This window comes from Pelobates fuscus, chromosome 13 (assembly GCF_036172605.1).
Source record: "Pelobates fuscus isolate aPelFus1 chromosome 13, aPelFus1.pri, whole genome shotgun sequence".
Classification (NCBI taxonomy): domain Eukaryota; kingdom Metazoa; phylum Chordata; class Amphibia; order Anura; family Pelobatidae; genus Pelobates; species Pelobates fuscus.
In genome coordinates, this window is record NC_086329.1 from 4,543,597 (window position 1) to 4,687,775 (window position 144,179).

Here is a 144,179-nt window from a genome sequence, read left to right on the forward strand (position 1 = left end):
AAAGGTGTATTTAATACAGTAACATAGATATAACGCAGTCTGGGGATAGTGTGTAAAGGTGTATTTCATACAGTAAAGATATATTATATCTGGTAAATGTATATTTTTTTTATTTATTGCTGTCAAATCTCTCACTGCAAGCTTTGGTATCCAGTAAAATGGCCGCCAGACTCTTATTGGCGACACTTTGTGGATTTAGATCTCTAGTGTTTAGCTCCGAACTTTCCTACCCTGACTGATCTCGAGGGGACTTTCAACCCTGCACGAAGCATGATGGGAAAGATGGGATCCAGGTAAGTGGGAGATATCGGTGGGGGTACATGGGGTAATTCTAGGGGCAGACACTGGGGGTACATGAAGTTAATTCTGGGGGGAGGCACTGGGGGTACATGGGGTAATTCTAGGGGGAGACACTGGGGGTACATGGGGTAATTCTAGGGGGAGACACTGGGGGTACATGAAGATAATTCTGGGGGCAGACACTGGGGGTACATGAAGTTAATTCTAAGGGGAGGCACTGGGGGTACATGAAGTTAATTCTGGGGGGAGACACTGGGGGTACATGACGTTAATTCTAGGGGCAGTCACTGGGGGTACATGAAGTTAATTTTAGGGGGAGACACTGGGGGTACATGAAGTTAATTTTAGGGGGAGACACCGGGGGTACATGAAGTTAATTCTAGGGGCAGACACTGGGGGTACATGAAGTTAATTCTAGGGGCAGACACTGGGGGTACATGAAGTTAATTCTAGGGGGAGGCACTGGGGGTACATGAAGTTAATTCTAGGGGGAGGCACTGGGGGTACATGAAGTTAATTCTTGGGGGAGGCACTGGGGGTACATGAAGTTAATTCTGGGGGGAGACACTGGGGGTACATGAAGTTAATTCTGGGGGGAGACACTGGGGGTACATGAAGTTAATTCTAGGGGTAGACACTGGGGGTATATGAAGATAATTCTAGGGGTAGACACTGGGGGTACATGAAGATAATTCTAGGGGTAGACACTGGGGGTACATGAAGTTAATTCTAGGGGGAGATACTGGGGGTACATGAAGTTAATTCTAGGGGGAGACACTGGGGGTACATGAAGTTAATTCTAGGGGGAGACACTGGGGGTACATGAAGTTAATTCTAGGGGCAGACACTGGGGGTACATGAAGTTAATTTTAGGGGGAGACACTGGGGGTACATGAAGTTAATTCTGGGGGTACATGAAGTTAATTTTAGGGGGAGACACTGGGGGTACATGAAGTTAATTCTGGGGGTACATGAAGTTAATTCTAGGGGGAGGCACTGGGGGTACATGAAGTTAATTCTAGGGGGAGGCACTGGGGGTACATGAAGTTAATTCTAGGGGGAGGCACTGGGGGTACATGAAGTTAATTCTAGGGGGAGACACTGGGGGTACATGAAGTTAATTCTAGGGGGAGACACTGAGGGTACGTGAAGTTAATTCTAGGGGGAGATACTGGGGGTACATGAAGTTAATTCTAGGGGCAGACACTGGGGGTACATGAAGTTAATTCTAGGGGCAGTCACTGGGGGTACATGAAGTTAATTGTAGGGGGAGACACTGGGGGTACATGAAGTTAATTCTAGGGGCAGGCACTGGGGGTACATGACGTTAATTCTAGGGGCAGTCACTGGGGGTACATGAAGTTAATTTTAGGGGGAGACACTGGGGGTACATGAAGTTAATTTTAGGGGGAGACACTGGGGGTACATGAAGTTAATTCTAGGGGTAGACACTGGGGGTACATGAAGTAAATTCTAGGGGGAGATACTGGGGGTACATGAAGTTAATTCTAGGGGCAGACACTGAGGGTACATGAAGTTAATTCTAGGGGGAGACACTGGGGGTACATGAAGTTAATTCTAGGGGTAGGCACTGGGGGTACATGAAGTTAATTCTAGGGGTAGGCACTGGGGGTACATGAAGTTAATTCTGGGGGGAGACACCGGGGGTACATGAAGTTAATTCTAGGGGCAGGCACTGGGGGCACATGAAGTTAATTCTGGGGGGAGACACTGGGGGTACATGAAGTTAATTCTGGGGGGAGACACTGGGGGTACATGAAGTTAATTCTAGGGGGAGGCACTGGGGGTACATGAAGTTAATTCTGGGGGGAGACACTGGGGGTACATGAAGTTAATTCTGGGGGGAGACACTGGGGGTACATGAAGTTAATTCTGGGGGGAGACACTGGGGGTACATGAAGTTAATTCTAGGGGGAGGCACTGGGGGCACATGAAGTTAATTCTGGGGGGAGACACTGGGGGTACATGAAGTTAATTCTGGGGGGAGACACTGGGGGTACATGAAGTTAATTCTAGAGGCAGACACTGGGGGTACATGAAGTTAATTCTAGGGGCAGACACTGGGGGTACATGAAGTTAATTCTAGGGGGAGGCACTGGGGGTACATGAAGTTAATTCTAGGGGGAGGCACTGGGGGTACATGAAGTTAATTCTAGGGGGAGGCACTGGGGGTACATGAAGTTAATTCTAGGGGGAGGCACTGGGGGTACATGAAGTTAATTCTGGGGGGAGACACTGGGGGTACATGAAGTTAATTCTGGGGGGAGACACTGGGGGTACATGAAGTTAATTCTAGGGGTACATGAAGTTAATTCTAGGGGTAGACACTGGGGGTACATGAAGATAATTCTAGGGGTAGACACTGGGGGTACATGAAGATAATTCTAGGGGTAGACACTGGGGGTACATGAAGTTAATTCTAGGGGGAGATACTGGGGGTACATGAAGTTAATTCTAGGGGGAGACACTGGGGGTACATGGGGTAATTCTAGGGGGAGACACTGGGGGTACATGAAGTTAATTTTAGGGGCAGACACTGGGGGTACATGAAGTTAATTTTAGGGGGAGACACTGGGGGTACATGAAGTTAATTCTAGGGGGAGACACTGGGGGTACATGAAGTTAATTCTGGGGGTACATGAAGTTAATTCTAGGGGGAGGCACTGGGGGTACATGAAGTTAATTCTAGAGGTAGGCACTGGGGGTACATGAAGTTAATTCTAGGGGGAGACACTGGGGGTACATGAAGTTAATTCTAGGGGGAGACACTGAGGGTACGTGAAGTTAATTCTAGGGGCAGACACTGGGGGTACATGAATTTAATTCTAGGGGCAGTCACTGGGGGTACATGAAGTTAATTGTAGGGGGAGACACTGGGGGTACATGAAGTTAATTCTAGGGGCAGGCACTGGGGGTACATGACGTTAATTCTAGGGGCAGGCACTGGGGGTACATGAAGTTAATTTTAGGGGGAGACACTGGGGGTACATGAAGTTAATTTTAGGGGGAGACACTGGGGGTACATGAAGTTAATTCTGGGGGTACATGAAGTTAATTCTAGGGGGAGGCACTGGTGGTACATGAAGTTAATTCTGGGGGTACATGAAGTTAATTCTAGGGGCAGGCACTGGGGGTACATGAAGTTAATTCTAGGGGAGGCACTGGGGGTTCATGAAGTTAATTCTAGGGGCAGACACTGGGGGTACATGAAGTTAATTCTAGGGGTAGACACTGGGGGTACATGAAGTTAATTCTAGGGGGAGGCACTGGGGTTACATGAAGTTAATTCTAGGGGCAGACACTGGGTGTACATGAAGTTAATTCTAGGGGTAGGCACTGGGGGTACATGAAGTTAATTCTAGGGGCAGACACTGGGGGTACATGAAGTTAATTCTAGGGGCAGACACTGGGGGTACATGAAGTTAATTCTAGGGGTAGACACTGGGGGTACATGAAGTAAATTCTAGGGGGAGATACTGGGGGTACATGAAGTTAATTCTAGGGGCAGACACTGAGGGTACATGAAGTTAATTCTAGGGGGAGACACTGGGGGTACATGAAGTTAATTCTAGGGGGAGACACCAGGGGTACATGAAGTTAATTCTAGGGGTAGACACTGGGGGTACATGAAGTTAATTCTAGGGGTAGGCACTGGGGGTACATGAAGTTAATTCTAGGGGTAGGCACTGGGGGTACATGAAGTTAATTCTAGGGGTAGGCACTGGGGGTACATGAAGTTAATTCTATTGGTAGGCACTGGGGGTACATGAAGTTAATTCTAGGGGGAGACACTGAGGGTACATGAAGTTAATTCTAGGGGGAGACACCGGGGGTACATGAAGTTAATTCTAGGGGTAGACACTGGGGGTACATGAAGTTAATTCTAGGGGGAGACACTGGGGGTACATGAAGTTAATTCTAGGGGGAGACACCGGGGGTATAAGTGGTAATTCTAGGGGGAGACACTGGGGGTACATGTGGAGGCACTGGGGGTACATGAAGTTAATTCTAGGGGGAGGCACTGGGGGTACATGAAGTTAATTCTAGGGGGAGGCACTGGGGGTACACCTTTGCACACTTGTTGTTGTTACGCCTTGATTTATTTCATACCCTGTACAGGCCAAGTCTGGATGGGATTTTCCTGCGCAGGTTTCTCCGCCTTCTTTCTATGCTTTTCCCTAATTTTACGTCTCAGAATACTCTGATGTTCCTTACTCTGCTGGCCGTGGCGCTCACAAGTACGTGGCTTTCTTTTTATTCTCTGGTGTCCACTAATGAGAATTGGTCCATTATTTCCACACATTTCTGTTAATTAAGCCATATTCAGATGTCATCGCGTTTTCCTAGATCCCCATTATTGTGGTGTTGGCATTATTGTGGTGTTGGCATTATTGTGATGTTGGCATTATTGTGATGTTGGCATTATTGTGGTGTTGGCATTATTGTGGTGTTGGCATTATTGTGATGTTGGCATTATTGTAGTTGTGTTGCAAGGGCTCTTTGTGTCTATCGGTAATTGTTAATCATTTTGCCTTTTTACTGGTCAGACCTTACATGTGTATCTCCACTGCAAGCCATGGCTTACCCCCCGGGGTGAATTCTGAATATTCACTCATTAATTGCCAGTGGGAATTTGAGCTCTGACTAACCATTAACATATATTTTTCCAGCTGCCACAGACTGTCTTTAACTCCTTAAGGACCAAACTTCTGGATTAAAAGGGAATCATGACATGTCACACGTCATGTGTCCTTAAGGGGTTAAACAATATGAATTAAGATTTTATTTTAATTCTTGTGTCCGCCCCTCGCTGTTGTGATATCAGGTATAAATGTTCCAAATGCTCTGAATATTGATTTATCGAACTCTCCACAGGACAGCTGCTGGTTTACCAAGTTGGCATTCTCCCCAGCCAGTTTTACGGGATACTTGCTGAAAAAGACCTGCCCGGGTTCCGGAGCCTCGCCATCCTTGCTTTGATTCTGATCCTTCTGAGCTCCATAGTGAGTTCTGTCTTCTCCCCCTCTATCCAGTGCATAACATGAAGTAGCATATCTGTAATGGCCATTGTCTCCCTAACCATAACCCCCCCTATTGTGCAGAGCAGTATATCTGTAACGGTATTTACTACCCCCCTAGCCGTGCAGTGCAGTATATCTGTAACTGTATTTACTCTCTCCCTTGCTGTGCAGAGCAGTATATCTGTAACTGTATTTACTCTCTCCCTAGCTGTGCAGAGCAGTATATCTGTAACGGTATTTACTCTCTCCCTAGCCGTGCAGAGCAGTATATCTGTAACAGTATTTACTCTCTCCCTAGCTGTGCAGAGCAGTATATCTGTAACTGTATTTACTCTCCCCCTAGCTGTGCAGAGCAGTATATCTGTAACTGTATTTACTCTCTCCCTAGCTGTGCAGTGCAGTATATCTGTAACGGTATTTACTCTCTCCCTAGCCGTGCAGAGCAGTATATCTGTAACAGTATTTACTCTCTCCCTAGCTGTGCAGAGCAGTATATCTGTAATGGTATTTACTCTCCCCCTAGCTGTGCAGAGCAGTATATCTGTAACTGTATTTACTCTCCCCCTAGCTGTGCAGAGCAGTATATCTGTAACTGTATTTACTCTCTCTCTAGCCGTGCAGAGCAGTATATCTGTAACTGTATTTACTCTCCCCCTAGCCGTGCAGAGCAGTATATCTGTAACTGTATTTACTCTCTCCCTAGCCGTGCAGAGCAGTATATCTGTAATGGTATTTACTCTCTCCCTAGCCATGCAGAGCAGTATATCTGTAACTGTATTTACTCTCTCCCTAGCTGTGCAGAGCAGTATATCTGTAACTGTATTTACTCTCTCCCTTGCTGTGCAGAGCAGTATATCTGTAACTGTATTTACTCTCTCCCTAGCTGTGCAGAGCAGTATATCTGTAACTGTATTTACTCTCTCCCTAGCTGTGCAGAGAAGTATATCTGTAACTGTATTTACTCTCTCCCTAGCTGTGCAGAGCAGTATATCTGTAACTGTATTTACTCTCTCCCTAGCTGTGCAGAGCAGTATATCTGTAACTGTATTTACTCTCTCCCTAGCTGTGCAGAGCAGTATATCTGTAACTGTATTTACTCTCTCCCTAGCTGTGCAGAGCAGTATATCTGTAACTGTATTTACTCTCTCCCTAGCTGTGCAGAGCAGTATATCTGTAACTGTATTTACTCTCCCCCTAGCTGTGCAGTGCAGTATATCTCTAACTGTATTTACTCTCCCCCTAGCCGTGCAGTGCAGTATATCTCTAACTGTATTTACTCTCTCCCTAGCTGTGCAGAGCAGTATATCTGTAACTGTATTTACTCTCTCCCTAGCTGTGCAGAGCAGTATATCTGTAACTGTATTTACTCTCCCCCTAGCTGTGCAGTGCAGTATATCTCTAACTGTATTTACTCTCCCCCTAGCCGTGCAGTGCAGTATATCTGTAACTGTATTTACTCTCTCCCTAGCTGTGCAGAGCAGTATATCTGTAACGGTATTTACTCTCCCCTAGCTATGCTGTGCAGTATATCTCTAACTGTATTTACTCTCCCCCAAGCCGTGCAGAGCAGTATATCTCTAACTGTATTTACTCTCCCCCTAGCCGTGCAGTGCAGTATATCTGTAACTGTATTTACTCTCTCCCTAGCTGTGCAGAGCAGTATATCTGTAACGGTATTTACTCTCCCCTAGCTATGCTGTGCAGTATATCTCTAACTGTATTTACTCTCCCCCAAGCCGTGCAGAGCAGTATATCTGTAACTGTATTTACTCTCTCCCTAGCTGTGCAGAGCAGTATATCTGTAACTGTATTTACTCTCTCCCTAGCTGTGCAGAGCAGTATATCTGTAACTGTATTTACTCTCCCCCTAGCTGTGCAGTGCAGTATATCTCTAACTGTATTTACTCTCCCCCTAGCCGTGCAGTATATCTGTAACTGTATTTACTCTCTCCCTAGCTGTGCAGAGCAGTATATCTGTAACGGTATTTACTCTCCCCTAGCTATGCTGTGCAGTATATCTCTAACTGTATTTACTCTCCCCCTAGCCGTGCAGAGCAGTATATCTGTAACTGTATTTACTCTCCCCCTAGCTGTGCAGAGCAGTATATCTGTAACTGTATTTACTCTCCCCCTAGCTGTGCAGTGCAGTATATCTCTAACTGTATTTACTCTCCCCCTAGCCGTGCAGTGCAGTATATCTCTAACTGTATTTACTCTCTCCCTAGCTGTGCAGTACAGACCAGTACATCGGTAAGCTGGCCTATGTAAGCTGTCGTCGGGTTATGACCGAATATTTACACAGACTGTACTTCAACAAGCAGGTGTATTACACGCTAAGTGTACAGCACCCACACATTGACAATCCGTATGTATCTCCATTTATTTTTTCATATAAATCCTTTTAACACGCTGAAGAGTCTAATGGCCATGTTTAATAGAAGTTATTCTGATATATAATATGTATCTATTGATGAATTAGTCATTGGGTTGAGCTTCTTATTAAAAATGGTTTGCTGAACAGTTTCTATGTACGGGATTTGAAACCCTGTCAGTGTTCATTAAAAAACAGTGATTTGTGTATCTACGTGGAAGATTTTAAAGGGACAAAATAAAAGCCTGGCTTAATGAAGTGGTTTTGGTGTATAGATCATGCTTCTAAAGTCTCACTGTTCAATTCTCTGCCATTTAGGAGTTAAATCACTTTTGGTTTTATCCATGTAGCCCTCCCTGGCTGTGACTGACACAGCCTACATGAAAAATGTTTTCATTTTCAATCAGATGTTAACTTGCTTTATAAGTTTTATATCTCGTCCTCTGTAAATTGAACTTTAATCATGAGCATAAATCAGGAGTTAACAGTGGATTAAATAAAGTATATTGACCCTATAGAATGAAACATTTACTCGAATTGTAAATCAACAAGGAATATCTACAATAAAACTTAACTTTTAATACAATAAACTAAAAAGTGACACCAATATCCTTACACCAAACAAACAAAGTGCATAAGTACCAATTGGAACCAAAATTAAAAAACGATGGAGAGGGGCTATTCACTGAACCACTAGACTGCAAACTCTTCGTCTACCTATCATTTTGTAAATGTCTCATATTTTGTTAAATTTCCTTCCTTTCATAATATTGTAAAGCGCTACATAAATTGGCGCTATATTAATCTCAATCCAGTAATAAAGTTCATTTTACATACTACTGGATAGTGCATTGGGAATAATGCCCTCTAGTGGTTGAACTTGAATAAGTTCATGAGTTGCCAATTGGTACTATTAAAATCAATTCAGAGGAACCATACACCCAGTAATATTCTTGGCAATTCCAAAATGATTAAGTAGTAACCTAAAAGTGGCGCAGGGGGTATGTTACTCTCTTGAGATAGAGCCTTAAATTCAATAAGATAAAGGATTTGTAGAAGGATGGCTCAAATAGTAAATCTGGTCTCTAAAACACATGCAGGGACACAAACTGTCACAGCTACAAGGAAGGAGGAAAAGCCTGGAACAAGTGATACTATATCCTCACTATAAAGGGCTAGAATAGAAAGATGTTTCTACAAGTGAAGTATAAGATCCAAAGTTACAGACTGAGAGAGTAAACGAGAGCTGGAAGATGCAATGAGAAACTGGCTCATATACTTCCCCACTGAGCCGTCATGGTCACCCCTTAAAATAAACGAATATATCTCAACTAGTGTTAAATGGATCCTCTCCCCAGTATACAGCAATATAGCAAGAAACGGGGATCAGGAGAGAGCAAAGTGACATAACGGTTTGTTTACAATCAAAATATCTTAACAGGTAAATTAGGTAAAATACTGCTCTGTGGATAGTCCCCCTTCATCGTTTTTAAATGTTGGTTCTAATTGGTCCTTATGCACTTTCTTTGTTTGGTGTAAGGGTGTTGGTGTCACTTAGACACTTTTTACTTTATTGCATTACTGTTCGAGTAATTGTTTCATTCTATAGGGTCAATATACTCTATTTCACCCACTATTTACTACTGATTTTTGCCTGTGCTTGATACAATTATTCCCCAGGGGTTACCCCTCAGGAGTTGTACATTTATCAATTCCTGTTTATCATCATTTTTTTTAACTTTAATCGCACACAGGAGGTTCCTGCAGGGTCTAGCAAGCTATTAACAGTGCGGAAGGTGGGAAATTCTAAGTTAATCAGACTGTGCAATAAAGGAAACATAGACATTAGATGACTCTTTACAGGAAGTGTTTTGGAAAGTTGGGTAGTTCACATGCAGGGAGGTGTGACTAAGGCTACATAAACAAAGTGATTTAACTCTTAAACGGGAGAGAATTGAGCAATGAGACTGCAGGGGCCCGATCTATACACCCAAACTTCTTCATTAAACTAAAGTAGTTTTAGTGACTACAGTGTCCCTTTAACATTTACAAGCCACCTATAATCTTGCCGGCCTGCAGGGTACCCTCAGCCTCTGCATCTTCTATGTCCTTTAACATAGCAATGTGCGATCATAGGAACCTCTGCTCTGTTTTGGGGTGCTCATCCAAGGGCCAGGGGTGCACAGTGTTAATGTTAATGTGTTCTAAGGGGAACAAGTAACATTGCTGATCTGTGTATTTTAGTGACCAGCGCATGACTCAGGACGTGGAGCGCCTCTGCAGAGAACTTGGCTCATTTGCAAGTAAAGTCCTACTGACTCCTTTCCTGTTGGCGTATTACTCCTATCAGTGTGCTGTGAGGTGAGGCTGCACACATTTACATGTACACAGAGATGAATACATAGATTCACACATAATGTAAATAACATTTCCTGCTTCCAGCACGGGCTGGGTAGGACCAGTCTCCATCTTTGGATATTTTGTCGTTGGGTCACTGCTGAATAAAGTTCTGATGAGTCCGGTGATCCCCAGATTGGTACAGCAGGAAAAGCTGGAGGGTGACTTCCGGTGAGTGATCAGATATGGCGACATTCTGGAAAAGACTGTTACCGACCTCAGTAACTGGACGAATGCTGTTAACGGCTGGTTATGTGTAAAGAAGTTTATTATAACGCCTGGGGGAAAAAAAACAAGACGTGTGTCTATAGACAGTTGCACATTGCAGGCCCAAAGAGATGGGGAGAATGTACGGCATTAGGTAGGTGGGATAGTGGGGTCCTGCAGGAATCAGGTAGGTGGGATAGTGGGGTCCTGCAGGAATCAGGTAGGTGTGCCAGTGTGGTCCTGCAGGAATCAGGTAGGTGTGCCAGTGGGGTCCTGCAGGAATCAGGTAGGTGGGCCAATGGGGTCCTGCAGGAATCGGGTAGGTGGGCCAATGGGGTCCTGCAGGAATCGGGTAGGTGGGCCAATGGGGTCCTGCAGGAATCGGGTAGGTGGGCCAGTGGGGTCCTGCAGGAATCGGGTAGGTGGGCCAGTGGGGTCCTGCAGGAATCGGGTAGGTGGGCCAGTGGGGTCCTGCAGGAATCGGGTAGGTGGGCCAGTGGGGTCCTGCAGGAATCGGGTAGGTGGGCCAGTGGGGTCCTGCAGGAATCGGGTAGGTGGGCCAGTGGGGTCCTGCAGGAATCGGGTAGGTGGGCCAGTGGGGTCCTGCAGGAATCGGGTAGGTGGGCCAGTGGGGTCCTGCAGGAATCGGGTAGGGGGGCCAGTGGGGTCCTGCAGGAATCGGGTAGGTGGGCCAAGGGGGCTCTGCAGGAATAAGGTAGGTGGGCCAGTGGGGTCCTGCGACATTAATTAGGTGGGCCAGTGGGGTCCTGCGACATTAGGTAGTTGGGCCAGTGGGGTCCTGCGGCATTAGATAGGTGGGCCAGTGGGGTCCTGCAGGAATCAGGTAGGTGGGCCAGGGGGGCCCTGCGACATTAGGTTGTTGGGCCAGGGGGGCCCTGCGACATTAGGTTGTTGGGCCAGGGGGGCCCTGCGACATTAGGTTGTTGGGCCAGGGGGGCCCTGCGACATTAGGTTGTTGGGCCAGGGGGGCCCTGCGACATTAGGTTGTTGGGCCAGGGGGGCCCTGCGACATTAGGTTGTTGGGCCAGGGGGGCCCTGCGACATTAGGTTGTTGGGCCAGGGGGGCCCTGCGACATTAGGTTGTTGGGCCAGGGGGGCCCTGCGACATTAGGTTGTTGGGCCAGGGGGGCCCTGCGACATTAGGTTGTTGGGCCAGGGGGGCCCTGCGACATTAGGTTGTTGGGCCAGGGGGGCCCTGCGACATTAGGTTGTTGGGCCAGGCGGGCCCTGCGACATTAGGTTGTTGGGCCAGGCGGGCCCTGCGACATTAGGTTGTTGGGCCAGGCGGGCCCTGCGACATTAGGTTGTTGGGCCAGGGGGGCCCTGCGACATTAGGTTGTTGGGCCAGGGGGGCCCTGCGACATTAGGTAGGTGGGCTAATGGGGTCCTGCGACATTAGGTAGGTGGGCCAATGGGGTCCTGCGACATTAGGTAGGTGGGCCAATGGGGGCCTGCGACATTAGGTAGGTGGGCCAGTGGGGTCCTGCAACATTAGATAGTTGGGTCCTGCGACATTAGGTAGTTGGGGTCAATGGGGATGATATACTTTTCATATTAATGTGTATATTGAATTAATATGCTGTGTATTCTGTGCTTTGCAGGTTTAAACACGTTCAGATCCGCGTAAATGCAGAAGCTGCTGCTTTTAGCAGGTACAGTCATATTCTTAATAATTAATACATGTGATTATCATTCTGTAAAGCAGTGAGTGATATTTCTGGACTATTTGCATGATCTGTAAATATGGGTGTTAGCAATCCAGTAAATCCCTACCGCTTCATATGGTTTCATGTGCTCATTCATTCGTACAGGGCAGGCCCGGTGGAACACTATAGAACGGACACAAGACTCGAGAACCTAATACTTACACAGAAGGATCTCATGCACCAAGAATTTTGGCTGTATAGTGAGTTTTGAGAATGAACAATGTGCTGTATGTGTATTGGATGTTTGGACTGAGGATTGGTGCTCTAGAAGGGGTGACCGAAAGCTGGGAATGAGAATAGGTTGCTATTGAAAAGTTAGTATTAGAGGAGATGGGAAAGAGGAGGAGAGGGCGGTATTTGAGGGATGGGAATGGAGAGGGGGCAGTATCGGAGGGATCGGAATGGAGAGGTGGCGGTATTGGAAGGATGGGAATGAGGAGGGGGCAGTATCGGAGGGATCGGAATGGAGAGGTGGCAGTATTGGAAGGATGGGAATGAGGAGGGGTGGTATTGGAGGAATGGGAATGGAGAGTGGGGTGGTATTGGGGGGAGTGGGGGGGGGTGGTCCTGGAGGGATGGAAATGAGGAGGGGCAGTATAGGAGGGATGGGAATGGGGAGGGGCAGTATAGGAGGGATGGGAATGGGGAGGGGGTGGCATTGGAGGGATGGGGAGGGGGTGGCATTGGAGGGATGGGGAGGGGGTGGCATTGGAGGGATGGGGAGTGGGGGCCGGTATTGGAGGGATGGGGAGTGGGGGGGCGGTATTGGAGGGATGGGGAGTGGGGGGGCGGTATTGGAGGGATGGGGAGTGGGGGGGCGGTATTGGAGGGATGGGGAGTGGGGGGCGAGATTGGAGGGATGGGGGGTGGGGGCAGAGATTGGGGGGGTGGGGGTGAGATTGGAGGGATGGGGGGAAGGGGCGGTTTTGGAGGGATGGGGGGAAGGGGCGGTTTTGGAGGGATGGGGGGAAGGGGCGGTTTTGGAGGGATGGGGGGAAGGGGCGGTTTTGGAGGGATGGGGGGAAGGGGCGGTTTTGGAGGGATGGGGAGGGGGTTGGTATTGAAGGGATGGGGAGTGGGGGGCGGTATTGAAGGGAGTGGGGGGCGGTATTGAAGGGATGGGGAGTGGGGGGCGGTATTGAAGGGATGGGGAGTGGGGGGCGGTATTGAAGGGATGGGGAGTGGGGGGCGGTATTGAAGGGATGGGGAGTGGGGGGCGGTATTGGAGGGATGGGGAGTGGGGGGCGGTATTGGAGGGATGGGGAGTGGGGGGCGGTATTGGAGGGATGGGAATGAGGACTTGGAAATATTGAAGTTATAGGTAGTAAAGATTTGATGATGTTAGGAAGTCACGGCTGAGGTTTAGAATGCACATTCACATAAGCTATCTCTGGCAGTTGGAACAAACACCTTTGATTATCTGGGGGGCATCCTCAGTTATATGATCATCGCTGTTCCCATCTTCACTGGAGTCTATGGGGATATGAGTGCCGCTGAGTTGAGTGAACTGATCAGCAAGGTGAGAACACGCTCAGTCCTGACAAGCTCTTCTTCTGTATGACTCCCTGCTGCATATGGAGCTGCACCATCCTCCACAAGGTGGTTACCCTTCATGCCCCCGATACTCCTCCCACCTGTCATTGCTCCCAGTTATCTGCTTCTAGCAGCAGATGGTGACGGGACAGAACATCTTTAACATCATTATATCTTACATTTTCTAATGAAAGCATCGCACTTTACCGAAGCAGGAATTCCTTGTTTTAATGTGAACATGGGGAACATGGGAGCTAGTGACTAGGTAACATAATGGAAACAACGAGTAAAAGGGCTAGGTGACCCAGGCCAGGAGGGAAAGGAGTTTAAAGGATTAGTAGGGGTCCTAGTTACTGGAGAAAACAGTGGGTAAGGGCAGGTAGCGGTCACTAGGTCACACAGTGGGTAAGGGGAGGTAGCGGTCACTAGGTCACACAGTGTGTAAGGGCAGGTAGCGGTCACTAGGTGACACAGTGGGTAAGGACAGGTAGCGGTCACTAGGTGACACAGTGGGTAAGGACAGGTAGCGGTCACTAGGTGACACAGTGGGTAAGGGCAGGTAGCGGTCACTAGGTCACACAGTGGGTAAGGGCTGGTAACGGTCACTAGGTGACACAGTGGGTAAGGGGAGGTAGCGGTCACTAGGTCACACAGTGTGTAAGGGCAGGTAGCGGTCACTAGGTGACACAGTGGGTAAGGACAGGTAGCGGTCACTAGGTCACACAGTGGGTAAGGGCAGGTAGCGGTCACTAGGTCACACAGTGGGTAAGGGCAGGTAGCGGTCACTAGGTGACACAGTGTGTAAGGGCAGGTAGCGGTCACTAGGTGACACAGTGTGTAAGGGCAGGTAGCGGTCACTAGGTGACACAGTGGGTAAGGGGAGGTAGCGGTCACTAGGTGACACAGTGGGTAAGGACAGGTAGCGGTCACTAGGTGACACAGTGGGTAAGGACAGGTAGCGGTCACTAGGTGACACAGTGGGTAAGGGCAGGTAGCGGTCACTAGGTCACACAGTGGGTAAGGGCTGGTAACGGTCACTAGGTGACACAGTGGGTAAGGGGAGGTAGCGGTCACTAGGTGACACGGTGGGTAAGGGCCGGTAGCGGTCACTAGGTGACATCTCTTCTCATGTCTTTTCAGAATGCGTTTGTATCCATTTACCTGATCAGCTGTTTCAGTAATATCATTGATCTGTCCAGCACGCTATGTGATGTGGCCGGTTATACACACAGGTGAGAAGGAAAGGATGAAGTAAAATGTACCCTCCTATGTCTGTATTATGGGAAGGAGGGTGATGTGTGAATATAATGCAACCAAATTGGCACAAAATTATTAATTTATAAATCCTTCTTCACAAAGTATTTATTTATCCCACCTCAACATCCAATATCAACACAGAGATCTGATTGATGAAAAACAAGTGTGTATGTTTAATCCGCAGGACACTGCATTCAGGAAACACTGTGTGCACTTCAGCTGCCTCTAAGGAAGCGAGACAATCCTTCCATGAATGCTAGCATCAGGGAGCTATGAATCTTTAATCCAAATACTACTTTCTGGAGACTGTTTCTTTGTATCCCAATTCCAAAGCAGATATGATAGCTTTATCAAAATTTTACATCTCATGTTAGGAATGGAGTAGATTTGTCTAATTATTAACCTTTTTATGTAGCTGTTAGTAATGTAGTTATTATAATTTTAACTATCTCTCTATGCACATCTTGTGTATTTTAGTCCTAGTGTTTTGTTATATATAGTCTCTGTAGCGGAATGGATGCTCTTAATACACTTTTATTCCCTGTTGTTCGGCTGTCTGTACACCCCCGTTCATTTACTGAACCCCCATCTGTGTGGTCCCCTTGTTCGGACCTTTTGATGATGACCACCCTTGGCTGTTAACCAAAAATTGCTCATTGAGGAAAGTATTTCCATGTGGCCGCCATTCGTATATGTGTGTGGCCGCCATTCGTATAACCGAACGCACGTGTTAAAACAGTTGGCGCCCATTTTGTCTCCTGAATGCGGGCAGCGGTACATAGTCATCGACGGCGTGGGACCATTTTCGTCTACTCGACCTTGTGAACACCCGGTAAACTGGTACCGCTGCCCATCCAACTTTCTGAACAATCATGAGAACTGCGTACGGGATGCATAAACTACCGAACAGGGGGAGTATTCGTGCCCTAACAGCCAGGGGGAGCATTCCTCGGTGTTCGTGCGAGAACCCCCGAAAGATGACCTGTCATTGCCTTGTTTTCTCTGGAACTGTTTTGGGGTATTAACTCGTGGCCAACCAGTCAAAACTTCATTCGAATGGCGTTCCTGAACCACCGAAGGGATCTGAGTGATATTTTGTCAAAGTGCGCGCTCAGATCCAAGCTGTTCCGTGATATTTTGCCAGGTTCTGAAGTATTAAAATGTATTTGTAATATATATATATATAATTTATTTTATTCGGGTGATTAAATGCATTTGGACACGGTAAAAGACATTAGTGACAAACAGTTATATAAGAGTGATATATCGTCTTTTGAGAGGTAGCCCTTTTTTCTTTTTTTTTCTTTTTTTTATACATCTAGATTTTAGCTATAATTGCACAGGAGTGAGAGGTCATTAGGATGTTGAGGTCATATATCTCAATCTACTGGTTAGTAGTGGTCGGAACCATGATTATCTAGGCACGTGTGGAGTAGGACTCCTGGTGGTGGTACTGATGCCCCTTAAGCTATTGGGCCGTGGGGGGGTTGCAACATTGTGATTCCGAGCTAACATGTCAGCTTGCATTTCAAATGGGAGCAGTGGTGGCATCCGTCAGCTAAACTTGGGCTATGTTAAGCAAGATGTGACTTCCTCCTAGAGGCAGTGGCATTAAACGTATGGCAGAATAAAAAATTTCAAGTGCTAAACGAGCATTAATAACATAAAAGGAAAACAAAACATAGACTGGAGTTCCGTATACATTCAGGTCACAGAGTCACTGGTTCCACGGGGTACGAAAGGGTTGTCTCTGGATACGTCCCAGGTGTGGCTCGTGCCCGCCACGTCGGTCTGGTCCTGTAGGCCAAGTGCCTGAAGAAAAGCTGTTCCCTCTGAGGGTCCCAGGGCTTTGTGAGTCTTTCCATTTTGGTTGAGTGTAAGAGCTCTAGGGAAGGACCATCTGTAAGGGAGGCCAGCACTTTGCAGGGTTTTCGTGATTGGCTGCATTGATTTTCGCCACAATAAGGTGGCTCTGCTTAGGTCTTGAAAGAATGTAAGGGTTTGTGATTCAAAGTGTAGTGGAGTCTTCCCCTTCACTGCGTTGAGGAGCTTGTGTTTATCGGCTAGGGTTTGGCAGCACAGGATAATGTCCTGGGGGACCTTAGCTGGTGCTTGTGATGATTTAGCTATGCGGTACATGCCGTCAAAGGTAAGTTGTTTTGCATTTTTTGTGGGTATGACAGAGGAGACTAGGCATCTGACGAAGTGGGGAAGTTCCTCAGGTGGGAGTGAGTCCACCACTACGCTCTCTGTCCTCCAGCTGAGCCATCCTCACACCTTGGTGGGCTTGTGCTGTTTGAAGTAGTTGCACGGATTCATTGATGGTGTCGGTGAGGTCTGCTTCAGTCGTCTGTGTGTAAGCGCCTGCACCTCAGTTTGTACTGCCTTGAGCTCAGCTGAGAACATTTGCTGGATGTGCACTAACAAGTTGTATATGTCTTGTTTGGTGGACGGTGTGTTTCCATCTGCTATTGCCGGGACCTCCGGCATGGAGAGTGTCTCTGCAGGTGGGTCGGCTGTCATTTCAGGGCTTGGTGGTGTAACCCCTCTGGTACTAGAGGTCAGCATTTGGCCGATGTCCCGGCCTTCTCTGGGTCGGTTTTTGTGATTTGCGACCCATTTCTCCTGCTGGAGAGGTTTGGTTGTGGTACTCAGGGTTTGTATCACCCTCTGGGCCCATTCTCTACCAGTAAAGATCGTGGTGCAGCTGCAGGCTTCCCGCACGGTAGGCCCGAGGACCTTGGCGCCGGGTTTTAGCGTTTGCGGTGAAAATGAAGGGCATCCGCCGAATCGTGAGTACTTGGAGGTTGGAGGTGATTGTACACCGGTATCTTCGGTTTCTGCAGCGTTAAAGGTGATTTTGTCTGGATTTGTCTCGGCGCTGCGGGAAAGTACGTCTGCCTTGGAGCGCTGCTTAGCTCCGCCCCCGTATTTGTAATATTTTAAACAATATATTTGTCAAAGAAGTTAAAAATAGAGACTACTCACCAGTATGAGAGGTCGGTCTGGGAGAATAAAGGATAATCGCCAGGATTGAGAGCGATGTTTAGGTGATAATCCGGTTAGTTTGAATATTATTGTAATTTATTTATGTCTTTAACCCCATCATGACGAGATTTGGGTAACGACTTGTTTCTTACTCACAGCGAATGTAACAGTAATAGATTAATAGATTATAGTAGGGTTCTTGTTAGAATGTAATAATGATCCATTTAATTTATCATTGCAGAGTGACATGTAGAGTATATAAAGCAGCGGGTATTGGAGAAGAACATGCAGTGTGTAATGTGGAGATGAAATATAATGTGCTTTGGTGTCTTTTTAGGATCGCAGAGCTAGAGGAGGTGATGTTGGATCTCTCAGAATCACACACAGATCGTGATGGCGAAATATTCACCTCTTGGCAGTCAGATCCGTGAGTTTAAACAGTTTTTGACAAGCGCAGAATTGAAGGCTTTGTGAGTTTCTCTGCCTGTACTCTCTCTTTCTGACAGGTCCCCTGAGGTGCGCTCCAACATGGAGGGTCCGGCTTTCGTGCTGAATAATGTTACAATAACCACGCCAAACTATGAATGCACGCTTGTGCGAGACCTGAACTTAAACGTGCGAAAAGGCACTAACCTTCTAATCACAGGAGACACTGGAAGCGGCAAATCGTCCATCTTGCGTGTTCTAGCTGGACTTTGGAAGACTAAACGAGGTGTGTGGAGTCAAAAAACTAATTTATTCAGCGTGTTTCTCTGCGTTTTGTAGGAGAGTGGACATTAAACTGTGACATTTACTGAGGGCTGTACAGGGCCGTCCGAAGACATTGTGCTGCCTGGGTCCAAGGATGAAATGCTTTTATCAATTTTGTAGCTTGTCTCTGCACTTTCTCTTGTGCCATGATATCCTTCTTTAGAACAGGTGCCCAAAATTGCACAGCATATTCAAGGTGTGGTCTTACCAGCGATTTATAAAGAGGCAAAATTATATTTTCATCCCGAGAGTTTATTCCCCTATTTATACATGACAAAACCTCACTGGCCTTAGCAACTGCAGATTGACATTGCATATTGCTGCCTAATTTATTGTCTATAATAATTCCCAGATCCTTCTCATGTGTGGTTATCCCTAATTCACTACCATTTAGAGTGTAAGTTACTTGTGCATTCTTGACCCCGAATGGGAAACTTTGCATTTTTCTACATTTAATTTTACCTGCCATTTTAGTGCCCAGTCCCCCAATTTATCTAAATCCTTCTGCAGCAAAGCAATATCCTGCTCACATTATATTACTTTACAAAGTTTTGTGTCATCTGCAAACACTAAAACATGGCTTTCAATACCTATTGCAAGATCATTTATAAATATGTTAAATAGAAGCGGTCCCAAAACAGAACCCCAGAATCCTTAAGCCAATGTTCTACCCAAGAACAAGAATATTCATCTAGACCAATTTATTTTAGTTTGAAGACTAACCTATTGTGAGGAATTGTATCAAATGCCTTGGCAAAATCCAAGCAGATCACATCCACTACAACACCCTGATCTATACTTCTACCTACTTCTTTGTAGTGCATGCAGTATTTGTGTGGTGGATGCAGTATGTGTGTATTGGATATAGTGTGTGTGTGTGTCTGTATGTGGATGTAATGTCTGTGTAGTGCATGTAGTGTTGAATAGGTGCTGGGGGGAGGGGGGGAAGATTTTAAATTACCTGAGTACTGGAAGGGGGTGAGGGCTAGTGTATAGGAAGGTGACGGTATGTAGGAAGGTGACAGTGTGGGTGTGGCGAAACCAGCTTCGCCACTGTGAACTGGAGAGGCCTGGCTGCTGGCCTCCTGCCCGCTGACTATGGCCCCTGGACGTGTTGCACTTTAGAAACTATATTTGGGCATGTAATAATTTATATTGCTGCTACTGGCCCTTTAAAATCAGCGATGGACATATTGGGACTTTTGGGACTAATGTCCCTTTAAGACTTTGTAACATATCACAGTAATACTGTCTTAAATATTATGTAGGTATTTATGTGTTCAGTTAAACTGGGGATATGTAGAAATGTGTGTTTTATGTGTTAAATGTATCAGTAGGTAATTTTATGTCTTTTACTGTCTTTTTGCAACCATGTGGTTAATGGAGTCTGACTCTAGTCCTAGATAATTGAATTACTTCTCCAATTATCTCCAGGGCAGAAGGGAGGAAGCCGGGATGCATTGTGGGGGATGTTTTACTTCTGTTTGAGCCAGATTGTGCCATGCTGCAAGCCCAGGCCCAAAAGATACTTTTAGTAACTTTTAAACCCCTGGTCGGATTCATGCCATTTTTTAATATGTTGTTCCCCTGAATGGATTGATTGTGGATATGTATTTTTATGTGAATGTGATGTATGGTTTTAAAGTTATGGAAGTTGTGTAAAAGTATATTTTAAACTGTATGCATAATGGGATTATGTGTCACACTAAGGGGAGGGGATGTGTGGGAGGTAACATCTATGTCATTGGTTATTTTATGCCTCCCCCTGGGTGTGGCCTGTATGTGTGAGTTGGAAATAAAAGCCAGACTGGGTGTCCCAGTCTAGAGTTCCTGCTTAACCCTCAAAATGAAGTGTCGTCTCGTTCTTGGGGGGGATTGGATTGTAAGCTGACTGCCAAGAGTGTAAGCCGATTGTATGCTTTTCTTGTTCAGCTGTTCCAGTTCCGAGTGTTATTTCGTATCCAGCTCGTGAGTTCTGATGTTCTGCAGTAGCTGTGCCTGTCTATGGAAAAGGGGATTATCGCCTAAACGCATTTTTCCCCTTTTATGCTGAAACGGTCCGTTACAATTGGTGGCAAGCGGCGGGATCGTTCCTACAACCAGAGGGACAGCTACAGACAACACCATTTCTGGATTACAAATTGAGGGCAACGCTAGTATCCGTACAGCGACCCTAGCTACAAAGGAAATAAGAAAATGGAAGGAGACAGAGTCGCAGCTGCTGCAGCACCTCCAAGGGAGAAGGAGGAATCCGAGTTTATCAGGGAATACAGGAGCAGGATGGCTCTATTCTCACCAGCCCGAGCGGTGCAGATGGCATCCCGGGTCTACGACGATGTACAGGCGTACCTCATGCTGCTAAGGACGCAGAGGATCCAACAAGATTGGTCCTGTGAGGAACCACAACAGGCAGGTGGAGATGGGACCGAGGTCTCTCCACCGGGCCCAACGGGATGGTGGGCAGCAGGCCCAGATCCCCAGCGACAGAGTAAGTCCCAGGGAGATGAAGGTGTCGTCCTTCCTCCCCAGCGGCAGGCTGAGTTACAGGGGGCAGAGGTTGTTGTTCCTGCCCCCCAGCAGCAAAGTGATGTGCCAGGAAGGCAGTGTGAAGTGAAGGGAGAGGAGAGCAGCGTCCTCCCTCCCCAGCGGCAGTGTGTACCCCAGGGAGATGAAGGTGTCGTCCTTCCTCCCCAGCGGCAGGCTGAGTTACAGGGGGCAGAGGTTGTTGTTCCTGCCCCCCAGCAGCAAAGTGATGTGCCAGGAAGGCAGTGTGAAGTAAAGGGAGAGGAGAGCAGTGTCCTCCCTCCCCAGCGGCAGTTTGCCATCCAGAGAGAGGAGCTTGTTACACCCTCTCTCCCACGGCAACCTAACCCACCGAGGGGAGATGTTAAGCCCCACAACTGTGCAGATGGGACCGTAGTCTCTGCACTTACAGCACAAGGGATAGGGACGGTCGGTCCTGTTCCCCAGCCTCAGTGTGATGGATCCAAAGGGGAGACAGTCAGTCTCCCCCTCCGGCAGTCGAGCTGTGCACCTAAAGGGGAGACAGCCAGTCTCCAGCAACCAGGCGCCCACCAGACTACTCCCGTGGTAGTGCTGGCAACAGGACAGAGTACCGCTGGTCTCTGCCCCCTCAGCAACCCACCAAGGCAGCCTACCCGTCTCCCACCCAGCAGTGGTGAAACCCCAGAACTTGGACAAAATTCTTCCTCACCCAGATGTAGTAACCGGTTAGTGGGGGCGGGCTGCTCTGTTATTTCTGTTTTGTGGGTGGGTTGCTGGACTAACCAGGGCACTGACCGGCAGAAAGTCAGGTACCCTGTTAGTCTAATTGGCAAAGGGGAGAAATGTGGCGAAACCAGCTTCGCCACTGTGAACTGGAGAGGCCTGGCTGCTGGCCTCCTGCCCGCTGACTATGGCCCCTGGACGTGTTGCACTTTAGAAACTATATTTGGGCATGTAATAATTTATATTGCTGCTACTGGCCCTTTAAAATCAGCGATGGACATATTGGGACTTTTGGGACTAATGTCCCTTTAAGACTTTGTAACATATCACAGTAATACTGTCTTAAATATTATGTAGGTATTTATGTGTTCAGTTAAACTGGGGATATGTAGAAATGTGTGTTTTATGTGTTAAATGTATCAGTAGGTAATTTTATGTCTTTTACTGTCTTTTTGCAACCATGTGGTTAATGGAGTCTGACTCTAGTCCTAGATAATTGAATTACTTCTCCAATTATCTCCAGGGCAGAAGGGAGGAAGCCGGGATGCATTGTGGGGGATGTTTTACTTCTGTTTGAGCCAGATTGTGCCATGCTGCAAGCCCAGGCCCAAAAGATACTTTTAGTAACTTTTAAACCCCTGGTCGGATTCATGCCATTTTTTAATATGTTGTTCCCCTGAATGGATTGATTGTGGATATGTATTTTTATGTGAATGTGATGTATGGTTTTAAAGTTATGGAAGTTGTGTAAAAGTATATTTTAAACTGTATGCATAATGGGATTATGTGTCACACTAAGGGGAGGGGATGTGTGGGAGGTAACATCTATGTCATTGGTTATTTTATGCCTCCCCCTGGGTGTGGCCTGTATGTGTGAGTTGGAAATAAAAGCCAGACTGGGTGTCCCAGTCTAGAGTTCCTGCTTAACCCTCAAAATGAAGTGTCGTCTCGTTCTTGGGGGGGATTGGATTGTAAGCTGACTGCCAAGAGTGTAAGCCGATTGTATGCTTTTCTTGTTCAGCTGTTCCAGTTCCGAGTGTTATTTCGTATCCAGCTCGTGAGTTCTGATGTTCTGCAGTAGCTGTGCCTGTCTATGGAAAAGGGGATTATCGCCTAAACGCATTTTTCCCCTTTTATGCTGAAACGGTCCGTTACAGTGGGGGAGCAGGCTGTATGGGTGACAGTGTGGGGGAACAGGGTGTGGAGGGACAGGCTGTGGGGGGGCAGGCTGTGAGGGACATGGTGTGGGGGAGAAGGCTGTGGGAGTGCAGCTGTGACAAGTCTCCCCACATTGACATACCTTTCCCTGGTAGTCCAGTGGGATCGCTTTCCTGTCTGCAGCTCTGCCAGGTGTTTGTTGCAGACCATGTGGTTCGAGTTCTCTTGAGCTCCAGTCAGTGATGCCGTGGTAACCCGTGGCAACGCTCTGGGAGCTTGCAAGACCTCCATCATATAGTCTGCAGCTCTGCACCCGGCGGATCTGCAGACAGGAGGCTCTCCGTTAGGGCAAACTGAACGGAGGGGCTGCACCCAGCGGCATACAGGGCAAAACTGCCGGGCCCCCTCCTGGTGTCGGGCTCTCGGTCATAGACTGATGACCCAACAGGTCAGTCTTCCTCAATGATTAGAAAGCCACCTTTTGCTGCATATATATATGCAGCAGAGGGGGCACAGGCTCCTAACGGCCGGAGCGGCAAAATGCCGCCTCTGTTAAAGTGCTGCCTGGAGCCACGGCTCCAGTCCGTCCTATGGACGAGCCGGCCCTGGGGCTGTATGGACCAGTTACTGAGTAAATATAGAATAGATGATCACAGCTGTATGGACCAGTTATTATCATAGTAATTGTACATACATCTTTGAGTGCGTTAAAGTAAAATCTCCACCCATCTGTGTCCTCACATCTTTTAGGTGAGGTTTCTGTTCACACATCGTTTGGCCCTCGTGGGGTAATGTTTCTTCCACAAAAACCATTTCTCAGTGATGGAAGCCTTAGGGAACAGGTGAGGATTCTCTCTTAATTGTTAACTGAACATGTCGCTTTGTACCCCAGTACAATGATGGTATACAGCCCCCACTGTAATGCCTTATCTCCCCTCAGTACAATGATGGTATACAGAGCCCGTAATGCTGTATCTCCCCCAGTGCAATGATGGTATACAGCGCCCCGTAATGCCGTATCTCCCCCAGTACAATGATGGTATACAGCCCCCACCGTAATGCCGTATCTCCCCCAGTACAATGATGGTATACAACTCCCACCGTAATGCTGTATCTCCCCCAGTGCAATGATGGTATACAGTGCCCGCGTAATGCCGTATCTCCCCCAGTACAATGATGGTATACAGCCCCCACCGTAATGCCGTATCTCCCCCAGTACAATGATGGTATACAACTCCCACCGTAATGCTGTATCTCCCCCAGTGCAATGATGGTATACAGCGCCCGCGTAATGCCGTATCTCCCCCAGTACAATGATGCTATACAGCCCCCACCGTAATGCCGTATCTCCCCCCAGTACAATGATGGTATACAGCGCCCACCGTAATGCTGTATCTCCCCCAGTGCAATGATGGTATACAGCGCCCGTAATGCTGTATCTCCCCCAATACAATGATGGTATACAGCGCCCGTAATGCTGTATCTCCCCCAGTACAATGATGGTATACAACTCCCACCGTAATGCTGTATCTCCCTCAGTACAATGATGGTATACAGCGCCCACCGTAATGCTGTATCTCCCTCAGTACAATGATGGTATACAGCCCCCCACCGTAATGCTGTATCTCCCCCAGTACAATGATGGTATATAACTCCCACCGTAATGCTGTATCTCCCCCAGTACAATGATGGTATATAACTCCCACCGTAATGCTGTATCTCCCCCCAGTACAATGATGGTATACAGCGCCCACCGTAATGCCGTATCTCCCTCAGTACAATGATGGTATACAGCCCCCCACCGTAATGCTGTATCTCCCCCAGTACAATGATGGTATACAGCGCCCTGTAATGCCGTATCTCCCCCAGTACAATGATGGTATACAGCCCCCACCGTAATTTCGTATCTCCCCCAGTACAATGATGGTATACAGCCCCCACCGTAATTTCGTATCTCCCCCAGTACAATGATGGTATACAGCCCCCACCGTAATGCCGTATCTCCCTCAGTACAATGATGGTATACAGTGCCCGTAATGCTGTATCTCCCCCAATTTATCAGCAGTGACTGTATATACAGCGCCCCCCTCCCCATTACTCTGTATTAGCCTGTTATCAGCAGTGACTGTATATACAGCGCCGCCGCCCCCCATTACTCTGTATTGGCCTATTATCAGCAGTGACTGTATATACAGCTCCCCCATTACTCTGTATTAGCCTTTTATCAGCAGTGACTATATATAGAGCCCACCCAACCCCCATTACTCTGTATTAGCTTATCAGCGGTGACTATATATAGAGCCCCCCCCATTACTCTGTGTTAGCCTGTTATCAGCAGTGACTCTATAAAGAGCCCCACCCCCCATTACTCTGTATTAGCTTATCAGCAGTGACTCTATATACAGTGCCCCCCCATTACTCTGTATTGGCCTATTATCAGCAGTGACTGTATATACAGCGCCCCCCCCATTACTCTGTATTAGCTTATTATCAGCGGTGACTTTATATACGTTTCTGGTAACTTTATTTAACTTTCTTTTAAATTGCTAAATCCCAAGGTGTATTAATGAATTGATATGTTTTGTTTGTACAGGTAATATACCCCTTGAAAGACATATACCCTGATTCTGGTGAGATTTCGCTTTTCACTGTTACATTTGTCCTGTGTGCACTGTAGGCTGTCAGTATCCTTCTCCCTGACCATTTCTCTCTGATTTCAGGCCGGGTTGATGATGAGCGGATATTGAGGTCCCTGGATATGTCTGGACTGGTAAGAGATGGATACCAGTCTCAACTGGGTCTTCACCCGTCCTGTGCAGTGCCCAATCCCTCATAGTCCAGCCCGTGCAGTGCCTCTGCCCTCGTAGCCTGGCCCCTGCCGTGCCTCTGCCCTCGTAGCCTGACCCCTGCAGTGCCTCTGCCCTCGTAGCCTGGCCCCTGCCGTGCCTCTGCCCTCGTAGCCTGGCCCCTGCCGTGCCTCTGCCCTCGTAGCCTGGCCCCTGCCGTGCCTCTGCCCTCGTAGCCTGGCCCCTGCCGTGCCTCTGCCCTCGTAGCCTGGCCCCTGCCGTGCCTCTGCCCTCGTAGCCTGGCCCCTGCCGTGCCTCTCCCCTCGTAGATTGTAGGGAAAATATACAATTGTAATGAAATAAATCCATAGTATACAGTAAATCGATTAGGAAGTAGAATTCAGTTGGTATGTATTACTAACTTACAAGTGGCTCTGTCACCTCAAACTTACCTTTCTCATATTGGTTCCTCTTCTTTTCCTCTTTCAGAATCTGGTATTTTCTGATCTATGTCTCTTTAAAACAGAAGACAAAATAGGAACTACTTTTTGTCCTAGGTATTTTATCTACGCCTGACAATTGTGAATAAAAAGGGTGGAGCTTACGGAAAATTCTCTGTCAAGCGAACAAGGGGCGAAGCTTGTCCTAAGTTCCGTCCTTTGTCAAGATTGCCAAGTGTAGGAAAAATACATAAGACAAAGTGATGTCCGGCTTGTCTCATGCGTTAAAGAGAAAGATTAGAAGTTTGACGGCCACTTTCAGTATAAATAGAGAACAAATCAGATTTATTGTTAAGCAGCTTGGAGAGACCTCTCAGGAAAGCCTGCAGTGAATGGTCTATGGAGTGCCTCCTTTCCATGAGCAATCTGTGCCATTCTCCCTTCAAGCCGCAGAAAAGTGTGTGGAAGAAATGATGATGGTATTTTTGAGAAGCATACCAAGATGTAATTAGAACAACTAACCCTAAATAGCCGGGTTCGTGCACACAGTGTGCACTAGTCTTAGACGAACTTTTAGTGACCAACTCTGAATCTGGTTTTCTCCTTTGTAATCCAGGGTTCTTTAGTGAACAGAACGGGGGGACTGGACCATAAGGCAGACTGGAACTGGTGAGCCTGGTTTTATCATTGTGTGCTGGGGGTTGTGATTAGTTGCTCATTGTGTGCTCAAGGGGTAACTGATTGTTTGGGCGCTATAGGGGAAGGTAACTGCTTGGTCTGTGCTTTGAGACGTACCTAACGGGTCAGTCTTTGCTGGAGAGGTAAGTGGTTTTGTTATGGTACTTTTTGAAAGTAAACCAAAATGTTCAAAGTCTATCTGTTCCTGTCCAAATCAATAAAATTAAATTGCGTATATACGCTGAAGTAATTAAGTCTGACACACGAGGTTCAGGTTAAAATAACTTCGAGAAAGTTTATTGGCAAGTGAAGAAAAAGCGGGCGCGCAGGCCCTTTTAAGAGGCATTTTGCGTCATCATTGATTATTAGAATATCAGCAAATAAACATCATCAATTGGATTAATTGTTAAGTGACGGGGTTAGTGTCTTACCTATTGGTTCGTAAAATTAAGAGGTTAGTCCCGTGCCCACCCATCAGAGGTGGGATTATTCTGGACACGGGTGGGGGACAAGGGGGTCCTAAGCGTCATTTTACACGGTCAATGATATCAGGCTTTATGTCCAGGTGCAAGGTCTCTTATGAATAGAACATTTCATTACTACTGTGTTCTGTGGCCTTCAAACTGTACTATCTTACAAGCTCTAAGGAGTAGCCAGCAAGTCTTAAGGAGTAGCCAGCACCTCCTGGTACTTGTCCTTGAAGGAAACACGGTCTTTGTCTACTGTATTAATTGGGTTGAGAAGTTCAGTCACGTAATGTAGTTTTAAAATGAACAAGTTAAGTCATGAGGACAAAATGGAGGATTTGAAGAAGTCAGGTTAGGAGGACAAAATGGAGGATTGTCACAATATAAGGTTAAAATGGAGTTAGTACAATAATTCAATACAAGTACAATAATAATTTTTAATAATTCCACATCAGTCCCCCCTATGAAATGTTAGATTCTAAGAGATAAAACTTTATTATATTAGTATCAGAAGACGTGTTAACCCAAAGGCACAGAAACCCCGTGGCCGCTAGCTAGGTGTTAATGCAAAGTGCAAGGCTGTCCCTAGATCTGACCCTAATAGGCTAACCATCCGTCAGTATGGCTCTCGAACGCTTCACACCCAAGGGTATCCCATGGCAGCTAACCCACCACTTCTCCACATGGGGCCTTTACCATTCACTGACAGATGCTGTCCCTGAGCTAGTCCCTTCCTAGAATTCCTGCACTTTATCAACAAAAGGGAATGTTTGCAGCGGCAGACAGGGTGAGTTGATGTCTTGGAATTCTTGGTCATCAACTTCGAGATGGGTCAAAGTGGGTGCTGCTTGGTCAACAGTCTTCATGAGGGATTTTCTCAGACATGGGAGGACACAACAAAAGAGAAGAGCAAAAATAAAAAGAAAAATTAGTATAGCCATACCAATCTGCATTAAAGCCTTTTGCCATCCTGTCATCCAACCAAACCATCTTTCCCAGGGATCTTTTATCCCAGAATTCCTTTTTAACTCTTCAGACAGGTCATTTAATTTTTCTATAGCTAGTGTGACTTTACCATTAGGGCCTGTGTTTTCTGGGATGTAGGTACAACATGTCATAGTGTCGGGCAAAATCTTACAAACCCCTCCTTTTTCGGCTAAGATCATATCTAGGGCCATTCTATTCTGGAAAGTCATTTGGGATGTGGCCTGCAACTGTTCGGCCAATCCCTGGAGGGCGTCTCTGGTGTAATTGACAAAACGCTGTTGATTATAATAAATGTAATTTATCCAATTTAGATTCTTGTTTGCGGTAACTATGGTAAAAATTGATTCAAATCCTGCAGCAACTTCATCCCTAGCTTTAAACTCATTGGGCACCCCCCTGGGCACTCCAATGGCATCAATATATACATGAGGATCAAAACTTCCTTTCACTGGGGCGTCACGTTTAACCTTAGTGTGGCTGAACTCATGGGTGTTGAGGTGTGTGTCAGAAATAATATGTATAGGCATAATGGCCTTAGTCAAAGTACACTCTCCCCACCATTCTGTGTCCATTCTGGATCTTAGCTGTAAATCCCCACACAACCAATAAATGTCTCCTAGTGACCTAGTGTGATGTTGCAGCAAACGTACAGGGACAGTTCTGTATGTAGCACAATAGCCTTTGGAAAAGTTACCTACAAATTTACCAATACCATCGTACATGGCATAGCAAGTGTAATTACCTTTATATACGGTAATACCATCAGGGGGTTTGACGTCTTTGGCTAGAAGAGGATACTCCTTTGTCCATGCAATACATATGGACCTGTTAAAATTATAGTGATAGGCAAAAAGGCTTAAAACACATTCTTCTATATCTACGGGTAGGATTAAAGGTACGGTACCCAGGTGAGGCCGGGCACCTCCACACACATAACATGCGGTTCTATTATGCTTATTAGCATTATATTTCATCCATTCTAACCATAAATTTACATCATTAAAACCTGTTTCAGCGGCCATGGTATCTTCAAAAGTGGGGTTAGCAATGGCCATCATGTCCTGAAAGGTCTGGATATGGGGTTTTAATGGGTTAGGGACCATATGGGTGGCCCCTTGCCACTCAGAAGAGTTGCACATATCTTTGAGGTAGAAATGCCCTAATTTCTGGTAGGAACCCTTTTTCCAGTACATTCCCATCACATACTGGTCTGCATCTGTTGGGCTTGGGCGCTCAATGTTAAGGATTAATTTCATTGGTGTGCTCCCCCCAGGCTTTCTCAAAGTCATTCTCTGGAGAAGCGATCTACCATGATCATCTACTTTAGCTACGGCACTTTTTGGTTTGTAACCCCAGGCAGGCCCGGCATTCCACCCCGCCGCCCCCCAATGGTCACAATTGTGCCCCCATTGCTTGTCAACTACACAAACATATGGGTCTTTCGAATGAGGGATATCTCTATAGATGCTCTGGATTTGTGGTGTGGGAAATGGGCATTCTACAATATCACAGTAGTCAAAGGTATAAGTAGCCACCTGGGTGCATGATGAATTATACCAGAAGGTGTACCCACTAATGTCTTTGGTAATGGCTACTTGCTGGGCCTTCATAAGGCTGATTAAGGAGAAGATGTACCAGAGATACATGTTTGTGCGATATTCGCCTCCTCTGGGGCAGGAGATTTCTTGCAGTGGGAAGCGTGGATCCAATTTGGCCTACCGGCCAATTTGACGGAGGTTGCGGTAATCAGGAGAACTTGGAATGGACCGTCAAATCTCGGTTCTAGGGTATTTTTCCGCACAAACTTCTTAACCAGGACCCAATCTCCGGGGAGTAGGTTATGGGAACCTGTATCCAATTCGGGATCTGGAATTGAAGAGAAAACTTGGGCATGTATTTTGTTTAGGACATTTGCAAGTTCAGTTACATAGTCTACTAAAACATCTGATTGGAGTTGCAACTGCTGCGGATAATAACAACCTAGTCTGGGTGCTGTCCCAAATAGAACCTCATATGGGGACAGTGAATACTTCCCTCTAGGTGTGTGCCTAACACTAAATAGAGCTATTGGTAGGCTTTCTGGCCAGGGCATCTTTGTTTCTTGTGACATTTTTAACATTCTGGTTTTTAGAGTGCCATTCATGCGCTCCACTTTACCACTACTTTGTGGGTGGTAAGGGGTATGGAAGGCTAGAGTCACCCCTAGAGCAGTCCAAATTTCTTTAGTCACAGTTGCTGTAAAGGCTGGGCCTTGATCACTCTCAATGACTTCTGGGAGTCCGAATCTGCATACAATATCTGTAATTAGGCGCTTTGCGGTTGTCTTTGCAGTGATATTGGCCACTGGGTAGGCTTCTGGCCAGCCTGAGAACATGTCCACTATTACTAGTGCATATTCATGGGGCCCACTCTTGGGCATTTGGATGTGGTCAATTTGAATTCGTTGGAAGGGGTACATGGGCTTTGCCAGGTTCTTTGCAGGCACCTTGACTGGTCTTCCCGGGTTGCATTTTGCACAAATAACACAGGCTTTGCAGAAGTTGCTTATCAATGTTGTGATTCCGGGTGCTTCATAATACTTCTGTATGAGGGCGGCCATCAGTTCTTTTGACAGGTGTGCAGGCCCATGTGCCCATTGGACCACTGCTGGGTATAAATTTCTGGGAAGACAAAATTTGAAGTTGTTGTAATATATTCCGTCCTTTTGGACAGCTCCTTTCTTTTTCCATTTCTGGATTTCCTCAGGAGTGACTGCAGCTTGTTGTTCTTGTAAAATTCGCAAATCAGTAGGAAGAGTTTGCAAAGCAAAAATAGGGACTTCTTCTTCTTCTTCTTCTTGTCCGGACACTTCTTCATCCACTTCCTGCAGATCCCTGGCCGCTAACTTAGCAGCTTGATCAGCCAAATGGTTGCCCTTTGCTTCATCTGTATCCAATTTCCCATGGGCCTTGACTTTCAAAACGGCCACTTCTTTGGGGAGTAGGAGGGCATCCATTAGCTCCTTGATTGCAGTGCTGTGTTTGACTGGTGTACCGGCGGTGGTAAGAAATCCTCTAGTCTTCCAAATTAGGCCGAAGTCATGTGCCACACCCAGAGCATATCTTGAATCTGTATAGATGTTGGCACGTTTTCCTTCGGAAATTTTGCATGCTGAAGTCAGAGCCTGTAATTCAGCTTCTTGCGCAGACATTGCTGGCGGTAAGGATGATGATTTAATGACTTCATCTGTTGTGGTTACGGCATATCCTGTGTGATATGTTCCTCCTTCATCGGCATATCTCGATCCGTCCACAAACAGGGTAAAATCCGGATCTGGTAATGGGTTCTCATGCACAGTTGGTAAGTGCACTGTTTCCATTTTCATCTGTTCAAAACAGTCATGAGGTGTTTCTGGGTCATAATCATTCTTTATGACCAGATCTTGGAATTCCTTTTCCAGGAAATGGCGTGGCCATGCTTCTAGAAGGTCAGTTGTTGGGTATTTGACAATACCATTTTCCTGTAGCTGTTCTTCGTTCATGGTGGCCCATAGTTTTGCCATGGGCCCAAGATCATTCCATGACCTTGTCTTCAACTTGGTAACAGGAATATGTGGGATAGCAGTATCCCAATGACGGTAAAGGTAGTTAAGTTGTTGAGGTAGCTGGATCAAGACCATGCTATTGCCTTCAGAGTCACAATAGAAGTCTTGTGCAGTGAGCTTTACATCGGTCCGGTGGTAAAGCTCATCTTCATAGCAAGGTTCAGGAGTAATGTTCGGTTTGTACCACATGGTGCAGAAGGCGTGATCTGGGCCTTCACAGAGAGGTTTTTCGCCTTCATAAAATGTCAAATGTGGATGCATGACTTTCTTAATACATCCACAGAGCAGGTGAATGTAGGTTTCATCCGTGATAAATCCATAATAGATACCCCCCTCAGGGAGTGGAAGAAGAGTGGACGGATTAAGCACTTGACATCTTTGAATGGAAATGTTGTCAGGCAAAAGAAGATGACACTGTAAGCGCAGATGTCTGGCTGGAGACACGTGCTTGAGCTGGACTTGGTTGATGATGGCAGAAATGTCATGAGGGGCCAAAACAACCAGAGGGTGGCCAAGGACCAGGTCTGAGGTTCTTTCTATGAGTTCTCTTGCAGCAAAAACAGCCCTGAGACAGGAAGGAGTCCCTCTGGCCACAATGTCCAGTTGACATGAGAAATATCCAATAGGCCTCTGGCGGCCTCTTGAGTCATTAGTTTGGGTGAGGACTCCTGTAGCATGGCCTTGTCTTTCAGAGACGAATAATTTGAAAGGTTTGGAGTAGTCAGGTAGGCCCAAGGCAGGAGCTGAAGCAATGGCACGTTTTAAAGCATCGAAATTGTCCAGGGCGTCATTGGTCAGACAAAACGGGTCAGACTTAAGAGCGTCATAGAGAGGTTGCATAAGCAGAGAGGCTTCTGGGATCCATGCTCTGCAGTAGGAAATGAGGCCTAGGAAGGCATGAAGAGACTTTGAAGTCCTTGGAGGTGGAATGTCCAGAACAGCTCTTACCCGGTCCCGAGTAAGATGTCTGGTACCTTGAGATAGGCAATGTCCAAGGAAGATCACTGAAGATTGACAGAATTGTAGCTTGATGAGTGAAGCTTTGCATCCCTGTTCTGCCAAATAGGAAAGAAGACTGATTGAACACCTTTCAGTAGTGGGAATATCATCTCCACACAGCAGTAGATCATCCACATACTGAAGTAGGACAACTTCTGGGTGCTCAGCTTGCCATGGGTCAAGGATGGTGCCCATGGCCTTAGCAAATTGACTTGGAGAATTTTGTGCCCCTTGGGGCATGACAGTCCAGGTATACTGTTGCATTTCATGAGTGAAAGCAAACAGGTATTGACAGGATGGGTCCAGTGGGACACTGAAAAAGGCATTGGCCAGGTCAATAACTGTGAAGAATTTTGCAGATGGTGGGACTCCGGAGAGCAGAGTATGAGGATTTGGTACAAGAGGGGTGTCCAGGACGGTAGCTTCATTAACAGCACGGAGATCCTGAACCATCCTGTACTTCTCTGGCTCACCCTTTGGAGTTTTCTTTTTCACAGGAAATAACGGGGTGTTGCATTCAGATTTACATTTGACAAGGGCACCCTTCCCCAAGAGTGCCTTGATGTGGACAGAAATTGCAGCAGACTGTGCTGGTTTTAATGGATATTGTGGTTTTCTTGGTAACTTAGCTCCTGAAATAAGCTTTACCACCACAGGGGGAACATTTAGGTGACCTATGTCCTCTGGGCCTGAGGACCATAACTTAGCGGGCACCTGTGTTTTTAATTCCTCTGGGAAATTGGACCTTAATTCTGCTGCCTCCTCACGGGGCTTTTCTATATGCAGCATCAGAGGCAAAGAGCATAGGGCTGAAGTGTCTGATACAGACAGAGGTGTAAACATTTCTACCTGCCCATCCGGGGTAAAGGTGATGGATGCTTGCAGGCGTGAGAGAACATCAGCACCTAACAGGTTAATGGGGCATGTGGAGGATACTACAAAGCGAGCAAGCAGGCTAGAGCCAACTCGTAGTGGAGTTGTTAAAGGGCTACGTCTTGGCTGGCCATCCACTCCAACACAAGAGACATCAATACTGGACAGGAAGGATGGGTCTGGCAGGTCTTGTTCTCGTAGAACACTACGGGCTGCACCTGTGTCAACTAGAAATGTAGTAGGATGGTCTTCAATGGGCAAAGTCACTGTGGCAAGTGGCCCTCCCTTATCCCCTGTAGACGCTGCCATTACAGGGGTTACAGACACAGGCTTGCCAGTTTCCTAATCATCTGGTTCTTCAATAATTGGAATCTTTTTCTCGGTCTTGGGGCCTGGGGCAGGTTTAGAGAACTTTCTGGGTGCCCCAGGTTCCTTTTTAGGTTCCGGACAATCACTTCTGTAGTGTCCCTGAGCCCCACAATTAAAACAAGTTACATCCTCTAGCTTGGCACCCTTGGTGCCAGAGGTGATGGGGGTAGCGCGGGCCACCATGAGTGGAGCTGGATTGGGTCTTCTTGGGGTCTGAACAGATTCCAGACCTCTAGCAACTAAAAGCAGGGTATCCAAGGGAACAACCTTGTATTCAGGACGTGCAGCAATGATTCCCTTGCGTATAGAGTCTTTAACACCTTGGACAAACGCACCTGACAGCATTTGTGAATGAATCTTGTCAGTAAGATCAAACCCCAAATCTGTGAACATTTGATACAGCCTTGCATGAAACCTTTCCACTGATTCTCCTTTATCTTGAATAACATCAGTAAGGCCAGCAGCCTGATCCGCAAGTTTGTCCTTAGCCCATTCTCTTAATTGGGTGCAAAAAGTTACTCCGGAGGGGTAATCAACGTCACTGCCGAGCAGATCCGTACTGAGGTGTCGGGCCATGCTTGGCCAATATGCATCCCCTGCTTTTATAGCACAAATGCTCAGTAGATCACGCCATGCTGCGGAATAAGTCTTTTGAATTTGAACTATCCCTCGGTAGAAGGGCATAGGCTGTTTTTCTGGGTCAGGGAGTGATTTCATTAGAGCACTAGCTTGAGTGGGATTGAAAGCAACATATTTAGGAGGGGCCTGTTCTCCCCGACCCTTGTGGCCAAAGGGGTCATCGATAGAACGATGAGTTGGGGCTCCCGCGGCAAGCTCCGATGAGACATGGGACACCCTGTCCATCTCGTCATCATCGAATTCTATGATATTGGCTCTTTTGCGTGGTGCAGGGCCTGAATGAGGTGAAAGGATCGGTGGTTGGGAACGAGCCCCAGATGCAGGGGTGGCTAGCGAGTCATAACCTGGGGATAGGTAGTCACCGGGAATTACCGGCATCAGGGCCGAACTGGGGGCCGCCATATTGGTGGCCGGAGAAGGTACTACATTAGGGTTAAGGGAAGAAGTGGCGGCCATGTTGGAAGAGGGCACATCCGGGGCAGACTGTGCCGGACTGGGCATGACCGGAACCTGGGGCGTGGCTTGGGGAGTGGGGAGTGGATATCCGGGATAGGGCAGGGCCATGGGATATGGGAAGGGGTAGGGCCAGGCTGGGGAGGGGAAGGAGGTGGGGTATTGAGCTGGGGTGGAGATGGGAGGGAACGGAGAGGGATTGGTAGGGGTGGGTGTAGAGGGAGGAGCCGGGGCAAGGGCGGAGGAGGTGGTTAGTTGGGTGGAAGAAGAGGGGAGGGGGTCATGAACAGAGAGAGAGTGTAGGGCAGGAATGGCAGATGAAATGTTAGGGGAAGGTATAGCAGGTAGCGTAGGGATGGATGAGGATGATGGGAATGTTAAAGATGGGGCAGGGGAAAAGAAAGATCCATCAGAATTCAGGACCGGGCAGACAGGGGAGGTGATGGGATGGGTATTGGGAGTGGGGAACATAGTCAGCTGGCTATCACTAATTGCTGACTGAACCTTGGGGATAGACATTCCCTGGGCGCCGGTTTTGGGCGCTGGCTGAGGATAGACCCCAGCAACACAATTATTATGATACACAAACAATTTCACACCTTTGTGATTTATCTCTTCCTCAACCCAACCTTCTAGCTGAATAGCCTTCGCTACTCTATACCATGCTTCAGCAGTCTTTAATAAACCATTATCTGTAAGTTTGCCTTTCTTTTCTGTCAGTAACCTACGCCAACTTTCTGGTTGCAATCTTCCACATGTCGGTACAGCAATTCTACATACTTTCGCAATCTTTTCAACACCTTTAACCATTTCCTCACCCTCTCTGTCTTCGACTAAATCACATGCTAACCAGCCCTTACTGGGCTTGCTTAAATCCTGTCCCATAATCCCTTTACCCCTATACCAGCGTCCTAGATATAGGGAGAGAGAAGGAAAACTGAACAAGAACGTCTACAATGCTCGACTGCCACCCGAGAATCGTGGGACTTTCTCAGGTGCGTCTTCCCAAAACGTAGACTAGTCACTGAATCCGCCTACCCGGGGTGGTAGACACGGATTGGAGCGAGGTGAGAAGTGTGTGACCAATCACTTCTCTTTCAAGAGAAATGGGAGTGGATAGTATAATAATATAGGAAGTTTAGAAAAGATGAAAGGCAAGGAAAAATCCTTAGAGACAGACACAGGAGTTCATGAGACTCCTAATAAAACAGACAAGACAACAATACAATTGAAATACAGTGCATGCATTACAGTTCAAATAAAATCAACAATAATCCCTTTCCTTCTACATGTGCTTACTCCAAAGTCACCTTTCTCAACCTCGTAGTGTCCCCGCTCGGAGAACGACTTTCGTAAGTCTCACTACCAGCGGCCAAGGATAACAGCTAACACCGGTCCGAAATCCTTTCCAGCCTCCCTCTACTCTGCAGTCCACAAGAATGTGGCCACGTCTATCCTCACTCCCGTAGTGCCCCTATAAAACCCACTTATAAGTCTCACTACCACGTGATGCGAAAAACAAGCAATACCTGCCTGAATTCCCCCAGGAAACAAAGTCCCCTGCCACAAGGCTAAGTCTCCTACCACGATTAAATAATCAGTGGACCTTCAGCTCAACTAGAGCCGAAGGGTCCGGGTCAGGACGTCCCCAACTCAACTAGAGCTGGATGGTCCGGGTCAGGACGTCCCCAACTCAACTAGAGCTGGATAGTCCGAACGCGCACAGTGAAGCTAGCTAGGCTATCAAAGTGACACAAACTTGGATCACAGGAAACTATGATTCTACACAGATCCCACAGTTCCACAAACTTCTTTTTCCTTACAGCCACAGCCACGAGGCTCCTAAAAGAAGTAAACAGGCAAAGAAGACCCCCCAGGAACACATCCACGGGTCAACCCCTCTTTTTCCTTACAACCACAGCACCGTGGTTCCTAAAAGAGGTAAAACAGGCAACAGAAGACCCCCCAGGAACACATCCACGGGTCAACCCCCCTTTATCCCAAAAGGGGTAAAATACAAACAGATAGACAGACACACAGAAGACCCAGGCAAATCCCCTCAGGTCCACCCCCCTTTATCCCAAAAAGGGGAAAACAAGCAAGACAGAACCCCAGGCAAATCCCCTGCAGGTCCACCCCCCCTTTATCTCAAAATGGGGAAACAGGCAAACAATTCAAACACAATTCAAACACGCCCAGGCAACAGATAGACTAAAATGCAGGTAAACAAGTGAGTAACGAGACACCGGGCAAGATATTACCTGTCTTTGATGTCCTCCCGGGAAGCAGTCACAGACACGTGGACGGGTCAATCAAAGGGGCCGGAACGTACCGGTGGCTCTGCAGAAGTCTCTACCGTGTATCTGGAGGTGATCAATCTCCCTTCCTTCCCCCTGGATTCCTCCGTCCACCCTTGTCTTCCTTAGGACGGCTCACCGGCCGGACATAGCCCGATGCCCCACGTTGGGCGCCAAGTTGTTATGGTACTTTTTGAAAGTAAACCAAAATGTTCAAAGTCTATCTGTTCCTGTCCAAATCAATAAAATTAAATTGCGTATATACGCTGAAGTAATTAAGTCTGACACACGAGGTTCAGGTTAAAATAACTTCGAGAAAGTTTATTGGCAAGTGAAGAAAAAGCGGGCGCGCAGGCCCTTTTAAGAGGCATTTTGCGTCATCATTGATTATTAGAATATCAGCAAATAAACATCATCAATTGGATTAATTGTTAAGTGACGGGGTTAGTGTCTTACCTATTGGTTCGTAAAATTAAGAGGTTAGTCCCGTGCCCACCCATCAGAGGTGGGATTATTCTGGACACGGGTGGGGGACAAGGGGGTCCTAAGCGTCATTTTACACGGTCAATGATATCAGGCTTTATGTCCAGGTGCAAGGTCTCTTATGAATAGAACATTTCATTACTACTGTGTTCTGTGGCCTTCAAACTGTACTATCTTACAAGCTCTAAGGAGTAGCCAGCAAGTCTTAAGGAGTAGCCAGCACCTCCTGGTACTTGTCCTTGAAGGAAACACGGTCTTTGTCTACTGTATTAATTGGGTTGAGAAGTTCAGTCACGTAATGTAGTTTTAAAATGAACAAGTTAAGTCATGAGGACAAAATGGAGGATTTGAAGAAGTCAGGTTAGGAGGACAAAATGGAGGATTGTCACAATATAAGGTTAAAATGGAGTTAGTACAATAATTCAATACAAGTACAATAATAATTTTTAATAATTCCACATCAGTTTCTATACGGGTGCTGGACAGTAACTTAGATATATTTTTGTTCACAGGTCTGAGGTTCTATCTCCTGGAGAAATGCAGCGGTTAGCGTTTAGCAGACTCTTCTATCTGCAACCAAAATATGCAGGTCAGATCTGCGCACACTTTACAACGTGTGTGTATGTATGTATATATTACATTCAGTAAAACACGCTACATGGGATATACAGCCAGCAATGTTTTCATGGCACCCATCATAACACATTCCCCTAAACGTGCAGAAATCTTATAATAGCATGCACTGTGAGCCCGACACCCTGTTTGATATGCGTTTGCTACATACTGGACCCCATGTGCACTGCAAGTTATGTGTTTAGTAACTTGATGCTATAGAAGGCAGGGAGACTGAAATGTGTTTTACCATCTAGTGCTGGACGAGACGAGCAGTGCGCTGAGTGAAGATGCAGAAGCTGAGCTGTACAGGTCCTGCGGGCAGTTGGGAATGACACTGATTAGCGTGGGGCACAGAGCCAGTCTTTACCAGGTATATGATACCATCTGCAAATACCATCCCTAATGTATATTCTGCCCCAGTTTATGGTCTGTTCTCCGCTTCCTCTCTAAGGAGGACACTTGCCTTTCCTGAATTACAGATTTATTTCCTTTACGGGCCTACAGTACATAGTCTGTTATACTGGCACACCATGTGTTCACTGTCTGCAGCGCTGCCCCCTAGTGTTCACTCTCCTCAGTGCTGTATGTTTGCAGTCTATTATGCATGTTTCCCATATCCCCCCGTTGCTTGTAATCCATTATGGAAGATGCGGTTAAAGAAACACTCCATAATGTAAATGTTATGGTGGCAGGAGGTCCCTGGCACCGGCTTACCTTTATTTGTTACACCATTAACAAACTGTTTAACCCCAAAGTCTTGACTGCTTGACTGCAGTGCTCTTTAGCTCCACCCCTGTCCTTCTGCTGCTCACACATCTTTTAACAGGAAGCTTTGGACTAACAGGCTTAGATCATCAGCTGGCGCGCTAAACCAATCAGCTTCCCATTTACAAAAGGCTTAAGAAATGCACGTATTTTTCACAAGCCATTTTCTGAATGGAGAGCTACTAATGTCAGCTGATGCTCTAAGCCAATCAGAGGCTTCCTCTTTCAAAAATTGGAGAAAAGTGTATGGAGTGGGCGGAGTTAGACTGAGGTGGGGTTAAATGGTTTGTTAATGTAAGCCAGCACCATAACAAGTTAATTGTCTTTCCAGGGTGGGGTGGATGATAAGTTCTTCATGCTCACACAAGGTGTATTTGTTCTTTGCAGTTTCACGACTGGGAGCTGAGACTTGGGTCAGATGGACAATGGGAGCTGAAACGCTTGAAGAAGTAGTGACTCATAGCCGCCATTATGGGTTAGTGACATGACGCGCCAGCCAAGATACAGGGAAAATGGACCACCTGTTCTTCCTCGCTTATCTCTGCCGCAGTGCACCAATCAACAGACCAAAAGATTATGTGATGGTTCATTCATTGCTCCTGCCACTGATCGGTTGGAGTGTTTTACACCTTTCCTGGTCTGTGATTGGATGACTTGGCCACCATCTCCAGACTATTATAATATGTTCTCCCCCCTATCCTTTATTCAGCTGATAATATCTGTATCAACCAGTCCCTTACACGATCTCTGCTGCCCCTCTCGTTAGGACTTTTTAGAGAAGAAGTAAATGGGGTTTAGGAGTGAGCGCATGAGATATGTAGAAAAACGCAGGTTTCACCCCTGGTGGCTTCTAGATCTGCCAGAACATTGCAGTATTAAAACACTCTTGGCCTAGTTGGAATTTGCAGTATTAATGTTTTTAGGATCTTTCTGTGGGTAGCACTCAGACCAGTCTGTAACCCAGCCAATGGCAGGACTTTACCAGTTATTAGTCAGATTACATCACTATTTTTTGTATCCGTGCCATACCTCACTACTTTTTTTTTATTTACCGATTTCAAAGCGCTGAAAGGGAACCTCGCTCCCCAAATGAAGGAGGGAGACACATTAATATCAAGGCTGCGGGTGTTTTTGGCTACACAAATCACGGTTTTTGTATTTCATTTGTATTACTGGGAGGAATTTGTATTACTAATTAGAAAATGATCAAGTCTTGTTTATAATTAAAGCAGAACATTTTGATTAAGTTAATGTTTTTATCAATAATATCGCTTAATAAAGTCATGGTATCTTGGTCTCCCCCATCACTGATCCTAGGACAGTCCTCCGTGACAGACCAGCCCTGTTGGCCTTCTGATTCCTTTTCATCTAACAGGTCAAACCATTTGTCATGTGACTGCTGTCCTATTCATGGCAATAAGAGGTAAGAATACAGAGAGAGTTTCAGTATATACACGTTTTATTTTACAGATTGGGTCACATCAATCACAGAACTAATAAAACATTGATTAGGACTATACAGTATTTACAGGATCAGGACTGATAACATTATTGGTCATTGCACAGTGTGCCTGGCTGGCACTGACACTTTGTTTAATGTACAGAGTTCCCTGGGTCTCAGAATGGTCAGGGATCTAGCGATTACAGTGGGTGTTTAACACTGAGTAGCGTGGGCCGCCCTCTCGGCCAATATTGTATGTCTAATCCCTGATAGTTTTCTGGCTCAGTGTGGGTAGTGCACTTCCTGAACAATATCTCAGAGTAAAGAGTCCATATTGCAAGACCTGTGCCTATTCCTGTTCCAATGAATCACATGTCTGCGTCTCTTCTTCATCCTCGTCATGTTTTTGTGCGGGTGTCTCGCAGCTGGTGCTTCTCAGTACCTTGGCGCTGTGTTCCTGTGCCCGTGCACGCAGCGCAGCAATGCTGTTTTCTCTTAGCTCCTCTTCTGAAATTGGAATCGGATGCTCGGCCTCCGTCATTTCATTGGTTTCGGGCTGGCTGGGTAATGCTGGTACCTCTCGCTCAGGCTGCGGCGCCCCTTCCACGGCGGCCTCCAGTGACTTTTTGTGCATCCCTGCAAAGAATTGTTGGTATGCAGGTTTAGAAAATCGTCTGGGTATTGCCAAGCCATCTTGAACTGAAAACAGCAGAAACACAAAAATGCATTAAGGACTAAGAGAGTCAGTTGCATGCAAGTAGAGTCCGATAAATGAAACCCAGAGTAACAGAGGCCTGGAAAGACACTCAAACAGGTTGCTCTGTATGTGTCTCTCTGTTCGCTCTGCGGGTACAGTCTGCTCTGTGTGTGTCCCCCTGCGGTACTGTCTGCTCTGTGTGTGTCTCCCTGCTCGCTCTGCGGGTACAGTCTGCTCTGTGTGTGTCCCCCTGCGGTACTGTCTGCTCTGTGTGTGTCTCCCTGCTCGCTCTGCGGGTACAGTCTGCTCGGTGTGTGTGTCTCCCTGCTCGCTCTGCGAGTACAGTCTGCTCGGTGTGTGTGTCTCCCTGCTCGCTCTGCGAGTACAGTCTGCTCTGTGTGTGTCTCCCTGCTCGCTCTGCGGGTACAGTCTGCTCTGTGTGTGTCCCCCTGCGGTACTGTCTGCTCTGTGTGTGTCTCCCTGCTCGCTCTGCGGGTACAGTCTGCTCGGTGTGTGTGTCCCCCTGCTCGCTCTGCGGGTACTGTCTGCTCTGTGTGTGTCCCCCTGCTCGCTCTGCGGGTACTGTCTGCTCTGTGTGTGTCCCCCTGTGGGTACTGTCTGCTCTGTGTGTGTGTCCCTGCTCGCTCTGCGGGTACTGTCTGCTCTGTGTGTGTCCCCCTGCTCGCTCTGCGGGTACTGTCTGCTGTGTGTGTGTCCCCCTGCTCGCTCTGCGGGTACTGTCTGCTGTGTGTGTGTGTGTCCCTGCATGTACAGTCTGCTCTGTGTGTGTGCACGTATCCCTGCTCACTCTACGGGTATAGTCTGCTCTGTGTGTGTGTGTGTGTCTCCCTGCTCGCTCTGCGGGTACAGTCTGCTCTGTGTGTGCCTCCCTGCGGGTACAGTCTGCTCTGTGTGTGCCTCCCTGCGGGTACGGTCTGCTCTGTGTGTGTATGTGTGTCTCCCTGCTCGCTCTGCAGGTATGGTCTGCTCTGTGTGTCTCAGTGCTCGCTCTGCGGGTATAGTCTGCTCTGTGTGTGTCTCCCTGCGGGTACAGTCTGCTCTGTGTGTGTGTCTCCGTGCTCGCTCTGCGGGTACAGTCTGCTCTGTGTGTGTCTCCGTGCTTGCTCTGCGGGTACAGTCTGCTCTGTGCGCATCTCCCTGCTTGCTCTGCGGGTACAGTCTGCTCTGTGCGCGTCTCCCTGCTTGCTCTGCGGGTACAGTCTGCTCTGTGTGTGTCTCCCTGCTCGCTCTGCGGGTACAGTCTGCTCTGTGTGTGTCTCCCTGCTCGCTCTGCGGGTACAGTCTGCTCTGTGTGCGTCTCCCTGCTCGCTCTGCGGGTACAGTCTGCTCTGTGTGCGTCTCCCTGCTCGCTCTGCGGGTACAGTCTGCTCTGTGTGTGTGTGTCTCCCTGCTCGCTCTGCGGGTACAGTCTGCTCTGTGTGTGTGTCTCCCTGCTCGCTCTGTGGGTACAGTCTGCTCTGTGTGTGTCCCTGCTCGCTCTGCAGGTACGGTCTGCTCTGTGTGTGTGTGTCTCCCTGCTCGCTCTGCGGGTACAGTCTGCTCTGTGTGTGTGTCTCCCTGCTCGCTCTGTGGGTACAGTCTGCTCTGTGTGTGTCCCTGCTCGCTCTGCAGGTACGGTCTGCTCTGTGTGTGTGTGTCTCCCTGCTCGCTCTGCGGGTACAGTCTGCTCTGTGTGTGTGTGTGTGTGTGTGTCTCCCTGCTCGCTCTGCGGGTACAGTCTGCTCTGTGTGCGTCTCCCTGCTCGCTCTGCGGGTACAGTCTGCTCTGTGTGTGTCTCCCTGCTCGCTCTGCGGGTACAGTCTGCTCTGTGTGTGTGTCTCCTTGCTCGCTCTGTGGGTACAGTCTGCTCTGTGTCTCCCTGCTCGCTCTGCGGGTACAGTCTGCTCTGTGTGTGTGTCTCCCTGCTCGCTCTGTGGGTACAGTCTGCTCTGTGTGTGTCCCTGCTCGCTCTGCAGGTACGGTCTGCTCTGTGTGTGTGTGTCTCCCTGCTCGCTCTGCGGGTACAGTCTGCTCTGTGTGTGTGTGTGTGTGTCTCTCCCTGCTCGCTCTGCGGGTACAGTCTGCTCTGTGTGTGTCCCCCTGCTCGCTCTGCGGGTACAGTCTGCTCTGTGTGCGTCTCCCTGCTCGCTCTGCGGGTACAGTCTGCTCTGTGTGTGTCTCCCTGCTCGCTCTGCGGGTACAGTCTGCTCTGTGTGTGTGTCTCCTTGCTCGCTCTGTGGGTACAGTCTGCTCTGTGTGTGTCTCCCTGCTCGCTCTGTGGGTACAGTCTGCTCTGTGTGTGTCTCCCTGCTCGCTCTGTGGGTACAGTCTGCTCTGTGTGCGTCTCCCTGCTCGCTCTGCGGGTACAGTCTGCTCTGTGTGCGTCTCCCTGCTCGCTCTGCGGGTACAGTCTGCTCTGTGTGTGTCCCTGCTCGCTCTGCAGGTACGGTCTGCTCTGTGTGTGTGTGTCTCCCTGCTCGCTCTGCGGGTACAGTCTGCTCTGTGTGTGTGTGTGTGTGTCTCCCTGCTCGCTCTGCGGGTACAGTCTGCTCTGTGTGTGTGTCTCCTTGCTCGCTCTGTGGGTACAGTCTGCTCTGTGTGTGTCTCCCTGCTCGCTCTGCGGGTACAGTCTGCTCTGTGTGTGTGTCTCCCTGCTCGCTCTGCGGGTACAGTCTGCTCTGTGTGTGTGTCTCCCTGCTCGCTCTGCGGGTACAGTCTGCTCTGTGTGTGTGTGTGTGTGTCTCCTTGCTCGCTCTGCGGGTACAGTCTGCTCTGTGTGTGCCTCCCTGCGGGTACAGTCTGCTCTGTGTGTGCCTCCCTGCTCGCTCTGCGGGTACAGTCTGCTCTGTGTGTGTGTGTGTGTGTGTCTCCTTGCTCGCTCTGCGGGTACAGTCTGCTCTGTGTCTCCCTGCTCTGTGTCTCCCTGCTCTGTGTCTCCCTGCTCGCTCTGCGGGTACAGTCTGCTCTCTGTGTGTGTCTCCTTGCTCGCTCTGCGGGTACAGTCTGCTCTGTGTCTCCCTGCTCTGTGTGTGTGTGTGTGTCCCTGCTCGCTCTGCGGGTACAGTCTGCTCTCTGTGTGTGTCTCCTTGCTCGCTCTGCGGGTACAGTCTGCTCTCTGTGTGTGTCTCCTTGCTCGCTCTGCGGGTACAGTCTGCTCTCTGTGTGTGTCTCCTTGCTCGCTCTGCGGGTACAGTCTGCTCTCTGTGTGTGTCTCCCTGCTCGCTCTGCGGGTACAGTCTGCTCTGTGTCTCCCTGCTCTGTGTCTCCCTGCTCTGTGTCTCCCTGCTCTGTGTCTCCCTGCTCTGTGTCTCCCTGCTCTGTGTCTCCCTGCTCTGTGTCTCCCTGCTCTGTGTCTCCCTGCTCTGTGTCTCCCTGCTCTGTGTCTCCCTGCTCTGTGTCTCCCTGCTCTGTGTCTCCCTGCTCTGTGTCTCCCTGCTCGCTCTGCGGGTACAGTCTGCTCTGTGTGTGTGTCTCCCTGCTCGCTCTGCGGGTACAGTCTGCTCTGTGTGTGTGTCTCCCTGCTCGCTCTGCGGGTACAGTCTGCTCTGTGTGTGTGTGTGTGTGTCTCCTTGCTCGCTCTGCGGGTACAGTCTGCTCTGTGTGTGCCTCCCTGCGGGTACAGTCTGCTCTGTGTGTGCCTCCCTGCTCGCTCTGCGGGTACAGTCTGCTCTGTGTGTGTGTGTGTGTGTCTCCTTGCTCGCTCTGCGGGTACAGTCTGCTCTGTGTCTCCCTGCTCTGTGTCTCCCTGCTCTGTGTCTCCCTGCTCTGTGTCTCCCTGCTCTGTGTCTCCCTGCTCGCTCTGCGGGTACAGTCTGCTCTCTGTGTGTGTCTCCTTGCTCGCTCTGCGGGTACAGTCTGCTCTGTGTCTCCCTGCTCTGTGTGTGTGTGTGTGTCCCTGCTCGCTCTGCGGGTACAGTCTGCTCTCTGTGTGTGTCTCCTTGCTCGCTCTGCGGGTACAGTCTGCTCTCTGTGTGTGTCTCCTTGCTCGCTCTGCGGGTACAGTCTGCTCTCTGTGTGTGTCTCCCTGCTCGCTCTGCGGGTACAGTCTGCTCTGTGTCTCCCTGCTCGCTCTGCGGGTACAGTCTGCTCTGTGTCTCCCTGCTCTGTGTCTCCCTGCTCTGTGTCTCCCTGCTCTGTGTCTCCCTGCTCTGTGTCTCCCTGCTCTGTGTCTCCCTGCTCTGTGTCTCCCTGCTCTGTGTCTCCCTGCTCTGTGTCTCCCTGCTCTGTGTCTCCCTGCTCTGTGTCTCCCTGCTCTGTGTCTCCCTGCTCTGTGTCTCCCTGCTCTGTGTCTCCCTGCTCTGTGTGATTAAATAGAAGATCTGGAAATATTCTCTAACTCCGCTATAGTCAAATCTGAGCTCTATTGGAATACATTTTTTGTTCTCGACAATTTGGAACCAAGTGAAAAATAATTGTGCTTTTTTAGGATTTAATTTTTATTGAAATCTTTGCTCACTTTAAAATCCCTTCTAATTATGTTATGGAATTAATTTGGTCCCTTATTCGCACATACAACGCATTACAATCCCTCTCCTGATAACTTCCCACTGTAATCACTAATCATACAGGATGCTCCGAGGTCATCCCATTTTTATGAACTGCCAAGTCTCGCCCTATAAAACTATCATTGTCTGGCTGGTACCCAACCTTAAGCAAATCTGCCGAAGGGAGCAGTTCATGTAGGACAGCCCAGAATAACCAACAACAAAAAGGAACGCGGAGCTCTTTTGGTTGAGTTTTGTAACTTTGTCACTTTTTGCTTTTTTTTTTTTTTTTAAATCTGTCATTACTTACCCAACAGCCAGGGGGCACAAGACTCCATGATGCCATCTTTGGCAGATTTCAGGATCGATTCTGGGAGAGGAATGGAATGTCGCACCATTGCTCCATACAGGCCGTATTCTGCCATCACACTACTCCGACCCCAACACTTCTCCCGTTTCCGCCACTTGGCCCGTCTGTTCTGGAACCAGACCTGTAGAGAGAGTGCGGAATCTGGAATTGGACTCTATAGAAATATATTACACCTCAAACGTTTTCCTTTCAATTTTATTGTTTATTTAAGGACACAACTTCTGGAATAAAAGGGAATCATGACGGAATATTTCCGTCCTGGAATGAACAAGGATGAAGTCCTATATTATACTTCTAACTTGAAACCAGCAGGGATTTGTTGTGGGAGACAGATTTGGCTCAGTGCTTTGTTAGGTCTCCCTGGTTGGAACCTGCCCACAATATATTATTTTATATCAATTATTATGTATCATCGTGAGAAACTAGTAGCTGAGCTAAGGCTGTATATGCAATTTGGATCCTGTTCAAAAAAAATGTTAAGATACATTGAGCTCATTTCTCTTGTATTTTCCGGCCTTGGCTGCAGATGAGAGGACGGAGCATCGGGATCTGTCCACGCTAAGACGTGATTGAAAAATCACTTAATTTCAAGTTGAATCGATGCTCCTGAATTACCTCGGGAAATTAAATCCTCTCAGCTCTGGGACCCTGCATTGACCCAGTGCTAATTAATACCACACTTATTCCTCGATCTCCAGCAATTCCCTCAACAAAACACTTCCTCCCATTTAACTAATTACTTGGGACTGGGAGGGGACATCACATTATGATGGGGTCATTAGCACATTAACGAGATCCTCTGATATTTGTGCAGGATGACAAGAGATTTCAATTAGCAGTTGTGCAGGATGGGGGTCACTGAGGATGCAGGAGACGAGAGATTTAAATGACACGGTTAGATGTCCGGAAAGATAGTGAATTCGAGGGATTTTAACCAAAGTGTACAACCTCTTCCTTTACATATAGAGCAGGGGTGGAGTATATAATGACATGCCAACTACAACCCCTAGCACTGTATAGTGACACCCCTCGTTATACAATATCCAGCACCGTATAGTGACCCCCCCTGCCCCCGTGCTATATCCACCTCCTATTATATATATCCCCTCATGTTATACAATATCCAGCACCGTATAGGGACCCCCTCCATGCTATAATCCACCTTCTATTATATATCCCCTCATGTTATACAATATCCAGCACCGTATAGTGACCCCCCCCATGCTATAATCAACCTCCTATTATATATCCCCTCATGTTATACAATATCCAGCACCGTATAGTGACCCCCCCCTCCATGTTATAATCCACCTCCTATTATATATCCCCTCATGTTATACAATATCCAGCACCGTATAGTGACCCCTTCCCATGCTATAATCCACCCCCTATTATATATCCCCTCATGTTATGCAATATCCAGCACCGTATAGTGACACCCCCCCCCCATGCTATAATCAACCTCCTATTATATATCCCCTCATGTTATACAATATCCAGCACCGTATAGTGACCCCCCCATGCTATAATCGACCTCCTATTATATATCCCCTCATGTTATGCAATATCCAGCACCGTATAGTGACCCCCCATGCTATAATCAACCTCCTATTATATATCCCCTCATGTTATGCAATATCCAGTACCGTATAGTGACACCCCCCCATGCTATAATCAACCTCCTATTATATATCCCCTCATGTTATACAATATCCAGCACCGTATAGTGACCCCCCCATGCTATAATCAACCTCCTATTATATATCCCCTCATGTTATACAATATCCAGCACCGTATAGTGACCCCCCCATGCTATAATCGACCTCCTATTATATATCCCCTCATGTTATGCAATATCCAGCACCGTATAGTGACCCCCCCTTGCTATAATCAACCTCCTATTATATATCCCCTCATGTTATGCAATATCCAGTACCGTATAGTGACACCCCCCATGCTATAATCAACCTCCTATTATATATCCCCTCATGCTATACAATATCCAGCACCGTATAGTGACCCCCCCATGCTATAATCGACCTCCTATTATATATCCCCTCATGTTATACAATATCCAGCACCGTATAGTGACCCCCCCATGCTATAATCGACCTCCTTTTATATATCCCCTCATGTTATACAATATCCAGCACCGTATAGTGACCCCCCCCTCCCCCCGTGCTATATCCACCCCATTATATATCCCCTCATGTTATGCAATATCCGGCCCCGTATAGGGACCCCCCCTCCATGCTATAATCCACCTCCTATTATATATCCCCTCATGTTATACAATATCCAGCACTGTATAGTGACCCCCCCATGCTATAATCCACCCCATTATATATCCCCTCATGTTATGCAATATTCTGCACCGTATAGGGACCCCTTCCCATGCTATAATCGACCTCCTATTATATATCCCTTCATATTATACAATATCCAGCACCGTATAGTGACCCCCTCCATGCTATAATCCACCTCCTATTATATATCCCCCTCATGTTATACAATATCCAGCACCGTATAGTGACCCCTTCCCATGCTATAATCCACCTCCTATTATATATCCCCTCATGTTATGCAATATTCTGCACCGTATAGGGACCCCTTCCCATGCTATAATCGACCTCCTATTATATATCCCCTCATGTTATACAATATCCAGCACTGTATAGTGACCCCTTCCCATGCTATAATCGACCTCCTATTATATATCCCTTCATATTATACAATATCCAGCACCGTATAGTGACCCCCTCCATGCTATAATCCACCTCCTATTATATATCCCCTCATGTTATACAATATCCAGCACCGTATAGTGACCCCTTCCCATGCTATGATCCACCTCCTATTATATATCCCCTCATGTTATGCAATATTCCGCACCGTATAGGGACCCCTTCCCATGCTATAATCCACCTCCTATTATGTATCCCCTCATGTAATGCAATATCCAGCACCATATAGTGACCCCTTCCCATACTATAATCCACCTCCTATTATATATTCCCTCATGTTATACAATATCCAGCACCTTATAGTGACCCCCTCCATGCTATAATCCACCTCCTATTATATATCCCCTCATGTTATACAATATCCAGCACCGTATAGTGACCCCCCCATGCTATAATCGACCTCCTATTATATATCCCCCTCATGTTATGCAATATCCGGCACCGTATAGTGACCCCCCATGCTATAATCCACCTCCTATTATATATCCCCCTCATGTTATACAATATCCCGCACAGTATAGTGACCCCTTCCCATGCTATAATCGACCTCTTATTATATATCCCTTCATGTTATACAATATCCAGCACCGTATAGTGACACCCCCCATGCTATAATCAACCTATTATATATCCCCCTCATGTTATGCAATATCCCGCACTGTATAGTGACCCCTTCCCATACTATAATCAACCTCCTATTATATATCCCCCTCATGTTATGCAATATCCCGCACTGTATAGTGACCCCTTCCCATGCTATAATCGACCTCCTATTATATATCCCTTCATGTTATACAATATCCAGCACCGTATAGTGACCCCCCCTGTGCTATAATCGACCTCCTATTATATATCCCCTCATGTTATGCAATATCCAGCACCGTATAGTGACCCCCCCATGCTATAATCGACCTCCTATTATATATCCCCTCATGTTATACAATATCCAGCACCGTATAGTGACCCCCCCATGCTATAATCAACCTCCTATTATATATCCCCCCTCATGTTATGCAATATCCCGCACCGTATAGTGACACCCCCCCATGCTATAATCAACCTCCTATTATATATCCCCCTCATGTTATGCAATATCCCGCACTGTATAGTGACCCCTTCCCATGCTATAATCGACCTCCTATTATATATCCCTTCATGTTATACAATATCCAGCACCGCATAGTGACACCCCCCCATGCTATAATCAACCTATTATATATCCCCCTCATGTTATGCAATATCCAGCACTGTATAGTGACCCCCCTGTGCTATAATCCACCTCCTATTATATATCCCCTCATGTTATACAATATCCAGCACCGTATAGTGACCCCCATGCTATAATCGACCTCCTATTATATATCCCCTCATGTTATGCAATATCCAGCACCGTATAGTGACCCCCCCATGCTATAATCGACCTCCTATTATATATCCCCTCATGTTATACAATATCCAGCACCGTATAGTGACACCCCCCATGCTATAATCAACCTCCTATTATATATCCCCTCATGTTATGCAATATCCAGCACCGTATAGTGACCCCCCCATGCTATAATCGACCTCCTATTATATATCCCCTCATGTTATGCAATATCCAGCACTGTATAGTGACCCCTTCCCATGCTATAATCAACCTCCTATTATATATCCCCCTCATGTTATGCAATATCCCGCACCGTATAGCGACACCCCCCCCATGCTATAATCAACCTCCTATTATATATCCCCCTCATGTTATGCAATATCCCGCACAGTATAGTGACCCCTTCCCATGCTATAATCGACCTCCTATTATATATCCCTTCATGTTATACAATATCCAGCACCGTATAGTGACCCCCTCCATGCTATAATCGACCTCCTATTATATATCCCCTCATGTTATGCAATATCCAGCACCGTATAGTGACCCCCATGCTATAATCGACCTCCTATTATATATCCCCTCATGTTATGCAATATCCAGCACCGTATAGTGACCCCCCCATGCTATAATCGACCTCCTATTATATATCCCCTCATGTTATGCAATATCCAGCACCGTATAGTGACCCCCCCATGCTATAATCCACCTCCTATTATGTATCCCCTCATGTAATGCAATATCCAGCACCATATAGTGACCCCCCCATGCTATTGTTATGGTACTTTTATAATCCCACATCACTATAATCCACCTCCTATTATATATCCCCTCATGTTATGCAATATCCAGCACCGTATAGTGACCCCCCATGCTATAATCGACCTCCTATTATATATCCCCTCATGTTATGCAATATCCAGCACCGTATAGTGACCCCCCCGTGCTATAATCCACCTCCTATTATGTATCCCCTCATGTAATGCAATATCCAGCACCATATAGTGACCCCTTCCCATACTATAATCCACCTCCTATTATATATCCCCTCATGTTATGCAATATCCAGCACTGTATAGTGACCCCCCCCATGCTATAATCGACCTCCTATTATATATCCCCTCATGTTATGCAATATTCTGCACCGTATAGGGACCCCCATGCTATAATCGACCTCCTATTATATATCCCCTCATGTTATGCAATATCCCGCACCGTATAGTGACACCCCCCCATGCTATAATCAACCTCCTATTATATATCCCCCTCATGTTATGCAATATCCCGCACTGTATAGTGACCCCTTCCCATGCTATAATCGACCTCCTATTATATATCCCTTCATGTTATACAATATCCAGCACCGCATAGTGACACCCCCCATGCTATAATCAACCTATTATATATCCCCCTCATGTTATGCAATATCCAGCACTGTATAGTGACCCCCCTGTGCTATAATCCACCTCCTATTATATATCCCCTCATGTTATACAATATCCAGCACCGTATAGTGACCCCCATGCTATAATCGACCTCCTATTATATATCCCCTCATGTTATGCAATATCCAGCACCGTATAGTGACCCCCATGCTATAATCAACCTCCTATTATATATCCCCTCATGTTATGCAATATCCAGCACCGTATAGTGACCCCCCCATGCTATAATCGACCTCCTATTATATATCCCCTCATGTTATACAATATCCAGCACCGTATAGTGACACCCCCCATGCTATAATCAACCTCCTATTATATATCCCCTCATGTTATGCAATATCCAGCACCGTATAGTGACCCCCCCATGCTATAATCGACCTCCTATTATATATCCCCTCATGTTATGCAATATCCAGCACTGTATAGTGACCCCTTCCCATGCTATAATCAACCTCCTATTATATATCCCCCTCATGTTATGCAATATCCCGCACCGTATAGTGACACCCCCCCCATGCTATAATCAACCTCCTATTATATATCCCCCTCATGTTATGCAATATCCCGCACAGTATAGTGACCCCTTCCCATGCTATAATCGACCTCCTATTATATATCCCTTCATGTTATACAATATCCAGCACCGTATAGTGACCCCCTCCATGCTATAATCGACCTCCTATTATATATCCCCTCATGTTATGCAATATCCAGCACCGTATAGTGACCCCCATGCTATAATCGACCTCCTATTATATATCCCCTCATGTTATGCAATATCCAGCACCGTATAGTGACCCCCCCATGCTATAATCGACCTCCTATTATATATCCCCTCATGTTATGCAATATCCAGCACCGTATAGTGACCCCCCATGCTATAATCCACCTCCTATTATGTATCCCCTCATGTAATGCAATATCCAGCACCATATAGTGACCCCCCCATGCTATTGTTATGGTACTTTTATAATCCCACATCACTATAATCCACCTCCTATTATATATCCCCTCATGTTATGCAATATCCAGCACCGTATAGTGACCCCCCATGCTATAATCGACCTCCTATTATATATCCCCTCATGTTATGCAATATCCAGCACCGTATAGTGACCCCCCCGTGCTATAATCCACCTCCTATTATGTATCCCCTCATGTAATGCAATATCCAGCACCATATAGTGACCCCTTCCCATACTATAATCCACCTCCTATTATATATCCCCTCATGTTATGCAATATCCAGCACTGTATAGTGACCCCCCCATGCTATAATCGACCTCCTATTATATATCCCCTCATGTTATGCAATATTCTGCACCGTATAGGGACCCCCATGCTATAATCGACCTCCTATTATATATCCCCTCATGTTATGCAATATCCCGCACCGTATAGTGACACCCCCCCATGCTATAATCAACCTCCTATTATATATCCCCCTCATGTTATGCAATATCCCGCACTGTATAGTGACCCCTTCCCATGCTATAATCGACCTCCTATTATATATCCCTTCATGTTATACAATATCCAGCACCGCATAGTGACACCCCCCCATGCTATAATCAACCTATTATATATCCCCCTCATGTTATGCAATATCCAGCACTGTATAGTGACCCCCCTGTGCTATAATCCACCTCCTATTATATATCCCCTCATGTTATGCAATATCCAGCACCGTATAGTGACCCCCATGCTATAATCGACCTCCTATTATATATCCCCTCATGTTATGCAATATCCAGCACCGTATAGTGACCCCCCCATGCTATAATCGACCTCCTATTATATATCCCCTCATGTTATGCAATATCCAGCACTGTATAGTGACCCCTTCCCATGCTATAATCAACCTCCTATTATATATCCCCCTCATGTTATGCAATATCCCGCACCGTATAGTGACACCCCCCCCATGCTATAATCAACCTCCTATTATATATCCCCCTCATGTTATGCAATATCCCGCACAGTATAGTGACCCCTTCCCATGCTATAATCGACCTCCTATTATATATCCCTTCATGTTATACAATATCCAGCACCGTATAGTGACCCCCTCCATGCTATAATCGACCTCCTATTATATATCCCCTCATGTTATGCAATATCCAGCACCGTATAGTGACCCCCATGCTATAATCGACCTCCTATTATATATCCCCTCATGTTATGCAATATCCAGCACCGTATAGTGACCCCCCCGTGCTATAATCCACCTCCTATTATGTATCCCCTCATGTAATGCAATATCCAGCACCATATAGTGACCCCCCCATGCTATAATCCACCTCCTATTATATATCCCCTCATGTTATGCAATATCCAGCACCGTATAGTGACCCCCCCATGCTATAATCGACCTCCTATTATATATCCCCTCATGTTATGCAATATCCAGCACCGTATAGTGACCCCCCGTGCTATAATCCACCTCCTATTATGTATCCCCTCATGTAATGCAATATCCAGCACCATATAGTGACCCCTTCCCATACTATAATCCACCTCCTATTATATATCCCCTCATGTTATGCAATATCCAGCACTGTATAGTGACCCCCCCATGCTATAATCGACCTCCTATTATATATCCCCTCATGTTATGCAATATCCAGCACCGTATAGTGACCCCCCATGCTATAATCCACCTCCTATTATATATCCCCTCATGTTATACAATATCCAGCACCGTATAGTGACCCCCCCCATGCTATAATCCACCTCCTATTATATATCCCCTCATGTTATACAATATCCAGCACCGTATAGTGACCCCTTCCCATACTATAATCAACCTCCTATTATATATCCCCCTCATGTTATACAATATCCAGCACCGTATAGTGACCCCCCCATGCTATAATCCACCTCCTATTATATATCCCCTCATGTTATGCAATATCCAGCACCGTATAGTGACCCCCCCCATGCTATAATCCACCTCCTATTATATATCCCCTCATGTAATGCAATATCCAGCACCATATAGTGACCCCTTCCCATACTATAATCCACCTCCTATTATATATCCCCTCATGTTATACAATATCCAGCACCGTATAGTGACCCCCCCATGCTATAATCGACTTCCTATTATATATCCCCTCATGTTATACAATATCCAGCACCGTATAGTGACCCCTTCCCATGCTATAATCAACCTCCTATTATATATCCCCCTCATGTTATGCAATATCCCGCACTGTATAGTGACACCCCCCCATGCTATAATCCACCTCCTATTATATATCCCCTCATGTTATACATTATCCAGCACCGTATAGTAACCCCCCCCCATGCTATAATCGACCTCCTATTATATATCCCCTCATGTTATGCAATATCCAGCACCGTATAGTGACCCCCCCATATGCTATAATCCACCTCCTATTATATATCCCCTCATGTTATACATTATCCAGCACCGTATAGTAACCCCCCCCATGCTATAATCCACCTCCTATTATATATCCCCTCATGTTATGCAATATCCAGCACCGTATAGTGACCCCCCCATATGCTATAATCCACCTCCTATTATATATCCCCTCATGTTATGCAATATCCAGCACCGTAATGGGACACCTCATGGTGTATTGTATATCGATGGTCACATTCATGGAATACAGGTACATAATATCTGCTACTGATTGGATAGTACCTGTATTCTGTCCTCCGGGAGTTCTGTCTTCATAGCGAGCATCTCTCGCGCATAAACATCAGGATAATGAGCCTCGTTAAAGGCTTTCTCCAACTCCTCCAGTTGGTATGAAGTAAATATTGTCCTAGAGAAGCAGATCATACTTTGTAATAATTCACCTTCCCAATTATAGCGGTCACCTTTACAGCCTCGTACCAGGACACCTTGTAAAAACACTGAATATGAAAGATTTGAAAAATAAAACCAGTTTAAAGTGAGGGGCTCTGATCCAGCAGCAAGTTAGCCCCCATATTGGTGATGTAGGGGTGTGGCGCACAACCCTCATTTCAGGGGTAAGTACCCAACGGCATTCCAGATGGTGTGTACTTCATCTCCCATGATGCTCTAGCTATAATGCTGGCAAAGAGTCGGGGTCTATGTAGTCCACAACATCTAGAGTGCCGAAGGTTGCCTATCCCTGTCTCGTAATGCACAATCCTGCTTTCATAGATCACTACTGGACACTTGCTACGTACCTGTGCCGCCTCTTCTTCCGTTTCTTGCTCTGGCTGAGAGATTTCGGAAGTTTACGGTCACTTGATGAAACTTCTTCTGAATCTGTTAAATAAATAAAATGGCGAATGGTTACACAGGGTTATACAAGAGCGTGCGTTGCTATGGTTTCGGTCTGTGCCCTTCTATGCTATGTCTGTGATTCAATGTTTGGCCTAACGAAACAGAATGTGTGTGACAATCAGCAGAAAAACAAAATAGAAGAAAAGGTCCAGGCACTCCCAGGTACAAACCAGGCAATTTTACTGAACCCACTCCATCACAACGTTTCGACCTACACGGTCTTTGTCAAGCTTGTTGTGATGGAATGGGTTCAGTAAAATTGTCTGGTTTGTGCCTGGACCTTTTCTTCTGTTTTTGTTACTCAGCATTTGGTCTCTGGTACGGAGACTGTCAGAGTTGCACCCAGCTACATACTACTTAAAGGGACAGAGTGCAGTTCCACACCCTACCATAACTAATCAGCAGAAACAAAACAGCACAAGTGAGCAGCCAAGGGGAGAGTCTTCCTCCGTGACTCAGGTTTGGTACTGTATTATGGGGTGTGATTTTCACAGACCGCTGCAGTTACAAGCATTGATCATCACTGAGAGCAACATATATCCCAGCATTGGGAGTTACAAGGCCTGTCCTGGATTATATAATTGGTGACGCCCATCATGGGCAGGCCCTACAGGTGTGTGATCAGTGACGTATGTGACACAAGCACTCCAGGCTTCCGTGCAGCCCCCCACAGGTAGGACCATGCAGGAAAACAGTGAGTGCAGACTCCTCTCTGCTCCACAACCTTTGCAAACAAAGAACCAGTAAGAACAATGAAGAAAAAACAATGAAGAAAAAACTAATTTTTACAAATAGTGTGATGAAAATGACTGACACTCAGAAAAACAGCCCAGAGTTATTGATCAAAATCCATTAACCCCCCTCAGATATGCCATGACATCCCAGCTCTTCACATCGTGACACCCCAAAATATCATATTGGAATTTTTTTGAGGTGGTGAAGTCATGATGCTGATACGCTCTCAGTGAGGGCAGTGACTGCATTGTGTCTGAGAATTAATATTTGTAGCCAGTTTTAGGAATAATGCAAAATGACGAAGAAAAACCCCCCAAAGCAATTACTTTCTCTTGGTAATTGGCAGAAACGTGTTTTTTCACAGAATTGTACAATTTTGGCTCCAGTAATCAAGCTCGGATTGTAGCGGAGAAAGAGAATTTTTCTAAATCACCTAATTTTGTGTAGATTTGCAATTCTATTTTCAAAACTACTACAATCCACAATTTAAAAAGCACTTAAAATGTTTAAAAAATATATCGTATCAGTTTGTTTTTGCCCAAGTACTAAAATTGGAAGATTTTACTGAAACCTGAAATTTGGGATTTCAAAGTGAATTTAAAGTGTTAGGACAGAATAACAGATGTGTTTAATTCAGGAATAGGCACCTAGGCCCATTTATCTCAATGCTGTATCGCAGCGAAGTGGTCTGGGTGTCACGGCCATGCTGCAGGGACGGAGAGGTATTCATTGCAGGGTTAACCTGCCTGTAGTGGCTGTCAATATGTAAGCCACCAAAGGAGATTTAGTAGAATACAGTAAAACTGAGCTGTTTTAACCAGATGGTCTCAGGAGAACGTCTGATTGGCGCAGTGTGGCGTTTTGCTACGCATGCACACTAACCTCCCAATTCTTTCCTATGGATGATCTCAGCATGGCGAGTGCGGATGGGTAAGGAAATCCCTTTTATAATCCTGGCAGCGCTGGCCTGGTCACCTAAACATTAACTAGGACACTATAGCATTAGAATACAGATTTATATATATATATATATATATATAAATATATAAAATCTTTATGATGGGGGGGGGGGGGGGATAGAAAAGGGCAGGGCTATGCCATTCAATAGATCACTTGACCTTCACTTTCACTGAAATTCCTAACAATGTGCACTCTATAACCCTGTGTTTGTGGGTTCTAGAGAAGGATTGTTTGATATAATTGAATTGCCATCCTAATTCCATGAACATAATTTAAGCCCCTGACCAAAAAGGTTAAGGACCATTGATATGATCTAAGCACACATCCACAATAACAGAATTACTAATCTGAGCAAAGTCCCTGGATAAAATCACTGTACCAGGAACATGAGACAAATCATTATTACTGCAATTATTTCTCACCATAAACCACGCCATCTAGTGTTCCAAAAGAAATATGCATGTAGAATAGATTACAACTAGATCCTGATAGCTAATAATATCAGGACCAATGGCCTGTGGATTAGTCATCATCCAAACTGGACCCGTTGTCATACAACAGCTGGGGGAAACAACAACAACAACAACAACCTTTTATGGAAAATGAAATAATAGCAACAACTAAATGCCTTTATAGTTACAGATCTACTGAATATCGTGTTCAGATTATATAAATGGGAAATAACACTTTTCTAAATGGTTTTACCAAAAAAAAAAAGTTAAACATAATGTTTAAAAAAAATTAAAAAATCATAAGACGAGGAAGCGAATATGATTATATATATAGGTAATATTGACATCAATTATTGGTGAAAAAAAAAGAGTTGAACTGCAAATAATTATTAGTTAGCAATATGGTTTATATAAATAACTAAATAAATCTCTACCATTAAAAGCTAGTAGACATGTGCAATTCGTTTCGGTACAAATTTAAATTCGGATGAATTTCGGTTAATTTGGACATTCGGGTGCTTCCGAATTTCTGAAGTGCCGAACTGAACCGAGTTGCCGAAGTCCCAAAGCACCGAATTTCGGAAGTGACGAACCGAACTGCTTTGGATTTCTAAAAAGTGGCAAAACAGGAGAGGGAGGGAAAATTAAGGGAATGACGACAAGTCTAAACCTACCCCTAAGCCTACTCCTAACCCTAAACCCACCCTTACCCCTACCCCTTACCCTACTAGGAAGGTTGGGGTTAGGGTAGGGAGTAGGATTAGGGAAGCGCTAAACCAAACCGCCAAAGTCCCGAATTGCCCAAGTCCAAACCGAACCGAATTTTTTCCCCTTGCACATCCCTAAAAGTTAGTTGCTCATATTTGTACCTTGGCTCTTTTGCAGTATGTTTAAAGATTTCTAAATTGACTTTATAAAGGAGAACAAAATTGGGCAGGTTTGAAAACATTTCATTTTTTACTTTAGGACTTTTCAGTCTTAGGTTTCCAACTTTTCTTACAGTGCAGGTAATGGCTGCCAATTCCTGGTCCCAGATGTGTGCATTTACCATCACATGGACCCTAGTCATTCATTCAAGAACACACTGCAATATCATTACACATTATTCTGGGGGGTTACATACAGTCAAGGCAATGTATAAAAAGTGCCTTATTAAAGCTGATAGAAAGTACTAAAAGTTGGGTAATCACCATGGAAACCAGTGGAACTAGCAGGTATATTGTATTGCTGACTCTGCCCCTTTTCCAGACAATTTATGTACATAATCCTCATAGTACAAAAAAAAATAAAAAACGGTCCTGCGCTCAAACTCCCACTACTCTTGGGCGGCAGCAACGACCACAGTAGACATCAGCCCCAATACATACAGTAACAACCAAAGAAAATGTAATCAAACCAAGATTTGTGGGTGAATTTTCAGATACTATGAGGATTACCTGCACTCTTCCCAAATCCCTATGTATATTTAAACAAATGGAGGTCATTTAGTTACTCCAATGGCCACTGGAGGGAATGCCCACCTGCCACGTCACGGCTGACCCCCCCTAGGCGGGTCCTACACTGACCCTTCACCTTGCTTGCTTGAGTTTCTTGCATACATATCTCTAATGAGACAGAAAGGGGTATTTTTTTAAACCCCTACATGCAGATCAACTCTTAATAGGAAAACCACGGCGGCATTGTAACATAGCTGTGTGACGCAAAAGTGAATACAAAAAACAGGTCCTGCGCTTAAACTCCCACTACTCTTGGGTGGCAACAACAACCGTAGTACACACCAGCCCTAATACATACAGTAAGAAGCAACCTTGTCTTGGCAGGTGGGCATTCCATCCAATGGCCATTGGAGCAACTAAATAACCTCCATTTGGTTAAATATACATAGGGATTCGGGAAGAGCGCAGGTAATCCTCATAGTATCTAAAAATTCAGCCAAAAATCTTGGTTTGATTATATTTTCATAGAAACAGAAGGACATTGCAGAACCAGGAAAAGTCCAGATCTGAGCTTCAAAACTAGTAAGGGGGATGGACTATGCAATGTAACTATGTGACTATGCAATGTAACTATATGACAATGTAACTATGTGACTATGCAATGTAACTATGTGACAATGTAACTATGTGACTATGCAATGTAACTATGTGACAATGTAACTATGTAACTATGCAATGTAACTATGTGACAATGTAACTATGTAACTATGCAATGTAACTATGTGACTATGCAATGTAACTATGTGACAATGTAACTATGTAACTATGTAACTATGCAATGTAACTATGTGACTATGTAACTATGCAATGTAACTATGCAATGTAACTATGTGACAATGTAACTATGTAACTATGTAACTATGCAATGTAACTATGTGACTATGTAACTATGTAACTATGCAATGTAACTATATGACAATGTAACTATGTGACTATGCAATGTAACTATATGACTATGTGACTATGTGACAATGTAACTGTGCAATGTAACTATGTGACTATGTGACAATATAACTGTGCAATGTGAAGGCCCACTTAATACCTAGCTGTCACAAGTCCAGCTCCTGTCACTTCTGCCAATGACATATCTTATAAAACAATGCATTGCTGCAGGGATCAGCCACCACAGGCCTTACTCATTGACACGGACCCCCTTGCCGTCTGACAATGCTTTAAAGGTGTACACACTGGTTTTGACTTGTAATTAGATTTTATTTTCTGTGCGATAAAAATGGTTCACAGTATAATTCCAGTAATGGCAACTTTTAGGTAAACTTTATCCCATTCACCTCTGCCAGGGGCCCCATATTCCAGAATCCTTCTACAATAGAGACATTATGTCACCCATACAGAGCTTGCATCATACAAATTAGCAGAAAGGATTTCAGGGATGTTAAAAGTATTTGGTGAGGAGTTAAATGAGAAAACAAAATCGGTTACAATCAGATATTTTATAATTACGCCCTAATAATATCCAGAATAGGGATGGGAATAGTTCGGGAATTAAAGTTATCTTTAAACTCGGTGACAATAAAGTTAACAACAAAAACTATTAGGAAGAAAAAGAGGATTATTTTATATTTGCGATTTTCAGTTAATGGGAACCTTCTAAATAGAATTTAAAAAAAAAACTCCGATTTGCAATCACTTTGTCTAAAGGGATTATCTTCTCATGTCTATATTTAACAGTGCAGAGTGACTGTCAGGAATGTGGGGTCCCCCCCAGACCCCACCAAATAGACATTAACAGTATGTACACCTCAATAATGCTCTGTGTGTTCTGCTGACTCCAATAACAATCTAAGGCAGCGTGTTGATAATCCCAGATAAAATAATAAATAATATTGTTTACATCAGAACACAGTGATATTCAGTCCAACTCAGCCAACACAAACAGTAACCATGGCAATATATATAGAGAGAGAGAGTGAACCCCTACTACCCAGCTTACTGTGAGGGTAACATGGTATGATTAGACAATCGATAACATCCACCAATTCTAGAAATACTTCGAACACCCCATTTAATACAAACTAATGGGTTTCCCCCTGTACAGAAAGGGTTCCATTCCAGCCCTGTGTAACTGCAGAGAGAGCCCCCTCCTCCAACCTGGCAGGTCAATCCACACAAGGCCTGTAGTGACCTGCATAGTATTGGAACTTGGTGGAACTGGGCTAAGTTTATGATATTTTAAAAAGGTATTTAGTTATTGGTACAATTAGGTGAATTGTTATTTCTGTTTATTTATTTTATATTCTAGGCTTCAAATTCACAGGAAGAAGCCAGTAATCATAAAACGTTACTTAATGACACTTGCATGTTAATACACAAATCGTATTGTAAAATTAGCAATTAAAAAAAGATAATATATCCAACTAGTCACGTGTACATTACAGGGGTTTATTCCTGGAGCTATGATTATTATTATTATTATTATTATTATCGCCAATTATATGTGAATAATCCTGAACCTGGGGGAAATACTGCAAAATACAGATTATCCAATAACCACCACCACCACCACCACACAACAAGAGGGTTACTGGCGATATTAGGAATAACCTCCCATTTATACGAGAAATAGGATTAGTGCTATTATTATATTAAGGCTCAATATTCTTTAAATAACTAACAGAAATAAATATATCTATCACAATTAGAAATGATTAGCCTTAATTTATTATCATCTCAATAAGACAAACAAACAAAGCCATGGCTGCTTCACATCTCATGGAAGTAATGAAACCACAGCTCTCTATTCGATTAATATTAATACAATGAAGAAGGATTTAGATATTAGATTGTAAGCTCTTTGTATAAAATGTTTCAGATCCGCAGGAAGCTCTGTCTGTTTTGTACCTATGGGATCAGATGCTACATTGTGTCATGTGTTCTGGATAAGAGATGTTTCGAAGAATGAATCAATCAATAAATAACCCCAGCCAGGACAGGTACGGTAAAGGATATTAACCAGGTTCGGTTCGGTGTATTGATTGGATTGTATAACTATATGTAATACAGTCACCTGTTAGTGTTTCTATTACATTACAAATATATAAAATCCCCAGAACAATATGTGAGATCACTCTAGAGAAATACTATGACATAGTCCTGTAATAACAACATTATTAATGCAACCGCTAGAATAATATTTTTATATAATTCTAGATCGATATTATAACATCACCCTCAAATATTTCTATCACACACACGAAATATTATTTTATCATCCTACAACATTATTAATAAATGATGCTCCAAAAATATCAGCCATGCCCCAGAGCAAAATAATCTCACCCAGGACAAAATTATAATCTCACCCAGAACAAAATTATAATCTCACCCAGAACAAAATGTATTATATCACCCAGAACAAAATTATAATCTCACCCAGAACAAAATTATAATCTCACCCAGAACAAAATGTATTATATCACCCAGAACAAAATTATAATCTCACCCAGAACAAAATGTATTATATCACCCAGAACAAAATTATAATCTCACACAGAACAAAATGTTTTATATCACCCAGAACAAAATGTATTATATCACCCAGAACAAAATTATAATCTCACCCAGATCACCCAGAACAAAATTATAATCTCACCCAGAACAAAATGTATTATATCACCCAGAACAAAATTTTAATCTCACCCAGAACAAAATGTATTATATCACCCAGAACAAAATTTTAATCTCACCCAGAACAAAATGTATTATATCACCCAGAACAAAATGTATTATATCACCCAGAACAAAATTTTAATCTCACCCAGAACAAAATGTATTATATCACCCAGAACAAAATGTATTATATCACCCAGAACAAAATTTTAATCTGACCCAGAACAAAATGTATTATATCACCCAGAACAAAATTATAATCTCACCCAGAACAAAATTATAATCTCACCCAGGACAGTATTAGGACTCCGCTCTAGAATGCGATTATTAAAACCAACCAATAATATGATTATTTCACCCTAAATAATATTATACCACACCAATAACACTATAGTTACATTACTCTATAATAATAATAATAATATTATTATAATATTAACAAATACTCATGTATTACTCCGAGGACAAAATTATTACATATCCCGTTAATAATATTAGGATATCCCATCCAGGACAGTATTATTAAATTACCATAGAATAATCTCACCAAGGGAAATATGAAAATAAAAATCACCCTATAATATTGTATGACCCAGGTCAATATTACAATTAGTATAGGTCTAAATTCTATTATATCACACCCAGATTACCACATCATTATATGACACCCAGAAATCATTAAATCCCAAGCAATATTCATATACAACACCAATAACATTATTACTAAATTACCCTAGAAAATGATAAATTTACCATAAATTTATTAAATCACCACCAGAAAATACTAAATAACGTCACATTGTTATTACATCACATTAAATACCATGCCCTCATTATTGAATAGTATTATATCACAACTAGAGCATTGTTGTTATTATTAAAATCACCCTAAAATGATATTAAACTATCCCATATCAGAAAATATAAACATTCCTAGAATATTTTATACCTCACCCAGAACATTATATCACACCAGCCAATATTACTAAAAAAACAACAACATTCTATTATATTACAATGACATCAGACCAAGGACACTATTATTAAATCACAATCGAATAGTACAATATCCCAATATTACATCACTCCATAATATTATATCACAAAGACAATATAATTAGATCACACTAGAATAATGGATTATCACAATATTATTAAAATCCATTTAGAATAATATATCCACACCAAGGACAATATTATTAAATCACTCTAGAATTATATAACGAACTCTAAAATAATATAATAAACATCACACCAAGAGCAATAATATTAGATCCCAGTAGAATAATAGAACAATATCACAATAATATTATTATAACCACACAAAGGACAATAATATTAGATCCCAGTAGAATAGTAGGACAATGTCACATTGTTATTAAATCAATCTGGAATATTATAATAATATCACACTAGTATTAATAGGATGAAGCCATCCCAGGATTCTGTTATTTTGTCATTAAGAGCTCTGGAGAATACAGTGTGATATCACCGCAGAACATATAGCACATTGCATCCTGCTCTGTAATCAGAGTCAAATAATAGATTAATGACAATATTATATTATATTATCAACGGGAAATGACAGTTTACACTGAGAATGCAAACAGGATGGAAAACAAAACACTTTTACACAATTCGATAGAAATGTCGCTGGAACACAAATATAAATCAGTTAAAATGTAAATCAAACCAGCCGAGTATACTGCAGGTTCCCAGATCTTACATCCCTATCAGAGGACAGATAGAAACTAATATTAAATATAAAATAGAGCTCTATCAATTGTGACCGATAAAATGGCTAATTCGGATAGATTTGTGAAGCTATTCCAGCCCACAAGGGGTTAGTTTAGAGGCTTTATATTTAATTGCTATTTGATTAGTTAGTTTGGGGAGAATTGTGATATCAGAACGATTCAGGAGATGTATCCGGCTGATGAAGGGTTAATTCAGGGGCTCAATGAGAGTACTGGGGCTGAGAAAGGGTTAATTCAGGGGCTCAATGAGAGTACTGGGGCTGAGAAAGGGTTAATTCAGGCTCAGTGAGTATACTGTGGATGAGAAAGGGTTAATTCAGGCTCAGTGAATATACTGAGGCTGAGAAAGGGTTAATTCAGGCTCAGTGAGTATACTGTGGATGAGAAGGGGTTAATTCAGGCTCAGTGAGTATACTGTGGATGAGAAAGGGTTAATTCAGGCTCAGTGAGTACACTGGATGAGAAAGGGTTAATTCAGGCTCAGTGAGTATACTGTGGATGAGAAAGGGTTAATTCGGGCTCAGTGAGTATACTGTGGATGAGAAATGGTTAATTCAGGCTCAGTGAGTATACTGTGGATGAGACAGGGTTAATGGAGGCTCAGTGAGTATACTGTGGATGAGAAAGGGTTAATGGAGGCTCAGTGATATTGCTGTATGTGTTTTTCCTTCAGTAAATTGGGTTAAATTATGATTGGACCCTTAATGCATGGTGTAAGTGATGATTTAGTCTCTGACCCCCGGGGAGGGCAATGCTCACATTTCCTGCACAGTGCTGATTAATCTCCATTTATTTTGGGCAGAAAGTGGACATTTGGGGGATTTTCACCTATTGTACAGACAGTGCTGAGCATACTGTCACACTGTTTGGATACATTCTCGTTCAGTTTATTCTACTGTCGATTTATTCTGGGTTTATATATAATTTGTTTTCATTTTTTTTTTTTTATCATTTTTCACGTGTTCTTTTTCGCTGCTCAGATTTTTAGTTGTTAAAACATTTTAATATTTTATTTAACTTCCATCACTCTAGTTACTGACTCCCTATTCCGTTATTTTAGTCTATTTCTGGTTAATATTTACTCATTACTTTGTAACCAGTCTTTATTCTCTGATCGTTTCATCATATAATATATTGTGATATTAAAATCCTGCTTACCGAGCTTCCTGTCCTGTGTTTAGCATCACCACAATTCAAGATTCATTTGTAGAACTTGCTGTTTTAGAATCCATTGATTATTTTAGATGTAGGGTTTATTTATTTTATATGTAGGGTTTATTTATTTTATATATAGGGTTTATTTATTTTATATGTAGATTTTATTTATTTTATATATAGGGTTTATTTATTTTATATGTAGATTTTATTTATTTTATATATAGGGTTTATTTATTTTATATGTAGAGTTTATTTATTTTATATGTAGGGTTTATTTATTTTAGATGTAGATTTTATTTATTTTATATGTAGGGTTTATTTATTTTATATATAGAATTTATTTATTTTATATGTAGATTTTATTTATTTTATATGTAGAATTTATTTATTTTATATGTAGGGTTTATTTATTTTAGATGTAGGGTTTATTTATTTTATATGTAGGGTTTATTTATTTTATATGTAGGGTTTATTTATTTTATATATAGGGTTTATTTATTTTATATATAGGGTTTATTTATTTTATATATAGGGTTTATTTATTTTATATGTAGGGTTTATTTTTACGGATAACCTTGGATTTATTTATTGGTTATTTATTAAATATTTTATTTCCTGATAATTTCAGATCTGAATGATTACCAATCGCGGTTTGTTTAATAATTCATTGTTTTTATTGGGTATTTTCTATAAAAGGTTCATTTCCCCTTCTTGCTAATGATGGATGAAGTCTCTGGCTAATTATATTGAGGTTATTAAATGAGAATTTAGATGTTATTATCTGAGTGTTTCCATGTGCCATGCTATAATCCATTTGTAATATTCGATAATGTTAAATAATAATCACTGGCTCCATTTATTGTCCTAGGAAGCGGTTCATTTAGATTTCGATGCGGTACATTTTATTTTAATTTTCCCGAATTGAAGTTGTTGCTGGGATGGGAAGGTTGTGGTGTTTACTTAGAAGAGGTTTGGTTTTTGTTGATGGAATTCTTGTGTATTTGTTATTAGTTAGATGTTTTGTTTTGTTTTGGGAATTAAATATTTTGTTATTCGTTGGTGGTTTCGTTACAATTATTGAATTGCATTCGTTCTTCGGATGCTTTGTTGGAATTATGGAGTTGTGGTGTATTGTATTATTGTGTGGAGTTGTGTGGTCTAGTTGAATGTATCGAATTGTTCTGTATTGTAAGATTGCTGGATATTTTATGGTTACATTGTAACTGGCTGCTAATGCTGTGTTGTTCTGCTGGTAGTTACATTGTTGCCATGTTGTTGCAGTATCTAATTACATGTTTTATTTCATGTTGTGGAATATGAATGTATAATAGGATGTTTGTGGAGTGATGCCAGTGATGCCCACCTGTTGCCCACTCACCTGAGCTGCAGGTCCTGCTGTTGTCCTCTGGCCCCGGGCTCCTGCCCACTGATTGCATCCTTGGCCCCTGGGGGTCCCCAAGCAGAAGGGCGGACTGGGTGTAGAAAGTGGGGATCCCACCGGCTCCCAAGAGCCCGAGGCCAGAACGGGCAGCCAAGAGATGGGCCCCTGGGGGCAGAGGGTGAATGTGGCCCCGGGGGGGCGCAGGGGGGTCCTTATTGAGTCCCAGAATTTCCTGAATGCCAAAGCCAGTGCTCCTGGTGGGGGCTGGGGGCCCCTCTCTCCCGGTCATGGTGTCCCCTGCCTGGTCCCAGCGCTCACTGCTCCCAGAGCTTGCCGGGGGCCCTTATATCAGCCCGGGTGAGACGGGAGCAGCCAATCACAGGCAGAGAGCAGCTACTGCGGGCAGAGGAGAATTGGAGGAGATTCACTGATACAGAGTGTGTGCCAGGGCAGAGGCACCGAGTAATGGGCACATACAGGGGGGCACCGAGTAATGGGCACATACAGGGGGGCACCGAGTAATGGGCACATACAGGGGGCACCGAGTAATGGGTACATACAGGGGGGCACAGAGTAATGGGTACATACAGGGGGGCACCGAGTAATGGGTACATACAGGGGGGCACCGAGTAATGGGTACATACAGGGGGGCACCGAGTAATGGGTACATACAGGGGGGCACCGAGTAATGGGTACATACAGGGGGCACCGAGTAATGGGTACATACAGGGGGGCACCGAGTAATGGGTACATACAGGGGGGCACCGAGTAATGGGTACATACAGGGGGGCACCGAGTAATGGGTACATACAGGGGGGCACCGAGTAATGGGTACATACAGGGGGGCACCGAGTAATGGGTACATACAGGGGGGCACCGAGTAATGGGTACATACAGGGGGGCACCGAGTAATGGGTACATACAGGGGGCACCAGTAATGGGTACATACAGGGGGGCACCGAGTAATGGGTACATACAGGGGGGCACAGAGTAATGGTTACATACAGGGGGGCACAGAGTAATGGGTACATACAGGGGGGCACAGAGTAATGGGTATTTACAAGGGGTCACTGAGTGTAATGGTTATTTACAGGGGGGCACTGAGTGTAATGGTTATTTACAGGGGGGCACTGAGTGTAATGGGTATTTACAGGGGGGCACTGAGTGTAATGGGTATTTACAGGGGGCACTGAGTGTAACAGGTATTTACAGGGGGAACCTGTGTAATGGGTATATACAGGGGGCACTAAGTGTAATGGGTATTTACAGGGGGCACTAAGTAATGGGTATATGCAGGGGGCACTGAGTAATGGTTATAATCAGGAGGCACTGAGTAATGGTTATAATCAGGGGGCACTGAGTAATGGGTATAGACAGGGGCACTAAGTAATATGTATACATGGCACGGAGTGTGTAATGGGTATATAGAGGGGCACAGTGTGTAATGGGTATATAGAGGGGCACTGCGTACAATGGGCATACATGGCACAGAGTTTAATGGGCATACAGGGGTCACTGCGTGTAATGGGCATACATGGCACAGAGTTTAATGGGCATACATGGGGCCAGTGCGTGTAATGGGCATACATGGCACAGAGTGTAATGGGCATACATGGCACAGAGTGTAATGGGCATACATGGCACAGAGTGTAATGGGCATACATGGCACAGAGTGTAATGGGCATACATGGCACAGAGTGTAATGGGCATACATGGCACAGAGTGTAATGGGCATACATGGCACAGAGTGTAATGGGCACACAGGGCACAGAGTGTAATTGGCACACAGGGCACAGAGTGTAATTGGCACACAGGGCACAGAGTGTAATGGGCATACAGGGCACAGAGTGTAATTGGCACACAGGGCACAGAGTGTAATTGGCACACAGGGCACAGAGTGTAATTGGCACACAGGGCACAGAGTGTAATGGGCACACAGGGCACAGAGTGTAATTGGCACACAGGGCACAGAGTGTAATGGGCATACAGGGCACAGAGTGTAATTGGCACACAGGGCACAGAGTGTAATGGGCATACAGGGCACAGAGTGTAATGGGCATACAGGGCACAGAGTGTAATTGGCACACAGGGCACAGAGTGTAATGGGCACACAGGGCACAGAGTGTAATTGGCACACAGGGCACAGAGTGTAATTGGCACACAGGGCACAGAGTGTAATGGGCACACAGGGCACAGAGTGTAATGGGCACACAGGGCACAGAGTGTAATTGGCACACAGGGCACAGAGTGTAATGGGCATACATGGGGTCAGTGCGTGTAATGGACATACAGGGCAAGGTGTGAGGGGTAAAATTAAAAAGTCACTTCAATTAATTTCACGCTTGTGAATAACCCTGATGGTGTGTAAGTATGTTAGCACAGACTGAAGGATATTAGGATAATGCTTCATAGGGGGACATTAAATTGCAGACTTCCCATTCAAATAGATCACTTCACGCTGCTTTGGGTAACAGAGTTTCAGTGAAAGTTTGCAAGTTCTCAAATCATTTGCCTAATTATATTCCATCCTGTATCCAGGCTATGGATGTCCTGAGTGGGAAACAAGAGGGATTTAACAACTAATGAATATCCAATTACTGGCATTACATGTCCCTTTAAACCTACCCTTAGCAGTGACAGGGAATAGTGACCTTTATTAATTAGTAGAGAAACTGGATAAGACCTAGAGCATTATTGCACTTGGTGACTTCCCAATGACCTGCAGTGATTTCAAATGATGTGGCTAGAGAATGTTACGTCGCGGGATTCCGTGGATAGAGAATGTTACGTCGCGGGATTCCGTGGATAGAGAATGTTACGTCGTGGGATTCCGTGGATAGAGAATGTTACATCGTGGGATTCCGTGGATAGAGAATGTTACGTCGCGGGATTCCGTGGATAGAGAATGTTACGTCGTGGGATTCCGTGGATAGAGAGTGTTACGTCGTGGGATTCCGTGGATAGAGAATGTTACGTCGTGGGATTCCGTGGATAGAGAGTGTTACGTCGTGGGATTCCGTGGATAGAGAATGTTACGTCGTGGGATTCCGTGGATAGAGAGTGTTACTTCGTGGGATTCCGTGGATAGAGAATGTTACATTGTGGGATTCCGTGGATAGAGAGTGTTACATCGTGGGATTCCGTGGATAGAGAATGTTACATCGTGGGGATCCGTGGATAGAGAATGTTACATCGTGGGATTCCGTGGATAGAGAATGTTACGTCGCGGGATTCCGTGGATAGAGAATGTTACGTCGTGGGATTCCGTGGATAGAGAATGTTACGTCGTGGCATTCCGTGGATAGAGAATGTTACGTCGTGGGATTCCGTGGATAGAGAATGTTACGTCGTGGGATTCCGTGGATAGAGAATGTTACGTCGTGGGATTCCGTGGATAGAGAATGTTACGTCGTGGGATTCCGTGGATAGAGAATGTTACATTGTGGGATTCCGTGGATAGAGAGTGTTACATCGTGGGATTCCGTGGATAGAGAATGTTACATCGTGGGATTCCGTGGATAGATAATGTTACATCGTGGCATTCCGTGGATAGAGAATGTTACGTCGTGGGATTCCGTGGATAGAGAATGTTACGTCGTGGGATTCCGTGGATAGAGAATGTTACGTCGTGGGATTCCGTGGATAGAGAATGTTACGTCGTGGCATTCCGTGGATAGAGAATGTTACATCGTGGGATTCCGTGGATAGAGAATGTTACATCGTGGGATTCCGTGGATAGAGAATGTTACATCGTGGGATTCCGTGGATAGAGAATGTTACATCGTGGGATTCCGTGGATAGAGAATGTTACATCGTGGGATTCCGTGGATAGAGAATGTTACGTCGCGGGATTCCGTGGATAGAGAATGTTACGTCGTGGGATTCCGTGGATAGAGAGTGTTACGTCGTGGGATTCCGTGGATAGAGAATGTTACGTCGTGGGATTCCGTGGATAGAGAGTGTTACGTCGTGGGATTCCGTGGATAGAGAATGTTACGTCGTGGGATTCCGTGGATAGAGAGTGTTACTTCGTGGGATTCCGTGGATAGAGAATGTTACATTGTGGGATTCCGTGGATAGAGAGTGTTACATCGTGGGATTCCGTGGATAGAGAATGTTACATCGTGGGGATCCGTGGATAGAGAATGTTACATCGTGGGATTCCGTGGATAGAGAATGTTACGTCGCGGGATTCCGTGGATAGAGAATGTTACGTCGTGGGATTCCGTGGATAGAGAATGTTACGTCGTGGCATTCCGTGGATAGAGAATGTTACGTCGTGGGATTCCGTGGATAGAGAATGTTACGTCGTGGGATTCCGTGGATAGAGAATGTTACGTCGTGGGATTCCGTGGATAGAGAATGTTACGTCGTGGGATTCCGTGGATAGAGAATGTTACATTGTGGGATTCCGTGGATAGAGAGTGTTACATCGTGGGATTCCGTGGATAGAGAATGTTACATCGTGGGATTCCGTGGATAGAGAATGTTACATCGTGGGATTCCGTGGATAGATAATGTTACATCGTGGCATTCCGTGGATAGAGAATGTTACGTCGTGGGATTCCGTGGATAGAGAATGTTACGTCGTGGGATTCCGTGGATAGAGAATGTTACGTCGTGGGATTCCGTGGATAGAGAATGTTACGTCGTGGCATTCCGTGGATAGAGAATGTTACATCGTGGGATTCCGTGGATAGAGAATGTTACATCGTGGGATTCCGTGGATAGAGAATGTTACATCGTGGGATTCCGTGGATAGAGAATGTTACATCGTGGGATTCCGTGGATAGAGAATGTTACATCGTGGCATTCCGTGGATAGAGAATGTTACGTCGTGGGATTCCGTGGATAGAGAATGTTACGTCGTGGGATTCCGTGTATAGAGAATGTTACGTCGCGGGATTCCGTGGATAGAGAATGTTACGTCATGGGCTTCCGTGGATAGATTGTTACATGTTGAATTCCATGGACTGTTTGCTACATATCCAAACAAGATTTGGTCTCATAATTATAAGTCTATATGTCCACTGGAACATTGTGGCAAAATAAAGCCGATTTGCGGATATAACATGGCCGAGCTAAGACATATCTCCTGTAATATTTTAATGGCCACGAGATTTGTGGGTCAGAGTTTGCTTGTTGTTTCAGGAGATTAAGCGTTTGTAGAAGTTGTTGAGAGCGTTTCAAATAATGACCAACAATACATTGCTCCTACAATAACTGAATGTGGGAAAGCCCATTGGCAATACGCTGCACAGTATGTATAAAAGCAGGGAAGGCCTTTAACCCTATATAGAGACACTATAATAATACAACAGGGGAGAGAGAAGGAATGCCAGAGGACGAGAAAATGGATATCCTCTCTCTCTCCTCCCTATTGTCAGTACAAAGAATCTTCAGTGACATAACATTGCATTTATTTCTCTATTACAATATATTAGTATATCAAGAATATTTACTAAACTCAGAATTTAATTAATTAAGGCCTCAGTCCAATATTTTTGGATAATCTTTTCAAGTGATTTAAAAAGGCACACGACAGTCACCAAAACAACTGTAGCGTTGTGTATAGATCATACCTCTGCAGCCTCACTGCTCAATTCACTGTCATTTAGGAGTTAAATCCCTTTGTTTCTGTTTATGCTGCGCTAGCTACACCTCTCCTGGCTGTCACTGACACAGCCTGCACGGAAACAAAATGGTTTAATTTTCAATCATATGTCAAACGTTTATCTCCTGCTCTGTAAATTGAACTTTAAAATCACACACAGAAGGTTCCTGCATAGTCTAGCAGGCTATGAACAGAGCAGAAGATACATTTTAAATTAAACAGACTTTGAAACAAAGGAAGTGTAAACATTACATGACTCTATAGGAAGTGTTTAGGAAGGCTGTGCAAGTCACACGCAGGGAGGTGTGACTAGGGCTGTGTAAACAAAGGGATTAACCTCCTAAATTGCAGACAACAGAGCAATGAGACTGCAGGGACATGATCTATACACTGCTTCATTAAGATAAAGTTGTTTTTGTGATGGTCATGCCAAAGCATGAGTTGGCATTTGATATAAGTAATGGAGATTTTGTACATGTTGGGATAACCTTTATTGTAGGCTTTGATCTAACACCAGGCCTAAGCCATAAAACTGCTAGATACATACAAGATGAGCTAAAACCAGCTTGAGAACTGAGCGGGGACCCACCGAAGGGCAGGCTATTTCAGCTGCTACCCGTTCTCAATATTCTCTTGCGCCTTGTTTTTTGCTCTCCTTAAAACTTCTAGATAACCATCCCCAGAGCTAGACATAGGATGTCGTAAAAGGTATTGGTGCATATGCTCTGACTTTGGGTTCTTCAAAGGACAACATAAGTTAAGAAAATATGGAGTGGACAATAAATGACCAGGCCAAACTCCTCTGGTCCACGCACGAGTCTGCCCACTTAGAAACGAATAGTTTGAGGTATATAATGAGGATGTGGACTATCCAGCAAAGACCTGTAACCCCTGATTGCAAGGGTTAATTTAGTGGTTGCTGGGACTAGAAACAGATAACAAGGGGTCTGGTGTCATTAACCCTTTCACTTCTACACTCTCCCAACTGTCTCGGCCAATAGCCCACGTTCGTGACAGTGACTATAGTGTCCATTTAATATAGTTAAATACATTTCATGTTATTAAAATACAAGAAATAGATCATATACATAAATAAAAGAAAGCACATTTTAAAAATATTAATTTTAATTTTTTTTTACCAATAAATATTAAACCGGAAAGGCAAATGTAAAGGTAAACCGGTGACTTGGAAAAGCTCTTCACCTTGAATATACAGTCAGAGCTACTGCGCAGTTCCACCTCCAGGAGACGGTCAGCGATGACAGGCTCTACTTCCTGTCTGGATGAAATGGTCACATGCGCAGCAATTTCTGAGAATATTGTGATCACCCATTAGACTGCTTCTCATATACAGTTGTGCTAAACGTTTGCATACCCTGGTAGATATTGTGAAAAATTTTTTTTATCTTATTAACCCCTTAAGGACACATGACGTGTGTGACATGTCATGATTCCCTTTTATTCCAGAAGTTTGGTCCTTAAGGGGTTAAAGGATAGTGATCATATGAAGCCATTTATAATCACATAGTTGTTTGGCTCCTTTTTAAAATCATAATGATAACAAATCACCAAAATGGCCCTGATCAAAAGTTTACATACCCTTGAATGTTTAGCCTTGTTACAGACACACAAGTTAAATGGCAATTAAAGGTTAGTTTCCCACACCTGTGTCTTTTTAAATTGCAATTAGTGTCTGTGTATAAATAGTCAATGAGTTTGTTAGCTCTCACGTAGATGCACTGAGCAGGCTGGATACTGAGCCATGGGGGGCAGAAAAGAACTGTCAAAAGACCAGTGTAACAAGGTAAGGGAACTTTATAAAGATGGAAAAAGGAAATATTCAAAGCCTTGAAAATGCCAGTCAGTACTGTTCAATCACTTATTAAGAAGGTAAAAATTTGGGGATCTCTTGATACCAAGCCAAGGTCAGGTAGACCAAGAAAGATTTCAGCCACAACTGCCAGAAGAATTGTTCGGGATACAAAGAAAAACTCACCGGTAACCTCAGGAGAAACACAAGCTGCTCTGGAAAAAGATGGTGTGGTTGTTTCAAGGAGCACAATACGACGATACCTGAACAAAAATGAGCTGCATGGCCGAGTTGCCAGAAAGAAGCCTTTACTGCACCAATGCCACAAAAAAATCCTGGTCTCAATATGCCCAACACCTTGACAAGCCTCACAGCTACTGGCACACTGTGATTTGGAGGGACAAGACCAAAATGGAGCTTTATGGTCACAACCATAAGCACTAATTTTGGAGAGGGGTCAGCAAGGCCTATAGTGAAAAGAATACCATCCCCACTGTGAAGCATGGTGGTGGCTCACTGATGTTTTGGGGTGTGTGAACTCTAAAGGCACCGGGAATCTTGTGACAATTGATGGCAAGATGAATGCAGCATGTTATCAGAAAATACTGGCAGACAATTTGCCAATAGGGAGACTGGCTGAGCACCATGAGACACTATTCCACAAGAGCTGGAGTGCTAAACGTTAGCCAGCAGTGAATGATGGGCACTTTATTGCTCGATCCGGACACTGTCACGGGGGTGTGTGTGTGTGTGTGTAGGGATTATTAACCCCTTAAGGACACATGACATGTGTGACATGTCATGATTCCCTTTTTATTCCAGAAGTTTGGTCCTTAAGGGGTTAAATGAAATAATATATATAAAAAATGTAAATAAGCAGTATATAAAGTGGATTGTCTACACACACTATATATATATATATATATATATATATATATATATATATCTGTATGGAGTATCCCTTTAAATTTAAGGAATGAAACAGTTCCAGAACATCTTTTCATGAAATACTTAGATGTCAGTGTCTTGATTGGTTGTTGTATTGGCAATATGTTTTACAGCAGCCTTGTTCTTGCACTGGTATCTAGTAGCTGTATTACAGTGGTTGTGGTGTATTTCTACATTCCAATGTCTCTCTCCCATGTAGTTTATCTCTGCAGCCTTGTAATCCACTAATTCAGCCAGTTTAATGTTGCTGTGGCTGGCTATTATTCAAAATTGAATAAATAAGTCTTTGATGCTGCACTTTGGCCATAGCTGTTTACGCAACTCAGCTGACCAAGCTCGTATCCATCATGGCCATGCATAATAAGTGTTGTAGACAGTGTCAGTATATGCATCTTTACATGTGTGTCAGTATCGGTATATGTGTGTGTGAATCTGTGCATACATGTCAGTATTTGTGTATGTATCGGTATATGTGTGTGTGAATCTGTGCATACATGTCAGTATTTGTGTATGTATCGGTATATGTGTGTGTGAATCTGTGCATACATGTCAGTATTTGTGTATGTATCGGTATATGTGTGTGTGAATCTGTGCATACATGTCAGTATTTGTGTATGTATCGGTATATGTGTGTGTGAATCTGTGCATACATGTCAGTATTTGTGTATGTATCGGTATATGTGTGTGTGTGAATCTGTGCATACATGTCAGTATTTGTGTATGTATCGGTATATGTGTGTGTGTGAATCTGTGCATACATGTCAGTATTTGTGTATGTATCGGTATATGTGTGTGTGAATCTGTGCATACATGTCAGTATTTGTGTATGTATCGGTATATGTGTGTGTGAATCTGTGCATACATGTCAGTATTTGTGTATGTATCGGTATATGTGTGTGTGAATCTGTGCATACATGTCAGTATTTGTGTATGTATCGGTATATGTGTGTGTGAATCTGTGCATACATGTCAGTATTTGTGTATGTATCGGTATATGTGTGTGTGAATCTGTGCATACATGTCAGTATTTGTGTATGTATCGGTATATGTGTGTGTGTGAATCTGTGCATACATGTCAGTATTTGTGTATGTATCGGTATATGTGTGTGTGAATCTGTGCATACATGACAGTATTTGTGTATGTATCGGTATATGTGTGTGTGAATCTGTGCATACATGTCAGTATTTGTGTATGTATCGGTATATGTGTGTGTGAATCTGTGCATACATGTCAGTATTTGTGTATGTATCGGTATATGTGTGTGTGAATCTGTGCATACATGTCAGTATTTGTGTATGTATCGGTATATGTGTGTGTGAATCTGTGCATACATGTCAGTATTTGTGTCAGTATCGGTATATGTGTGTGTGAATCTGTGCATACATGTCAGTATTTGTGTATGTATCGGTATGTGTGTGTGAATCGGTGCATACATGTCAGTATTTGTGTATGTATCGGTATGTGTGTGTGAATCTGTGCATACATGTCAGTATTTGTGTCAGTATCGGTATATGTGTGTGTGAATCTGTGCATACATGTCAGTATTTGTGTCAGTATCGGTATATGTGTGTGTAAATCTGTGCATACATGTCAGTATTTGTGTATGTATCGGTATATGTGTGTGTGAATCTGTGCATACATGTCAGTATTTGTGTATGTATCGGTATATGTGTGTGTGAATCTGTGCATACATGTCAGTATTTGTGTATGTATCGATATATGTGTGTGTGAATCTGTGCATACATGTCAGTATTTGTGTATGTATCGGTATATGTGTGTGTGTGAATCTGTGCATACATGTCAGTATTTGTGTATGTATCGGTATATGTGTGTGTGAATCTGTGCATACATGTCAGTATTTGTGTATGTATCGGTATATGTGTGTGTGAATCTGTGCATACATGTCAGTATTTGTGTCAGTATCGGTATATGTGTGTGTGAATCTGTGCATACATGTCAGTATTTGTGTATGTATCGGTATATGTGTGTGTGAATCTGTGCATACATGTCAGTATTTGTGTATGTATCGGTATATGTGTGTGTGAATCTGTGCATACATGTCAGTATTTGTGTATGTATCGATATATGTGTGTGTGAATCTGTGCATACATGTCAGTATTTGTGTATGTATCGGTATATGTGTGTGTGAATCTGTGCATATATGTCAGTATTTGTGTATGTATCGGTATATGTGTGTGTGAATCTGTGCATACATGTCAGTATTTGTGTATGTATCGGTATATGTGTGTGTGAATCTGTGCATACATGTCAGTATTTGTGTCAGTATCGGTATATGTGTGTGTGAATCTGTGCATACATGTCAGTATTTGTGTATGTATCGGTATATGTGTGTGTGAATCTGTGCATACATGTCAGTATTTGTGTATGTATCGATATATGTGTGTGTGAATCTGTGCATACATGTCAGTATTTGTGTATGTATCGGTATATGTGTGTGTGAATCTGTGCATATATGTCAGTATTTGTGTATGTATCGGTATATGTGTGTGTGAATCTGTGCATACATGTCAGTATTTGTGTATGTATCGGTATATGTGTGTGTGAATCTGTGCATACATGTCAGTATTTGTGTATGTATCGGTATATGTGTGTGTGAATCTGTGCATACATGTCAGTATTTGTGTATGTATCGGTATATGTGTGTGTGAATCTGTGCATACATGTCAGTATTTGTGTATGTATCGGTATATGTGTGTGTGAATCTGTGCATACATGTCAGTATTTGTGTATGTATCGATATATGTGTGTGTGAATCTGTGCATACATGTCAGTATTTGTGTATGTATCGATATATGTGTGTGTGAATCTGTGCATACATGTCAGTATTTGTGTATGTATCGGTATATGTGTGTGTGAATCTGTGCATACATGTCAGTATTTGTGTATGTATCGGTATATGTGTGTGTGAATCTGTGCATACATGTCAGTATTTGTGTATGTATCGGTATATGTGTGTGTGAATCTGTGCATACATGTCAGTATTTGTGTATGTATCGATATATGTGTGTGTGAATCTGTGCATACATGTCAGTATTTGTGTATGTATCGGTATATGTGTGTGTGAATCTGTGCATATATGTCAGTATTTGTGTCAGTATCGGTATATGTGTGTGTGAATCTGTGCATACATGTCAGTATTTGTGTATGTATCGGTATATGTGTGTGTGAATCTGTGCATACATGTCAGTATTTGTGTATGTATCGATATATGTGTGTGTGAATCTGTGCATACATGTCAGTATTTGTGTATGTATCGGTATATGTGTGTGTGAATCTGTGCATACATGTCAGTATTTGTGTCAGTATCGGTATATGTGTGTGTGAATCTGTGCATACATGTCAGTATTTGTGTCAGTATCGGTATATGTGTGTGTGAATCTGTGCATACATGTCAGTATTTGTGTCAGTATCGGTATATGCGTGTGTGAATCTGTGCATACATGTCAGTATTTGTGTATGTATCGGTATATGTGTGTGTGAATCTGTGCATACATGTCAGTATTTGTGTATGTATCGATATATGTGTGTGTGAATCTGTGCATACATGTCAGTATTTGTGTATGTATCGGTATATGTGTGTGTGAATCTGTGCATACATGTCAGTATTTGTGTCAGTATCGGTATATGTGTGTGTGAATCTGTGCATACATGTCAGTATTTGTGTCAGTATCGGTATATGTGTGTGTGAATCTGTGCATACATGTCAGTATTTGTGTATGTATCGGTATATGTGTGTGTGAATCTGTGCATACATGTCAGTATTTGTGTCAGTATCGGTATATGTGTGTGTGAATCTGTGCATACATGTCAGTATTTGTGTCAGTATCGGTATATGTGTGTGTGAATCTGTGCATACATGTCAGTATTTGTGTCAGTATCGGTATATGCGTGTGTGAATCTGTGCATACATGTCAGTATTTGTGTATGTATCGGTATATGTGTGTGTGAATCTGTGCATACATGTCAGTATTTGTGTATGTATCGGTATATGTGTGTGTGAATCTGTGCATACATGTCAGTATTTGTGTATGTATCGGTATATGTGTGTGTGAATCTGTGCATACATGTCAGTATTTGTGTCAGTATCGGTATATGTGTGTGTGAATCTGTGCATACATGTCAGTATTTGTGTATGTATCGGTATATGTGTGTGTGAATCTGTGCATACATGTCAGTATTTGTGTATGTATCGGTATATGTGTGTGTGAATCTGTGCATACATGTCAGTATTTGTGTCAGTATCGGTATATGTGTGTGTGAATCTGTGCATACATGTCAGTATTTGTGTCAGTATCGGTATATGTGTGTGTGAATCTGTGCATACATGTCAGTATTTGTGTATGTATCGGTATATGTGTGTGTGAATCTGTGTATACATGTCAGTATTTGTCAATCTAACTGTGTAGGTTTATACATCTCTCAAAGTAAATCTGTGCATATATGCGTCTGTGTGTGTGCGGGACAGTGTATATGTATTTGTGAAAACACATTTGCCTGCTATCCAATATTACACACATCCCTGCATTAAAATGTCAACACTGTACACAAAAATGACATCACAAGCACACCCCTGCATTTAAATGCCAACACTGCACAAAAACAGACCAATTCAAACATCAGCATTATATACAAATAAACATTCACACAAATATACTCCACGCAAAAACACACTTACATTCACAGATACAGATAGAACTGTGCAAGAATGGCTAACTAGCAAATCCACAGCTGGAAGAGCATCATATGATTTGCACGGCAGCGGAGGATCCTGTTAGCCACCTTTGCTCTAAAGCAGGTGGGGGGCCCTTAACAGATTCTTGCCCTGAGGTTTCTAGTTACGCCCCTGCACAAGGCCAAATTGACCCCCCAGCAGGGCAGTCTTTCCGCATTTGCACACCGGGCAGTTGCCCTGGGGCCCCACCGCCAGGGACGTATTAGCCACGAGGCAAACAAGGCATTTACCTTGGGCGGCACTTTCCAGGGGGAGGGAAAAAAAAGCCGCCCCCAAATGCCGAGGGCAAATGTCTTGTTAGCCTGGTGGTTAACTGACAATCCATGCGGGCGGGCGGCGCTGGCGAGGGAGCACCGATTTGTGAGCTCTCTGCTCAGCTCTCTCGCGCGCCGCAAAGTGATGCCGGGAGCCGGAATATGACGTCATATTCCGGCTCCCGGCATCACTCTGCGGCGCGCGAGGGAGCTGAACAGGAGGATCAGTGCTCCCTCGCCGCCTGCAGTCCCCGGCCAGCCGCCCCACTGGACCCCAAGTAAACTAGAATCCACCCCAGCATTCCTAAGGGTAAGGAGGGGAGAGGGGAGAGGGGAGAGAGGGGAGAAAGGGGAGAAAGGGGAGGGGGGAGAAAGGGGAGAGGGGAGAAAGGGGAGAGGGGAGAAGGGAGAAAGGGGAGAGGGGAGAGGGGAGAAAGGGGAGAAAGGGGAGAGGGGAGAAAGGGGAGAGGGGAGAAAGGGGAGAGGGGAGAAAGGGGGGGTGGTGTCTGAGTTTTGTCATGCCTAGGGCAGCACAAAACCAGGATACACCACTGCGCCACCCATGTGCCAAGGCCGAAAGGAAAGATCATTTGATCTTCCCTGCCGGCCCTGCACAGTTACTCAAAAATCAAAAATCTACCTCACCGGCCCAAAAGCCCTTCGGGGGGGGGGGGGTAAAGGAAAGAGGGACGGAGGACCCGGAGTCAGGGGGAGGGACCTGGGAGGCAGAACGCTCCTCCAGCAAGCAGGCTGTGTGGAGCGTTGCCGCACATTACCATGGCAACATTCTGACACCGCATTCTGCCAGGAGACAGCCTGCAGCCAAAGAACTCACCACCACTGGACCACCAGGGAAGGCTGTGTCCCTCCCCTCCTTCACCAAATATAAGAAGAAGGGGGGGGGGGGGGGAGAAGGAGACATGAAGATTTTATTAATGTATAGCATTATTTACAACAAAAAAATAAAACCATTTGCTACCTGCACCCCTCAAACTCTGCAACCAACACAAACATACACTGCACCCTCCACTGCCGTATGTGTGTATTGTATGCATCTATGGCGTTTGATAGAGGTACCAATAAATATAAGCTTAATTTTGTTAAGTTGTTATGTAGGCAGGTGCCCTGGGGCCCATAATGCTGTTAAGATGGCACTGCCCTCCAGTGGTTACAGCAGATAAAGGTGGAGGTTCTGAGTGGCCATCAGTCTCCTGACCTTACTATCATCGAGCCACTCTGGGGAGATCTCAAACGTGCGGTTCATGCAAGACAATCAAAGACTTTCCATGACCTGGAGGCATTTTGCCAAGACGAATGGGCAGCTATACAACCTGCAAGAATTAGGGGGCCTCATAGACCTCTATTATAAAAGACTGGACGCGGTCATTGTTATAAGGGGGCAATACACAGTATGAAGAACTAAGGGTATGCAGACTTTTGGACAGGGGTCATTTCATTTTTTTACTTTGTTGCCATGTTTTGTTTTATGATTGTGCCATTCGGTTATAACTTACAGTTAAATATGAATCCCATAAGAAATAAAAGAAATGTGTTTTGCCGCTCACTCATGTTTTCTTTAAAAATGGTACATATATTACCGATTCTCCAAGGGTATGCAAACAATGAGTACAACTGTAGAAGTATTGACTAATGCTCTGAATTTCACTTGAACAATTGTTCAAGCATTTTGAACCAGGAACTATGCAGGCTGTCCCTTATAAAAGTGACAATTTATTTTTAATGAGGGAAAAGGAGGTCACACTTAAAGGGAATCTCCAGTGCCAGGAAAACAATCAGTTTTCCTGGCACTGCAGGTTCCCTCTCCCTCCCACCCCCCAATCCCTGGTTGCTGAAGGGGTGAAAACCCGTTCAGTGACTTACCAGAGACAGCGACTATGTCCCACGTCGCTGCTTCTTCCTCCGCGCCGCTCCTCCCTGTGATTGCGTCGGCCGGCGGGCGAGACTGATCCCGCCCACCGGCCGGGGAGATCTAATGCGCATGCGCGGCAATGCCACGCATGCGCATTAGCGCTCCCTATAGGAAAGCATTGAAAATGCATTTCAATGCTTTCCTATGGGGAAATGAGCGACGCTGTAGGTCCTCACACAGCATGAAGACGTCCAGCGACGCTCTAGCACAGGTTTCCTGTAATGTGTCTGAGTGTATAACAGAGCTCCACAGCAATAATACTCCCAGTAATGTGTCTGAGTGTATAACAGAGCTCCACAGCGATAATACTCCCAGTAATGTGTCTGAGTGTAGAACAGAGCTCCACAGCAATAATACTCCCAGTAATGTGTCTGAGTGTATAACAGAGCTCCACAGCAATAATACTCCCAGTAATGTGTCTGAGTGTATAACAGAGCTCCACAGCAATAATACTCCCAGTAATGTGTCTGAGTGTATAACAGAGCTCCACAGCAATAATACTCCCAGTAATGTGTCTGAGTGTATAACAGAGCTCCACAGCAATAATACTCCCAGTAATGTGTCTGAGTGTATAACAGAGCTCCACAGCAATAATACTCCCAGTAATGTGTCTGAGTGTATAACAGAGCTCCACAGCAATAATACTCCCAGTAATTTGTCTGAGTGTATAACAGAACTCCACAGCAATAATACTCCCAGTAATGTATCTGAGTGTATAACAGAGCCCTACAGTAATAATACTCCCAGTAATGTGTCTGAGTGTATAACAGAGCCCTACAGTAATAATACTCCCAGTAATGTGTCTGAGTGTATAACAGAGCTCCACAGCAATAATACTCCCAGTAATGTGTCTGAGTGTATAACAGAGCTCCACAGCAATAATACTCCCAGTAATGTGTCTGAGTGTATAACAGAGCTCCACAGCAATAATACTCCCAGTAATGTGTCTTTAACCCCTTAAGGATGCAGGCAATTGTCCAAGTTGTGAACCAGCACAAACCCTAGAATTTGAACTATATGTGGTTCAACCCTAATTTACCTCTTTCGTATTAATTCCAACCACACTTATTATATATCATCTTCTTCAAGAGAAACAGGGCTTTCATTTCACACGAAATATGCATATATAAACCATTTTAAAATGAAGAAAATCTCAAAGTGTGACAAATTGTGTTATTTCCCAAGCTCTTCATGGCATTTTAAACTGACTGGCATAACACTCAAAGCTTCTACTGCTATAAAATAGTATCACATTTTTTTTGAATTCTTTATTTTTGGTGTGCAGGTGGTTACAGAGCATAGTCAACACGCCACAACAGCGTACATAGATTCATACAGGATAGCCTGTGGTAGGAGTAAATGCACAATATTATTATTTTTGCGTAAAACAGGCCTAGTATTGACTGTTGCGCTTGGTTGAGTGGTTTAATCTAAACATGAAGCCATAGTGAAGTTCCTATTAGTTTCTCGTGTTTACCGGGCAGATCCTGTGTCATTACCAGTGTAATATAAGCTTGTATCCTGCAGTAATAAGTGAACAACTTGCGTCGTGTAGTAATCTGGCTGCATGCCTGTTATTGGGGAAGTGGTACGTGTTCATGACATATGAGCAACCGGCTCGGTAATCATTAGTTACCAGGAAAGGCCTTGTCATGGTTAAAACTGCACAGTTTCGGTAACCGTGATAACATTCTGCGATATAACAAAAACTTTGCATGTGTGTGGATAAAAAGGAGAAGTTTGTCGTGTCTAAGATTTTGCCCATTTGTAAAAAAAATAAAAAGGTAAAAAGTAGAAAGTAAATATTGGTGTAGCTATGGCCATGCTTGTATGTGCCAGTTAGGGTATACATCTAACCTTGTAAACGTTGTTACTTGAGAGATTGTGCTTTACCAAATTAGGCGAAAATAAACAATTTTATATAGGTTAAGGTTAGTAGGGTTTAACGTGCAGTGCTCGTCAGTCAAATCAAGGGGGTACCTGTCGTGTGCATATAGGTTGAGAGCTCTAGAAGTGCAGGCTGGGGTGTTTTTAAGTGGTTACTGACGGTGTGTTAAGCGGAAGTCGGGAAGTTATTGCGGGTACCACTGTATATTATTACTTAGACGTTGGAGTGTTACATGCCATGTAGGTCTGGGTTGTTACTAGCTTTGATTAGTCGTCTGGGTGGGCTTCCTCTTTTGAGGCAGCTGGGCAGGCGGTTAAGCTAAGTGGGTATTCAACTTTTGTCTGATCTGTATGTCAGGGTACTTGTTGTAATTGTGGGCGCCTCTACTGTCGTGTCGAGACATTTTAAACAGATCGGTAGCAAAACACAAGTAAAGCAATACAACAGATAAGGGAGCAAGAAAGAAAAATTAGGAAAAGCGCACGAGAGACAATGTCAACGGACAGTTCTGGTTACTCTCATTGCGTATGAATGTTCTCAGCTGTTGGGTGGCGGGCTATGTTGTTGCCCGGGAAAAGGGGTGCGGGGAAGCGTCCCAGTAGGTCTCGCCCTAATTCAGGTTGCGGCGGCTGTATGCGGCCCTGAGGGCTGTTGACGTGGCACAAAGATCGGTGCTCCTGCTGTAATCTTCCCCAGGCTGCTTGTGGTACTGGCCGGTGGAGTTGTGGCGGCCATTGCTCGCTGTGGTGGTCTCAGGTCCTCCAGTGTCCTTGTGGCCTCCTGCAGGTTCTGCACCACCAGAGGGCCGCTTGCGCCTTCTATATGTAGGGCGCGGCCCGGGCCCCATCGGTACTTGTTTTTTTGTTGCAGCAAGAAGGTCGTGAGCTGCTTGAGAGATCTTCTCCAGTTCAGTGTGCCACTGGAAAGGTCAGCATAAAAGGACAGAGTCATGTCCTCAAACTGATAAGTTGTTAGGCCCTTGGTGGCTTCAAGAACGATCCTCTTGTCCCTCATGTTTTGAAAACGAAGGATTATGTCCCCTGTGGCTGCTGGAGGTGCTGTAGCTGGTCGCGGTAAGCGGAAGATGCTGTCTAACGTGATGGATTTGGCCACTTTTGGGGTCAGGAGTGTGGTTAGCAACCGCCTGATATAGTGTGGAAGTTCGGCCTCTGGTACAGAGTCAGCGACTCCCCTGAGCTTTAGATTACTTTGACGACGTTTGTCCTCTTGAGTAGCCAGTTGCTGTTCATGAAGTGAGGTTAGTTGCTGTAGGTCTTGTACTGCCGCTTTTAGCTCCTCTATCTGGTGTGTATGTCCATTAGAGGTGCATTCCACCGTCCAGAGCCGTGCTGAGAGGCCTTTCAGGTCATCCCTTATCGTGGCCACTTCTGCAGAGATTTTGCTATGGTGGGCGGCCATGAGCTCTTTGATGGCCTCCATGGTCACCGGTGTGGTAGCTGGTCTGTCTGGCGGTGGTGGGGCTTTTGCCGGTACGTACCCCCCGTCTCCCTCATCAGACGAGCCGTCTGTAAAGTCGGAACATCCCCCGTGCAGAGACGCCATTGATGCTCCGGCTGTCTCACGGGCCTGCTTCCACATGTCCCCGATGTTCATTCCCAGACGGGGCTTGTCGGGTTTTTGTTTTTTCATTTTTCTGCCCATGTGGATCAGGTAAGTAGTGGGGCTCTCTGGGGAGCGTTTGGGTCGTAGTTGGGTCCTGTGTGCCTCGGTTTACCACGCTTGGAGTCAGGAGCTCCGCGGCCATGCGACTGTCCTCGTCCGTTGCTAGCATAGTATCACATTTTAACCGTTTTTTTTATTTATTTATTTATAAAAAAAAAAATTTAAAAATTAAAGTCCCCCCTCAAAAATTAATGAAGAAATCATATGCAGGTAGCCATACATAAAGTCATATTTAGCAAAATGTGTGATTTTTTCAACGTGCCAAATACAGAGCACCATTTAGTGAATAAGCCCCCTTTTCATTGGGAGGACAAAAAAAAAAAACCCTTCCCTAATCATTTCAGAAGGAAGGTATTTCACAGCGTGAAGAAGAAAGGGGTCAGTGATTGGCTCATACTGATATACGCTAAACTGCTGACACGACTCCGATCCCGAAATTACGTACCCGAAATTAGTCCAATCAGTAAGCCATCTTGTGAAAAGCCCACCAAACGCACTTAAATTGTGCTAGAGAGCGGAGACGGGATCACATGCTTTAATTTTTTTTTTTTTTTTAAAGCAGTTTCACGTTAAGCAATTATGGGGAAGTTTGGGCATTCGAGTTGCCTTTACGCAAATAGCAGCCTATAAATTAAGGATTAAAATCGCACCATGTCGGCCCATGTGGCAACAGGCCCACCAGTGGCATGCTGCACATAAAATAATATGCCTGCCACATGTTGCAGACAAGCTCCAGGGAAAGGGTTAGGGAGATTAGTCAGAGAGAGTTGTCTATAATTAATGTGGAGGAGCACCGATCTGGGGTAAATAGCGGCCTCTTTATATAACAATTAATTCCTTCTAATCAGCCATTATTAAATTATATTTATTTTTAATCCATTTGCAGCACAATTTGGACATCTGGTCACTTAATTGAATAGAAATTATTTATGTAAATGAGAGGAACTTGTTGACAGAAGTGGGGAGGGCATGGAAAGAGCCGATTATCTAATGAATGAATTAGGTCAGAATAGTCAAGTCTAAATTGCAATTAGACCATTGACAGTACTGGCCCCGAGAGTTAAATCAGATTAGTGGGCTCGCATAGCACCAGGATTGAGTGGAATCTACTAACTACCCATTCTGCCCTGTCCCAACTTATTATTCCTAAGGCCCACCATGACACTATAAAAGCTTGGAAGAAATGATAAAACTCTAACATGTGACATACACAGGGGTCACACCATGTCATACATAAAAGGACAAATACACTAACACACAGACATACAATAATATACAAGCTAACATACAGTAAGAGACATAACATTCATACCAGTATACAGTAACAGACACAATAATATACACCAACACAGACACAATAATATACACTAACACAGTAAGAGACATAACATTCATACCAGTATACAGTAACAGACAATAATATACACTAACACAGACAATAATATACACTAACATACAGTAAGACAGACATAACATTCATACCAATATACAGTAACACTGACATACAATATACACTAACATACAGCAACACAAACACAATAATATACACTAACATACAGTAAGACAGACATAACATTCATACCAGTATACAGTAACACAGACATACAATAATATACACTAACATACAGTAACACAAACACAATAATATACACTAACATATAGTAAGACAGACATAACATTCATACCAGTATACAGTCACACAGACATACAATATACACTAACAGACAAACATAACATTCATACCAATATACAGTAACACTGACATACAATTTACACTAACATACAGTAACACAAACACAATAATATACACTAACATACAGTAAGACAGACATAACATTCATACCAGTATACAGTAACAGACACAATAACACACTAACACAGACACAATAAGATACACTAACATACAGTAAGACAGACATAACATTCATACCAGATAAAATAGAAAGGTGAACAGCGCTAGAGATCAGAAATTGTACATACGTTTAGTAGAAATACTGGCCAGCGGAGTAACTTAAAAAAAAAAGGAGAAACAAAGATACAAATAATGGTACAGTATGTATGAACGATATAATTCCACAAGAACAAATGGGTTATATTCACACTCACACTTTGAGGAGCTATATCAGCTCGGTGTTAAGAGCTTGGACGGAATAATCCCCGTCTATGGATTTCTTGAGGTTCCAGATCGTTGGTGAGTTTATAGGTGTAAGTATTCGTTATATGAAAAACAAGAGTAAAATACGCCACATGGTATAGTACGTAAATATAAAATATTGTAGTAAGAGTAGATGATCCTACTTACATATACTAGAGCAACGACCTGCTCTAGTTTGGAGAATTTCAGGTGGAATAATCCCCACCTCGGGATATAGTGGACCCAGGTATAGCAGCAAAGCAGTATTAAATAGGAAGGAGGACAAAAAAAAAAAAAAAAATGACTGGATAGTTTAAAAATTATATATACTTTAATACAATAAGTAAAAAGTGAATAATACACTATAAAACCAGTCCTGTATAAAAGTCCAAAATTCTTCCTCACTTGACGCGTTTCGCCACTTTTGAGAAAGCTTCGGCGAAACGCGTCAAGTGAGGAAGAATTTTGGACTTTTATACAGGACTGGTTTTATAGTGTATTATTCACTTTTTACTTATTGTATTAAAGTATATATAATTTTTAAACTATCCAGTCTTTTTTTTTTTTTTTTTGTCCTCCTTCCTATTTAATACTGCTTTGCTGCTATACCTGGGTCCACTATATCCCGAGGTGGGGATTATTCCACCTGAAATTCTCCAAACTAGAGCAGGTCGTTGCTCTAGTATATGTAAGTAGGATCATCTACTCTTACTACAATATTTTATATTTATGTACTAGACCATGTGGCGTATTTTACTCTTGTTTTTCATATAACGAATACTTACACCTATAAACTCACCAACGATCTGGAACCTCAAGAAATCCATAGACGGGGATTATTCCGTCCAAGCTCTTAACACCGAGCTGATATAGCTCCTCAAAGTGTGAGTGTGAATATAACCCATTTGTTCTTGTGGAATTATATCGTTCATACATACTGTACCATTATTTGTATCTTTGTTTCTCCTTTTTTTTTTTAAGTTACTCCGCTGGCCAGTATTTCTACTAAACGTATGTACAATTTCTGATCTCTAGCGCTGTTCACCTTTCTATTTTATCTGTCCATTTATCACAAGGTAGAGGGAACACCTTGTTGGTGAACTGCTGCTCACCCTTGAGAAGAGAGCGCTTATTACCCTTTTGCATTTGATAACATTCATACCAGTATACAGTAACACAGACATACAATAATATACACTAACATACAGTAACACAAACAATAATATACACTAACATACAGTAAGACAGACATAACATTCATACCAATATACAGTAACACTGACATACAATAATACACACTAACATACAGTAACACACGGACATACAATAATATATGCAGCGGCTTAAAGAAGTCCTCAAATTCATGATGGCATGTAGTAGAGGAGATATATAGTGTAGTATATATCAAAACGTCACCTGCACTTACAGTGCAAGAAGCTGACTTTTAGCTCCAATTGTAGCGCTTGGGCGGTAAAATCCCTGCCTGTGGATATGGGTCCTTTTTTCTTTCTTGGTCCAACACAGTACAGCATAGTGTAGATATACAACACAAACAGGGCACCAGGATAGTGTAGTATGTCAGGAGATCAAATTGAATATATATATATATATATATATATATATATATATATATATATATATATATATATATATATATATATATCTTGATAAAGACCTGAATAGGTCAAAACGTTGATCTCTTGAATTTTGAAATTATTGACACAGAAAATTGAACAACACTTAAATCCAGGTGTGCGCCTATATTTTTCATTCTTAGATATTTTCGCTGGCTGTGTTTCACCCTGGTATGTATGAGAATTGTTTACTTTTTAAGGAAGAGTGCCAAACGTGAGCGCGCGTGTGCGTGTGTATTTATATGTATATATATATATACACATACATACATACACACACACACACACACACACTTTCCCTCCTCTACCACCTACCATCGTGAATTTAAGGATTTTGTTCAAGGCTCTGCTCCCTTTTTATCTCCTTTACTGAATTCTAACAACTGAAAGACTCTAGTTTGGGAGCTCAAGCTGCTTTACATCTGGATAATAAGATGCCTATCCTCTTAATTTTATACAATAATATATGCACTAACATATGGCAACACACCTCATTTTGACATGCTGTAATACACAGGGCGCACGCGGGCACGCTGTAATACACAGGGCGCGCCATGAGATGCCATAGCATGCAGGCCATGCATTAAAACAGGAGGAATACACTGACATGCACTAACTCACAACAGCAATTCATGTCATATGTACTAAGAAAAGTCTCTGATATTTAATCCAAACCTCTTGCATCCCAGAAGGCTGTAAATGATTTCATTTATACTTTGCTACTATAGGCACTGCACAACTCTCCCATCATACCAGAGTACTGGCTAGATATGTATGGATGGAGCTTGCTGGCTCTGGGCCAGTCTGGGACTCAATCCTCTCCTATTCAGTGCTCATTAAACGTGTCCCTCCTTTTCTGCTTAATAATCTGCATATTAAAATGAGTTCCCTTAAGAAGGATTTAATAACGAGCACTACATTAGAAGGTTTAACCCAATTGCTGTATAGATTGTGCTCGATGACGCTGCAGATTAGGACGGACAGCTGCTGCTGGAATAGCGCACTTTCTTATTTTACGCTTTTCCTGCTCATTAGCATGTGGGCTATATCTCCCTAAGCCCTCTCTGAATATTACAGGGTTTACGTGAAGTGGTCCAAATCTGAGCCATAAGGATTACAGTCATTCAATTAAACAAAACAAGGAAACATGTTAATGTCCACGCGTCCGCTGAGGGCCCAAGATGCAAAAAGGGAGAGAACGAATTCTACAGGGAGAGATCGTGTAAAAATCAGGAAAGACGCAGTTAGATAAACAAAATACAGCTATATGTACAGTGAGACTGGGGGGGGGGGGGTGGAAGTCCACTAACCCTTGCAAAATAGTTCTTGAATGCATCCTGCAACTTCTTCAAATATTGCAGTAAATATAGTAGCTCTGACATTTGCCATGCATGCGCATTAGCACCTGCACGTTGTGCTACGTCGCAATAGTACACATAGGAAGCCATAGTTCCAGGAATAGCTTTGTATGCCAGGTACTGATGGTATCCCTTTAAGGAGGCATAGAAAAGCTTTAGAGGTAGAGTCTGGACAGTGACTCATTATCTTCGAATTATTTAGAGATTCTTCCAATCTTTAACCCCTTAAGGACCAAACTTTTGGAATAAAAGGGAATCATGACATGTCACACGTCATGAGTCCTTAAGGGGTTAAACTTCACCAGCCACTGCTGGAGTGATGTATAACAATGGTCACATTTACACCAGTTTTGTGCAATATGCAGTTTTCTGATGTATAAAACATTTACAAACACCCTTTACACACACACACACACACACACACACACACACAGGGCATTTTTTCTGCCTTTTCTAAAGAGGGTCAAATTAATCCGTCGTGGTGGGTTTTACTTTTTCCATGAAGGCGTAGTTTGAGGAGTTTGGTGTGTACTGAACAGAGCTCTGTCCTCAACCTCACTGAACACCTCTGAGAGGAACTGAAATACAGAATGGGAGACATACCGTCTCAGCCAACATCAGTGCCTGACCTCAAATGCCTTTTTGGCTAAATGGATACAAATACCCATACCGTCTAATATCTTGTGTAGAGCCTTCCCAGTTATACATCCGCAGCGATGGGGATAATATCTATAGGTGTAGGATTTCACAGGGAAACACTGCACATACAGACTCCAGGTACCAGTGGCGGAACTGCAGGGCTGCTGAGGTTCCAAGTGAGACTCTGCCCCTGTTCCGCTTATCATCATGTGGAGCCCAAGAGCTGGCTGGCCACCTTAGGGCCCCCCAGAGGTAAGCGGCTATGCGCAATGGAAGAGGGCAGCGAGGGACCTGTAGTCTTCTTGCTCTGCTACCTCGCTGGCTACTGTGAGGACGGGAATTGAAATATGCAGGCCCTGTCTTACTAAACAGCAAGCAAGGGAACAGAGCTAGATCACCAGGAAGATGATCACAGCAGCCCCCACTGGATCCCAGGACAGGATCTACACTAACTCTTCCAAAGGTAGGGAGGCTAGGTGAACTTAAACTCAAATACAATTGTAGAGTGAGTGAGTGAGTGAGTGTGTGTGAGCAGCTGGGTCAGTGTGTCTGTCAGTGAGTGTTTGTGTATCAGAGAGTGTGCCAGTCAGTGAGCTGCTGTGTCAGTGAGTCTGTCAGTGAATCAGAGAGTGTGCCAGTCAGTGAGCTGCTGGGTCAGTGTGTCTGTCAGTGGGTGTTTGTGTATCAGAGAGTGTGCCAGTCAGTGAGCTGCTGGGTCAGTGTGTGTCAGTGAATCGGAGTGTGTGCCAGTCAGTGAGCTGCTGGGTCAGTGAGTCTGTCAGTGAATCAGAGAGTGTGCCAGTCAGTGAGCTGCTGGGTCAGTGAGTGTTTGTGTATCAGAGAGTGTGCCAGTCAGTGAGCTGCTGGGTCAGTGTGTGTATGTGTATCGGAGCGTGTGCCAGTCAGTGAGCTGCTGGGTCAGTGTGTCTGTGTATCGGAACGTGTGCCAGTCAGTGAGCTGCTGGGTCAGTGTGCATCAGTGAGTGTATGTGTATTGGAGCATGTGCCAGTCAGTGAGCTGCTGGGTCAGTGTGTCTGTCAGTGGGTGTTTGTGTATCAGAGCGTGTGCCAGTCAGTGAGCTGCTGTGTCAGTGGGTGTTTGTGTATCAGAGAGTGTGCCAGTCAATGAGCTGCTGGGTCACTGTGTCTGTCAGTGAGTGTATGTGTATCGGAGCGTGTGCCATTCAGTGAGCTGCTGGGTCAGTGTATGTGTATCAGAGGGTGTGCCAGTCAGTGAGCTGCTGGGTCAGTGTGTGTATGTGTATTGGAGCGTGTGCCAGTCAGTGAGCTGCTGGGTCAGTGGGTGTTTGTGTATCAGAGAGTGTGCCAGTCAGTGAGCTGCTGGGTCAGTGTGTCTGTCAGTGAATCAGAGCGTGTGCCAGTCAGTGAGCTGCTGGGTCAGTGTATGTATCAGAGGGTGTGCTAGTCAGTGAGCTGCTGGGTCAGTGTGTCTGTCAGTGAGTGTATGTGTATCGGAGCGTGTGCCAGTCAGTGAGCTGATGGGTCAGTGTGTCTGTCAGTGAGTGTATGTGTATCGGAGCGTGTGCCAGTCAGTGAGCTGCTGGGTCAGTGTGTCTGTCAGTGAGTGTATGTGTATCGGAGCGTGTGCCAGTCAGTGAGCTGCTGGGTCAGTGTGTCTGTCAGTGAGTGTATGTGTATCGGAGCGTGTGCCAGTCAGTGAGCTGATGGGTCAGTGTGTCTGTCAGTGAGTGTATGTGTATCGGAGCGTGTGCCAGTCAGTGAGCTGCTGGGTCAGTGTGTGTATGTGTATCAAAGCGTGTGCCAGTCAGTGAGCTGCTGGGTCAGTGTATGTGTACAGGGCCGGCGCTACCATTAAGGCAAATAAGGCATTTGCCTGGGGCTGGTGTGCTGAGCGAGCTGCTTCTTAGCCACCCCCCAGCGCAGCCATTCAGCTGCTTGCCTGCTCAGAAGCGGGGTATGCTGTAACCCCAGCACCCGAGCAGAGCTCTGTGCTTCCTGTAGGCAGGGGAAGCCGGGACATGACTTCGTATCGTGGCTGCCCCCTGCCTGTGAACACCGGAAACACTCTGAGGGTAACAGGAAGCAGCCTGTGCTCACAGTGCCCCCTCACCTGCTCCCCCCACCAGGAACAGCACCAGCTACCTGCAGGCTAGACCCCTCTGCTCCATTCACAGCACTTATGAATGATCCATCTGAAGGTAAGGGGGACTGATAAGGAGTGTATGATGGTAAATTGGTCTGTGTGTATTGAATTGCTGTGTTTGTGTGTGTAAATTAAGTGTGACTATATGTAAAGTGGTGTGAGTTTGTGCTTGAGTGACAGTGTGTGTGTTAGTGAGAGTGTGTGGCACTGTGAAGGTCACTGAGCGTGTGTGTGTGTGTGTGATACTGTGTGTTAGTGACTGTGTAAATGACATTGTGTATGTCAGTGAATGTGTAAGTGACACTGTATGTCAGTGAGAGTGTGTGTTAGTGAAAGTGTGTGTGTGACACTGTGTCAGTGTGTGTGTTAGTGAAAGTGTGGAACTGGCACTGTATGTCAGTAAGTGTGTGTTAGTGAGAATGTGTATGTATGTCAGAGTGTGTGAGTGACAGTGTGTGCGCTAGTAATTAGATACATGTATTAAATTATATATATTAAAGGGACATTATAGTCACTGGAAAAACTTTAGCTTAATGAAGCAGTTTTGGTGTATAGAATATGCCCCTGCAGCCTCACTGCTCAATCCTCTACCATTTAGGAGTTAAATCCCTTTGTTTATGAACCCTAGTCACACCTCCCTGCATGTGACTTGCACAGCCTTCCATAAACACTTCCTGTAAAGAGAGCCCAATTTAGGCTTTCTTTATTGCAAGTTCTGTTTAATTAAGATTTTCTTATCCCCTGCTATGATAATAGCTTGCTAGACCATGCAAGAGCCTCCTGTATGTGATTAAAGTTCAATTTAGAGATTGAGATACAATTATTTAAGGTAAATTACATCGGTTTGAAAGTGAAACCAGGTTTTTTTTTCATGCAGGCTCTGTCAATCATAGCCAGGGGAGGTGTGGCTAGGGCTGCATAAACAGAAACAAAGTGATTTAACTCCTAAATGACAGTGAATTGAGCAGTGAAATTGCAGGGGAATGATCTATACACTAAAACTGCTTTATTTAGCTAAAGTAATTTAGGGGACTATAGTGTTCCTTTAATAGAATTCTATATTAAACCGAAAAAATGTTTGTAGTAACAAATTAAATCTCAATATTATTACAAATAATGACAAAGAGTGTGTGGATATATTTATTAGGCAGTATGTGTCTATTGATGTATTTATTAGGCGGTGTGTGTGGATTTATGTAATGTGCATATAGTTGATTGTATGTAATAGGCAATCTGTGTGGGTGGATGTATTAGGCAGTGTGTTTATATGGATGCATATACTGGATGAGTATTTATACGCAGTGTGTTCATTGCAATTCAGAATTTAGTGAATAAACCGGTGAGAGAATGTAGTTGCCTTCATGAGGGATTGCTGCCTAGGGCGGCATGAATCCTTGCACCGGCCCTGTATGTGTACCAGTTGAGGCGTATCTTTTAGTGTTTGTGTCATTTGATTTGTAATAATGTGCATGTTTACACACACATATATTGTGATTAACCCTCACAGCGTTCGGGATCTTAGCAGTCTCCCAGGGTTAGACACAACAGGATCTGGTAATCTTTTAACACAATTTATTGCACAGTCCAATGAGGTTATATGTCCAGCAATTCCAAAACAACAGGAAATAAATCCTAGCTCTCACCAAAGCACTAACTATAACACAATCACTCCCTGACGGTCACTGGATGGCTAAATCTATTTACCAAACACAGCATGTGAAAACACCACATTTACCTTCAATGTGGGTCTGTATCCTCTCTGCAACCAGCAACCAAATAAAGGCTCTGAGCCTTTCTTACACTGATCGTTTTAACTTTAATTAAAGTTAGGTGTGGGTCCTTAGTTATCCCTCACCTGTAGTGCTGCTTTCTGGGAAATGTAGTTTTTTCGTACACCCTGAAGGGGATGCAGATGGTTTAGATTCTGGGACCTAAATCTCTTCCTTCGACACCCACACCTCTGACCCCGTCATACACATACATGTATTATTAATAAATGTATGTTATATTAAAGAGCATTCAATTCCATCTGTACATTGTGCTAGCAGAAATTTTAAGTTCAAGTGCTTTTTAAATAAATGGCTGTGTCACGGTGTTACTCCCCCAGCAGGAGCTTATTGGCAGAGTATGGGATGCACTGACACCAGTGTGTTGGAAGTGAAGCCAGGATATAAGCATCAGCAGAGGGGATTGCTATGCTTATGGAGGGGACACCAAGCAGGACCAATCACTCCACATGCAGCCAAACATCATATACAATCACACTCAGTCAACACAATCGGACTCAACCATTCCCCACACAGAATCACACTCAGCCACCTCACATATCCCACTCAGATGTACTGCTTAGGGGGAGCAAGGAGGGCGGTAAGGGGGACCTTTCTTTGATTCTCACACTGGGGTCCTATGATTCCTAGTTATGCCCCTCCCAGGCAACATGATCACTTCCAATCCATGAAGTGGTTATGCTGCTTGGAATAACCATTTTATGCCACTAGTTTTTAAATGGGATGTCCAACAAGCTCATATGGATGTGACAGTCGATTGTTCGTAGAGTATATACAGATTTCTACAGGGCCATTTACTAGAGTGTGAATGGTTAGGGTTCAAAGCAAATTTCTAATTTTTAGACAAAAATCTAAATTCTGCAGGTCAGCTATGTTTCCAGCTTGGCTATATTTATTTTGGACTAACATTTGAAGTTCCAACAACTGTATGTCTCAAGGCGAAAGGTGATACGTCATATGTTCTTGGGGTAAGTGGCCATTTCCTCACAGTGTCTGATGGCTTTGGAAAGAGTGAAACATGTAGAGAAACATGAACTTTATTATTCCTCTATATTCAGGCTCCATGTAGGGGATATATTCTTCATAATCCTGAGCTCTGTGATCAAACACCCAGCGCCAATCCACCCACCGGCAGAGCTCTGCGATCAAACACCCAGCGTCAATCCACCCACCGGCAGAGCTCAGTGATCAAACACCCAGCGTCAATCCACCCACCGGCAGAGCTCAGTGATCAAACACCTAGCGTCAATCCACCCACCTTCAGAGCTCTGTGATCAAACACCCAGCGTCAATCTACCCACCGACAGAGCTCTGCGATCAAACACCCAGCGTCAATCCACCCACCCGCAGAGCTCTGCGATCAAACACCCAGCGTCAATCCACCCACCGGCAGAGCTCTGTGATCAAACACCCAGCGTCAATCCACCCACCGGCAGAGCTCTGTGATCAAACACCCAGCGTCAATCCACCCACCGGCAGAGCTCAGTGATCAAACACCTAGCGTCAATCCACCCACCGGCAGAGCTCTGTGATCAAACACCCAGCGTCAATCCACCCACCGACAGAGCTCAGTGATCAAACACCCAGCGTCAATCCACCCACCGGCAGAGCTCAGTGATCAAACACCCAACGTCAATCCACCCACCGGCAGAGCTCTGTGATCAAACACCCAGCGTCAATCCACCCACCGGCAGAGCTCTGTGATCAAACATCCAGCGTCAATCCACCCACCGGCAGAGCTCAGTGATCAAACACCCAGCGTCAATCCATCCACCGGCAGAGCTCTGTGATCAAACACCCAGCGTCAATCCACCCACCGGCAGAGCTCAGTGATCAAACACCCAGCGTCAATCCACCCACCGGCAGAGCTCAGTGATCAAACACCCAGCGTCAATCCATCCACCGGCAGAGCTCTGTGATCAAACACCCAGTGTCAATCCACCCACCGGCAGAGCTCAGTGATCAAACACCCAGCGTCAATCCACCCACCGGCAGAGCTCTGCGATCAAACACCCAGCGTCAATCCACCCACCAGCAGAGCTCTGTGATCAAACACCCAGCGTCAATCCACCCACCGGCATAACTCAGTGATCAAACACCCAGCGTCAATCCACCCACCGGCAGAGCTCAGTGATCAAACACCCAGCGTCAATCCACCCACCGGCAGAGCTCTGCGATCAAACACCCAGCGTCAATCCACCCACCTGCAGAGCTCTGCGATCAAACACCCAGCGTCAATCCACCCACCTGCAGAGCTCTGCGATCAAACACCCAGCGTCAATCCACCCACCTGCAGAGCTCTGCGATCAAACACCCAGCGTCAATCCACCCACCTGCAGAGCTCTGCGATCAAACACCCAGCGTCAATCCACCCACCGGCAGAGCTCTGCGATCAAACACAAAGCGTCAATCCACCCACCGGCAGAGCTCTGTGATCACACACTGCACCCAGCCATTTGCAGAGCTGCACATTCACACACTGATCCCATCCACCCACCTGCAGAGCGATATGGTCACACAGCACCAACTCACCCAGAGCTTTGTGAACATATTCAACTGATTGTAGAACTCTGTGAACACATGGCACCCACCTGAAGAGCTCCATGATCAGTAATTTAGAGGTTTAAAGGAACACTAAGCTCCATTGTAGCATCCCTGTATGCAATACCATCTCCCTCATTCTGGGTTCTCTCATAATTAGCTATGGAGGCCTGCAAAATCACTACTTTTATGAAAAAAAATATAAAATAAACTACAAGGCACTACTTCCACTAAATAGCAGAATATTTTAATAGTTGTAGACACTGGCCCCCAAGCACAGTCAAGCCTAGGATGCTTCAGGAGCCCACTGCTCTGCCGGTCTTCTACGATATCACTAAAGTTCAATTCATTGGCTAAAAGACATTTTGCACATTTAATGAATGAGGTCGAAAGATTTACGATAGTAGAATGGGAACATCTGCTTTGACTATATTTTAGAAGAAGAAAAAAAAAAAGTACAGTTTGCAACCAAGGTTAGTGTCAAACTGTTTAAAAATGTTTTGGCTTCTTACTGTGAGGTGGCACCAGTGGACTCTTTGCACCATAACCACTACAGAAGTGCATTGAGTGCCACGTTAGGTAAAGTTCTTTAACTAGCAAAACTCTGATAGCCATTTCATGGACTAATATATCAACCATAAAACTTGTTCTTAATTAAACAGTTTTGAAAAGTATGCTTTTAGATTGTAACTGGACAATTTGCAAATATCTCTTTAATTTGCACATTGTTCAAAGTAATGATTTCTGTTCAGGAAAGTTTAAAACTCACAGAAACATAGAAAAACATTTTAGCTGCCTCTTTACTAAGAGTGGCTGTGCTTTAATGCGATCTGGGGACCAACACCCATCCTGGGTCCTCTCATATGGACAGAGTTAGAAAATGAACGATCGCCATAACACGTCCACAGTCAATTCTCTTAATGATCATCCACTCAGTCACTTCTTCACCTTCTCCAAGATATTGAGGAACTTCCCACGGGTCATCTCCCGAGCTGGAAGAGATAAGACAGGAGCGGTCGTTATTTCAGGCCAAGTGCACGACTCAGGTAGAAACCGGTTTCCCGTCTCCTATGACACACAATATTATAAAGATTAAAAGGACAGCGCACACATAAAAATACAGTTTGGAATTTTACAAAGCTTCTAAGAATCACCTATTTCCGCAAACAAAAATGGGGGTTCAGGTCTGGCTTCACTCAAGGCTTTATACGGTACAGATAATATATTACAAATGTAAAGAAAAACTAAATAACAAAGCATGCGGACATTGTGACGTTCCAACATTTACTAGAGAGTTTACAATCCAGCCTACTAGGTTTCTCCCAAAGCTTTCTGTGGGTGCCCTGTATATATTGCTTTATTGCAATTTTACTGTCACATTTTTAATGAATGTCCCACTAAGAGTAGCACCACAGTCCCTAAAGCTCATTGTAGTGGATATGGTATTACGTTTCTTCCTGGTTAGTGGCAAGTTGTTTTTGACAAAAAAAATAAATCATACGCTGTCTGCGCCCAAAGCCCAGCCCTTCCACTGCTGCTCAGCTAATGTCAAGGCCACAAGGACACCGAAGGTCCATGATGTTGGTGCTAAGAGAGGCCAAGTTATTGTAAAACTGCTCCAAAGGACATACCATAAACCTACAATAAACACCCACAGCTCCTTTACACCATAACCACTACACCGAGCTGTACTATTTGGGGTACTTCTGATAAAGTCGTGGCTCTCCATAATGTATTCGCAGTGGGATTCCTCCGGGCCCAATAGACCTCAGCGAACACATTCAGCGGTTTAGCTTACACTTAGTATTAAAAGCCCCCATGATGATCTCTATTTCCGGTCTTCTCTGTTCTTCTTCACATTAAGGAGGCTTACAGAACAGAACCCGGGTCCCCCGCCCTGTCCCCTCTCCCTCCCGAACCTGGCGAGATTGTTTAGCAATGCCAGGCGCGCTTTTAATTTGCAAGACGTCAGACACAGAGGTAATTTATACCAACATCTGTTCATTTCAGACTCCTGAAACAAATTCACACATGCTGCTCCCAAATCCCATTAGAGGCCGTGTTGTGTATTCCCGGGGTAGAGCGCACGGCTCTCAGCATGAAATATGACGGGAAGTCCAGTCTGCTCCACACAGGCACCTCCTCCAGCGCTGCCCACTGCCCATTCCAGTGTAAATTACACCATCACTGCTCCTCACCGCCTCCACTGATCAGCCAGCACAACGTCACAGCATCTATTCAATTACCAGGAGTCTAACAGCAGTGTGTGAATATACCCAGCGCTGTGCAACACACACAGGGGGGAAAAACACACAGTGCTGTGCAACACACACAGGGGGGGAAAACACACAGCGCTGTGCAACACACACAGGGGGGAAATACGCAGCGCTGTGCAACACACACAGGGGGGAAATACGCAGCGCTGTGCAACACACACAGGGGGGAAATACGCAGCGCTGTGCAACACACACAGGGGGGGAAATACGCAGCGCTGTGCTATATACACAGGGGAAAAATACACAGCGCTGTGCAACACACACAGGGGGGAAATACGCAGCGCTGTGCAACACACACAGGGGGGAAATACGCAGCGCTGTGCAACACACACAGGGGGGGAAATACACAGCGCTGTGCTATATACACAGGGGGTAATACACAGCGCTGTGCAACACACACAGGGGGGAAAAAAACAGCGCTGTGCAACACACACAGGGGGTAATACACAGCGCTGTGCAACACACACAGGGGGGAAATATGCAGCGCTGTGCAACACCCACAGGGGGGAAATACACAGCGCTGTGCTATATACACAGGGGAAAAATACACAGCGCTGTGCAACACCCACAGGGGGGAAAATACACAGCGCTGTGCAACACCCACAGGGGGAAAGATAGACAGCGCTGTGAAACACACACGGGGGTAATACACAGCGCTGTGCTATATACACAGGAGAAAAATACACAGCGATGTACAACACACACCAGGGTGATATACCCAGTGCTATCTAAAATACACCAGGGGTATACACAGTGCTGTGCAATATAAACCAGGGGGTATACACAGTGACGTTCAATATAAACCAGGGGGTATACACAGTGCCGTTCAATATAAACCAGGGGGTATACACAGTGCCGTGCAATATAATCCAGGGGGTATACACAGTGCTGTGCAGTATACACCCGGGGGATATACACAGTGCCATGCAGTATACCCCAAGGAGATATACACAGTGCTATGCAGTGTACCCCAGAGGGTTATACAAGTGTTGTGAAATATACACCAGAGGGGTATACAAGTGCTGTACAATATACAAAATGGAGATATACTGCTATATGGTGCAATATAGTCAGAACGTATGGATGTCCTGTGTTGTGTAGGGGTGGGGTAAGGATGTTTGGTGTTGTCCCTGTACGGGCTGAGATGGTGCCGGAGATGAATAATTTTCTCCATGGTGGCTATAAAGGGAGCTCTGTGGATTGTAATTTAGGAGGATGTAAGTGGACAGAATACTAATGAATGAAGCACTGATGGTGGCTTCACCTTGAGACGTCCATCACTGGGTTAAACATGATGCTAATTGAATTTAGATTGATTAATTTCACTCAGTCCTGTCTATTCGAATAACGCTTAACAAAATAATCAGAGCTACTGAAACCCAGATTGTATCCAGCAAGGATCTGTATGGAGAAAGCGGTTATAATTACTGCATCAGAATACAGAAAAAGGAGAACAAGAGGCAGAGAGCAATAGGGAACACAGTGGAGAGAGAAAGGGGCAGAGAAAGAATTGGGAACATTGGGAAGAGGAACGAGGGCAGAGATAGGTAGCAGGGACATAGAAAGCAATGTTGGAGCAAGGGGGAGAGAAAGAATTAGGAACATTGGGAAGAGGAACGAGGGCAGAGATAGGTAACAGGGACATAGAAAGCAATGATGGAGCAAGGGGGAGAGAAAGAATTATGAACATTGGGAAGAGGAACAAGGGCAGAGATAGGTAACAGGGACATAGAAAGCAATGTTGGAGCAAGGGGCAGAGAAAGAATTGGGAACATTGGGAAGAGGAACGAGGGCAGAGATAGGTAACAGGGACATAGAAAGCAATGTTGGAGCAAGGGGGAGAGAAAGAATTAGGAACATTGGGAAGAGGAACGAGGGCAGAGATAGGTAGCAGGGACATAGAAAGCAATGTTGGAGCAAGGGGGAGAGAAAGAATTAGGAACATTGGGAAGAGGAACGAGGGCAGAGATAGGTAGCAGGGACATAGAAAGCAATGATGAAGCATGATGGAGATTGTTTTGTCTAGTAGAAGATCAGCCCTGGGTCCAACTAGAGACCAGAAATATTCTTTAAATAAATGAGGTGAGAATAATATTATTGCCATCGACCCAAGCTACAGGACATGAATCTGTAACTACCAGATGACAACATCTGACAATTACACAGTGTAGCTGGTTATCCTGAAATTACATATTTTAAACTCTCAATGGTAATTACTGATAATAAAAAGGTGCAAAGATCATGTGGTGCAAGCAGCCAATCAGGAACAGTTATTTGTGCAGTTCTGCCAATTATATCCCAGCATTCCACAGTACATGGATGTTTTAAATGCCTGATGAGACCCAATGCGCTCACTGGAAATCCTTGTAAATTGGAAAAATGTATATATATTTTTCAAGATTCACAAACTGCATTAGAAATACAATACTGCAAAGTATACAGTATTATTTAACAGAAACAAACAAAAAAATAATAAAATGACAGAACCACAATACAGTAAGCCCTAAAACATACATTGTAACTGTGCAGAGAACACGGAATTGTAAGCAAGTTAAGCATTCTTTACAGATATACTTACACGCTATGGTTTTTCAAGATTATATTTACGTATCACTTCTGTATTCAAGTATGTAAGTCTAAAAAAGGAAAGTTAACTGGAAAAATCCACCATACTACATTGTTACAAGCTCCACCCTTTGCACCTGTCAATCAGCACTGAGACAGGAGGAGGAAGCAAAACCATGCTTGTTATTCCTCTACCAATGCAACGTGTGCCCTGGCGGTGCCAGGACTGAGCCAGATTGCTAATTCTTTAATTCACATTTAAAGAAAATGAAGCATCACATGGAAATGGACAAAAGTTCTTATTAATGGCTCCAGAGAGTAAACGTTTATCCTTTACATTTAGTTAGTGGCCAGACAAATGGCAGCTCAGTGTTAATAAATAGGGATCTCTTAATGTCTGCATTGTGCCTGTGCAAGACTGGAACAAGTTTGGAAATTTGTGGGCTGCAGGGTCCAGGGATATTATGTGACTAATGTTTAAATATTTGTAACTGTTCCCCTCCATCTAGGTAAGGCTTTTCAATATCAAATTAAGTTTAATGACTGTCTACCTATTTTATAAATTTGTCCTACAAACTATATGAAACCCTCCCCTCTCTCTCTTTTTTTTTTTTTTAAATTCTTTATTTTGTTCGTGCATGGGTTGACAGTCAGGTCTGTGACGCCACGACAGCGGTACGAGACCGGTTAACAACAGCTGATATCATGGCATAGGAAATACTGTGCACAATGTTTTGTTTGTTAGTTAAAGTACACGCTGGAACAAAATGCAGTTATGTTTAAGATTACAAAGAGGTTAACAAGGCTATATTTTGTAGACTAACATTGAACATCAGAGATTAATAATGTAACATTGCTAAGGTTAATGCTTATTTGTTAGTATACATAACACATCTGAAGTGGTGGCAGTTGTATGCACTGTACAATTATGGTGGGTTGTTGGAGGCCAGGTTACTTTTGTGCAGGTGGAGCAGAGTTCTCTTCTGAGCAGGTGTGTTGTGGGTTGTGTCTATGTGGTTTGCTGTGTCTGCAGTGTGACTACATTGCTTGGGGGGGGTGTGTGTGGTACCCGCTTGTCGTCAGGTTGAGAGGTCCTCGGAGGGCCCTTCATGGTCGTGTGCATGGAGGTCAGCGCTCTCATGAGGGAGGTTAGGTGAAGGCTAAATGTCAGCTCCTGGTTACTGGGCAGGTAGGCTAGTTCGGAGTGCCTATGTAGTGTCAGGAATGCAAGGGGTTAACTCTGTACCTACCCTATGGGACTCCCTATAGTGGGTCCTTTCGCTAACGTGTGATATGTGTTTGTCAGCAGGGTAAAGGAGTGCGGTCATCTGCCAAGCAGGGTGTTAGCTCGCCAGAGAGCAGCTGTCTTAAGTGGATTCAGCATCTTAGGGTAATGTCCCGGCAAGTTCAGTTATAATCCCGATATTTTCAGGTGGTTGCTGCAGCTTTAGGTGCACCGGTGTATCTTCTGGGGATGAATTCTGCAGCGCTGGCCATGCTCCAATTCGGTGGGTTCGCTTGCTTGTCAGTTGGTGTCGGTAGGGCCAGTGAGTGCGATGGGAGGTTCAACTGTCCCAGTGTCGCCGGTGCCCCCTACATGCTACGCAGCGTGAGTGTGTTGTCGCCCTTGGTGACCAGTAGGGTATGAGCTGGGCCCCAGGGGTACCTGATGCGTTGTGCTCGCAGGAGGGTTGTCAGTTGTTGCAGAGACTTCCTCCAGGGCAATGTTGCTCCCGAGAGATCAGGGTAGAACGTGAGAGACATGTCCTCGAAAAGGTAAAATGGTTGATCTCTGGGAGCTGTCAGGACTGCGGTTCTATCTTGGTAGGTCTGGAACTGCAGGACAACATCTCTTGTAGCTGTGGCTGGGGCCCTGGCAGGCTTTGGAACTCAAAATATTCCATCTATTGTCACCGCTTTGGCTACCCTCGGGGTCAGTAGAGCCGTAAGGAGCCGCCTAGTAAAATGGGGTAGTTCAGCGTCCGGAACGTCGTCGCTAATGCCCCTGATCTTAAGGTGCTTTAGGTGGCGTTTGTCTTCAAGCGCGGCAAATCGTAGAACATTCTGCCCAGCTAGCTGTTTCAGCTCCTGAACCTCCTGTTGTAGCGTATGTATTTGGCTGCTTTGGGTGTTCATGGTATTTCTCACGGTCCCGATTCGACCAGTTAGGCCCTGCAGTGTATCCCTGATGGAGGTGACATCCGCCGATATCTTTTTATGATGTTCCGCCATAAGCTCTCTGATGGCTTCCATGCTCACAGGCGTGGGGGCCATGGCAGGTGGCTGGGGTTGCGTTCGAGCTGGTGATGACTGAGGCCGGCCCGGGGTAAATCCCCCCTCGCCTTCATCCGACGACTCCTCATAGAAGTCGGAGCACCCGCCATGCATAGACGCCATATTGGGGCCTGGGGCGCCGCGGGTCTGCCGCCACAGCTCGTCGATATCCATGCCCTTCGTGGGCTTTTCAGGTTTGAGTTTTTTGTTTTTTCGCCCCATTAGCCTTGCTTGTGCGCTGGGGTCACCCTGGGGTGGGTTTGGCCCATTTAAGGGGGTTAAAAGTGGTGTTTTCCCCGTGAATTGGCCTGGAGCTCAGCAAGCATGCGACCTTTCTCTTCAATCGTTCCCCCTCTCTTTTTTAAGGTTGGTTTTCATTAGGAATTTGTAACTAGCTTCTAAGCAGTAACCGCTACTTAGAACTACAAGAATTTATCAGATTATCTACGGTTCCATTTTGGATCCCCTTTATATCCTTCATTTATAGTTAGTTTACCTTTTTATACTGGTTGCTTATTAAAAGTTATGTTTTTAATATCAATCACACATTTCCCTCTTCACGTATGAAAACTTGAGTCATTGGCGTTTTTAATAGAGTGCACTGTTTTTTATAAAAGCTCAAGAGATATGTAAAGGCTAATCCCCAGAGGAATTTCTAAGACATGTGAATACTAACAAAGTATTGCGTCATTTTTGATGCTATATTATCAACATATTATTGTAAAGCGCTACAGAATCTGTTGGCGCTATATAAATGGCGATAATAATAATAATAATTTAATTTGGGTGCAGAAAAAAAAGCTAATACTTGACACAAAAACAAAACAAAAAAAGAGAAAAAGGATTGAACTATTTATTGCACATTATTCTGTATTCTTACAAGCTGGCAAAGACGGAGTTTACAGGAATTGTGCACTTTGTACTATAAGGACACAGATCAGCTTATCGTTTATAGTGAGGAGATCTTTATAATCCCATATATTAATATAAAGGAGGCCTGCCAGGAAAAACCTCCAGCGCAAACAGCAAACTAGTGAAACCGTCTCACCCTAACCCTGACAGTCAGGAATGATGAGTTTACCTCTACTAATAATGTTCTCTCAGTCGCCCATTCAGACAAGCTCCCATTATGCTAGCGATAACATCGCTAACACTGCGGATACAAGCTGATACCCAATGGTACATTATCCTTCGCTGATAACAAATTAAATTGTCCATTTTCCTCAAGTCCACTGGGAGGGTGGGAAGGAGGAGCCCTGGAGAGGCATATCCCCCCTCCCCTCGATCCATGCATCTTTACAGCTTACAGTCAAACCTTTCAGGAATAGATTTAGCATCTATCTTCTGTAGAGATTCAGGAGAAGGGTGTTCAGGGCATTGAAAGAAAACACCCCACCCCCACTTCTCTGTCATCAACAGGGCATCATGTTTGTGCTCAAAATTCAATTACCTCCTTATTGATACTTGAGCGAGATATTTAAGCTGCAGACATGAAGCCCTGATTTCCCAGGGGGACGAGACCCTCTCTATTTCACTGCTCTGCTTCACCGTGGGTGAATTCCTCAGGCGTCCATATTAATAGGTAATCAGTCACAATTCATTTATTAAACAGCCAGAATGCTTTATCAGATGCCTTTGATTAGCCAGAAAAAGCCAATGAATACTTAATTTACTTATGGAAATGTTTGTGGCTGTGAATCCTCCTGAAGACCACAATTTATCAAGTGACCCTATTAACCCATGAAAATATTAACACCCCCAATAAGTTGGATGAAAGAACTTGGACCCTCTATCTACAAATAGTGGAACACACCACTATGGCTGATGGGGGACATAACATCAAATAGAATATTGGAATGGAATCATTGGCAACCCAGCAATGTATAGGGCAAAAAAGGACCACTGCGTCACCCAGCAATGTATAGGGCAAAAAAGGACCACTGCGTCACCCAGCAATGTATAGGGCAAAAAGAACAACTGTGTCACCAGCAATGTATAGGGCAAAAAGGACAACTGTCACCCAGCAATGTATAGGGCAAAAAAGGACCACTGCGTCACCCAGCAATGTATAGGGCAAAAAGAACAACTGTGTCACCCAGCAATGTATAGGGCAAAAAGAACAACCGTCACCCAGAAATGTATAGAGCAAAAAGGACCACTGCGTCACCCAGCAATGTATAGGGCAAAAAGAACAACTGTGTCACCCAGCAATGTATAGGGCAAAAAGAACAACCGTCACCCAGCAATGTATAGAGCAAAAAGGACCACTGCGTCACCCAGCAATGTATAGAGCAAAAAGGACAACTGTCACATAGCAATGTATAGGACAAAAAGGACAACTGTGTCACCCAGCAATGTATAGGACAAAAAGGACAACTGCGTCACCCAGCAATGTATAGGACAAAAAGGACAATTGTGTCAACCAGCAATGTATAGGGCAAAAAGGACAACTGTCACCCAGCAATGTATAGGGCAAAAATAACAACTGTGTCACCCAGCAATGTATAGGGCAAAAAGAACAACCGTCACCCAGCAATGTATAGGGCAAAAAGAACAACTGTGTCACCAGCAATGTATAGGGCAAAAAGAACAACCGTCACACAGCAATGTATAGGACAAAAAGAACAACTGTGTCACCCAACAATGTATAGGGCAAAAAGAACAACTGTGTCACCAGCAATGTATAGGGCAAAAAGAACAACCGTCACACAGCAATGTATAGGGCAAAAAGAACAACTGTGTCACCCAGCAATGTATAGGGCAAAAAGAACAACCGTCACCCAGCAATGTATAGGGCAAAAACAACAACTGTGTCACCCAGCAATGTATAGGGCAAAAAGGACAACTGTGTCACACAGCAATGTATAGGACAAAAAGAACAACTGTGTCACCCAGCAATGTATAGGGCAAAAAGGACAACTGTGTCACCCAGCAATGTATAGGGCACAAAGAACAACTGCGTCACCCAGCAATGTATAGGGCAAAAAGAACAACCGTCACACAGCAATGTATAGGGCAAAAAGAACAACCGTCACCCAGCAATGTATAGGGCAAAAAGAACAACCGTCACCCAGCAATGTATAGGGCAAAAAGAACAACCGTCACACAGCAATGTATAGGACAAAAAGAACAACTGTGTCACCCAGCAATGTATAGGGCAAAAAGAACAACTGTCACCCAGCAATGTATAGGGCAAAAAGAACAACCGTCACACAGCAATGTATAGGACAAAAAGAACAACTGCGTCACCCAGCAATGTATAGGGCAAAAAGAACAACTGTCACCCAGCAATGTATAGGGCAAAAAGAACAACCGTCACCCAGCAATGTATAGGACAAAAAGAACAACTGTGTCACCCAGCAATGTATAGGGCAAAAAGAACAACCATCACCCAGCAATGTATAGGGCAAAAAGAACAACTGTGTCACCCAGCAATGTATAGGACAAAAAGGACAACTGTGCCACCCAGCAATGTATAGGGCAAAAAGGACAACTGTGTCACCCAGCAATGTATAGGGCACAAAGAACAACTGCGTCACCCAGCAATGTATAGGGCAAAAAGGACAACTGTGTCACCCAGCAATGTATAGGACAAAAAGGACAACTGTCACATAGCAATGTATAGGACAAAAAGAACAACCGTCACACAGCAATGTATAGGGCAAAAAGAACAACTGTGTCACACAGCAATGTATAGGGCAAAAAGAACAACTGTGTCACACAGCAATGTATAGGACAAAAAGAACAACCGTCACCCAGCAATGTATAGGGCAAAAAGGACAACTGTGTCACCCAGCAATGTATAGGGCAAAAAGGACAACTGTGTCACCCAGCAATGTATAGGACAAAAAGGACAACTGTCACATAGCAATGTATAGGACAAAAAGAACAACCGTCATACAGCAATGTATAGGGCAAAAAGAACAACTGTGTCACCAGCAATGTATAGGGCAAAAAGGACAACTGTCACCCAGCAATGTACAGGGCAAAAAGAACAACTGTGTCACCAGCAATGTATAGGGCAAAAAGAACAACCGTCACCCAGCAATGTATAGGGCAAAAAGAACAACCGTCACCCAGCAATGTATAGGGCAAAAACAACAACTGTGTCACCCAGCAATGTATAGGGCAAAAAGGACAACTGTGTCACCCAGCAATGTATAGGGCAAAAAGGACAACTGTCACATAGCAATGTATAGGACAAAAAGAACAACTGTGTCACCCAGCAATGTATAGGGCAAAAAGAACAACCATCACCCAGCAATGTATAGGGCAAAAAGAACAACTGTGTCACCCAGCAATGTATAGGACAAAAAGGACAACTGTGCCACCCAGCAATGTATAGGGCAAAAAGGACAACTGTGTCACCCAGCAATGTATAGGGCACAAAGAACAACTGTGTCACCAGCAATGTATAGGGCAAAAAGGACAACTGTCACCCAGCAATGTATAGGGCAAAAAGAACAACTGTGTCACCAGCAATGTATAGGGCAAAAAGAACAACCGTCACACAGCAATGTATAGGACAAAAAGAACAACTGTGTCACCCAACAATGTATAGGGCAAAAAGAACAACTGTGTCACCAGCAATGTATAGGGCAAAAAGGACAACTGTCACCCAGCAATGTATAGGGCAAAAAGAACAACTGTGTCACCAGCAATGTATAGGGCTGTAACGGACCGTTTCACTTACAAGAGGATAAAACCCAGTTTAGGCGATAATCCCCTTTCTAGATGCACAGGCAGCTACGGCAAACACCATTCTCCCGACTGGAACCACACGAACACTGGGACAGCTGAACAAGAAAAGCATACAATCGGCTTACACTCTTGGCAGTCAGCTTACAATCCAATCCCCCCCAAGAACGAGACGACACTTCATTTTGAGGGTTAAGCAGGAACTCAAGACTGGGACACCCAGTCTGGCTTTTATTACCAACAAGTACATACAGGACACTCCCAGGGGGAGGATGAAATTAACCAATCACATGGATGTACCTCCCACACATTTCCTCCCCTTAGATTAACACTTAACACAATTATACTGTACACCTTTTTCCCCAATTCCTGGATGTACCCCAAATACATATGCTACACCTCCAAAACAGGTATCCCCTGATAGCCCTTATTCAGGGGGACAACATATGCAAGAATCAGCCCATTCGGATAAATGGTTCAGGAGTTATGGAACTTTAAAGTATTGACCGACCGCATGGGTAAAGTATCCGAAATCAGTTCCATGCATTTTGGCCCTGCGGTCGGTCACAAACAAGGGAATGAAAACAGGCGAATTGCCTGTGTTATAGAGCCTGGAGAGGGTTAGAATGAATTCCCTTGTTTGTGGGGTTCTTTCTACCGAACGGCTGGTCATTCGGTAGTTTCCATACGAATTTCTGGAAGTATGGAGGTCTCAGCGGTGTTTGCCTAGTCAAGTGTCCGATTTTAGTTCCAGACACTCGACGGCAAAACACCGCTGTTCGGTAGTTTAAGATGGCCGCCGCCACGTGTTTGTTTCCCGAATGGCGGCCACCCAGAGGACAAAGGATACATTACACTGATTGCCAATTACCCGTTTGCAACATTGTTGCAAACTGTAATTGGAGGCACACTTATTCCTGGGTGGTCTGGTTGTTCGGTAGTTTCACTCAATACAATGAATGGAGTGATTCTACCGAACAATCAGGGGAATGCTGCATACATATCCCAGGTTAAACTTAATACACATATAATATTACAGGCAGTACACTAGAATATGTATCACAGTCTTAAAGGGACAGTAGTCCCAAAAGTCCCAATATGTCCATAGATGCTTTTAAAGGGCCAGCAGCAGCAATACAAATTATTACCTGCCCAAATATAGTTTCTAAAGTGCAACACGTCCAGGGGCCATAGTCAGCGGGCAGGAGGCCAGCAGCCAGGCCTCTCCAGTTCACAGTGGCGAAGCTGGTTTCGCCACAAGGGCAAAAAGAACAACCGTCACACAGCAATGTATAGGGCAAAAAGAACAACCGTCACCCAGCAATGTATAGGGCAAAAAGAACAACCGTCACCCAGCAATGTATAGGGCAAAAAGAACAACCGTCACACAGCAATGTATAGGACAAAAAGAACAACTGTGTCACCAAGCAATGTATAGGGCAAAAAGAACAACTGTCACCCAGCAATGTATAGGGCAAAAAGAACAACCGTCACACAGCAATGTATAGGACAAAAAGAACAACTGCGTCACCCAGCAATGTATAGGGCAAAAAGAACAACTGTCACCCAGCAATGTATAGGGCAAAAAGAACAACCGTCACCCAGCAATGTATAGGACAAAAAGAACAACTGTGTCACCCAGCAATGTATAGGGCAAAAAGAACAACCATCACCCAGCAATGTATAGGGCAAAAAGAACAACTGTGTCACCCAGCAATGTATAGGACAAAAAGGACAACTGTGCCACCCAGCAATGTATAGGGCAAAAAGGACAACTGTGTCACCCAGCAATGTATAGGGCACAAAGAACAACTGCGTCACCCAGCAATGTATAGGGCAAAAAGGACAACTGTGTCACCCAGCAATGTATAGGACAAAAAGGACAACTGTCACATAGCAATGTATAGGACAAAAAGAACAACCGTCACACAGCAATGTATAGGGCAAAAAGAACAACTGTGTCACACAGCAATGTATAGGGCAAAAAGAACAACTGTGTCACACAGCAATGTATAGGACAAAAAGAACAACCGTCACCCAGCAATGTATAGGGCAAAAAGGACAACTGTGTCACCCAGCAATGTATAGGGCAAAAAGGACAACTGTCACATAGCAATGTATAGGGCAAAAAGAACAACTGTGTCACCAGCAATGTATAGGGCAAAAAGGACAACTGTGTCACACAGCAATGTATAGGGCAAAAAGAACAACCGTCACCCAGCAATGTATAGGGCAAAAACAACAACTGTGTCACCCAGCAATGTATAGGGCAAAAAGGACAACTGTGTCACCCAGCAATGTATAGGGCAAAAAGGACAACTGTCACATAGCAATGTATAGGGCAAAAAGAACAACTGTGTCACCAGCAATGTATAGGGCAAAAAGGACAACTGTCACCCAGCAATGTATAGGAGAAAAAGGACAACTGTGTCACCCAGCAATGTATAGGGCAAAAAGAACAACTGTGTCACCAGCAATGTATAGGGCAAAAAGGACAACTGTCACCCAGCAATGTATAGGGCAAAAAGAACAACTGTGTCACCAGCAATGTATAGGGCAAAAAGAACAACCGTCACACAGCAATGTATAGGACAAAAAGAACAACTGTGTCACCCAACAATGTATAGGGCAACAAGAACAACTGTGTCACCAGCAATGTATAGGGCAAAAAGGACAACTGTCACCCAGCAATGTATAGGGCAAAAAGAACAACTGTGTCACCAGCAATGTATAGGGCAAAAAGAACAACCGTCACACAGCAATGTATAGGGCAAAAAGAACAACCGTCACCCAGCAATGTATAGGGCAAAAAGAACAACCGTCACCCAGCAATGTATAGGGCAAAAAGAACAACCGTCACACAGCAATGTATAGGACAAAAAGAACAACTGTGTCACCCAGCAATGTATAGGGCAAAAAGAACAACTGTCACCCAGCAATGTATAGGGCAAAAAGAACAACCGTCACACAGCAATGTATAGGACAAAAAGAACAACTGCGTCACCCAGCAATGTATAGGGCAAAAAGAACAACTGTCACCCAGCAATGTATAGGACAAAAAGGACAACTGTCACATAGCAATGTATAGGACAAAAAGAACAACCGTCACACAGCAATGTATAGGGCAAAAAGAACAACTGTGTCACACAGCAATGTATAGGGCAAAAAGAACAACTGTGTCACACAGCAATGTATAGGACAAAAAGAACAACCGTCACCCAGCAATGTATAGGGCAAAAAGGACAACTGTGTCACCCAGCAATGTATAGGGCAAAAAGGACAACTGTCACATAGCAATGTATAGGGCAAAAAGAACAACTGTGTCACCAGCAATGTATAGGGCAAAAAGGACAACTGTGTCACACAGCAATGTATAGGGCAAAAAGAACAACCGTCACCCAGCAATGTATAGGGCAAAAACAACAACTGTGTCACCCAGCAATGTATAGGGCAAAAAGGACAACTGTGTCACCCAGCAATGTATAGGGCAAAAAGGACAACTGTCACATAGCAATGTATAGGGCAAAAAGAACAACTGTGTCACCAGCAATGTATAGGGCAAAAAGAACAACTGTGTCACCAGCAATGTATAGGGCAAAAAGGACAACTGTCACCCAGCAATGTATAGGGCAAAAAGAACAACTGTGTCACCAGCAATGTATAGGGCAAAAAGAACAACCGTCACACAGCAATGTATAGGACAAAAAGAACAACTGTGTCACCCAACAATGTATAGGGCAACAAGAACAACTGTGTCACCAGCAATGTATAGGGCAAAAAGGACAACTGTCACCCAGCAATGTATAGGGCAAAAAGAACAACTGTGTCACCAGCAATGTATAGGGCAAAAAGAACAACCGTCACACAGCAATGTATAGGGCAAAAAGAACAACCGTCACCCAGCAATGTATAGGGCAAAAAGAACAACCGTCACCCAGCAATGTATAGGGCAAAAAGAACAACCGTCACACAGCAATGTATAGGACAAAAAGAACAACTGTGTCACCCAGCAATGTATAGGGCAAAAAGAACAACTGTCACCCAGCAATGTATAGGGCAAAAAGAACAACCGTCACACAGCAATGTATAGGACAAAAAGAACAACTGCGTCACCCAGCAATGTATAGGGCAAAAAGAACAACTGTCACCCAGCAATGTATAGGGCAAAAAGAACAACCGTCACCCAGCAATGTATAGGACAAAAAGAACAACTGTGTCACCCAGCAATGTATAGGGCAAAAAGAACAACCATCACCCAGCAATGTATAGGGCAAAAAGAACAACTGTGTCACCCAGCAATGTATAGGACAAAAAGGACAACTGTGCCACCCAGCAATGTATAGGGCAAAAAGGACAACTGTGTCACCCAGCAATGTATAGGGCACAAAGAACAACTGCGTCACCCAGCAATGTATAGGGCAAAAAGGACAACTGTGTCACCCAGCAATGTATAGGACAAAAAGGACAACTGTCACATAGCAATGTATAGGACAAAAAGAACAACCGTCACACAGCAATGTATAGGGCAAAAAGAACAACTGTGTCACACAGCAATGTATAGGGCAAAAAGAACAACTGTGTCACACAGCAATGTATAGGACAAAAAGAACAACCATCACCCAGCAATGTATAGGGCAAAAAGGACAACTGTGTCACCCAGCAATGTATAGGGCACAAAGAACAACTGCGTCACCCAGCAATGTATAGGGCAAAAAGGACAACTGTGTCACCCAGCAATGTATAGGACAAAAAGGACAACTGTCACATAGCAATGTATAGGACAAAAAGAACAACCGTCATACAGCAATGTATAGGGCAAAAAGAACAACTGTGTCACCAGCAATGTATAGGGCAAAAAGGACAACTGTCACCCAGCAATGTATAGGGCAAAAAGAACAACTGTGTCACCAGCAATGTATAGGGCAAAAAGAACAACCGTCACTCAGCAATGTATAGGGCAAAAAGAACAACCGTCACCCAGCAATGTATAGGGCAAAAACAACAACTGTGTCACCCAGCAATGTATAGGGCAAAAAGGACAACTGTGTCACCCAGCAATGTATAGGGCAAAAAGGACAACTGTCACATAGCAATGTATAGGGCAAAAAGAACAACTGTGTCACCCAGCAATGTATAGGGCACAAAGAACAACTGCGTCACCCAGCAATGTATAGGGCAAAAAGGACAACTGTGTCACCCAGCAATGTATAGGACAAAAAGGACAACTGTCACATAGCAATGTATAGGACAAAAAGAACAACCGTCACACAGCAATGTATAGGGCAAAAAGAACAACTGTGTCACACAGCAATGTATAGGGCAAAAAGAACAACCGTCACCCAGCAATGTATAGGGCAAAAACAACAACTGTGTCACCCAGCAATGTATAGGGCAAAAAGGACAACTGTGTCACCCAGCAATGTATAGGGCAAAAAGGACAACTGTCACATAGCAATGTATAGGGCAAAAAGAACAACTGTGTCACCCAGCAATGTATAGGGCAAAAAGAACAACCGTCACCCAGCAATGTATAGGGCAAAAAGGACAACTGTCACCCAGCAATGTATAGGAGAAAAAGGACAACTGTGTCACCCAGCAATGTATAGGGCAAAAAGAACAACTGTGTCACCAGCAATGTATAGGGCAAAAAGGACAACTGTCACCCAGCAATGTATAGGGCAAAAAGAACAACTGTGTCACCAGCAATGTATAGGGCAAAAAGAACAACCGTCACACAGCAATGTATAGGACAAAAAGAACAACTGTGTCACCCAACAATGTATAGGGCAAAAAGAACAACTGTGTCACCAGCAATGTATAGGGCAAAAAGGACAACTGTCACCCAGCAATGTATAGGGCAAAAAGAACAACTGTGTCACCAGCAATGTATAGGGCAAAAAGAACAACCGTCACACAGCAATGTATAGGGCAAAAAGAACAACCGTCACCCAGCAATGTATAGGGCAAAAAGAACAACCGTCACCCAGCAATGTATAGGGCAAAAAGAACAACCGTCACACAGCAATGTATAGGACAAAAAGAACAACTGTGTCACCCAGCAATGTATAGGGCAAAAAGAACAACTGTCACCCAGCAATGTATAGGGCAAAAAGAACAACCGTCACACAGCAATGTATAGGACAAAAAGAACAACTGCGTCACCCAGCAATGTATAGGGCAAAAAGAACAACTGTCACCCAGCAATGTATAGGGCAAAAAGAACAACCGTCACCCAGCAATGTATAGGGCAAAAAGAACAACCGTCACCCAGCAATGTATAGGGCAAAAAGGACAACTGTCACCCAGCAATGTATAGGAGAAAAAGGACAACTGTGTCACCCAGCAATGTATAGGGCAAAAAGAACAACTGTGTCACCAGCAATGTATAGGGCAAAAAGGACAACTGTCACCCAGCAATGTATAGGGCAAAAAGAACAACTGTGTCACCAGCAATGTATAGGGCAAAAAGAACAACCGTCACACAGCAATGTATAGGACAAAAAGAACAACTGTGTCACCCAACAATGTATAGGGCAAAAAGAACAACTGTGTCACCAGCAATGTATAGGGCAAAAAGGACAACTGTCACCCAGCAATGTATAGGGCAAAAAGAACAACTGTGTCACCAGCAATGTATAGGGCAAAAAGAACAACCGTCACACAGCAATGTATAGGGCAAAAAGAACAACCGTCACCCAGCAATGTATAGGGCAAAAAGAACAACCGTCACCCAGCAATGTATAGGGCAAAAAGAACAACCGTCACACAGCAATGTATAGGACAAAAAGAACAACTGTGTCACCCAGCAATGTATAGGGCAAAAAGAACAACTGTCACCCAGCAATGTATAGGGCAAAAAGAACAACCGTCACACAGCAATGTATAGGACAAAAAGAACAACTGCGTCACCCAGCAATGTATAGGGCAAAAAGAACAACTGTCACCCAGCAATGTATAGGGCAAAAAGAACAACCGTCACCCAGCAATGTATAGGACAAAAAGAACAACTGTGTCACCCAGCAATGTATAGGGCAAAAAGAACAACCATCACCCAGCAATGTATAGGGCAAAAAGAACAACTGTGTCACCCAGCAATGTATAGGACAAAAAGGACAACTGTGCCACCCAGCAATGTATAGGGCAAAAAGGACAACTGTGTCACCCAGCAATGTATAGGGCACAAAGAACAACTGCGTCACCCAGCAATGTATAGGGCAAAAAGGACAACTGTGTCACCCAGCAATGTATAGGACAAAAAGGACAACTGTCACATAGCAATGTATAGGACAAAAAGAACAACCGTCACACAGCAATGTATAGGGCAAAAAGAACAACTGTGTCACACAGCAATGTATAGGGCAAAAAGAACAACTGTGTCACACAGCAATGTATAGGACAAAAAGAACAACCGTCACCCAGCAATGTATAGGGCAAAAAGGACAACTGTGTCACCCAGCAATGTATAGGGCAAAAAGGACAACTGTGTCACCCAGCAATGTATAGGACAAAAAGGACAACTGTCACATAGCAATGTATAGGACAAAAAGAACAACCGTCATACAGCAATGTATAGGGCAAAAAGAACAACTGTGTCACCAGCAATGTATAGGGCAAAAAGGACAACTGTCACCCAGCAATGTATAGGGCAAAAAGAACAACTGTGTCACCAGCAATGTATAGGGCAAAAAGAACAACCGTCACCCAGCAATGTATAGGGCAAAAACAACAACCGTCACCCAGCAATGTATAGGGCAAAAACAACAACTGTGTCACCCAGCAATGTATAGGGCAAAAAGGACAACTGTGTCACCCAGCAATGTATAGGACAAAAAGGACAACTGTCACATAGCAATGTATAGGGCAAAAAGAACAACTGTGTCACCCAGCAATGTATAGGGCAAAAAGAACAACCGTCACCCAGCAATGTATAGGGCAAAAAGAACAACCGTCACCCAGCAATGTATAGGGCAAAAAGGACAACTGTGTCACCCAGCAATGTATAGGGCATAAAGAACAACTGTCACATAGCAATGTATAGGACAAAAAGAACAACCGTCAGACAGCAATGTATAGGGCAAAAAGGACAACTGTGTCACCCAGCAATGTATAGGACAAAAAGGACAACTGTCACATAGCAATGTATAGGACAAAAAGAACAACCGTCATACAGCAATGTATAGGGCAAAAAGAACAACTGTGTCACCAGCAATGTATAGGGCAAAAAGGACAACTGTCACCCAGCAATGTATAGGGCAAAAAGAACAACTGTGTCACCAGCAATGTATAGGGCAAAAAGAACAACCGTCACCCAGCAATGTATAGGGCAAAAAGAACAACCGTCACCCAGCAATGTATAGGGCAAAAACAACAACTGTGTCACCCAGCAATGTATAGGGCAAAAAGGACAACTGTGTCACCCAGCAATGTATAGGGCAAAAAGGACAACTGTCACATAGCAATGTATAGGGCAAAAAGAACAACTGTGTCACCCAGCAATGTATAGGGCAAAAAGAACAACCGTCACCCAGCAATGTATAGGGCAAAAAGGACAACTGTCACCCAGCAATGTATAGGAGAAAAAGGACAACTGTGTCACCCAGCAATGTATAGGGCAAAAAGAACAACCGTCACCCAGCAATGTATAGGACAAAAAGAACAACTGTGTCACCCAGCAATGTATAGGGCAAAAAGGACAACTGTGTCACCCAGCAATGTATAGGGCATAAAGAACAACTGTCACATAGCAATGTATAGGACAAAAAGAACAACCGTCAGACAGCAATGTATAGGACAAAAAGGACAACTGTGTCACCCAGCAATGTATAGGACAAAAAGAACAACTGTGTCACCCAGCAATGTATAGGACAAAAAGGACAACTGTGTCACCCAGCAATGTATAGGGCAAAAAGAACAACTGTCACATAGCAATGTATAGGGCAAAAAGAACAACTGCACATAGCAATGTATAGGGCTGTAATGTAATTGGGGGGGCTGTGGTAGGTGTGATGGTGGGGGGACAGTGGTAAGGTGTAATGAGGTGGGGACTGTGGTATGTGTAATGGTGGGGGGGGGACTGTGGTAGGTGTAATGGTGGGGGGGACTGTGGTATGTGTAATAGGCGAGGACTGCGGTAGGTGTAATGGGGGGGACTGCGGTAGGTGTAATGGGGGGGACTGAATGGGGGGGACTGCAGTAGGTGTAATGGGAGGGACGGCAGTAGGTGTAATGGGAGGGACTGCAGTAGGTGTAATGGGGGGGGACTGCAGTAGGTGTAAAGGGGGGGGGACTGCAGTAGGCGTAATGGGGGGGGACTGCAGTAGGTGTAAATGGGGGGGACTGCAGTAGACGTAATGGGGAAGACTGCGGTAGGTGTAAATGGGGGGGGACTGCAGTAAGTGTAAATGGGGGGGGGGAGTGCAGTAGGTGTAAATGGGGGGGACACTGCGGTAGGTGTAATGAGGGGGGGACTGTGGTAGGTGTAATGAGGGGGGACTGTGGTAGGAATTGCCAGTAGGATAGCAAAGAAGATTTTCAGCCAAAAGAAATCAGAGTAAATCAACTACTCTCTGCCTCACATAATCTTTTTTTATCAACAAAACTAATTAAACCTCATGTTAAACTAATTTCCTATATTAAACGTGAAGGGGAGTGTGGCGCGTGCTGCTGTCATTAGAGGTGGGGGTGGGTGTGTGGCCCCCAGGAGATCACTCAGCATTAGTGACACAAGAAGTCCCCCAGGACAATAAGTGGGCGGCACTGGTACAATTCATTAAGCAGTAGGTCCAGCTGAGGCAGCACGTGCACTAGGCCCACTCCCTCACCCCAGTAGGACCTCTAGCCCTCGTTTCCCATTCAGTGGAGAGATGCCACCCCGCACATGACAGCTGGACGGCCCCCAGGAGAGCAGGCTCTAATCACCCCCCCCCCCCTGTGATTGCCAACAAATGATGCAGCAGGTGAGCGTCTGACAAGACCCCAAGCATTCACTTGATGCTTTGGACCTGAAGAGCAATCTAATCAGCATATAAATGGCCTTCTCCGTGTCAGACATTCAATGAGCCTGGACTGTGCTTCCATGAGAGGTACAGGCAATAAATCCCACGTCACGGGTTCAGCACGCTCCCAGCTTTAAACAAACTTGTTTATATAGCAGCCAGTATTGCAGAAGTGTAGGTAGGAACCGCACTCAATCCCTAAGCAGCCACCTGGTGCTCCGGAGCAGGACCAGCAATCCCACAACAGCAAAGCAAATAGAAGAAATATCTCCAGGCACTCAGGATGTTAAAACCGCAGGCAGGTTTATAGAAACAGTAAGGACAGCAACGTTTCGACCTATCAGGAGGTCTTTGTCCTTTCTGTTTCAATGAACCTGCCTGCGGCTTTAACATCCTGAGTTGCCTGGATATATTTCTTCTATTTGTTTATATAGCAGCCAGTGACCAAGGGCCTCAATCCAAACCTTAATTGAATCTTAATTGGGGATTACCAATGAATTTAACACAATTGTATTCATCTAAATATTTATGATTTTATAACGGCCTAATTCCCCTCATTTAAAAACAATCCCACTGCAGCCCACTGCAGACTTTAACAAATTAAAATACCCCAGAACTCCCGTCTCCATACAATATTCTGCAGCTCAGTGACTTTCCAGTACATGCTCAGCCCACCACATGTGAAGTTCTGGTTCTACCCTAGATGGTGAGCTACTGGAGGTTACTCAAGATCGAAAGCTATTTAATTGTTGAACAGATTTGGTGATTAGAAGATAAACAATGCAGCGTCTGAAACTGGAGTCAACAGAACCAAATTCATCTTCAGCTCTTAGTATCACAAGTACCATAGTACCTGCTCTCTAGAGGCCCCACTAGAGATTTATACTAAAAGCCCTTGCCTCCCCAACAGGATTCAGCTCTTCATTTTTCATGTCCCAGAGACCAAATGCTCCACTGAATCCAACTTTCTGTGAGACTACAGGCTTCCCACAGTGAGAGATCAAGGCTTCCCATCAACCTCAAGACCCCAGGATCCCACAGCCTCAGCCCCTCTGAGGAGAGCCCAAATACAACCCAGGGGCAGTCTGCAATCCTTTCCTACTAACTGTTTCTTCTCTCTAGATTGAAGGCATTGATCTGGAGAAGGTAGCTATGAAGAGTTTGGATATTTTATTCCCACAGGGACCTTTAAACACGGAGATCTATGACAGCAGAACAATCCCTCACACACACACACACTTTATAGGCATCATGTTTATTTCTGCTGTAAATCCAAATTCTCTCTCCAATCCCATCCAGCGCTCAGAATGAAATCGCAGATAATGAAAAAGTTCAAGAAATTTACAGTGTGTCGGAAACCTTAGAGAGCCAGACAAAATTAAAGAACTGCTGAGACATAAATCATAGGGAGCATTGCAAAAACGACAGGCTTTTCTCTACAATCTGTGGATGTAAAGTGGGAGCAAAGGGGTGAAGTCCAATTCATAGACATCCTCGCTGGTATTCCCTCCAGAACCAAGGGGAATGCCTGACCCAGTCTCATTTCACATTACAGAACGTATCAATGATCACAGCTTGTGCATTGTGAGACATGGACAATGTCTGCAAGCTATTACCGTGTATTCAGGAAGAAGAAATAAATCTCTGGTACTCATAAAAACATGATTTAGAGGATAGGAACGGAGCAGCAGTTGTATGAGCCATACTATACATCTGACCAGAGTCCCACCAGACACGAGCAGAATAAATACATGCATTAATACAAAGCACGTTCCCTGATATGAGATTCACCTTAATACGACAGAGACAGGACTCTCATGGCCTGCCGCACTGAATATATTCTCAGCATTGCACATACTAAAACAAAACTTTGACGATTCCCACAGTCTCTGTCCCAAGAAGCTCTCACCCATACTTCCCGGGCTGTATATAAACCTGTGTGACAGATACCCTCATCATGCTAAGCCGGATATAAACCTGTGCGACAGATACCCTCACCATGCTAAGCCGAATATAAACCTGTGTGACAGATACCCTCATCATGCTAAGCCAGACATAAACCTGTGTGACAGATACCCTCACCATGCTAAGCCAGAAATAAACCTGTGTGACAGATACCCTCACCACGCTAAGCCGGATATAAACCTGTGCGACAGATACTCTCACCACGCTAAGCCGGATATAAACCTGTGTAACAGATACTCTCACCACGCTAAGCCGGATATAAACCTGTGTGACAGATACCCTCACCACGCTAAGCCGGATATAAACCTGTGTGACAGATACCCTCACCAAGCTAAGCCAGACATAAACATGTGTGACAGATACCCTCACCACGCTAAGCCGGATATAAACCTGTGTGACAGATACCCTCACCATGCTAAGCCAGAAATAAACCTGTGTGACAGATACCCTCACCAAGCTAAGCCGGATATAAACCTGTGTGACAGATACCCTCACCACGCTAAGCCAGACATAAACCTGTGTGACAGATACCCTCACCAAGCTAAGCCAGACATAAACCTGTGTGACAGATACCCTCACCACGCTAAGCCGGATATAAACCTGTGTGACAGATACCATCACCAAGCTAAGCCAGACATAAACCTGTGTGACAGATACCCTCACCACGCTAAGCCGGATATAAACCTGTGTGACAGATACCCTCACCAAGCTAAGCCAGACATAAACCTGTGTGACAGATACCCTCACCAAGCTAAGCCGGATATAAACCTGTGTAACAGATACCCTCACCATGCTAAGCCAGACATAAACCTGTGTAACAGATACCCTCACCATGCTAAGCCTGACATAAACCTGTGTGACAGATACCCTCACCATGCTAAGCCAGACATAAACCTGTGTAACAGATACCCTCACCATGCTAAGCCAGACATAAACCTGTGTAACAGATACCCTCACCATGCTAAGCCTGACATAAACCTGTGTGACAGATACCCTCACCATGCTAAGCCAGAAATAAACCTGTGTGACAGATACCCTCACCATGCTAAGCCAGAAATAAACCTGTGTGACAGATACCCTCACCAAGCTAAGCCGGATATAAACCTGTGTGACAGATACCCTCACCACGCTAAGCCAGACATAAACCTGTGTGACAGATACCCTCACCACGTTAAGCCGAATATAAACCTGTGTGACAGATACCCTCACCATGCTAAGCCAGAAATAAACCTGTGTGACAGATACCCTCACCAAGCTAAGCCGGATATAAACCTGTGTGACAGATACCATCACCAAGCTAAGCCAGACATAAACCTGTGTGACAGATACCCTCACCACGCTAAGCCGATATAAACCTGTGTGACAGATACCCTCAAATAAGCTAAGCCAGACATAAACCTGTGTGACAGATACCCGCACCAAGCTAAGCCAGACATAAACCTGTGTGACAGATACCCTCACCATGCTAAGCCTGACATAAACCTGTGTGACAGATACCCTCACCATGCTAAGCCTGACATAAACCTGTGTGACAGATACCCTCACCATGCTAAGCCGAATATAAACCTGTGTGACAGATACCCTCACCAAGCTAAGCCAGACATAAACCTGTGTGACAGATACCCTCACCAAGCTAAGCCGAATATAAACCTGTGTGACAGATACCCTCACCAAGCTAAGCCAGACATAAACCTGTGTGACAGATACCCTCACCATGCTAAGCCTGACATAAACCTGTGTGACAGATACCCTCATCATGCTAAGCCAGACATAATCCTGTGTGACAGATACCCTCATCATGCTAAGCCGACTATAAACCTGTGTGACAGATACCCTCACCATGCTAAGCCAGATATAAACCTGTGTGACAGATACCCTCACCACGCTAAGCCAGACATAAACCTGTGTAACAGATACCCTCACCAAGCTAAGCCGGATATAAACCTGTGTGACAGATACCCTCACCAAGCTAAGCCGGATATAAACCTGTGTGACAGATACCCTCACCACGCTAAGCCGGATATAAACCTGTGTGACAGATACCCTCACCACGCTAAGCCGGATATAAACCTGTGTGACAGATACCCTCACCAAGCTAAGCCGGATATAAACCTGTGTGACAGATACCCTCACCAAGCTAAGCCGAATATAAACCTGTGTGACAGATACCCTCACCAAGCTAAGCCGGATATAAACCTGTGTGACAGATACCCTCACCAAGCTAAGCCGGACATTATAACTTGCAACACTTATCATTCCGCATTTAGTAAAAAGTGGCACAAAATAAGAAGGTGGCCTCTGTATTTCTCTGCAGAGGTCGTTGCTGGAAATAACTGACAGGTTTCAGTCACTAAACTCATTAAGGGACAGAGCCTAGTAGATAACTCATTTGCCGCACCTAAACAGCATTACCATGTCGCCCTCATGAGGCCATGTTACAAATTACAGATCATCAAAACATTTAGCCTTTGTGAGCGCATTGTAGTACACATTGTAGTATATTAGGGAGCACACATACACTGTTATCATGGACATTTCATTTTCCACCTATGGGACCTTTACCTCACTTGCATGTGATAGGCTCCTCCTACACACTGTCAGATAACACCAGGTCCCGGCAGCAGACAGAGTGGGGGTGAAGCTATCAGTCAGTTGGGGACATTTATTTATATAGTGCCATCAGAATCCATAGCGCTGTACAATGGGACATTAAAAAATATCGGGTGTGTGTTTGGGAAAGGAGCGGCCAATCTGATTGCATAGTAAGCTGTATATACTGATGTTTTCAGGAGCCATGGCGATTCCACATGTCCTGTATCAAAGGTTGGTGCCTAAAGGATGGATGCACAAAAAAAAAAAAAAAAAAAAAAAGTATACAGCGTAATGTATAGTATACAGTTCATTGGATTTGTTCTGGCGAGTAGAATCATTCGCTTCAGGCGTTTTGCAGTAAACACTGTTTTCTCAAAGAAAATGCAGTGTTTACATTACAGCCTAGTGAAACCTCCACTGGCCACTCCTCAGATGACTGCTAGAGGTGCTCCCTGGGGCAGCGCTGCACAGTATGACAGAGTATGACCCTCTGCATGCAGACACTGAACTTTCCTCATAAAGATGCATTGATTTCACGCATCTCTATGAGGAGATGCGGATTGGTCAGGGCTGTGTTTGGCTTGTGCTGGCTCTGCCCCTGATTTGCCTCCTTGACAGTCTCAAGTTGTTAGCCAAGCAAGCAGATCAGGGGCAGAGCCAGCAGAAGTAGACTGTAATAAAAGTAAAATTGTATTATATTTAGGGGTACAAGGGAGGGCAAGAGGGCTAGACAGCGTTTATAAAATTATAGGTTCAGAAATAACGGTTTATGTTCCTGACCCTATATTGTTCCATTAATGAAGCCGTTTTGGTCTATAGATTATGCCCCTGCAGTCTCACTGCTTAATTCTCTGCCATTTAGGAGTTAAATCACTTTGTTTATACAGATCTAGTCACACCTCCCTGCATATGACTTACACAGCTTTCCTAAATCCTTCCTGTAAAGAGTCATCTAATGTTTACACTTCCTTTATTGCAAATTCTCATTACATTTAGAATTCCCTATCTCCTGCTTTGTTAATAGCTTGCAGACCCTGTAGGGGCCTTCTGTATGTGATTAAAGATCAATTACAGAGCAAGAGGTAAAAACATTTAAATTAAGTTACATGTGATTGAAAATTAAACCATTTTGTTTTCATGTGTGTCAGTCATAGGCAGAGGAGGTGTGGCAAGGGCTGCATGAACAGAAAAGTGATTTAACTCCTAAATAGCAGAGAAATGAGCAGTGATATTTCAAAGGAATGATGTATACACCCAAACTGCTTCATTAAGCTGAAGTTGTTCTGGTGACTATAGTGTCCGTTTAAGGAACAGTGCCAAAAAAAAAAAAAAGCCAAAACCGTTTTAAATCTTACAAGGTTACTTAAAATTACCTAAAAAAAAAAAATACTTACATCATGTGGCCATATCGTGATAAGCGGGCAACTATGTTACAGTATTCCATTAACGCGGTCTAACGTTAATTTTAACATGGGAGAATAAACATACTCAATGCTTACAAATGAAATGGAAAGAGAATAAACCTATCCAAAAGGAGTGGATAACAGGGAATGAACATGGAATATTACTGTGTAAGATCGATATTTCCACTGATATGCCTTTTATCCTGGAAAGTTTGTGAGCGTTTTTAACCGTATGTAATTATTAAGAAAAGGTTTACAGAGAACACTATGTCTCTATTTTTATGCCCTTTAGATTTCAAGACATCATACAACACAAGAGACCCCCATATGGTCAGGTATTGCATTTCTAAGAAGATTTTATAACTATGTCCTACTGATTTATTATACAGGTTATATTACACCAGATACAGATGATTTGGTAACATGAGTGTCATCCTGTTGGAGATAAATTGTAACACACATGTATCAGCTATTTCGAGTTACATAGACTTTAACCACATGGACGCCAATCATATTTATATTTGAAACTAGCTGCTATTTGTAGAAACATTTGTTTTTGTTTTCTGTGTTACCAGCTCTGTATGTCACTACTGTTTGGATTTATACAAATTCACTTTTAGTTAACAGCGGCCCCCCTCCCAATTGGGGGCAGCTCTCTACCTGTCCATCCCTCTAACCTATTTCCACTATTTTTTCATTTTTCGTTTGTCTTTGTATTTATTCCTTTGGTTGTGCTGTTTCCTACTCCACGTCTCCTGGTACGTTTAGGATTTTATATCCTTGAGATTTATTTTATACTCAATGCTTAAACCGCTTCAAGAGACCCTCCCCAAAAGGTATGCTTTCCCTAGGTAACAAAAGGCACAACTTTTACAATACTTCACTATTGCGGCTCTCTTTCCATTTACAAGGGGGACCATACTCCAGCTATCTACCATCTCCATATACCCAGGAGGGTGATGAGCCTGAATTTAACTCTGCCTGTGAGTGTGCTACCTACCTTTCATTTCCACAAACTATATTACGATATGTGCAGTTTACTTTTTTATTATAGATTTTGAAAGCACTTATCCTGGATTCTTAATCATTGCAGGTTATACTACCCCATTTTTATAAGTCATTGTGGATTTCTCCAATGTTTCTGTTTGTTTGTATTCTTTAAATATTGGTGTGTGTGAGGTACACATGGGAGAGTACTTTCATTTATATATATTCACTATTTGGGTGTATCTTGTTTTACTAGGAATAATTCATGTTTAGGACCCGTTCTATATATGATGTCAACATATGAAATATGTTTATGAATACAGCAGTGAAGATGACTCATTACTCACATTCATCCAGTCCAAGCTGATAGGCCAGATTCTGGAGGCCTCGCACTTTCTCCATTAGGTTAGCAGTGGTTAGGCTCCCTAATTCTGCAAAAACAAACAAACCACATGCATATTAATTAGATAAGGAAAAAAGTATTATAAAAGATGCTAAGTAATGCCAAGAAATATATCACACTGTATATTGCACCATGTAATGAAATATCACACTGTATAATGTACCATGTAATGAAATATCACACTGTATATTGCACCATGTAATGAAATATCACACTGTATATTGTAGCATGTAATATTAGGCACATATCACACTGTATATTGTACCATGTATTATTTAGGCATATATCACACTGCATATTGTACCATGTAATATTAGGCACATATCACACTGTATATTGTAGCATGTAATATTAGGCATATATCACACTGTATATTATACCATGTAACGAAATATCACACTGTATATTGTAGCATGTAATGAAATATCACAATGTATATTGCACCATGTAATATTAGGCATATATCACACTGTATATTATACCATGTAACGAAATATCACACTGTATATTGCACCATGTAATTAAATATCACACTGTATATTGCACCATGTAATATTAGGCATATATCACACTGTATATTGTAGCATGTAACGAAATATCACACTGTATATTGTAGCATGTAATATTAGGCACATATCACACTGCATATTGTACCATGTAATATTAGGCACATATCACACTGTATATTGTACCATGTAATATTAAGCACATATCACACTGTATATTGTAGCATGTAATATTAGGCACATATCACACTGCATATTGTACCATGTAATATTAGGCACATATCACACTGTATATTGTACCATGTAATATTAGGCATATATCACACTGTATATTGCACCATGTAATATTAGGCACATATCACACTGTATATTGTACCATGTAATATTAGGCACATATCACACTGTATATTGTACCATGTAATATTAGGCACATATCACACTGTATATTGTAGCATGTAATATTAGGCATATATCACACTGTATATTGTACCATGTAATATTAGGCACATATCACACTGTATATTGTACCATGTAATATTAGGCACATATCACACTGTATTTTGTACCATGTAATATTAGGCACATATCACACTGTATATTGTAGCATGTAATATTAGGCATATATCACACTGTATATTGTAGCATGTAATATTAGGCACATATCACACTGTATATTGTACCATGTAATATTAGGCACATATCACACTGCATATTGTACCATGTAATATTAGGCACATATCACACTGTATATTGTAGCATGTAATATTAGGCATATATCACACTGTATATTGTAGCATGTAATATTAGGCATATATCACACTGTATATTGTACCATGTAATATTAGGCACATATCACACTGTATTTTGTACCATGTAATATTAAGCACATATCACACTGCATATTGTACCATGTAATATTAGGCACATATCACACTGTATATTGTAGCATGTAATATTAGGCATATATCACACTGTATATTGTAGCATGTATTATTTAGGCACATATCACACTGTATATTGTACCATGTAATATTAGGCACATATCACACTGTATTTTGTACCATGTAATATTAAGCACATATCACACTGTATATTGTACCATGTAATATTAGGCACATATCACTTTGCATATTGTACCATGTAATATTAAGCACATATCACACTGCATATTGTACCATGTAATATTAGGCACATATCACACTGTATATTGTACCATGTAATATTAGGCACATATCACACTGTATTTTGTACCATGTAATATTAAGCACATATCACACTGCATATTGTAGCATGTAATATTAGGCACATATCACATTGCATATTGTACCATGTAATATTAGGCACATATCACACTGTATATTGTAGCATGTAATATTAGGCACATATCACACTGTATATTGTACCATGTAATATTAGGCACATATCACACTGTATATTGTACCATGTAATATTAGGCACATATCACACTGTATTTTGTACCATGTAATATTAAGCACATATCACACTGCATATTGTAGCATGTAATATTAGGCACATATCACATTGCATATTGTACCATGTAATATTAGGCACATATCACATTGCATATTGTACCATGTAATATTAGGCACATATCACACTGTATATTGTACCATGTAATATTAGGCACATATCACACTGTATATTGTAGCATGTAATATTAGGCATATATCACACTGTATATTGTAGCATGTAATATTAGGCATATATCACACTGTATATTGTACCATGTAATATTAGGCACATATCACACTGTATATTGTACCATGTAATATTAGGCACATATCACACTGTATATTGTAGCATGTAATATTAGGCACATATCACACTGTATATTGTACCATGTAATATTAGGCACATATCACACTGTATATTGTACCATGTAATATTAGGCACATATCACACTGCATATTGTAGCATGTAATATTAGGCACATATCACACTGTATATTGTAGCATGTAATATTAGGCATATATCACACTGTATATTGTAGCATGTATTATTTAGGCATATATCACACTGTATAGTGTACCATGTAATATTAGGCACATATCACACTGTATATTGTACCATGTAATATTAGGCACATATCACACTGTATATTGTACCATGTAATATTAAGCACATATCACACTGTATATTGTACCATGTAATATTAGGCACATATCACACTGTATATTGTACCATGTAATATTAGGCACATATCACACTGTATATTGTACCATGTAATATTAGGCACACATCACACTGCATATTGTACCATGTAATATTAGGCACATATCACACTGTATTTTGTACCATGTAATATTAAGCACATATCACACTGCATATTGTACCATGTAATATTAGGCACATATCACACTGTATATTGTAGCATGTAATATTAGGCATATATCACACTGTATATTGTACCATGTAATATTAGGCACATATCACACTGTATATTGTAGCATGTATTATTTAGGCATATATCACACTGTATATTGTACCATGCAATATTAGGCATATATCACACTGTATATTGTACCATGTAATATTAGGCACAGATCACACTGTATATTGCACCATGTAATATTAGGCATATATCACACTGTATATTGTAGCATGTAATATTAGGCACATATCACACTGCATATTGTACCATGTAATATTAGGCACATATCACACTGTATATTGTACCATGTAATATTAGGCACATATCACACTGCATATTGTACCATGTAATATTAGGCACATATCACACTGCATATTGTACCATGTAATATTAGGCACATATCACACTGCATATTGTACCATGTAATATTAGGCACATATCACATTGCATATTGTACCATGTAATATTAGGCACATATCACACTGTATATTGTACCATGTAATATTAGGCATATATCACACTGTATATTGTACCATGTAATATTAGGCACATATCACACTGTATATTGTACCATGTAATATTAGGCACATATCACACTGTATATTGTACCATGTAATATTAGGCACATATCACACTGTATATTGTACCATGTAATATTAGGCACATATCACACTGTATATTGTACCATGTAATATTAGGCACATATCACACTGTATATTGTACCATGTAATATTAGGCACATATCACACTGTATATTGTACCATGTAATATTAGGCACATATCACACTGTATATTGTACCATGTAATATTAGGCACATATCACACTGTATATTGTACCATGTAATATTAAGCACATATCACACTGTATATTGTAGCATGTAATATTAGGCACATATCACACTGTATATTGTACCATGTAATATTAGGCATATATCACACTGTATATTGTACCATGTAATATTAGGCATATATCACACTGTATATTGTACCATGTAATATTAGGCACATATCACATTGCATATTGTACCATGTAATATTAAGCACATATCACACTGTATATTGTAGCATGTAATATTAGGCACATATCACACTGCATATTGTACCATGTAATATTAGGTATATATCACACTGTATATTGTACCATGTAATATTAGGCATATATCACACTGTATATTGTACCATGTAATATTAGGCATATATCACACTGTATAGTGTAGCATGTAATATTAGGCATATATCACACTGTATATTGTACCATGTAATATTAGGCATATATCACACTGTATATTGTACCATATAATATTAGGCACATATCACACTGTATATTGTACCATGTAATATTAGGCACATATCACACTGTATGTTGCACCATGTAATATTAGGCACATATCACACTGTATATTGTACCATGTAATATTAGGCACATATCACACTGCATATTGTACCATGCAATATTAGGCACATATCACATTGCATATTGTACCATGTAATATTAGGCACATATCACACTGTATATTGTACCATGTAATATTAGGCACATATCACACTGCATATTGTACCATGTAATATTAGGCACATATCACACTGCATATTGTACCATGTAATATTAGGCACATATCACACTGCATATTGTACCATGTAATATTAGGCACATATCACACTGTATATTGTACCATGTAATATTAGGCACATATCACACTGTATATTGTACCATGTAATATTAGGCACATATCACACTGTATATTGTACCATGCAATATTAGGCACATATCACATTGCATATTGTACCATGTAATATTAGGCACATATCACATTGCATATTGTACCATGCAATATTAGGCACATATCACATTGCATATTGTACCATGCAATATTAGGCACATATCACATTGCATATTGTACCATGCAATATTAGGCACACATCACACTGTATATTGTACCATGTAATATTAGGCACATATCACATTGCATATTGTACCATGTAATATTAGGCACATATCACATTGCATATTGTACCATGTAATATTAGGCACATATCACACTGTATATTGTACCATGCAATATTAGGCACATATCACATTGCATATTGTACCATGTAATATTAGGCACATATCACACTGTATATTGTACCATGTAATATTAGGCACATATCACACTGTATATTGTACCATGTAATATTAGGCACATATCACACTGCATATTGTACCATGTAATATTAGGCACATATCACACTGCATATTGTACCATGTAATATTAGGCACATATCACACTGCATATTGTACCATGTAATATTAGGCACATATCACACTGTATATTGTACCATGTAATATTAGGCACATATCACACTGTATATTGTACCATGTAATATTAGGCACATATCACACTGTATATTGTGCCATGCAATATTAGGCACATATCACATTGCATATTGTACCATGTAATATTAGGCACATATCACATTGCATATTGTACCATGTAATATTAGGCACATATCACATTGCATATTGTACCATGTAATATTAGGCACATATCACACTGTATATTGTACCATGCAATATTAGGCACATATCACACTGTATATTGTACCATGTAATATTAGGCACATATCACACTGTATATTGTACCATGCAATATTAGGCACATATCACATTGCATATTGTACCATGTAATATTAGGCACATATCACATTGCATATTGTACCATGTAATATTAGGCACATATCACATTGCATATTGTACCATGTAATATTAGGCACATATCACATTGCATATTGTACCATGCAATATTAGGCACATATCACATTGCATATTGTACCATGTAATATTAGGCACATATCACATTGCATATTGTACCATGTAATATTAGGCACATATCACATTGTATATTGTACCATGTAATATTAGGCACATATCACATTGCATATTGTACCATGTAATATTAGGCACATATCACATTGCATATTGCATATTGTATCATGTAATATTAGGCACATATCACACTGCATATTGTACCATGTAATATTAGGCACATATCACACTGTATATTGTACCATACAATATTAGGCACATATCACATTGCATATTGTACCATGTAATATTAGGCACATATCACACTGTATATTGCACCATGTAATATTAGGCACATATCACATTGCATATTGTACCATGTAATATTAGGCACATATCACATTGCATATTGTACCATGTAATATTAGGCACATATCACACTGCATATTGTACCATGTAATATTAGGCACATATCACACTGTATATTGTACCATGCAATATTAGGCACATATCACATTGCATATTGTACCATGTAATATTAGGCACATATCACACTGTATATTGTACCATGTAATATTAGGCACATATCACATTGCATATTGTACCATGTAATATTAGGCACATATCACATTGCATATTGTACCATGTAATATTAGGCACATACCACACTGTATATTGTACCATGTAATATTAGGCACATATCACACTGTATATTGTAGCATGTAATATTAGGCACATATCACATTGCATATTGTACCATGTAATATTAGGCACATATCACACTGTATATTGTACCATGCAATATTAGGCACATATCACACTGTATATTGTACCATGTAATATTAGGCACATATCACATTGCATATTGTATCATGTAATATTAGGCACATATCACACTGCATATTGTACCATGTAATATTAGGCACATATCACACTGTATATTGTACCATGTAATATTAGGCACATATCACACTGCATATTGTACCATGTAATATTAGGCACATATCACACTGCATATTGCACCATGTAATATTAGGCACACATCACACTGCATATTGTACCATGTAATATTAGGCACATATCACACTGTATATTGCACCATGTAATATTAGGCATATATCACACTGCATATTGTAGTGGTGCACTAGCACAGTGTGATATACAGATGGACAACTTGTATTGGTTTATCAGTGTTATAAGTTGGCAATGCATGCTTACCTTTCAGCATGTCCATATCATCATTTTCTAGCTGGGCCATCCATTTAGGAGGGGAGCTGCTAATAGGCTGTTAAAAAAAAAGAAAGTTAATAAATGTAAATATATAGATAATGAGTCATCTCTTTGCTATTAGAATGTCAGGACCATTTAGACTGGTTGGAAGCTATTTGTATACAATGACTGAAGGTGACGTGAGTTATGCAGTGGGTGTGTAATATTCACTGTAAATGGACGGGAAGGTAGCGGATGGGCAATGTGTTTAGAATATCTGGAGTCTGTAACTAGACACAATAAAGGAATGGGCATTAGTTAATGGATATATAATGTTTGTGTCTGCTATACATACACTTTTGAAAGACGCAGCAAACTCTGCAACACCGGGCACTGTGGAGAAGAAAGGGAATCACATCATATTGCAGCCTCTTACTTGATGAGTTCTGTGTAGAATAATTAATTTGAGGCTAGAGCTAGTAAAACAGGGCTTATTATGCACAAAGCCTTATACTGTTCAATGTTTAGTCATCTGAATTATGCTAAGACATGTTTAGGAACAGTTCTGTATGCAGAATAGCAGAAGATAAATCCAGGTGATAGGTGCTCGTAGATCCAGTCTGTGAAGCCCACTCAAGGATCTAAGAATGAAAGGGTTACTCTAAGAACCATGACCACTTCAGTGATTAGAAGTGGTTATGGTGCTTGTAGTCTTTACATGAAACACTGCACGTCCATGGATATTTGAGGTTGCTGTCGGAGGAGGTGACGTGGTACCCCAATCCATGCCGCCCTGTGCCCTGTCTCAGCAATATGCTTCCAGTGAGGTGCAGTGATATCATGGAAGGTGGATCGGGCTGCAGGTAGAACTTGGCCTGGTTTTTTTTCTATTTTACTTATTTTAAAAAAGGAGGACAAGTTAGCAAAAGCTTACAACAGTCAAAAAACAATATCTTATTAAAACACAGTTTTTTTGTTGGAGTAACGTTTAAGACAGTAAATAGAACGTGGATGCCACTGAGTGTCCATGGCTTTAAATTGCTGGGAATCAAAACCTGGTTTGGAGAATAAAACATTCAGACTTTGTTCTTGGAAAACTCCAAGCTCCCAGGGCAGTTCACCTTTAGGGTTAACAGACCGTTAACGTTTTATCTTATTAAATAAAAGTGCTAATTTCTAGAAATATCTGCACTTTTGCAAATGTCCTATATTAAACCCTCAAGTTACACAGCAAAAAGGGTTCCTTCCTCACTGGCTTTGATTGCTTGCTTGAAGTGGAAGTGATGGTTTACATGCAGTGGATTTAGAAGAATTCTATTGGCACAGATTAGATTAGAGATTTGTTTGATTTTTTTTTTTTTTACCAGCCAGATGGGGCTCCCTAAATCAAATAAACAATGAATCAAATGTATTGAAAAGTGTCAATTTAAGCAATCTCCCCCAAAATCTCTACAGGTGTAGAAAGGTTTAAGTAAAACAAAAAGCAATACTTAATCTCCAGGGAAGAGTGTTCCATTCATAGATCTCAAAGCATGTAGGAAAAAACATAAAAAGAGCAAAGAATAGCGCAGATTGTATTAAAGGGCCACGATAGGCACCCAGACCACTTCAGCTTAATGAAGTGGTCTGGGTGCCAGGTTTAACCCTTTTTTCTATAACCATAGCAGTTTATATTAGGGTTAATCCAGCCTCTAGCGGCTGTCTCATTGACAGCCGCTAGAGGTGCTTCCACGCTTCTCACTGTGATTTTCACAGTGAGAAGACGCCAGCGTCCATAGGAAAGCATTGAGAATGATTTAATAAATTATTAAATGTAGCTGTAGTTTACACTGTTTTATATATGCTGTATGTTGCTTTAAGTGTATTTTATGTTAATTCATTCTGACTATGATGCTGTGTGCTGAAAAAGTAGAGCAGCCAATGAAATGATGGTTATTTCATATGCAAATGAGGTTGACCAGAGGGATTAATTGAAAGATTTGAACTGGTAACTAAGGGCTATAAAAACCCTCAAAGATGGCCACCGTAGCACATCACGTCCTGAGGAAGCCGGGTATCCGGAGAAACGCGTAGACGTTGGCACCAGGGGGCAAACCGTACCTCGCACGCTGGATTCCAGCTCGGGAAGCCTGCACTTCGCCTCCAGCCACATCCTTTGAGGACAGCCACCCCAGCACTTTATTGATTACGAGCCTGGCAGTGAGTAACGGCGGAAGCCGTGCCTTACTCACAACTCTTTTGTGTAAGAGTCAGTTTGTTAGCAGTTCTAGCTGTGTGTGTTTTTGTAAACCTGCTTCTATGTATTTTTATTGCATGTCTTAAATATCTGTGATAATAAATCCTTTACCTAAAGTTTGTTAGAATTAAGACACTGCTTTATGGTATTTCCTTAGCCCTCTTTGGGGTACAATATCTGCGAATATATTTAAATACAATCTTTGCTCTTTTTATGTTTTTTCCCTACATGCTTTGAGATCTATGAATGGAACACTCTTCCCTGGAGATTAAGTATTGCTTTTTGTTTTACTTGAACCTTTCTACACCTGTAGAGATTTAGGGGGAGATTGCCTAAATTGCTCCACTCTTATTCCTCTTTTTTATTGTTCACTGCATTGTGTTTGCAGGGTACCACACCTAGAGTGTTTGAAGCAGTAATTTATTAGCTCTAACTAGACTTTTTTCACCTACTAAATAAGTGCTCCAAATATTACCATTATAATGTATTTATTCATAATTCCAGATTATTTCTTTAAATTACAGCTTACACTATACAAGACTGTTTGAACTGTAATAAACGTCTTTTTGCTGCGGTGGCAGGCTCCCAATCATGGCTCCTGTGTATTACTAAATGAAGAACGTAAGTTTAGCCGATGAGACTTACATTGCTCAGGCCACAATTCGGGTGACGCTCGATCCAACTTCTCGAAGCTCAGCAAGGACTCCTCTATATCTGAACCTAGGCAAGAGAGATTGGACATCATTGTGTGTCTATAAGCTTGTTACAATCAGGAAACTGTGATTAAGAGATGCTTCAGTCCTCCCATCAGGTGTCACTCTTTTGAAATGGCATACAATCCTTGCATACTTGGCATTGGTTGGAACATCTCATGACAATCCCTGTTGATCATGGTAGCTGGAAACTTGGCATCATCAAACCGAGAGGTAGTAGTGAGAGAACTTGACGTAGTATGTTTCTCGCTACTCCTTTCAGGCCACCAGACAAGTAAACTTGTCACCTTGGGAAAGGTGGGGGAGTTTGCACCAAAAAAAGTTTCAAAGACCTCATACGTGACAGGATTACTGTCCGTCTCAAAAAAGGCCATCACCCAAATTGCAGCCAATCTTTCCAAGTATGGTGAAACACACAGAACATTAGAGTTTTAATGCAGTGGAGCTCTGTGATACATTCATACACATTGAATATTACTGTGAGTTTTATTGGAGTGGAGCTGTGTGTGGAGCTTTGACACATTTACTGAGATGTATTAGAGTGGAGCTCTGTGAGATGTATTAGAGTGGAGCTCTGTGATACATTACTGAGATGTATTAGAGTGGAGCTCTGTGAGACATTACTGTGATATGTATTAGAGTGGAGCTCTGTGCCTGTGGATCTCTGAGATGTATTAGAGTGGAGCTCTGTGACTGTGGAGCTCTGTGAGATGTATTAGAGTGGAGCTCTGTGAGATGTATTAGAGTGAAGCATTGTGACTGGAGCTCTGTGACTGTGGAGCTCTGAGATGTATTAGAGTGGAGCTCTGTGACTGTGGAGCTCTGTGATGTATTAGGGTGGAGCTCTGTGACACATTACTGTGAGATGTATTAGAGTGGAGCTCTGACTGTGCAGATCTGTGATTGTGGAGCTCTGATGTATTAGAGTGGAGCTCTGTGATATGTATTAGGGTGGAGCTCTGTGACCAGTGGAGCTCTGTGAGATGTATTAGGGTGGAGCTCTGTGAGATGTATTAGGGTGGAGCTCTGTGAGATGTATTAGGGTGGAGCTCTGTGAGATGTATTAGAGCTCTGTGACTGTGGAGCTGTGTGATATGTATTAGAGTGGAGCTCTGTGACGCTCTGACTGTGGAGCTCTGTGACATGTATTAGAGTGGAGCTCTGATATGTATTAGGGTGGAGCTCTGTGACGGTGGAGCTCATTGACGGAGCTCTGTGACATGTATTAGAGTGGAGCTCTGTGACTGTGGAGCTCTGAGATGTATTAGAGCTGTGACGGTGGAACTCTGATGTATTAGAGTGGAGCTCTGTGACTGTGGAGCTCTGTGAGATTTATTAGAGCTCTGTGACTATGGAGCTGTGTGACGGTGGAACTCTGTATTAGAGTGGAGCTCTGTGACTGGAGCTGTGTGACGATGGAACTCTGTATTAGAGTGGAGCTCTGTGACGGTGGAGCTCTGTGACGGTGGAGCTCTGTGACTGTGGAGCTGTGTGACAGTGGAGCTGTGTGACAGTGGAGCTCTGTGGAGCTGTGTGACTGTGGAGCTCTGTGACATGTATTAGAGTGGAGCTCTGTGACTGTGGAGCTCTGTGAGTTGTATTAGAGCTCTGTGACTGTGGAGCTGTGTGACGGTGGAACTATGTGACATGTATTAGAGTGGAGCTCTGTGAGATGTATTAGAGCTCTGTGACTGTGGAGCTGTGTGACAGTGGAACTCTGTATTAGAGTGGAGCTCTGTGACTGGAGCTCTGTGACTGTGGAACTCTGATGTATTAGAGTGGAGCTCTGAGATGTATTAGAGTGGAGCTCTGTGACTGTGGAGCTGTGTGACGGTGGAGCTCTGTGACATGTATTAGAGTGGAGCTCTGTGACTGTGGAGCTCTGTGAGATGTATTAGAGCTCTGTGACTGTGGAGCTGTGTGACGGTGGAACTCTGTGGCATGTATTAGAATGGAGCTCTGTGACTGTTGAGCTCTGTGATGTATTAGAGTGGAGCTCTGAGATGTATTAGAGTGGAGCTCTGTGACTGTGGAGCTCTGATGTATTAGAGTGGAGCTCTGTGACTGTGGAGCTCTGTGAAGTATTAGAGTGGAGCTCTGTGGCTGTGGAGCTCTGATGTATTAGAGTGGAGCTCTGTGATGTATTAGAGTGGAGCTCTGTGACTGTGGAGCCCTGTGAAGTATTAGAGTGGAGCTCTGTGACGTATTAGAGTGGAGCTCTGTGATGTATTAGAGTGGAGCTCTGTGATGTATTAGAGTGGAGCTCTGTGATGTATTAGAGTGGAGCTCTGTGACTGTGGAGCTCTGTGATGTATTAGAGTGGAGCTCTGTGATGTATTAGAGTGGAGCTCTGTGATGTATTAGAGTGGAGCTCTGTGACTGTGGAGCTCTGTGATGTATTAGAGTGGAGCTCTGTGACACACATATGGGAAATGCCCGGGTTAGTCTGTGTTTACCTTCCGTTGCTGCCGCCATCTTTACTGCATGCCTCCTCGCTCGGCAATCTCCGGAGCCCCGCCCAGCTCTAGCCTGAGGGTTCGGCACTCTCCGTGACTCCGCCCACAGCCACCAGACCCGGAGATAGTCGGAGGTTTCGGGTTAGCGATAAATGTCATTTGCCCGAGTCAAACATGGCGGAATTTTCACGGGGTAGGGAATTTTGATAGAACATCGGTTTAAGGGCGGTATTTGTATTGACCAATAGCAGTGAGTTTAGAGAGGGCCGTGTCTGGAAGAACCAATCACATAAAGGGGGTGGAGCCAGTGCTGTTTATGTCCAATAGGGTCAGTGGGCGGGGCTCGGTGTCATTCAATCTCTGGGAAGATGATTCGGTTCGGACGGCTGGTGACGGTGAGCGGCCTCCCCCCGAGTATTACCGTAACCCCCCCATATAGCAATACCGAGTATTACCGTAATCCCCCCCTTATATATAGCAATGACGAGTATTACCGTAACCCCCCCCCTTATATATAGCAATACCGAGTATTACCGTAACCCACCCATATATAGCAATACCGAGTATTACCGTAACCCCCCCTTATATATAGCAATGCCGAGTATTACCGTAACCCCCCCTATATATAGCAATACCGAGTATTACCGTAACCCCCCCTTATATATAGCAATGCCGAGTATTACCGTAACCCCCCCCCTTATATATAGCAATACCGAGTATTACCGTAACTCCCCCTTATATATAGCAATACCGAGTATTACCTTATCCCCCCCTTATATATAGCAATACCGAGTATTACCGTAACCCCCCCTATATATAGCAATACCGAGTATTACCGTAACTCCCCCTTATATATAGCAATACCGAGTATTACCGTAACCCCCCCTATATATAGCAATACCGAGTATTACCGTAACTCCCCCTTATATATAGCAATACCGAGTATTACCGTAACCCCCCCCTATATATAGCAATACCGAGTATTACCGTAACTCCCCCTTATATATAGCAATGGCGAGTATTACCGTAACCCCCCCCCCTTATATATAGCAATTCGGAGTATTACCGTAACTCCCCCTTATATATAGCAATACCGAGTATTACCGTAACTCCCCCTTATATATAGCAATACCGAGTATTACCGTAACCCCCCCTTATATATAGCAATACCGAGTATTACCGTAACCCCCCCTTATATATAGCAATACCGAGTATTACCGTAACCCCCCCTTATATATAGCAATACCGAGTATTACCGTAACCCCCCCTTATATATAGCAATGCCGAGTATTACCGTAACCCCCCCTTATATATAGCAATACCGAGTATTACCGTAACCCCCTTATATATAGCAATACCGAGTATTACCGTAACCCCCCCTTATATATAGCAATACCGAGTATTACCGTAACCCTCCCTTATATATAGCAATACCGAGTATTACCGTAACCCCCCCTATATATAGCAATCCGAGTATTACCGTAACCCCCCTTATATATAGCAATACCGAGTATTACCGTAACCCCCCCTTATATATAGCAATACCGAGTATTACCGTAACCCCCTTATATATAGCAATACCGAGTATTACCGTAACCCCCCCCTTATATATAGCAATACCGAGTATTACCGTAACCCCCCCTTATATATAGCAATACCGAGTATTACCGTAACCCCCCCTATATATAGCAATCCGAGTATTACCGTAACCCCCCTTATATATAGCAATACCGAGTATTACCGTAACCCCCCCTATATATAGCAATCCGAGTATTACCGTAACTCCCCCTTATATATAGCAATACCGAGTATTACCGTAACCCCCCCATATAGCAATACCGAGTATTACCGTAACCCCCCCCTTATATATAGCAATACCGAGTATTACCGTAACCCCCCCTTATATATAGCAATGCCGAGTATTACCGTAACCCCCCCTTATATATAGCAATACCGAGTATTACCGTAACCCCCCTTATATATAGCAATACCGAGTATTACCGTAACCCCCCCTTATATATAGCAATACCGAGTATTACCGTAACCCCCCCCTTATATATAGCAATACCGAGTATTACCGTAACCCCCCTTATATATAGCAATACCGAGTATTACCGTAACCCCCCTATATATAGCAATACCGAGTATTACCGTAACCGCCCATATATAGCAATTCGAGTATTACCGTAACCCCCCTATATATAGCAATACCGAGTATTACCGTAACCCCCCATATAGCAATTCCGAGTATTACCGTAACCCCCCCATATAGCAATACCGAGTATTACCGTAACTCCCCCTTATATATAGCAATACCGAGTATTACCGTAACTCCCCCTTATATATAGCAATACCGAGTATTACCGTAACTCCCCCTTATATATAGCAATCCGAGTATTACCGTAACTCCCCCTTATATATAGCAATACCGAGTATTACCGTAACTCCGCCTTATATATAGCAATACCGAGTATTACCGTAACCCCCCCTTATATATAGCAATACCGAGTATTACCGTAACTCCCCCTTATATATAGCAATACCGAGTATTACCGTAACCCCCCCTTATATATAGCAATACCGAGTATTACCGTAACCCCCTTATATATAGCAATACCGAGTATTACCGTAACCCCCCTTATATATAGCAATACCGAGTATTACCGTAACCCCCCCTTATATATAGCAATACCGAGTATTACCGTAACCCCCCCCTTATATATAGCAATACCGAGTATTACCGTAACCCCCCATATAGCAATACCGAGTATTACCGTAACCCCCCTATATATAGCAATACCGAGTATTACCGTAACCCCCCCTTATATATAGCAATACCGAGTATTACCGTAACTCCCCCATATAGCAATCCGAGTATTACCGTAACCCCCCCCTTATATATAGCAATACCGAGTATTACCGTAACCCCCCTTATATATAGCAATACCGAGTATTACCGTAACCCCCCCATATAGCAATACCGAGTATTACCGTAACCCCCCCATATAGCAATACCGAGTATTACCGTAACCCCCCCATATATATAGCAATACCGAGTATTACCGTAACCCCCCTTATATATAGCAATACCGAGTATTACCGTAACCCCCCTTATATATAGCAATACCGAGTATTACCGTAACTCCCCCTTATATATAGCAATACCGAGTATTACCGTAACCCCCCTTATATATAGCAATACCGAGTATTACCGTAACCCCCCTTATATATAGCAATACCGAGTATTACCGTAACCCCCCTATATATAGCAATACCGAGTATTACCGTAACCGCCCATATATAGCAATACCGAGTATTACCGTAACCCCCCTATATATAGCAATACCGAGTATTACCGTAACCCCCCCATATAGCAATACCGAGTATTACCGTAACCCCCCCATATAGCAATACCGAGTATTACCGTAACTCCCCCTTATATATAGCAATACCGAGTATTACCGTAACTCCCCCTTATATATAGCAATACCGAGTATTACCGTAACTCCCCCTTATATATAGCAATACCGAGTATTACCGTAACTCCCCCTTATATATAGCAATACCGAGTATTACCGTAACCCCCCCTTATATATAGCAATAACGAGTATTACCGTAACCCCCCCTTATATATAGCAATAACGAGTATTACCGTAACCCCCCTATATATAGCAATACCGAGTATTACCGTAACCCCCCCTTATATATAGCAATACCGAGTATTACCGTAACCCCCCCTTATATATAGCAATACCGAGTATTACCGTAACCCCCCCTTATATATAGCAATACCGAGTATTACCGTAACCCCCCCTTATATATAGCAATA

The 144,179-nt window shown here is 43.7% G+C and overlaps 4 protein-coding genes across 7 annotated transcripts in view; 2 read left to right on the forward strand and 2 right to left on the reverse strand.

The window, feature by feature from the left end:
* Nucleotides 1–224: 224 nt before the first annotated feature.
* Nucleotides 225–40,638, forward strand: ABCD4 (ATP binding cassette subfamily D member 4). Its single transcript, XM_063440170.1, has 19 exons — nt 225–293; nt 4,441–4,559; nt 5,197–5,324; nt 7,568–7,707; nt 9,958–10,074; nt 10,156–10,281; nt 11,940–11,990; nt 12,150–12,244; nt 13,442–13,563; nt 14,718–14,809; nt 18,160–18,249; nt 18,329–18,534; nt 23,709–23,800; nt 25,552–25,588; nt 25,679–25,728; nt 26,801–26,853; nt 38,525–38,601; nt 38,882–38,997; nt 39,780–40,638. Exons 1-19 carry the CDS (start codon nt 271–273, stop codon nt 39,843–39,845), a joined length of 1,800 nt encoding a protein of 599 aa, XP_063296240.1. The 5' UTR covers nt 225–270; the 3' UTR covers nt 39,846–40,638.
* Nucleotides 40,639–40,870: 232 nt separating this feature from the next.
* VSX2 (visual system homeobox 2) lies at nt 40,871–68,098 on the reverse strand. Of its 2 annotated transcripts, none has more exons than XM_063439026.1 (5): nt 67,794–68,098; nt 56,131–56,212; nt 55,616–55,739; nt 46,325–46,505; nt 40,871–41,469 (listed from the first exon to the last, which is right to left on the reverse strand). In XM_063439026.1, exons 1-5 carry the CDS (start codon nt 68,083–68,085, stop codon nt 41,183–41,185), a joined length of 966 nt encoding a protein of 321 aa, XP_063295096.1. In that variant the 5' UTR covers nt 68,086–68,098; the 3' UTR covers nt 40,871–41,182. The 2 variants fall into 2 exon arrangements, with proteins under 2 accessions (XP_063295096.1, XP_063295095.1); XM_063439025.1 differs by having other exon boundaries at nt 40,871–41,532.
* A 31,028-nt stretch (nt 68,099–99,126) lies between these two features.
* Nucleotides 99,127–140,442, reverse strand: LIN52 (lin-52 DREAM MuvB core complex component). Its single transcript, XM_063438975.1, has 6 exons — nt 140,351–140,442; nt 137,827–137,901; nt 135,301–135,338; nt 134,955–135,021; nt 127,998–128,081; nt 99,127–99,887 (listed from the first exon to the last, which is right to left on the reverse strand). Exons 1-6 carry the CDS (start codon nt 140,367–140,369, stop codon nt 99,832–99,834), a joined length of 339 nt encoding a protein of 112 aa, XP_063295045.1. The 5' UTR covers nt 140,370–140,442; the 3' UTR covers nt 99,127–99,831.
* A 232-nt stretch (nt 140,443–140,674) lies between these two features.
* The window catches only part of ALDH6A1 (aldehyde dehydrogenase 6 family member A1), a 12,665-nt gene continuing 9,160 nt past the window's right edge, over nt 140,675–144,179 (forward strand). For all 3 annotated transcript variants that reach the window (XM_063440416.1, XM_063440415.1, XM_063440417.1), the window contains exon 1: nt 140,675–140,745. In XM_063440416.1, the coding sequence (XP_063296486.1) occupies nt 140,719–140,745 (27 nt within the window). In that variant the 5' untranslated portion in view covers nt 140,675–140,718. The remainder of the gene's footprint in view (nt 140,746–144,179) is intronic.

What these genes read in the sequence shown, in the direction of transcription:
- LIN52 (XM_063438975.1), bottom strand. An exon ending in TTGCTGCGTCTTTCAAAAGT is followed by an intron (nt 135,022 to 135,300) that starts GTATGTATAGCA and finishes TTTTTTTAACAG; the next exon opens with CCTATTAGCAGCTCCCCTCC. An exon ending in TGATATGGACATGCTGAAAG is followed by an intron (nt 128,082 to 134,954) that starts GTAAGCATGCAT and finishes TTGTTTTTGCAG; the next exon opens with AATTAGGGAGCCTAACCACT.
- VSX2 (XM_063439025.1), bottom strand. Translation starts at nt 68,085, where the DNA reads ATGACCGGGAGAGAGGGGCCCCCAGCCCCCACCAGGAGCACTGGCTTT. An exon ending in CAGCAGGACCTGCAGCTCAG is followed by an intron (nt 56,213 to 67,793) that starts GTGAGTGGGCAA and finishes TTTATTTAACAG; the next exon opens with ATTCAGAAGAAGTTTCATCA. An exon ending in TCCCGGAGGACAGAATACAG is followed by an intron (nt 46,506 to 55,615) that starts GTACTATCCAAT and finishes CTCTCTCTACAG; the next exon opens with GTCTGGTTCCAGAACAGACG.
- ABCD4 (XM_063440170.1), top strand. Translation starts at nt 271, where the DNA reads ATGATGGGAAAGATGGGATCCAG. An exon ending in AAGCTGGAGGGTGACTTCCG is followed by an intron (nt 10,282 to 11,939) that starts GTGAGTGATCAG and finishes TGTGCTTTGCAG; the next exon opens with GTTTAAACACGTTCAGATCC. An exon ending in TCTGCAACCAAAATATGCAG is followed by an intron (nt 38,602 to 38,881) that starts GTCAGATCTGCG and finishes TTTACCATCTAG; the next exon opens with TGCTGGACGAGACGAGCAGT.